The sequence below is a fragment of the Callospermophilus lateralis genome, chromosome 14, assembly GCF_048772815.1.
Source record: "Callospermophilus lateralis isolate mCalLat2 chromosome 14, mCalLat2.hap1, whole genome shotgun sequence".
Classification (NCBI taxonomy): Eukaryota; Metazoa; Chordata; class Mammalia; order Rodentia; family Sciuridae; genus Callospermophilus; species Callospermophilus lateralis.
Genome location: NC_135318.1, coordinates 49,053,112 through 49,188,114, shown reverse-complemented (window position 1 = coordinate 49,188,114; position 135,003 = coordinate 49,053,112). Strand labels below are relative to the sequence as shown.

Sequence of the window (135,003 nt, the reverse complement as noted above, 5' to 3'; positions counted from 1 at the left end):
TGAATATCCATTCTACAAAAGATGAAGGTACAATGAAACTTAAAATTTAGGCTAAGCATTATAGTCATTGTGCCTTGTGATTATTACTTATAAATGGTAGAGGAATTATATCAACAACTATAATTATTTTTACATTTTGAAACAACTTTTCTTTGGAAAATTCTTCATCCTTCTTGTCTTCAGAAGCAAAGGCGACAACTGGACTGATAAGGTTCAATTCTTACACACAAACAGACACACTGCCACTTGTATAAGTGGCCAATAACCCCCTCAAACATACACTCCTACAGAGTGGAGAATTCCCAGGGTTCCTACCCATTTCTCTTCCATCACAATCTCTACTTAACCCAGGAGACCTTTAAGAACATATCCAGTGCCTTATATCTAAATCAAGGGGGTCCAAGTTTTCAGACAATAATATCACCAAGTAAAAGGCTCTAGATGGCTTTCCACATGGATGTAATTCAACATACATTTAGTGGGTCCACCTCTGCCATGTATTAGATATAAAAGTTCCTTCTATGATTATGCCATGTGGTCCCAGTCTTTAAGGAGTTTATGCTTTGGCGAGGGATATTAGTAGAAGAGTATATTTTAAACATCATATTAATATTATTTTGTATAAGAATCAAAGCAGAGGGAAGCCATGGAACAGCAGAGGAGGAACACATTATGGCTGTTATCTACTATGTATCCACCAGGAGCCATGGAACTATGTTAAGTCTTTTGCATGTTATTTCAATAAATCCTCATCCCTATAAAGCAGGTTCTTTCCAATTTTATAAGATTAGGAAATAGGCTCAAAGTTTAGTGATTTGTATAAGGTCACAGAGCTAGTAACACACACACCAAGGATTCAACCTTAGGTAAAACTGACTCTCAAGTCCATGTTCTTTTCAGTTTATATAAGAGGGGAGGCACTGAGATGGGAATGATGGTGTTTAGGGTAAGGAGATACAGATGCTAATTCATTACGAAGCTAATTATGTTTAATTAAACAACTTTGAAAGCTTTTGCTTGTGAGGTGAATGGGGGAAAAGGCTGTGGGCTTGGAAACTAAAAAAGTTACCCATTCAAATTTAAACATTTTAGGAGACTTTTTAATGTTAATGTGTTTCTGAGGCACTTATTTTATTCAAACATTTACTAAGGAGAGGGGCTCAGTGGTGCATGCTTGAAATCCCAGTAACTTGGGAGAGGCTGAGACAGGGGAATTGCAAGTCTGAGATCTCAAACTTGCAATTTGAGACCTCAAAATTAAAAATAATGGGGCTGGGGATATAGCTCAGTTGGTAGAGTGCTTGCTTTGCATGCACAGGCCCTGGGTTCGATCCCCAGCACCACACACACACACACACAAAAAAAAAAAAAAAAAATTAAAAATAAAAAAGAGCTGTGGATGTAATTCAGGGATAAAATGCCCCTGGGTTACACCCAGTTTTAAAACAACAAAAACAACCAATAAATAAAACAATAAAATAAAATAAAAATATTACTAAGCCCCCACTATGTGCTAGGCACTGTATATGAACTTGGATCATGAATTTACAGATGAAAATAATGACAAAGGTCTATGGCTACTCATATATATGATTTATCTGACATTGGATTCTAGGTTGAAAACACAATCTCTGAATATTAGCTGTTTCTATGGGAAAATATAGCTTATTTCAGGATAAGAAGTACAAAGCAAAGCTTCCACTGACAGACCAATACAGTGGAAAAAGCAGTGTACACAAGAGTCTGAAGCTCTGGATTGAGTTCTAGCGTCAATGGTATGTTACTGAATCTTATTGAACTGCAATTGTAAAATTAGGTGATGAAAACACCTCCGACAGCGAAGAGATTCAAAGGAATTGTTTTGTGAAAGTACTTTGAAGTTAAAGCACATCACAAATGAGATGCAGCGTACAATAGCAGCACCTACTTCCTAAGACTGTGTTCACAGGTGTTGGATTATAGTAAGCTTACAATGTAACTATGACTAGTACTACATAACTGTTAAATAAGACACTGGTATAAGAGATGAGGTGGCAGGCATCATAGCTATCCTATATGTATTTACATGGACATTAAAAAGAAACACATAAAGAAAAATATTAATCTTCCTACCAACCAGAGATGTACCTTATTGAAGGGCCAGTGTAATGTAGTGATTATGAGTGTAGATTCTGGAGTCAGATTGTCCAAGTTTGCATCCTGGATCTACAGCTTAAGGTATTATCTGGTTCAGATAATTTCTGTGCCTTAATTTCCACATCTCTAAAACAAAGAAAACAATAGTAGCTAGTTCACATATACTTTTGATGAAAAGTACTACCTGACACACAGTGAGGACTATGTTTGTAGGAGTAGCATTACCATTTCTGAGATTTTTAGATTAAACAGATTCATAAAGATTAATATGATGGATAAAAGGAAAGACAGTAATATCTTAATGTAATAAAACTGAGTTGTAGATGTTAATCCAGCTTTACCACTCCCAGTAGTGCAACCTGGAGCTTCAATGTCTCACTTATATGAAAAACAATAGCTACCTTTAGGATTATTGTGAGAATTAAATAACATTATGAAGCACCAGCACATCTTCTGGTATACAAATTGTGCGAAGTAATTTACTGCTATCATTATAATCCCTCCTTCCTACTTTGGCCATTATTATCATAAAAATTTCCCACGAATTAGTTTAATAACTGAGTGTGACAATAAAATTCAAATTACCCTACTACTAAATCCACTCCCATTCATAAAATATCAAAATTTTAAAACATTTAAAGTAAAACATTATTTGCCAAAAATCAAAATTCTATTATTGAATAGTTCACACTTGTTAAAGGACGGTCCCCCATCCCCTCCCTTATTCTCATATCTTGCTTTATGTATACGTATTAGATTTAATCTACTACATACAGGACCATGACAAGCATCTATTTTTTTTTTTTTTTTTTTTTTCAAATAGAAAAGGTTCTTGTAGACAAGAGAATTTTCCCCGCAAGGCAGAGACAGGATGGTATGAGAGTGCCCAGTGGGGCAGGTCCGAGGCCTTTGGTGTAACAGGGGCAGTAACACTGAGTCACCCTGGACCAGAGAGAAGCCTGGAGCCTGGTTTCCTGACCCCTGACCACTAAGGAGAATCTAGGGAGTTGGCCTTGATCCAGAGGGAGAAAGTAAAATCACATCCCACACCCAGGCTGAGTGGGTCAAAGCCCTTCAAACCTCGGCCCGCAGGCTCCCAGCGCGGCGCGTCCTCGGGGCACCCCCAGGACCCTCGAGGTTCGGCCCCACCCGGTGTGGGCGCAGTCTCGGGGGCGGGGTGGGTGAGGAGCAGACAAAGGCGCCGGGCAGCGGGGCGAGGCGGGGACAGATGCGGGACAGAAGCTGGGACTCCCTCAGCTGGTGCGCGGGCGGGACCCGCTGCAGGGAAGAGAGCAGGCGGGTGGCGAGAGTCTGGTCGGCTGGCTGCGCGGGGCGCGGAGGGCTGCGCGTGAGGGCGTTCGGGTGCGTTTGGGCGAGCGGGACTCCGGCCCAGCTCACCCCACGGGGTGGGAACAGCGACGGTACCCGCTGGCGGCGAGCGGTACCGCCCTTCGCCCTACTTCCTGCTCCCGGCGGGCGCCCGAGCCCTCGGGCGTCTAGCTCACCTCCACAGGCCGCGGCTCACCTGCAGTGGCTGGCGCCGCCCGCTCTCCCGCCAAGAGGCCCCCCACGACCCAGCCCGCAACCCGGGCCGCGTCGCCCTCACGCACCAGCCCTGGCTGCTCGCAGGCGGCAGCCTGGCACTAGCGCCGAGGGGCGGGGGAGCGCTGGGCCCGAAGCTGCCCGACCAATCGTGGGTCAGCGCCGCAGTGGCGGAGCCAATGAGCGACGAGCTCCTGCGAGGCTGGAGGCCGCGGGACGCGCGGCGGCAGCGGGCAGCCTTCTTGCCTTCCCCTTCCCCCCCTCCCTGCATTTAGCTCCCAGGCTTGTCGCAGTGCAGCGTCCCCACCCTCCCAGCGTCTTGTCTCTTAGCAACCAGGTCCTCGTAGCCTCGTCTTAGGTGATCAAAATTGAGTCTAGAAGAAAAGGGGATATGTGGAAGATAAAGGAACTGGAATTAAAGAATGAGTGAAATGGTTCACGGTACCGGTCATTGTGGTATATCTGCTTAGGTAACCCGACACTAGGGTGTCTTGCGTGTAGCATTGTCTGTATTAGAAGGTATCACTTAAGGAATTTAAATAGCTCTGAATTATAAATTCGGTTTTCATACATTAATAGATTTGGCAAGGCTGTGTGACTGGGAATCTAGTAAAACGTACAAGGCTCAATCTTGTAGGGAAAATGCAATTGGAATGTGTTTATTCTGTGAAGCCAAATTGTTAGATCAGAAAAGACGGAAAAAGTAAAGCCTTGGGTTGGGGATGTGGCTCAAGTGGTAGTGCGCTCGCCTGGCATGCTTGGGGCACTGAGTTTGATCCTCAATACCATGGAAAAATAAAATAGAGGTATTGTGTCCACCTAAAACTAAAAAATAAATATTAAAAAAGTAAAGCCTTATCCAAATGAATATTGTAATAAAACCTGAGGATTAAATAGAGATTAAGTGGTTCACTGTACAGAATGTCACTTTTCTTAAAATTGTATCACTGGTGACTTGAAATCTATTATTGGTGCTGGGGATTGAACCCAGGGCCTTGTGCATGTGAGGCAAGCACTCTACAAACTGAGCTATATCTCCAGCCCTTTTACTATTATTTTTTTGTTCCACAAATACATTAAAGTTAGATGAAGTTAGGTTAGATAAATGCTTACAGAGAAACTACCTGCTATCTGCTTCCTTTTTTCTTCCACACGGGTTGATACTCAGTTGTGAGGGTGGTAAACTGTCTTAAACCATGAGAACAAGAACAATCCATAATGGATTATAGATATATGTATTGGAGAAAATGTCACCTGTGTTAACTTGAAAGGCTGATTAACAATCTTATAGCTCTAAAGGAAGTGGTTCAGAGTAAGAATGTATGTTGGCTATCACTTTTTGCAAAAGCAAGATTCAACCAAGACATGTCAATTAAGGACCAGTTTGCAAACAGATTGAAGAAAATAGAACTATTCTGCTGGAACCCTTGTTGTCCGTGCACATACTACTTAGAGTCTCCAGTGGTCAGTTTGGATACTTAGTATCTCAAGCATTTTCTCATCACTCATCTTTTCTAGGACAACACATATTTACAGACCAACAGAGCTAGAAAGGATCCTTGAGAGATCAACTTCAATCTTTTCAATTTAAAACTTAAATGTGGATAAAGGTAAGTGGTTTACCCAAGGTCAAATGTCTAACTCATCAGATAGTTACATTGGCCAAGGGAGAATTATGGTAGAGGTGGGTGGTCCAGGATTGGTAGGGCTGGTTTGTCATCTTTGACATATAGTTTTTAACTCAGCATCTAAATGGTTAAGGAACTCTTACTTCTACTTCCACTGTACAGAAGGAATGCAGGGACAGAGCAAGAGAAATACACACCCCAGTACTTTTAAAAAATATATTTTGACTGACAAAAATTATGTATATTAATGGTATACAACATACTGTTTTCAAATATATATCCATTGTAGAATGGCAAAAATCAAGTTTATTTGTGCATTATTATTTATATAATATATATTATATTATATACTTATATAATTTATATATTTATATAAATTTATATATATTTATATAATTTATATAATTATTGTGGTGAACACTTAAAATCTACTCTTAGTAATTTAAAAATGTACAATATATTGTTATTAACTATAGTTACCATGTTATTCAATACCTAATTGAAATTTTGTATCCTTTGACTAACATCTCTACAGTGCCAACACCACTCCAAGCCCCTGGTAACTATCATTTTACTCTTTACATATGGTTTTAGATTTCACTTATAAGTGAGATCATGCAGTATGTGTCTTTCTGTGCTTGTCTATTTCACTTGGCATAAGGTCCTCCAGGTTCATCCACTTTGTCACAAATTATAGGACTTTCTTCTTTTTTAAAGACTGTACAATTTTCCATTTTGAATCCATACCACATTTTCTTTATGCATTTATCCATTGATGAACATGGGGTTGGAGACATCTCTTTGACATTGTTTTCATTTCCTCGGGATTATATACACTAGAGGGATTGCTGCATTGTATGATAGCTCTATTTTTAATATTTTGAGGAACCTCCATAAACTCCCATAACAGCTATACTAATTTCAGTCCCACCAATAGTATGCAAGGAAAAAATTCTCTACATCCTTGCCAACAGTTGTCACTTTTGCTTTATTTATTTTTTATGCTATCCATTCTTATAGGTGTGAGACAGTATCTCAATGCAACTTTTTTTTTTTTTTTGGTAGCAGGGATTGAACCCAGAGGTGCTTCACTATTGAGCTATGCCCCCACCTCTTTTATTTTTTATTTTGAGACCGGGTCTTTCTAAGTTACTGAGAGTAACCTCGAGTTTGCAATGCTCTTGCCTTAGACTCCTGAGTAGCTGGGATTATGCCTTGTGCCTTTGATTTTCATTTCCCTAATAATTAAATGTTGGGCATTTTTCATATACTTATTGCATGATACAATACAGAAGTCACATCCATCATCACTTCCTCCTACATCCCATTGGAACTTAACTTCAAAAGAGGTGGCTAGAAAATATAAACTCTTTCTAGCCAACTAAAATGTGGGAGTTCTACTTATAAATTACGGAGTGTGAATATTGGTGGTCAATTAGTTTCTACACCAATAACTCCACCTCAGGGATAAGCTACACAAACCTCTATATTTGACTCCATTAAAACAAATTATTTTAAAAACATTTTTAACCATGGTAGAGTGTAAAACTAAAAAGGAACTCCATTTGTACGGAAAAAAGCCCAGAATGTTTATGAATAAAAGGCAATAAAAATAATGCAAATGGCTTTGGGACTCCAACAAGAACAAGCATTGCCAGAGAACAAGACTTTATTTTTTTCTCCATACAAGGCAAAAGTTTGTACAAAACCAAAATTAATGTGAGAAGGTAAACAAAAGGTATTTACATATTCCTTTCATCTGCTTCAAAGTCTCTAAAAAATTAAAAAATGCGTGTTGGGGGCCATGTTCATTTCTCATTTATTTCTGATGGTTATATCTGAGTAGAGAGCTTTTTTAACTACCAGAAAATGGAGGCCCCTATTTATAATACCCACTTGAGATTCCAAGTGTTGAGAATACAAGTCCTACGTGGCATCATCACACATGTGTGCCCAACATTGCAGAATCCTGATTGCTTATTGCTTAACAGTATTTCCCCCTTTGTTTTTTTTAATATTTATTTTTTAGTTGTAGTTGGACACAACTCCTTTATTTCACTTATTTATTTTTATGTGGTGCTGAGGATCGAACCCAGGGTCTCATGCGTGCAGGGCAAGCACTCTACCACTGAGCCACAACCCCAACCCCTCCCCCGTTGTCTTTTAATACCTGTACTGGAAAACAGAGAGAATATCCCATTCTTCTAATAGAGTAGTACTCAAGAATATTCCTGTTCCTAAAATGTATTTTTTTCACTTGATCTCATTAGCAGGATTCCTTAGTGTCTGATTCAAAATCACATATTGATAACTTGGAAATTAACAAATGGCTATTAACAGCAAGAGTTAATACACACCAAGTCCTTACTATATGTCAGGTGCTCTGCTAAGTGCATGAAACAGAATCCTTTAGTCCTCTCAACAACTCCATGAAGTAGTTACGATTTTTATAGATGAGGAAATTTTGTAGATAAGGAAAGTGAGATTCGGAGGTTAAGTTCTCTTAGAAAGCTAACTAGCAATTTGACAAAGCTGGAACTTAAACATAAGGCTTGACCCTTTTAAAAATTTTGATCAGAAGTGATATATTCTGCCCTTAAAAATGCAGATTCCTCTAACTGGTGTCCACAATAATTTTTATTAGTTTGGTAGGCATCTTATTTAATCTTCTCACCTTCCAATCCTAGAAATGTATGAAAGAACTTGATCCATTTTCAACGTATAGAATATTAATAAGCTTCAAATGGAAAATGTGTTAACCATTCATATTAAGATATTCATTTTTTTGTATTTTATTTACAGACAGGGTTTCATTAAGGTGCTTAGTGCCTTGCTTTTTTGCTAAGACTGGCTTTAAACTCATGATCTTCCTGTCTCAGCCTCCTGAGCTGCTGGGATTACAGACGTGTGTCACCATACCCGGTGCCATTTTGGTTTTTTTTTAAGTTTGCATTTTAACATACAAATGGAAAAACATATTTAATAATTTAATACAGTGGTTGAAGAGTGGATTTTTTCCAATTAATTATGAGTTTGGTTGCTGAAAATCATTGTACATGGTTTACAAAGAGTTTCAAAGAATGTTATTATTGATTACAAAATACACTCAAAACTATACATTATAAATTATCTTTACTCTCATAAGCCAGAAAGCACTTAGTTATTTTCTAAATCTTAAAGCATAAGTTTTCAAATACTCATTTCAATTTAGGGCCCTGTGAAGATCTGTGGCAAAATGAGAAAAATAAGTGAAATTGTTATGGTTGCTGGTTTATTAAGTTTGCTAACACTTTTTTTCCCCCAAAATGATACCTTTTCTACTTTTTAGTATTGATATCCTTCATTCCTTTTTTCTCCTCATATCCCCTTGAGAATATATTTACTAATTCAAACTAAGGATTAGTTTTTAGAAAATAAATACCTTTAATAGTTAAAAAACCCAGAACATCCCAAAGAAACAAACCCATCACATATCATTAATTTTTCAAAAGGTTAAATTATAATAATTGGTTATTAGAGTATTGAAATTGGAGTTCTGGGAGAGGACTATATGTGAGACTTTCCTGATTATCAAGACAGACCTTGGCTAAGATTCACACATTCAAGCACTGTTGATCTCCAAGGAAGTGGGGGAGAAGGCAAAAACCAATCAAAACTGATGAGCTGAAAAACTGGGCAGAAGGGAGGAATGTGGGTTCCTTGTGGGTAGATAGCCTTATAAGTAGCCTAGCTATCAGGATATAAAGCTTTAAGCCAGTAAATAAAGTGGGAGAAGGTGATCCTGGTTTCTTACTCTTATGTAAGATCTTCAAGGGAGGTCTAACATGGTTCCATAATGGTGATACTCCCACAGTACTTACCAGCATGGGCAGAAGCAAATCTTCTGTGGAGTTAAGACTTCCCCAGTATTTGCCTGTAGAATTCATGTATATTAGCAAGCAAAGAACTACTAAATATCACTATATATGTGAAGAGGCCAGACACTGATTGGGACAAACATTTTACTCCCAAGGATTGCAGATAATGGAATTCTTAGAGACATAACATATTGTGCTTAAATAAAGGCCACAATAAATTAACAGGAATGAACAGCAGATTAAAAGATGAATTCTGGCTGGATGTAGTGGCACACGCTTGTTTGTAATCCTAGTGGCTTGGGAAGCTGAGGCAAGAGGATTATGAGTTCAAAGCCAGCCTCAGCAAAAGCAAGGTGCTAAGCAACTCAGTGAGACCCTGTCTCTAAATAAAATACGAAATAGGGCTGGGGATGTGGCTCAGTGGTTGAGTGCCCCTGAGTTCAATCCCCGGTACCCTCCCCCCTACCAAAAAAAAGACAAATTCTAGATAAAACATAATCGTTGAGATATAATTTTTAAAATTTAAAATATAAGTATTAAAATGTAATTATGGAAACTTAAAGAAACCTCAGTGAATGAATTAAATGATAAATTAGACACAGCTGAGTGAATAGCTGAGTAATACATAATATACATTAAATAAGTATTCAGATTAGAGCACAGAGACAAAGAGATGGAAATTAAGAAAAGGGAAGACAAAGTGAGGTCTAATATAGGTCTAATTTTAAGTTCCCAAAAGAACACACAGAATGAATATAATAGTTGTGAATTTCCTGACTTGATTAGAAAGATGAATCTAAAAATCCACAGATCCTAGAAGCAAATGCATTAGAAACAGAATAGATAAGATGAAATTGATAGGAGGCAAAGTATCAATTCTAATTATTCCATCTAAAAGGCATGCTTTCAAATTCACAATAGGTTACTGAACCAGCCTAGGTGTCCTGTCAACAGATGAATGGATAAAGAAAATGTGGTAGATAGATACAATGGAGTTTTACTCAGCTAAAAATAAGAATGAAGTTATGTCACTTGCAGGAAAATGGATGGAACTGGAAAAAACACGTTAAGTGAAACAAGCCAGTCTCAGAAAGTTCAGTCATTATGTTTTATCTGTAGAAGCTAGAGACAAAAAAGGAAAAACAAAACAAAACAACCCCTCCTCAAAAAAAGGGGAGGAGGATGGATTTCATAAAAATAGAAGGCAAATCAGCAAAGTAGAAGAATAGGGTTAGTGGGAGGGAGAAGAGGAGGAAAAGGTGAGGTACTGGGGGAATGAAATTGACCAAGTTATGTATGTTATGTGCAGGTATGAATATATAAAAATAAACCCTGTTATAATGTATAATTATAATGTGCCAATAAAAAATTTAAAAATAAAGGGAATATTCCCTATATGACTTGCCTTTTCCCCCTGGGGCTTATTTTCCAACTGAAGCCTACCTATTGGCTTTAAACTAAAACTTCTTCAGTGTGCTGGATTCTGAAAAAAAATACACATATGTTTAAATGACTTAAAATTTAAATGATCAAGGACATACTGTATGATTTTTTTAACAAATTAATCTCAACTTCTTAAATCTACTAAGAGTGCAAATGACAAAACATGACACTGGTGCATTAGTTATGAATGTCTAGGGAACTGGTGCATACTATAGCTTGTAGTTGTGAAGTAAAGGTATTACTTTATATCATACCAATGTCATTTATCATTGTTGGTTGTAATTTCATAATGACATCCATATATTCTTTTCAGAATGAAATCTTTTGGTACTAATGACAGTATTAGGAGGCAAAACAATATATGCTACAAAGAGGGAAAAAGGATGAAAAGATAATGCAGAGAGAGGAAAAAAAGGTATAGTTTAAAACAGGGTGACATGAAGAAATCACTGACATGATTCTTAACCAATGACTAGAAAAGTGCAGAAGAAAGCTATAAGGCTGTCTGGCAGAAGAGTGCTCCAGATCTAGGAAAACATCTGTGAAGGTCCTCAGTTGGAAATACGCCTAAAATATTCAAGTAATACTAAGGAAGTTTGATACCTGGGAAGAGAGCGGTAGTTTGAGTAGAATGGGATAAGATGGTCTGACATAAAACTGAAAGAACTGAAGTTTTACTGAATCAAATGGGAAGCCACTTGAAGACTGAGAACTGTCTCCTGGATTGCAGTGTGGTGGTCATTGATAACCTCAAGAAGAGTGACTTTTTGTGATGGCAAAATATTTTGCTGAGTCAAATGGAAACCAGAGGATTATTGTGATCTAATTTAGATCAAAAAGAAAAAACAGACCCTGATTATTCTGTTCGTGTTCTTTTTTGTTTTCTTTTTGTTACGGGGATTGAACCCAGGGATGCTTAACCACTGAGCCACATCTCCATCTTTTTTGAGACAGGTCTTGCTAAGTTGTTTAGGCTGGCTTTGAACTTGTAATCCTCCTGCCTCAGCCTCCGGAGTCACTGGGATTATAGGTGTGTGCCATTGTGTCCAACTCTCTGCTCTTGTCTTGACAACAGATTGTAGGTTTGGTGAAGTAAGGGCAGAAGCAGAGAGATAAGTCAGAAGCCTATTACAATAGTCTAGGTGAGCAATAATGTGGCTTGCACTGGGGAAGAGGTAGTAGAGATGATGAGGAGTGGTCAAAGGCATTTCTTGATATATACAGAGTATACATGACAAAGAGAAATGATTCCAAAGTCTCTGGCATGAACAAGTAAAAAGAAAGATACAGTTGCCATTTACTGATATAGGATGAGAGGAAGGAACAGGTTTTGAAGGGAAAGTCAGGAATTAGTTTTAGGCATATCAAGTGTGAATGCCAAGCAGAGATAGTGAACTGGCAGGTGACTACATGATGATTCTGGAGTTCAGATAAAGGATTGGAACTGAATATAAAAATTTTGCAATTAAGAACATATGGTATTCTAAGTCATTAGATTGGATGAGATAATCAATTAAATGAGTATAGAGAAGTTCAAGGGCTAAACCCTGGAGCCCTCCAACATTTAAGAGTGGAGAGATGAAGAGGAACCAGAAATGAAGACTAAAAATAAGAGGTCAACAAAATTGCAGGGAAACAGGGCTGGGGTTGTGGTTCAGTGGTAGAGTGCATGCTTAGCACATGTGAGACGCTGGGTTGGATAGTCAGCACCACATAAAAATAAATAAATAAATAAAAGATATTGTGACCGACTACAACTAAAAAAATAAAAAATAAAAAATGCAGGGAAACTAGGAGAATGTGATTCTCTGAAAAAATAATTTCAAGGAAGAAGGAATAAAATAAGTCAAATAGAATGAAGACAGAACTTCCATTGGATTGCAGTGCAGTGGTCACTGGTTACCTCAAGAGTTATCCGTTCTTTCCATTGGTGAGGGCAAAAACCTGCTGAAGTAAGTTCAAGACAGAAGAGAGGGAGTGCATTCTGCAGCACAGTGACAACTCTCTCAAGGGTATATGGCTATCGAAAACCAGTTTCACCTTTATCTCCTTTCTCTTCAAAAATCTCCCCTAAAATTACAATAAAAAATGAGAGTTATTAAATAACAAGGATAAAGAATGAAAATGAAGACAATATGAGACTTTTGTGGGGCTGGGATTTTGGTTCAGAGATAGAGCACTTGCCTACCATGCGTGAGGCAACGGGTTCGATCCTCAGTACCACATAAAGGTAGAATAAGGATATTGTGTCCACCTATAACTAAAAAATAAATATTAAAAAAATGAGACTTTTAGAAGTCAGAAAGCAAATGGTGGGAGATAATTAATTTAGAAGAACAGATGAAATCACATCTAAGAGTGATTTTAACAACTAAGACCACATCAGGTACCATTCTTTACAGCCATGTACAATATGTAGAAACTTGGCAAATGAAAAAATAAAAACAGGACAATTTCAATGCAAGGAAAACCAGAATGCTTTATAATAAATGAACAAGAGAGGGACGAAACAGTATTTACATGATTACAATGAAACACTTTTACTAACTTGAAAGTTGAAATAGTGTGTTAGGACGATGAGATAAGAGGATGTGGGGTGGTAGTATAATATAGTCAAGGTCTTCCTGTAGGGGAGTGTCTTGACTGATAATATATAAAATTGATAAATCAAGAAATAGCAGAATAAGGATATTATTTAGAATAAGGTAAATACTAAAGAATGGGTAAAAAGAAACAAAAAAAATTTTAAGAAGCTGGGGATCTAGATCAGTGGTAGAGTGCTTGCCAAGCACACACTGGGCTCTTGCTTTAATACTCAGTACTGAAAAAAAAAAAGTATGATGTTATGGTTTAGATATGTTTTAGGTATTCTCCAAAAGCTCATGTTGAGACATATATAAGAAAGTTTAAAGGCAAAATGATTGGGTCATGAAAGCCTTAGTCTAAACAGTGCATTAGTCCTCTAGTAGTGATTAACTGGGTGGTAACTGTAGGCTGGTAGGATGTGGCTGGAAGAGGTATGTCATGGGGGATGAGCCTTTGGGGTACATATTTTGTTCTTGGTGAGTGGAAATTTCTCTCTGCTTCCTGGTGCCACATCCCCAGCTGCTTTCCTCTGCCACACTCTTCTGCCATGAATGTTCTGCCTCACTTTAGGCCCTGAGGAATGGAGTCAGTTATCTGTGGACTAAGAACTCTAAACGGTGAGTGCCAAATAAACATTTCCTCTGTGGCATTGTTCTTATCAGTTCCTTTGTTCACCAAAAAAAAAAAAAAAAAAAAAAAAAAATTAGTACTAGGAGTGGGGCTGTTGCTGTGACTAATCTAACCTTGTGGTTTAGAAGCTTTGTGGAATTTGTGGAAGGAATTTTGGAAAGTTTAGTGATGCAACCTGGAAAAGCACTAGAATGTTATAAGTAAAACTTAATGGTGGAGTTCAGAAGATAAGAATGCTAATAGGGGGCTGGGGATGTGGCTCAAGCGGTAGCGCGCTCGCCTGGCATGCATGTGGTCCAGGTTCGATCCTCAGCACCACATACAAAGATGTTGTGTCCGCCAAAAACTAAAAAATAAAATATTAAAATTCTCTTTCTCTTTCTCTCCCTCTCTCTTAAAAAAAAAAAAAGAATGCTAATAGGACTATGGACAGTAAAGACTGGGCTTATGAGGTTTCAGAGTTATCGATAAGGAGGGCTCTATTGGAAATTTCACTAGAGGTCATTCATATTATGTTCTGGCTAATTAGTTGTCTATACTTTCCTATGTCCTGAGACTTTCTGTGAAGCCAAATTCTGTAGATGCCTTAATCTGGCAGAGGAAATTTCAAGGCAGCACAACATTCAGATGGTGGTATGGATATTGTGATTATTAGAGGCAGAAAGCAGAGCAGAAAGATTTGAGCTGGGCATGGTGGTGTATATCTGTAATCCCAGAAGCTCCGGAGGCTGAGGCAGGAGGATTGCAAGTTCAAAGTTAGTCTCAGCAACTTAGGGAGACCCTGTCTCTAAATAAAATATTTTAAAAAAACGCTGGGGATGTGGCTTAGTGGATAAGAGTCCCTGGTACCAAAACAAACAAAACCTTGCAGTTTGGCCAGAAAACTGTAACACTGGGGCTAAGGAAGTTGTGGTTGTTAAGACATTATAGCCACTAAAGAAACATTAGATACTTTACCAAGAAACAATAGGAAAAATGGTCTTAAGATATCTCAGGAGGGGCTGGGGATGTGGCTCAAGCGGTAACGCGCTCACCTGGCATGCGTGTGGCCCGCGTTTGATCCTCAGCACCACATACAAAAATGTTGTGTCCACTGATAACTAAAAAATAAAATATTAAAATTCTCTCTCTTTTTAAAAAAAAAAGATATCTCAGGAATTGGCAGGCTCAAGCTTGTAACACTGCAAACTCCTTTGAGAAGAGATCAGGGAAGCACCTGGCTTGCAAAGGAGGACCTAGGAATTGGTTCACTATGTTTAGCTACCTAGGTACTTAGAAACTGTTGCAGTCATGGTTCCTTGGGGCTTGCTACTACTGGAGAGGGTGGCAGACCTTGGAGTCAACCACATTCTGCAGGACTGCAGGATGCTGGAGTTACGGAGTCATAGAGGTTCCCACCAAGATTTCAAAGGAAGGCCTTAGAGGCCAGGCCAAGTGCAGCAGGGTACTAGTCCCTGCAGGCTGCCCTAAGAGGGTGATGCATGAATATATGAGAAGGAAGCCAAAGTTGCAATGGAGACTCCTGAGATTAAGAGAGGCCAATACTATGGAATATCTGCCAAGGAAGGCTGTAGGAATTCAGCAGAAATAAGCCAACAGAGAGGCCATGTGGGCTGCAACAAGCAAGATCATAAGAGCAGAGCTAGCTATACAAGTCCTTTGGAGAGAATATCATGATGCCATGTGCCCTAGATGTTGAATGTGGAAATAAAGGACTTGTTCTACACAGCTCGATTTTGGTCTTATTTTGGTCCCATCCCTTCTTTCTGTGCTCCTGTTTCTCCCTTGTGGAATGATAATATTTTGTCTGTACCTTTAAATACTGAAAATATGTAACTTGCTTCTGATTTTTACAGTGGCTAACACTAAGAATTTGCCTTGAGTCTCAGAGGAGACATTGGACTTGTACTGCTGAGACTATAGGGACACTTGAAAATGTATATTATGGGGGCCAAATGTATTTTGCATTATGAGATGGGCATGAGCTTTGGGAGCCGGGGGCAGAAATGTTATGGTTTAGATGAGGTGTCTCCCAAAAGCTCATGTGTGAGACAACGCAAGAAAGTTTAGAGGTCAATTGATTAGGTTGAGAGTTTTGACCTAATCATTACATTATTCCCCTAATAGGGATTAACTGTGTAGTAACTGTTGGCAGTTAAGTGTGGCTGGAGAAGATGCATCATGGGGATGAGCCTTTGGGGTATATGTTTTGTTCTTGGTAAGTGGAGCGCTCTCTGCTTCCTGGCGCCATGTCCCCAGCTGCTTTCCTCTGCCTCACATTTCTGCCATGATGTTCTGCCTTACCTTAGGCACTGAGAATGGAGTCAGACATCTATGTACTGAGATCTTTGAAACCACGAGCCCCAAATGAACTTTTCCTTTGCAATATTGTGCTTGTCAGGTCTTTTTGGTCATAGCAGGGAAAAAGCTGACTAAAACATATGATTAGGAGGCTGGGGTTGTGGCTCAGTGGTATAGCACTTGACTAGCATGTGTGAGGCACTGGGTTTGATCCTCAGCACCACATATAAATTAATAAACGTCCATCAACAACTAATAAAATATTAAAAAATATGATTAATACAAAAACTTATAGAAAGATGGCAGAAGTATATGAAGTAATAATTGATAAAACAATTGATGGGAAACTACCAATAAGTAGAACTTTTTAACAAAAAGTTGTTAGACACAAAAAATAAGCAATTATAAAACGCAAATTGAAAAGCTAACAGACTCTTCAATATAACATAATTTTCTATTCCATGTTTCCTTATGGCAGTTATTTCCCTAGAATATCATTTGTGCTGCTGCTTTCTACTTCCTTCCTTCCCTTTCTGTTTCTTAGAAGAGTGAGTGGGTATATTTGGAAGAAGAAACTATAACATTAGATTTTTCAGTCCCTCTGTACTCTCATTGGATCTGCTGACCTACACTAAAGGATATTTTTGGTCTGTTTTCCTAGTCATTATGTATGTTTGATGGGCCACCTCTACCCGAGGTTGTATACATGAATTCAGGGAAATATTAGCAAACCTCATAACAGCCCCTATAAACTAGATTTAACACTAACAAAGTTCACTGCCAGCAAGCCCCACCTGTCTTCTCAAAGCGTTCAACTAACTTTTCAATCTCTTAAGTGTAAGCAAGCAACAATCACCATAAAAACAAGGACAGCCTCTATCATGAAAAACAGAGATTGATCACACACACACACACACACACACACACACAGAGAGAGAGAGAGAGAGAGAGAGAGAGAGAGAGAGAGAGAAAGAGAGACAGTTAAGAAAATGGAAACTTCAAAACAAAATAATTAGTCATTAATATCCTCAGATTGATTCTGTTAGACTAGCAAAAGATGCTATTAAAAAAGTCTTTAAGAGGGGGAAAGATTCATATCAAGAAATTTTCAGAACTGAAGGATACAAATTTCTAAACTGAATGGGCTTATTACATACTTTTCACAATGTATTGAAATATATCCATACCAAGGGACATTATAAAATTTACAAATGCTTAAAGTCAAACAAGATCCTACAAGCTTCCAGATAGAAGGAGAAATAGAAACAAACAAAATAGGTCCCATACAAAAAAATCAAGAATTAGAATGGCTTCAGACAGATTTCTCAGCTATAAGCCAGAAGACAACAAAGAAATCCATTGAAAATTTTAAAGAAAAACAAGTCAACTTGGAATTCTGTACTCAAATTTCTATTCAAATTGAAAGAATTATAGACATTTCAGGCATATAGGTCTTAAACTTTTTCTGGGGAAGTGACTCAGTGGTAGAACACTTGCCTGGCATGCACGAGGCCCTGGGTTCAATCCCCAACACTGCAAAAATGTCTCAAATTTTACCTTCCATGAAAGCCTTTCTCAGGAACTTTTAGGAAATGTACTCTGTCTCCAACTAAATCAAAGAGGTAAATGTGGGTATGAAAACATGAAAGATCAGAGGACCTCAAGAAAATGAAGTGAGAACCCAGCATAACAATTGTGCATCAAAGAGCAACCAGTTCTTAAGTGTACAAATGATACAAAACATACTGAAAGCTATCTTCAACATGCTACCTTCTGTTGTCACATATTTTAATCTGATGATGCTTGGGTGAGCCTGGCCTAAATTTTTATCAATATTTGGTTTTCTGAACCTTGTGCTAATGAAGTCCTTCTTTCCTTCAAACATTGCTCCTTAGAGCGTTTGAGAACCCACAAGTGTTCTGCTTTGATTTACTCCTGAGAGCTGCAGAGAGCTTAAAAGTGGAAAACCCTAAGTGGCCTGCACTCCCTGACTTTGTTATAGGCAGATATCCAGTTTCAGCAGCTAGTGTATCTTTCAAAATACACTAATCATGGATAACCCTATGTTTCCCAAGGTTTGCTGAGGGCCTTTCCCAGTGACTTCCACAGAAAAGGCATTAATAAATTTCTTGAGAAAATGAAGCCAGACTATGACCCAGTTCCTCTATTCAGGTTAACTTCTCTAAGGATACTTCATCAAATAGTGGCAATACTGTCTTTCCTTAATACAGCCAGGTTTCTCCATGCTACTCATTTATGTGTACTTTTTAATAAATCAAATTATTTCACTTAAGAAATTGTATAAAGAATGCAAGAATGACTCAATGTCAGAACATAAATTTCTTTCATCATTAATTACTATTACTAAAGGTGAAAAAACAGATGATCTAGACAAATGATTTAAAATAGCAATCAAAAGGAATTTCTAATAAAATCCAACTAGCATAAAACTCATAGCAAGTATCACATTTAATAGAGCAACTTTAGACTATAAAGCAGAAATATGAAAAAAATGCCTGCTACCACAGCTGTGAAATACAGACTGACAATTGAGGCATATCAATAAAAGGGAATGAAAAGAATGAGAACCAAAGAGGATGAGAAAAACTATCATTATTTGCATACAGAAAGACAACTCAAGAAAATCAATATTAGAAACTCAGTATTCATCAAAACTGTAAACATGGGATCAGAATATTATGTATAATCTATTTCTCTGCACTAGAATAATAGGATATTATTTTGATGGTGATATAAAATGGGATACTATGAATAAATGGAAAGATTTACATTCATGAATGGGATGATTTTATCTTGTAAATATGCCAATTCTGTCTATATTATATGAATTCAACCCAACTCTAATAAAAACTTCAGCAGTTTATTTTAGGTAACTTAATAAAATGATACTAAAATTTATATGGAATACAAGTATCTATTTTTAACAGAATAAGACAAAAGTTATTCACCCATTTGATAGGAAGAAATCTTACAAAGTTAATATTAAGACAATGTTGGCCTGGGAAAGGAACTGACATATACCAGTAGAATAGTTTTGTTTTTAGGAAAACTGACTGCAATTCTGTTCAGCATACTCAGAAGACACTCACATGCTGAAAGACTCAAAACAATATAATTTTTACCAAGGATACTTAAAGCTGGAAGGATATAGCACACTAAACAAAAGCATGTAGAGAAGAGTATCTTACTACATGGGAATAAGCCTCCCATGCAGCAGGAAACACTGCCTTGTAAAAATCCTTGCAAATATGTTCCAAGTCTCTGCTATAAGGAATAAGCTCAGTTAGCAGAGTTATAACTTACTTTTTAGTTGTAGATGGACACAATATCTTTATTTTTATGTGGTGCTGAGGATCGAACCCAATACCTCACATGTGCGAGGCAAGTGCTCGACCACTGAGCTACAACCCCAGCCCCTCCTTTTCTTTTTAGAGCTAAAATGCTGCTGGTAAACTGCTAATATTCCATATTTATTTTAACCCAGTAGATTTCCAAGGAAACAGTGGTATGAAAATATAAACTCAAGACAATTTTTTCAGAGAGAAGGGGTTTTGTTAATTCCTTTCCCCCTAATGAATAGATGTAGAAAAAACTGAATTTGCATCTCATAGGGAAAAATAATTCCAATTAAAGACCTAAAGGTACAAGGTAAACTATAAACAGACAGAAAAACAAGATCTAGAAAACACAAAAAATTGGTGGTGGTGGGGATTTCTGTTTCATGAAAGATACTAAAGATGAGAATTAACAAAAGAATAAGTTATTTCCATCATCTCAATCTGACAGGGAATAATATTGAGGAGATATATATATATAATTTTTTATATTGTAGTCAGCAAGAAAGAGAAAAACCTAATAGAAAGTGGACAAATTCTAAGTATAGGCAATGCACAGAATGGAAACTCAGAATGATTAAAAAGCATAATTTACCCTGAGTAATCAGAAAATGCATATTAAGAAAAAGTACTATTCATACACATCAGATTAGCGAAAAATCAAAGTATCGAATGCTGCTGAAGATGTAGAGAAAATAAAGCCTATGTCTTGCTGGTAGAAGGAAAACTGGTACAACCATTCCCAAGGATAATCCAGAAGTACTTAGTGAAATTAAATATTCATATACTCAAATATATACCATATACATACCAAAGAAACTACAGGGCAGGCTCATAGGAACACATGTATAAGTCTGCAGATGTGTGAACAGATAGGAACAACTTAAGTACTTGAGGTATAACATGTAAACACAATACGATAATGTATACTAGTTAGAAGCATGTTAAATATAAGTAACATGAATAGGTTTTGAAAATCTACTATTTTATGAGTTATAGAATCAAATTTATACCATAGTTTCATTTACATAAAATTTAAAAACATAAGGATTATTATGTAGCTTTTCAAGAAAATACATCCAAAATATTGAAGATGTTTTGGAAGGAAAATGCTAAATATAGTACAGAATGAGAGCATAGAATTGTAGGCGGAGGATAAAAACTGTTAAGGTAAAATAAAACAACATATCTAGTACAGAAAGGCTAATGAAGAGTATGATAAAAAATGACTCAATTCTGAGCACCTGAGGTCCTTCAAAAACACTTATTTTACCCAAGCAGAAACTCAATTTTAAGACTTAAGTTAGATCAAACATTATTATAGGGCATAACATAGTTCATACCCCAAAGGATTCATGAGTTCCTTGATCTTAAAACAGTTAATCTTCTCTGATAAGAAAAAGTTAAAAATTACATAATATGAAAGAACATTTCAAGGCAATACTGAGAAAACAAAATTTCTTGTGTTGAACAAGTATACCACTGTGTTTTTCTAAGCTAGGCTATTTTGGTATTAAAAAAATAATTTAAAATTACATTTTGGGCAAAGTTATTATCTACTTTTAGTTTTTAATTAGATGTAATTTTAGTTAAATATGTATGCATCTGAAATACTCTGACACTTTCATAGGATTAAAGAAGTTTAAAAATACATTAAAACTTACAAAACATGTAATTACTATAACATTTCACTTCTGATTGTGCTATGTATGTGTGTGTGAATATATATATATATATATATATATATTTATATTTATTTATTTTTTAAATAATGCTCTCATGTAGCTGGGAGTGGTGACACATTCCTGGAATCCCAGTGACTTGGGAGACTGAGGTAGGAGGATCCAAAGTTCAAGGCTAGCCTCATCAATTTAAGCACTATGTTTCAAAATAAAAAAAGGGTGGCTCAATGGTTAAGTACTCCTGGGTTCATTCAATCCCTCACATCCCCTACCCCAACCAAAAACTAAGAAAACAAAACTCTCATGAAGCAGGTGTAGCACCTATCCTCAATATTATCAATGAGGAAACTGCAAAATAAATAATTAAACTTTGGAATTAGTGCTGCCCAAACTAGAATCTAGGTTTCCCAAAATCTAAATTCAAGGTCTTATTTAAGTTTCCTGTAGGCAATTTTTAAAAATATTTATTTATTTTTTTAGGTGTAGATGCCTTTATTTTTATGTGGTGCTGAGGATGGAACCCGGGTCCTGCCTGCACTAGGCGAGCGCTTTATGGCTGAGCCACAATCCTAGCCCCTAGGTAATTTTTATATAAATATAAATCTAGCATTTTTCTTTACATCACAAAGAAATAGAATAGTTACACTGGTAGGCAGTAAGTAGGTAATATACACAATGATATGAAGAAAAATGGAGACTTTCCAAACTTCAAGAGTTAAGAGCCTATCTTTTTTTTTTTTTTTTTTGAGTACCGGAGATTGAACTCAGAGGTACTTCACCACTGAGCCACATCCCCAGCCCTATTTTGTATTTTATTTAAAGACAGGGTCTCACTGAGTTGCTCAGTGCCTTGCCATTGCTGAGGCTGGCTTTGAACTCACAATCCTCCTGCTTCAGCCTCCTGAGCTGCTGGGATTATAGGCTTGGGCCACCGTGCCCAGCTAGAGCTTATCTTTTAAATAAAAGTCAATCAAGCTTAATATATTTTTATTTCTCTAGTAAAAGTTCACAGTCTATAAAAATAAAGATTTAACTGCAATTTGCTCTTTTTTCCATTAAAGAAAGCACCAAATAAGGATAGCTCTCTTCAAATTAATGTTTAATTGCTACTCTGACAGACTAAATCAAATATCTAAATGACATGAAATTTATAGTCCTTGTTACTTTTTTCTTTCTCAAATAAATAAAATGTCATCAGATAAATTAGAAAATTGTTTCCTTACTATGACTTATGATTTATTTAACTTAAAATTTGGTTTCTATAAAGTAGCACTCTTTCTAGAGTTTTAATAGAAAGAGAACTGTAAACAAAGTTAGAAGTTAGATATCACCTGCTGTATAGCATACTTAACCAAAGAAAGGTGAAATTGTTTTCCTTCATTTTGTACTATACTCGTTTCCTTATACATCTTTAATAGCTGTCACAAATATTATCTTAATAACTCAACTTTTCTAACCTAAGTAATGCTGACAAAACATTTATTTATTTCTAGCATTCAATTTAGATGTCTCAAGACCAAATGTTAATAATTTGTTTTATTAAAAATGTGCTTCAAGAACAAAATTTCCATAAATTAGTCTCTAACAATTCAAAGAAGAACTTTTAATTGTAAAACAAATGAAAAACAATAATATGAGAAACTTTTACCTTTTTAATTTGAGGGCTAATATGTATATATTAGAAAAATAGGTATAAGATAATAAATTTTACTACATGTACTTATTTTTTTCTGCACAGGGTAAAAAGATTTCCATTTTAAATAATATGTTTGTTTCCATACTGTCATTTCAAAAAAGGGCTTCCTAAGAAGCTGTTAGCAAAGTTGTATTCTGGGTATATAGATATAGTTTAATCTGAACTATTCGAGTTACTTGTTTGAAAAACAAAAATCTATAAGAAAGATAAAAATACTAAATCACAATTTTTATAAAAATTGTTTTTGACAATATTTATAAATGTATTCTTGCATACCTATATTCCTGATAGTATTAATCTGTAGAATGATCACAGCAAGTGTATGAATTTTCCAATTTTATGGGGAAATATTCAGTGTACTAAAACTTGTTTAAGATCATTATTAAGCATAAAACAAACAAATAGTACTATTACATTCTAAATGGCAAATGAATATTTTATTTATAGTTTCAAGAGTAAAAACTAAATCTAAAAGAAATGCATAGTCAATATGACAGATTTTCAGTGTTAATGAACATCCAGAATATGAAATTTCTGCACTAGGTAGAAGCAGAGATTATATGAAAAGATTAAAAATCATTACTATTAGAACTGATCGTATCATTAAGTACAAACTCAAAAGACTTGAGTCTTTGTTGGAGAAAAATGTAAATCTTTCATATCTTCTGATTTGTCCAGAATGAAAACTAGTTGTATTGCAAAGGGTAAAGAATTATACTCTGTCATTCTAGAACCATTTCCTTCATTAAGCTTCTAATGACCTTTTCAAGTTGAATTTTTATAAATACAAGAAAAGATAACGTCAACTGTGGGTAAAAACATACTACTACATAAAGTAAACCTAACACTGGATAAAACACAGATCAGAAAATTTTTATTATTCAGTTTACTTAAGAGTATAAACCATTAGCCTTTTTGCCTGTTTTCATATTTGTTATCACCCAATTTCTAAAGATTTCAATTAATCTAGAACTTTTAGAAGCACTAATGATTCCTTATGTTGTAAACCATGCATTCTATAATTCATCAGTCTTATTTTTCAAATAAATTTAGGATTTAAATATGATGAAAATGACAGCTTTCCATAATCTTAAAAGCCCACCTCATGGTCCAATAAATTGTAAAGTATAACCAGGTCACTCGACCAACTAGTGTAAAATACATAGAACTCTAATAATTCCCATTTAGAACTTTAATAATTTCTAGCAGCAAAACACCTGGAATAGATAATAACAAATATTTTCCTTCAATTGTAGATTAATTTTTTTTAAGAAATAATTTTAAAAAGAATTCCAAAGTATTGTTCAACTGCACTCAAATATGAAAGATATCAAAGATCTTGTTTATCTCCACTTTTCCCTGTGGAATCAGGTGCACTCGGAACCTTATTAGTTTCAACAAAAACAGATTCAAAGGCAGCTTCCTGTTCATCCAAAGAATCGGCAGCCGTGGCTCCTTTAATTAGTGTTGGGTTGGCAAAAGATTGTTGCTGCTTAGAAATTTTACTTGATTCCACCGTTTTTCTACCTCTTCTTTTACCAAGAATTTTGACATAATTCGCAGGTATAAGTCCTGTTGTTTGACCATCAAGACTAGCCAGAAGCCAACCACGCACTTTGGGTTGTTGTTCTGATGGAAAAAAGACAATTTTGTAATTATACTTTGGATATCCAACAATATTAATGGTAAATATTAAGTAAAATATATATTACAATTTTATAAATAACATCTGAACAAATAGTACATGCATGTATATTCAAAGTCAAATGTTGAATAGGCTTAACAGTTCAGGATTTTTTTTTTCTTCCCCAAGACAGGGTCTCACTATGTTACCTAGGCTGGCCTCAAACTTCAGGCTCAAGCAATCCTTTTGCCTTAGGTTTCCGACTGGGCCTACAGGCACACATCACTATGCCTCACTTGAAGTCCATTCCTATATTTTGTATTTTTTTTATTTTCTACTATTTCTTTTTGACTTGAAGAATAAAACAGTAAAAGTTAACCTCAGCAGGTCCACTTATAGTGTAAGCAGATTCAGTTCTCTCAAAAATCTAAAAACATCAGTGTCTTTTTTATTAAATTTGAATCTAAGGAATATCTAATTCTTTTACTCATTTGGGTAAGTTAGGGGCAAGATTAGAAAGTAAATGTATACTTTCTCTCTTTTAAAGAGATAGGATCGCACTATGTTGGACAAGCTGGTCCTAAACTTCTAGTCTCAAGTGACCAAGTGACCCTCCAGCTTCAGTCTCCTGAGTAGCTAGTAATTCAGGGACATGCCAACAACACTGGTTTTTAAAGACACATACAATTTTATGCAGTCAGTTTTCCTTATGTAACTTTTGGCCCAAATATAAACTCATTCCATGTGATTGTGATAACTAATCCTGAAGATAGTGAAAATTAATTTTAAAGATGGGAAAAATTTGAACATCAAAGGCATTTTTTTTCCTATGTAAAGAGTGACTAAAACTAGTAAGCGGCAAAGAAAGTTTCCCTTAACATATACTCCCATGGAAAAGTTAGCCAGAGTGGTTAAAAGCATAGGCTCTGAAGTCTGACAAACTCAGACTCATAGTCCAGCTCTACCAAATTTTAGCTTTCTGTACTAGACAATTAACTCATTCTATGTTTCCTCACTTGTAAAATAGGGTTAGGATAACAAAAGGTGACTTTCTGTAATAATCGTGAAGTCCCCACAAACACATTGTTTTTTTGAAAAAAATTTTTTAGTTGTAGTTGTACCCAATACCTTTATTTATTAATTTTTTATGTGGTACTGAGGATCAAACACAGTGCCTCATATGTGCCAGGCGAGCACTCTACTGCTGAGCCACAACCCCAGCCCCAAACACACACATTTTTAAGAAATAAATTCACGAAAATCCTGGTTGTTCTTCCTGAAGAAAAGTGAAGGAAAAGATCATTTTGTCTGAAGTCATTAAAAACTATTAGTGACCTGGTCCAAAAATAAGTCTGAGATATGTATGAATTTCTTGCTGAGGTTCTCAAATACTTTATAATGATAATTCTTAGGATACTCATGATAGAGTTTCTTTTTCCTTTTTTTGTGGTACTGGGGATTGATCCCAATGTCTTATACATTCTATGCTCATGATGGAGTTTCTGAATTAAACACTATTCAAATAATGAAAGCTAAAGGACAGACAGAGACCCTTAAAAGATATTAAATAATTCCTTTGGCTTACTGGATTTGCTACATTTTGTCCTTAATTCATACTGTTGTGTGGGGATTAAAAGAATTTGTAATTCAAGTATTTTGAGTTTACAAAAAACCATGTCAATGAAATATTATTGGAACAGAGTGGTGGGGCATTTCTCCTGACTTCTTCAGATTTGGAAGGTGAAAAAATAATACAAAAGAGAAGTTCCAGTAGCTACCTCAAAATTAACTAACATGAACAAGATCCTTTGTTGCTGTTTCTAATACTATATTTATAAATACTAAAAATGATTCCAATTCATTCATGATTTGTTACCTTTGAGAGCTAAGTTTAGCATATCACCAGCACGGAAAGAAATTTCTTCCTCAGATACAGCAGCAAAATCATATTCTGCTCTAGCAACTACATGGTCATCCTCACCATTTGCCCAGTTGATGTTGTCTGTAAGCCAAATTAAGAATTTAAGTTAGTAAAACATGCAAAAGGAAAATATAGATCTTTTACTGTCTATGGCTTATAATTGCATAAATATAAATTGCATAAATTCATTTACCAAGAAAAAAGTCTTTCATTCCCAAATAAATTTTATAGTGAATGCTATGTTAAGTAAACAGTGTATTCACTAGGCTATTTCTTATGAACTTTATCCTTTTTGTTGAGCTAAAAATTCTAGCCCCCTTGCTGTAAGTATTGTAGATTTTGCAGGCCAAAAGGAAAATATAGAATGTTTTGATGAAATCCAAAATTGTAATAACGAGTTTTCTTTCTTTTTGGAAGGGGGTAATATAATTCTACTCCTAAGACAGATGGAATATTTTGGGGTGAGGGTAGTATTTTGCTTCATTTGGACTAGACTGCAATTTTCATTTGTTAATGCTAAATTAAATGAGATTTTAGGCATTTCATCCTTGTCAGTGTCTTTTCACACAATAGGTACTGCCAAATCCTGATACCAATTCATTCATGAGCATGTGGTTTTAATTAACCATATGCATTACTTGGGAGATTAATAGTCTAGAATATAATTCTGTCAAATTCTTCCCTTGATTTTGCCTTTTACCAAGTCATTACATTGCAGATTAATCACTTTTGAATGAAGACTAAGTGCAAGCTCCTCAATTACACAGTTAAATGGATTCCTAAATATGGAATTTTTCTTTGCATTGGAAGTCTAAAAGTTACTTCTGGCATTGTAGTTTGAGTTTGGAAAATCTATCTGCTGCAAATTTGTGTGGGAATTGAGATATCACTTCTTATTTTAATTTCTGACAGTCTGGGAGATGTATAAAGCAGTGACATTATTTGTAATTCAAATAATGTGAGCACTGTCAAAATAACTTTACTCCAGTGTAAGTTTTTACACACAGGTACTATTTTATTTTATGGCTTATGTTTAATTCATTAAGAATATTATATAAGTTAATAGCAAAAGTTTATTGTTAAAGCCATTTTTGTTTAATAATGGTGACTGAGGATGGTTTGTTTAGGAAAATTTCAACCTTGGCCTCAATTAAAAAATAAGTAAATAAAACAACCCCTGTTAAGCTCCTGAACTGCTGTATAGTAGGTAAAGTCAGAATCTTCAGTTTCTACATATGAAAAATTTACATAACTAATAATAGTTATATCATAAAAGTAAATAACTTTTAACTTGATACTATTTATTCAATAATACCTGATAAGTTCAAATATTTTCTGCAATATCCCTGCTGTAAATTTTGTCCAACTAATCTGCCTTCTGCTCTACCTATATTTTCACACCATCAGGTGCGGTACATCTTAGTAGATTCCACCTCAGTTGAATTAGTGTTTCAATTCAACTATTTTTGCCTGTAGTTACACTACATAATTTTCACTGAGGCTAAGTCACTTCAAATTCATCCATATTCCTCAGAACAAACAAACAAGAAAAACAAAATAACAAAAAACTCAGCACTATCAGCACCTATCCGGTCATTACAAGTTAAGGAAAAACATTCAAATAACTTGCACTTTCTTGTTTTCTAAGTGCTGGGGATTAGACCCAGGGCCTTGTATATGCTAAGCGCATACTCTAATACTGAGCTATAGTCTCAGTCCTTCATTTGCTTTAAGTTGGCTATGCTGTTCCAAATGCTATTAACTCTTCAAGAAGTTGTTCCTACTGAAAGCTAGTAAGCCTTTAACGTTAACATTTTCTGGACATATTTCTTGGCAGTTGCAATCACCATCAGTAAACAGCTTTCCCTGATTGGCTAACAAATGAACTTTACAGAAAGTTATTTTAATTGCAGCCTCATTTTCCTTTTCCTTTTTTTGTGGGGGAGGGTAAGGAAATTTGCTACGATAACAGATTTCTATAAGTTCCTACTGTTTCTGAGTGTTGATTTTGTGAATAGTGCTCAGTCTGGTAATGATGTACATTATATTTATTTTAAAAAGCTAGAGTGTCACTGCATAGTAAATAGTGCTTTACCATCTAATTCAATAACAAAATAATCCATACTATACATATGACATTCAAAATCTACTTTTCTTATGTGTCAAGTAAGCACTTGTGAAAAAATTTTGTGTTGTAACAATGTATATGGCACTCTACATGCTATCAAGTTGTAACTAATTAGGAAGATCTGTAATGTACAGAAAAGAATATGAAGCAATAAGAGTATCACAGATGGTCTCTGTGAAAACTACTCAACTCTGCTCATATAACACAAAAAGCAGCCATAACAATATATACAATGAGTATGGCTTTTACGATAAAAACTTTACTCAAAATGTGCTAAGATTTGAATTTCAAATCATTGTCAAATCAGAAATTTTTCTGATTTAAAAATATTTCTTTAAATTTCTTCCAATCTTTGAAAAAATATAAAAAAATTCTTAACTTATGTGCTATACAAAAACAGGAGCAGGCAAGATTTGGTCTATAGGGCATAATTTGCAGACTCCTATTCTAAGTAGGCAAAGTCATAGGACCCAAGTTTCCTCCATTTCATTTACAAAAATCTCTTTGTATCATGACCCATTTCCCCTTCTTTTGCCCCTGCTTTTTACCTGTTTCCTTAGATCATATTCTCTTCTACCTCCTATAAAAGGCTTTTTCATCCTCTGTCTCTTCCTGATCTCTAATCACTCCTTCTCTACGACTTCTTTTACCCTAAAAACATACTTCAGATCTAACTTCTTAAAAGACAAAACAAAAAGCTGAAAATAACTACATTGACAAACTATTCTTCTTCTCTTCTATTCACTGTTCATCTTTCCTTTTAAAATTTGAGTTTATTTATTTTGGGTACTGGGGATTGAACTCAGGGGCACTCAACCACTGAGCCACATCTCTAGTCCTATTTTGTATTTTAGAGACAGGGTCTTACTGAGTTGCTTAGTGCCTCACTTTTGCTGAGGCTGGCTTTGAATTTACGATCCTCCTGTTTCAGCCTCCTGAGCCATTGGGATTACAGGTTTGGGCCATTGTGCCTGCTGAGTTTATTTATCCCTTCCGCCCTTCCAAAGTTTCCATCTTGGACCTAGCATGTTTGAGGCACTGAGTTCGATTCTCAGCATTGCATATAAATAAAATAAAGGTCCACTGACAACTAAAGAACAAACCCTATCTATCTATACATATATATAAAATAAAAAAAAGTTTCCATTTTTTCCACTCTACCAAAACTACCTGCTGGAGCCTGATGTCCTCCAACAACCAAATCTAATGATCTTTTTTCAGTTCCCATTCTTATTATAGCACTTGATATCATTCATGATCTTTCTTCCTGATCTTAAAACTTCCTCCTTTAACTTTTGATTTTATAATGCAGCAGTAACATGGTTCTAATTTTGTTCTTGGTGATTTCCATCTTACCCTCAGTTATGGTTTAGGTATGAGGTATCTCCCAAAAGCTCATATGTGAGACAATGCAAAAGGATTAAAAGGTGAAATGTTTGGGTTATAAGAGCCTTAACTTAATCAATTCATTAATTCACTGATAAGGATTAACTGGGTGGTAACTGCAGGTGGGCAAGGGTATGGCTAGAGGAAGTAGGTCATTGGGGGCATGGCTTTAGAGTTTATGTTTTGTCCTGGTGAGGAAAGCTGTTTCCTGGTAACATATCCTGAGCTGTTTTCTCCACCACACTCTTCTGCCATGATGTGTTGTCTCTTCTTTGGCCCAGAGCTATGGAGCTGACCATCTATGGACATGGGCACCAAATAAACTTTTCCTCCTCTAAAATTGTTCTTGTCAGGTATCTTGGTCACAATAGCAAAAAAGCTCACTAAAAACATCCTCTCTTCTTTCCTATTTCTTTACCATTGTAATATAACCCACTTACTATTTCTTCTATCATTTCTTTTTTTTCAAATATTTATTTTTCAGTTGTATACAAAGATACTGTATCTTTATTTTTTAATTTATTTTTATGTGGTACTGAGGATGGAACCCAGGACCTCACATGTACTAGGTGAGCACTCTATCACTGAGCCACAACTCCAGCCCCTTCTTCTATCACTTCTATATACATGTACATGACTCATATATCTTATTTTTTACTTCTTTCCTAATATCCTATCCTGCCTTTTAAACTGCTCTCTGAAACTTTCTCAAGTTCCACTTAAATGTTCCATTGACACATCAAACTCATTAAGTCCAACTTATTCTTCCCCCCTTGCCTCTTGCGACTCTCATTTTGTTGCCACTATGCTGACCTTACTGTTCACGTGATGGGCCAGGCACACTGTCACTTAAATACCTTTGCAATTTTGCTGCTCACTATGCCTCAAACACTTTTCTCTCTAATAGCTGTAGGACTTATTCCCTCACCTCCTTCAGGGAGCCCTTTTCTGACTATATGTAGCAATGTAACCCCTCTTCTTCCTCCTAATACTCCCCAACATTCTTGCCTGCTTTATAATTATTATTTTTTCCTATAGCACTTATTACCTTCCAGTTTACTATAAATTTTGTTTACTGTCTCCTATCATTAGCTTGCCACAAGGGCAGGATTTTTCAAAAATTCATCTTTTATTTTTTAGTGGCACTGGGATTGAATCCAGAGCCTTGAAAATGCCAGGCAAGTGCTCTTCCACTAAACCACATCCCCAGCCCTTCTTTTATTTTTTATTTTGAGACAGGGCCTTGCTATAAGTTGCTCAGTTTAGACTTGAACCAACAAAATAAAACAAAAAACAAAGAAACAAAAAACTACCAATAAACCCCAAATGAAGTAAGATCTTCCACTATTAAGCTTCAACATAATTTCTCAACCTTATTTCTTAACATCCTTCTATTCAAGGATGAATAGGACAGCTGATATATGACAGCTGCATAACAAATCTCTTATTTTCAGCCTTTTCAAGCTGTTCCATCTGTTTGATAGTATTTTAACCCCACCTATTTTGTGTGTGTGTGTGGAAATGGAGATTGAATCCAGGTCCTCATGCAAGCTAGGCATGCACTCTCTCACTGAGCTATATCTGCTGACCCCCTTTCCCCATTTCCTTACTAACGGATGAAATGTTATCTATCTTTTAAAAACCTAAGGCAAATGCCATTTCTTCCTGGATAGTAGGGCCAAAAATATTAGCTTCACTTTTCTAGCGCTTTGTAACAGTTCATAGAATATGGACTTAATAGTCAAGCAGCTTGGGTTTTGTTTCTGGTTCTGCCTTATTAAAGATGTGACCTTGGACAGGTGATTTCTCTGAACCTCAGTTTTGCCACTTGTAAAATGAGAATAAGTCTTACTTTTCGATTTTTGAAATAATGAGATTATAATACTGAAAATACCTAACACAGTATGCTGCATATAAAAAGAGGCTCGAGAAACTTTGTTTCTCCTTAACTCTCCTAACCCTACTACACTTTGTCTCATTATAATTACCTGTATATGTATCTTTTTTTTAAAAAAATTTTTAGTTGTATTTGAACACAATATCTCTATTTTATTTATTTATGTGGTACCGAGGATCAAACCCAGGGCCTCTCGCATGCGAGGCGAGCTCTACCACTGAGTCACAACCCCAGTCACTGTATGTGTATCTTAATCACTTCCCTTCCAAAAAGTTTTAGAAAAATAGGGATTATGCCCTATGCATCTTTTGTATCCTCCACAGTACAAAGTTCAGTTCCTTGTAAATATTATTTAGGAAATGTACGTTAAACTGAACTAATACTAAATCGGCAAATTCGTCATTGAGACATTCCTTTTCTAATTTTGATGTTCTTAATGGAAAATAACTAGATCAAAAAGTAATACAAATGAATAAAAAGAATGTTAACAAATCTAAATTATATGGTTGTCTGAACCTGTTCCCTTATTCTTACCTGTTACTTCATCACTGTGGGTAGATAAAAGTTTCCAGATGAGATAAGGACCTCCGAGGATAACAGCAAAAAACAAAAATATTGGCCAAGATTTTGCTGAGTTAGCTGCTTGGTCCTCCGCACCAAGACAAGCCACAGTTCCTTCACTTTCTGCCCACAGGTCCTCATTCTCAGAGCCTCTTCTTAAACCAATCATCCACTGTAACCGTCTATAAAGATATCTTATAGTCCTAACTAATGCAAAAGCTGAAAAAACCTTTGTAAAGTGTATTTTTAATCGGGAGAAGTGATTTGCTACATCCAATACAGCCCTAAAACTGTTATAGACAGCTGAAAAAGTAGCATCCATCATCATACTGACAGAGGCAAAGGCATGTACAATACTTTCAATGGACTGAAATGCACCTCTGCTGCTTTCTTCAGCTTGCTGAACAAATCTACTGGGTGGAAGATCATCTACACGGAGGCGGTTATAGCCCAACCCATTATATCCATAACTATAAGGACTATAACTTCCATAAAATGAATTTCCATAGGTGCCATATCCAGACGAAAATGAACTGTATGCAGGTCTGAAAGTGTTTACACTGCTGCTTCCTGTCTGCTGTGATGGCCTTGGAAGAATAGGTGGGGGCACTCTGGTAAGTGTTGGTTGTCCAGGTCTTGTCAATAAAGCAGGACCCAAGTCAGCAGATCTAAAACCAAAAATTATTGAAAACAGTTAGTTACTTAAGCACTCAATAAGATTGATTCAAAGTAACTATTAAACATCTTCTATATATTTGTTTAATGAGCAATATTATGACAGATTCTACGTGAGGATGTTTTAGGGAGTAGTTACCCTTTATCTGTGATTTTGCTGTCTATAGTTTCAGTTATCAGCAGTCAACGGTGATCAGTACAGTACAATATTTTGAGAAACAAAGAAAGAGACCACATTCACAATATAGTTAAAATTCCTCTTTTAATTATTAGTTATTGTTAAGCCCTTACTGTCCTTAATTTATAAATTTAACTTTATCATAGTTATGTATAGGATTTGGTACTATTTGTGGCTATAGGTTGTCCATTGATTGTCTTGGAATGCAAAGTAGGGGGACGAATATAAGGATTAGTCTCTAATAGCCAGATGCTAAGAATCTCATTGCCAAAACAAATTTAAAAGAGGCTGACCAAACTTTATTTTCCTGTTCAGTTATTCTGACATTATTATCTTCAATCTGTGCCTTCTTAAGACTCTTACCCATTTCTTAAGATTAGTAACACGCAAATATTTGTCCATCCTTGCACCAAAATGATACTATCTTAACTATTATAGTTTAATAATAGGTTTTAAAAAATATTTATTTTTTAGTTGTAGTTGGACACAATGTCTTTATTATTTTTATGTGGTGCTGAGGATCGAACTCAGGTCCTCGAACGAGTGCTCTCCCGCTGAGCCATAATCCCAGCCCTTAATAATAGGTTTTAATATCCAATAAAAGAATGTCTCCCACATTGTTCATCTCCAGAATTGTTTTGGCCATTTGAGCCTTTGCACTTCCATATAAATTTTACAATCAGAGCTTCAAGTTCTACATCCCTCCCACCAAAGCCTATTGAGATGCTGTTTGAGATTATATGGAATCAACAGGTTAATCTGAGATGAATTCAACATCTGTATAATATTAAATGTTTCAACCACAAATATAATGAAAACTATATTACTGAAGTCTTTTAAAGATGTTTCTCAATGTTTTAAAATAACTTTAAGTCTCAATAATATTTTATTGTTTACTATGTAAAAGTTTTTAAAGATTTATTTCTATATATTTGCTTTTTTGATGCTGTTATAAATGGTATCTTTCTAAAATCATTTAGTTGCTGTTATACAGAAAAATGAATTTTCAAATATATGGTCCTTGTATCTAACACCTTTGTTTTGGATCCTTTTATATTTTCTAGAATATCGGAAGTCACATCACATATGAATAATGATAGATTTATAATTTCCTTTTTTATTATACATAGATAGATAGATAGATAGATAGGATCTATCTATCTATCTATCTATTTATCTATCTATCTATTTTTGTACTGGGGGTTGCCTGGCTTAGTGCATGACGGGCAAGTCTCTACAGAGCTACATGTACATCTCTAGGCTCCTTTATTTTATTTTGAGACAGGGGCTTGGCTAGGTTACTCAGGTTGGCCTCAACCTTGCAATTTTCGTGTTTTAGCCTCCCAAGTAGCTTGGAGTTTAGGCATGCACCACTGTACCTGGCTTTCAATTTTACAGGTTTGACTTACATCCTTGCTTCATTCTGACTTCAAAGGGAGAGTTTTCAATGTTACCATAAATTATGATGTCTGCTGTAGTTTTTTAAAAAAGAAATTTAGTAGTTTTCTATTGCTATTTGTTTTTTTTTTACTATGAATGAACACTATTATTTTTGCCATTATACATGTTCTCTTTTTTGCATTACAATTCTTAATACACATATATACCACAAATTTTCATATCTCTGTTTGTTTATAAGGTATGTTGGTCCCAAATTCAAATCTTCATACATGTATTTTTGTATAAGGATGACCATAGTCATCTTGAGAGATTCTGGGAAATCATTTAATGATTTAATGAGAGATGATTTCCCAGTATCTCTCAAGATGACTAAGTGATGTTTAGCTTTTATTCTCCTAACATGGTAAATTACATTACTTTACATTACTATACAAATGTAAAAGGCACCCTATGTTCCTGAAGTAAAACCAAATGGGCCACACTGTATTGCTGGACTTTGTTTGGACCTGGACAGACAGAGAAGCTCCTTCCATAGTTTGGCTATTGTGAATTGTGTTGCTATACACTTGGATACGCATGTATTGTTATAGTTTACTAATTCTTTAGAATAGTAGCTAGCAGGATTTTCTCCCATTTTGTAAGTTCTCTCTTCACATTCTTGTTTCCTTTGCTGTGCAGAAACTTTTAAATTTTATGCCAATCCACTTCTTAACTCTTAAAATTATTTCTTCAGCTTTAGCGGTCTGAGAAAGTCATTGCCTGCCCTTATGTTAGGGTATTGACACTATGTTTTCTCCAGCAGCTGCATGGTTTATGGCCTAATTCTGAGGTCCGTGGTCCACTTTGAGTTAACTATCGTGCAGGGTGAGAGATAAGGATCTAGTCTTGTTCTTCTACATAGGGATAACCAGTTTTCCTAGTGTTATTTGTTTAAAAGGCCCTTGGCACCTTTGTGAAAGATCAAATGCCTGTAGATATGTGCATTTGTCTATGTCTTTTATTCTGAACCAGTGTCTGTTTTTATGCCAGTGCCATGCAGTTTTTTGTTAGTATAGCTCTGTAGTGTAATTTGAAATCAGATATTGTGATGCTTCCAGCATTGTTTTATTGGCTGAGAACTGCTTTGGCTAGGATTCTTTTATTCTTTCAAATAAATGTTAGGACTTTTTTCAAGTTCTGTGAAGAATACCATTGGCATTTTGATGGGGACTGCATTTAATCTGTATATTGTTTTTAGTAATGTGTCCATTTTAGCAATATTAATTCTGCCTGTTCATGAACAGAGGAAATCTTTCCATCTTCTTGTGTTGTCTTCAATTTCTTTCTTCAATGTTCTATAGTTTTCATTATAGAGATGTTTCACTTACTTGGTTAAATTTATTTCTGGGTATTTTATTATTTATTTTTTGAGGCTACTGTAAATGGGATTATTTTCCTGATTTCTTTCTCAGCAGATTCCTTATGATTTAGGGAAGCTAATGAGTTTTGTATGTTAATTTTGTAATCTGCCACTTTGCTGATTTATTAACTCTAGCAGTCTTCTGATGGAACTTTTTAGTTCCTTTAAGTAGAGATTCATCTGCAAATAGTGATAATTTGACTTCCTCCTTTCCTATTTTTATTTGTTTCTTAAAATTTGCTTCTTTTGTCTAATTTGCTCTGGCTAATATTTCTTATACTATATTGAATAGGAGTGGTGAGAGTGGACATCCTTATCTTGTTCCAAATTTTAAAGGAAATTCTTTCAGTTTTTTCCCCATTTAGTATGATATTCAATGTAGGTATGCTGTATTTAGCTTTATGATGTTGAAATAAGTTACTTTCATCCCTAGTTTCTGATTTTTTAAATCATGAATGGGAATTGAATTTTGTCAAAGGCTTTCTCTGTACCATTAAGATGATGGTGATTCTATTTATATGGTGAATTACATTTATTGATTTTTATATGTTAAACCATTCTTGCATCCTTGGGATAAAACCAACATGATCATGATGTAAAATCTTATTATTTGTTGAATACGATTTGCTAATTAATATTTATTAGGAATTCTTGCATCTAAGTTCATGAGGGATATTGTCAGGAGTTTTCTTTTATATGTCCTTATGTAGTTTGGTATAAGGGTAATACTGGAAGTATTCCTTCCCTTTCTAATTCATGGAATAATTCAAGAAAAAATGGAATTAATTCTTAGTTAAAATCTGTAGAATTATACTGAGAATTCATCTGGTCCTGGGCTCTTGTATATTGGAAGCTTTTTATTACTATTTCTCTCTCACTGCTAGTTATTGGTCTGTTTAGGCTTTCAATGTCCTCTTGATGCAATTTTGGCAAAGTTATACACGTCTAGAAATGTATCCGTTTCTTGTAGGCTTTCCAATTAACTGGAGTGTAAGTTTTCAAACTAGTTCCTAATGATCCTCTGGATTTCTGTATGTCTGTGGTGATTTCTCCTTTTTCATTTCTAATTTTATTAATTTTGGTCTTTTTTCTTTTGGCCAAGGGCTTATTAATCTTATTTATCTTTCCAAAGAACCAACTCTTTGTTTCACTGCTCCTTTGCATACTTTTTTTAATCCTCTATTTCATTGATTCTGGCTCTGACCTTAGATATTTCCTTCCTTTAACTGGTTTGCAATTGGTTTGTGCTTATTTTTCAATGACCTTGAGATTCGTCATTAGGTTGTTTATTTGACATATTTCTAATTTTCTCATATATGCACTCATAGCTATAAATTTTCCTCTCAGAAGTGCCTTCATGAGTGCCAGGGATTTTGGTATGTTTTACCACTATTCTTCTTTGATGTGAAGAACTTATAATTTCTTCCCTGATTTCTTCTATCACCCATTCATCATTCACCCAAAAGGGTACTGTTCAATCTCTATGTTTTCAAGATTTCTGCATGTTTTTTCCTGGTATTTATTTCTAATTTCATTGCATTATGATCAGATAAGATGCAAGGGATTATAACATTTTTAAAATATTTTCTAAAACTTGCTTTGTGGGCTAAAATATGATCTATTTTGGAGAAAGTTCCACGAGCAGCTGAGAAGAAAGTGTATTCAGCTGTTGTTAGATAAAATATTCTATAGATGTCTATTAAGTCAATTTGATTCATAGTAATTTTTAGGTCTTAATACTTAACTCTGTACTGAATAATATGTCTGCATGACCTATTTATTGGTGAAAGGTGTGTTGAAATTACACAGAATTATTGCCCTGGGGTCTAGCTGGGTCTTTAATTCAAGTAGTGTCTTTTTTATGTGATTAGGTCCACCAACGTTTGGGACATAAAGACTACTGTTATATCTTCTTGTTGAATTGTTCTCTTTCTCAGTATAGAGTAACCTTTTTTGTCTGTTCTGATTAATTTTGGCTTGAAGTCCAATATCCTATAATTTTCTTTTGTTGTAATGTTTTTGTACAATTTGGGTATTAGGGTTATACTGGCTTCTTAAAAAAAGAAAAAAGAGCTGGGTGCTGGTGTGTGGCTCAGTGGTAGAATGTTTGCCTAGCACATGAGAGGCACTGGGTTCAAACCTCAGCACCAAATTAAAAAAATGAAATAAAGATATTGTGTCCACCTACAACTAAAAAATAAATATTTAAAAAAATAAAAAGTTGGGGAGTTAAATATTTCCTTTTTTAATATTGCAGAAAAGTTTGTAAACTTCATCAGTGAAGTCTTTTAGATTTACAATTTTCTTTGTGGGAAAGATTTAAATCATGAATTCAATTCTTTTAGTACCACGCCATTCAAACTGTAGTCTGTAGACCAGTTTTAAGTTTGTAAACCAGTTGTGTGAATCTATAATGAGAAAAATATGGAAAATAAGATTGTTTAAATAATTTAACAGTGCTATTTTTTGGTGTGTTTCATAAAAGTAATGATTGGCAATCCATATACTGTGAGAAAAACTGCTTTAATAGTTATAAAAATACCTTTGTCTCTTTGTGCTTCATTCTAGATATTCTCTTTCCAGCTATACTCTAGTCCATTGTTACTTCCAGGGTCAATCTTCAATAAGGTAAAGAGTTTACAACAAAATGTAAATCAGCAAATCCTTTTTTCACAGATAGTTTTGCTATTAAGAAAATGCTAGTTGAACTAAATAGAGGGCTTAATATTAAAGCTACACTCTGAAACAAGTTTCATATCTTATTGTGAACTGCTAGTATGTCCTTTGGGAAACAGCAGCAAGTCCACAGACTCTCAGTAGCACAGAACACATGTGAAGCAGCAGTGTTCGATGTTACTAATTTTCTCTATAGTAGTATCTAATCTGTTGTCAAACCCAGTAAGTTTAATTTTGAATTTTAATTTTGTTTATATTTTTTTTGTTCTAGAATATCCTTTTCTGTTTAATAACTTCTAATTCTCTCCTAAGATCCTTTCTTTTCATTGTCTTTAATATATTAAACATATTTACTTTAAAAGTCTGTATAGTAATCCCATTATTTAGAATCATTATGAATCTGATTTTTCTTTCCATTTATGTAATCTAATGTCTTTGTGTGTGAGGCTCTATTTTGCTTGTCTGTCAGATGTATGTGAGGAATTATAGCGATAATTTTAGGTTCTGGATGATGTTCTCTTCCTCCAAATGTGTTTTATTCTAAATATTGTTTATTATCTGATTAGGATATAATAGACACTGACAAAAATTATGGTGGGTTTTCTCATTAGTAATACTTAATGCACATATCACATAGACTATTGATATAGATTTTTTTCTCACAGTCTTGTACTGTTTCATAATTTTCAATAAATCTTATTTAAAAATAATAGGAAATTAAATTTAAACATTCAATAAGGAAAAAAAAAAGCTTTTTCTCTTGCTTTTTCCTGGCTTTAATGTTCTTTTTATAGCATAATAAGTGCATTTAGTATTCATGGTACATTCTTGTTTCTCTTATAACCAGCACAATAACACTAAGCTGGTCTATGACTTAGAAGAACAAATGATATGTTTTCAATGCCGAGTGTTCAAAGTCTTCTCCACTCAACTTCTTATTTAAAAGTTTTAAAGAATACATATACACATTTTCTATGTAGTTTCTATGATTCTCATTCTTGTCTTAAACAAATTCTGGAATCATTTGCAATTCGAGACTTGATACATTTCCCAATACCTCAACAAACATTTCCTAATAAAGAAAGACATTTTATACAAAATCATACTATTACCATCCTGTCATTGAAAATTAACCATAGTTTTATATCACACAGATTAACAATAATTTTATATCATCTATTATCCAATTACAGTAAAAATTTATCCATTTCTTCCAAATGTCTTTATTTATAATAAAGAGCTTTGAGATTAAATTCACTTATCATAAAATTCTAAAGCATAAAGTCCAATGGTTTTTAGTTGCACACCTCTGTGAATATACTGTCATATTTACTTCTGGAACATTTTCATTACATTAAAAAGAAAGTCTGTGTTCATTAGCAGTCATTCCCCATTTCCTACCCCATCTCCTATCTTTGGTAATGACTAATCTACTGTCTGTCTATATTAACTTGTCTATTCTGGTTATTTCATACATAGTTGATTCTTGTTATTTAAGGTACTGACATCCTATAAAGTTTTTCAGAATTATTCAATACCAAATCACTACTTCTAAGAGAAACAAAAGTTTGGGGTTACAGAAAATTTCATGTCACATTTTTATCAACCAATCAAAACATATACTTGTTTTAAGTGTACTTCTGTTTAAAGGCATCTAAATGTATATTGTCAACTCATTAAGAACTCATAACCAATACCTGTAAACTCATGCCTGAATGAAGCTTTCTTAACACATGTAATTTCTTCATTAGCATATCACAGTATTCTTGTGCTTTGAACACTAGACAGCACTATGCTTCTGGGGCACTTTAAACAGTGAACTCACCATAAAAAATAAGAAAAACCCATACTAAGCAGACTGTGAAATGGATACCTGTTTACACCATGAGGGTTGAAATAAGAACTGGAAAGATGCTTTGTTTCACTTCATTTGAATGATAACTCAGGTCTTTTTCTGCTCTAAGCATGTTGACAAATGATTGTCAGAATGTTGAGAGTATTAATGTGGGCTTTACAAATAAATTTCACTGATTAGGACAAGTTGCAAATATGGGATCTACAAATAATGAGTATCTATGGTAAATGGACTCACGTATCATGTAGTATTTTGTGAATGGCTTTTTTCACTTACCATGTTCCCAAGCTTCAATCACATTAAAGCCTATATCAGTTTCAAGTTGAGTATCCCTTACCAGAGGAGTTTGGAATATTTGCTACATGTAATGAGATTTCTTGGGGATGAGATTAAGGTCTGAACATGAAATTCACTTATGTTTCATATGCACTTTATACACCTTTCAAATGCACCTGCATTTTGACTGTGACCAATCATAGGAGGAAGTGTGGAATTTTCAACTTGTGGCATCATGTCGGCACTCAAAAAGTTGGATTTTGCATTATTTTCAACTATAGATTTGGGATATTCGATCTGTACCTCATTATTTTTTATTTCCAAATTATAATTATCCATGAGTTGATGGACGTTTGTACTGTCATGAATAATGACACTCTGTTCATTTATATATGAGATTTGTATGGACACATGTTCTCATACCACTTGGGAACATATACTTGGGAGTAAATTTCTGGGTCTTACAGTAAACACTGTGTTTAATCTTTGGAAGATCTGCCAGATTATGTTCCCAAGAAACTGCACTGTTTTACAGTGTATGATGGTTCCAACTTTTCTATCCTTGCCAAAACTTTTTATTATTTTTATTATTACTGCCATTCTAGTGGGTGAGAAATGGTATCTCACTGTGGTTTTGATTGCATTTTTCTGATAGCTAATGGTGCTGAGCACTTTTCAAGGTTTATTGACTATTTTATTTTTTATTTATCAAGAAGGAGTCTCACCATGTTGCCAAGGCTAGCCTCAAACTCAAGATCCTCCCATCTTAACCTCCCAAGCGGTTGGGATTACAGGCATACACCACTGTGCTCAGCTGTTTACTGGCCATTTAAAAATCTTACTTGGAAAAATAATATCAAATAGTATCTACTCAGATACTTTGCCCAATTTTTTCCCCCAATTTTAAATTAACCTTTTTATTTTTTATATTTGGTACTGAGGATTGAACCCAGGGGTGCTTACCCACTTGAGTACACCTCTAGCCCTTTTTATTTTGAGACAGGGTCTCACTAAGTTGTTTAGGGTCTGCTAAATTGCTGAGGCTGGCTTTGGCCTTGAGATCCTCTTGCCTCAGCCTCCCAAGCCGCAGGTAACTGCCAGTGCACCTGGCCTAAATTAGCCTTTTTATTTTTGCCGTATTATTTTATTATTGAACTGCAAGAACTGAAATGTCTCTTACTATTTTTATGAACAAAAATTCAGTTAAAGTTTATATACTGTATTTGGCTTTGTCTTCTCATTCTCTTGTAAACTCGAATTTTTTTTTAGAATGTCCCTAACTTTTTTGAAGTCTACCCAGTTTTTTTCCTAGAATGTCCTACCATTCTAGATTTGTGTTTCCTCAAAAATGTTAACATGTACCTCTATCCTCTATAATTTCTATTAGACTAAGGTTGTACCCAAGGGTTTGATTACAACCAAGTTCAAAATTTTTGGCAAGAATAATTCATGGGTGACGTTTACTTCATATTATACCATATCAGGAGGCACATAATGCCAGATTGCCTCTTTATTTGTGAGACCAAGTTTGATTGTCTGCTTAAGGTGATAACTATCACCTTTTCCCATGAAAATACATTTTTCCTTTTCTAATTAGTATATAATCTATGGGATGATACTTTGGTTCCACACAAATATCCTATTCCCCAACCATTGTTCATCTGATGGTTTAGCATCCACTCATGATTTTTGCCTAAGTAAATAATATATGTGTAACTCCAAAATGGTAATTTTCTAGTCCAGGCTAATGTATTAACAGCCTTGAATGATATTGTAAACAAACTAATAGAACTCTTAACTTTTTTTCTTTTACTGAATCCAACATTTAAAAAATGGAGCAAAACTTAAAAAAGATCAGTGGACGCCAAATAGTATATTCAGACTTTAATTAACAGTTTTGCTCCAAACTAGAAGCCATAATAAAGAAAATAGAAAAACAGACATATCTAGATTTAATACAAGATAAATGTATCTATGAAACAGAAACACAACAGAAATGCATATAGGAAAAAAGGATAAAGCAACAGGCCTACTCAGTTCTGGGTCTGAAATCAGTGATAGAATTCCAGTTACTAGGAAATAATAAAAAAGAAAAACACTCCTCTCAAATGGAACTAGTTTACTGTCTGAGGCTTGGGAGATAAGACATGTCACCTTCATTTCTAAAAAGAGATCATAAAATTTGCTGCCAACCATTTAAAATTTTTACAAAGTTATGGACCTAAGAAGGAATGACTCTGATACATCCTCAATTGAGAATATGAAACATGTTAACTACTATTAACTCTTAATCTAATCCACTGTTTTCAAACCTGAGATTTTTATGGGGGTGGGTGCTAATGGAACAGGTAGATGGAACAAGAAATTTAGACAAGAGAGGGAAATGTGAAGAAAGAGAAAAACAGAACTCTAAAATTCTACTCAAAATGAGCTTATCAAAAATGCTACAGACATGAAGAGATAAAAAAAATATCAAGAAATCAGGCCAACATAAATCAACAAGAATAAAAATTCATTCAAGGAAAAACTAACAGTTCAGCAAAGATTCAAGATATGTTTAAAAATATCACAGAGATAAACACTGCAAGCAATATCATCTGTGAAAAAACTCATATGAATTAAAAGCATCTTAATAATGAAAAAAAATCTATTAGAAATCTTAAAACATGAAGCCCACGGCAACAGCAGCTATCTTGCAACTACGAAACAAGAAAAAAGTTTAGTTGCTATAAAAACAAAGTTGTAAGGAGTAGAGTAGAATTATAGAATTTGGGAATTTCACTTGAAGTAATGGTAGTCTAGGTAATTAGACTAACCCTACAACTGAAAAAAAAGTAGAAAAGCTAGGAAAAAGATAGAAAAATGTGTGTGTAAAGTGTTAGTGAACAGGCACTGAGGAGTTTTACAGACAAGATCCACAAGAAAAGACCCGGAAAGAACAACATTTTGAGATGTTTTCCAGGGACCAAGGCTAATTCAGGAAGATGGCTGATAGGATGAGAAACTGGGCAGTGTTAGATAGAATCCCTGGGTTAAGAGGATAAACTAGAGTTTAGAACTCTTAAAGAGGAGGGCTACAGTACTCTCACACTTCAGACTGGGACCTTAAAGGGCTATATGCTAGGAGTAAGGGTGAAAAGGCTAACAGAAAATAAACTAGCCTTGGTAAGAAAACCAGTTTCAAATCAGCTCAATCCTAATTGGATTAAATTAATCCTAGATTGCTAGTGACTAGCCATTTTGGTCAAAAATAAAAATCTCTGAAGGAAGATACTATTACTAGTCCTCAGATGACTTAAAACCATCTATATGTGACATCCATCTCCCATTAAAAAATAATTGGGCCTACATTATGATAAAATTATGTTTTTTTACAAGAGCAATATCAGATAATACAAAGAGCTCTATAGGGGATCTAGAAAATGGAGTTATTAGAGACTTTAACCAATTGTTTAATAAAAACAATTGACAATATTGGGATTTTTCAGCATAGAAACCATAAAGCCAGATCAAATGGATCTAAAACCAAACACTATATTTACATACACACACACAACACTCCTCAAAACCAAACCTAACTCAAACAAAAAACCCCTCTGAAACATGAACTCAGTGACTAGCTTAATAGCCTACAAGGTATATAAAGAAATACAGGGTATATATATGTAATTTGATTTAAAGGAGTAAAGAGAGAATAGACAGAAGCAATATTTGAAGGGACAATGGGTGAAACTTCTCTCAAATTAATGAAAAATATCAAAGTCAGATTTAAGCATCCCTATGAATACCACTCAGAATAATACAAAGAAAAACCATACTGAAACCCAATAAAGTATAATTGAAAACCCAAAACAGAAAATCTTGAAAGCTGCTGGGGGTGGGGTGGGGGAGCTGGGTTCTTTTTAAAGAAGCAAGAAAAAGCAGACAGAAAAGAAGGAAGCCAGGAAAAGTTCAGTTCCCTTGGTGACAATGTTGAGACAGCAGATCTCTAGGCTTCTTGCTAACCAAACAGTAAGTGTCTTTAATTGTTCGGAGCACAGTAAGATATTGTTACTTTTAGCAGAAACTATTTCTGATATAAGTGTCTAATGGGAGAATAAATGGGGGAAAAACTGTGCCCAAAAAATATTTAAAGATATAACTTATGAGAATTTTCCTGAATTAAAGAAAAACATGAATAAGATTAAACATTGTAGAGGAGGAAAAAATATGTCTATTTATTATTACCCAATACAGCATAATAATGTCAGAGTTATCATATAAAATCTTAAAAGCTACAAAGGGGAACATAATCTATTAAAAAAATGACAAATTAGGAATACATTTCTCAGGCTGTAAAATTCTGAAATGAAACCAGAGTAGTATAAAGAAAGAATATTTCAATTTCACCTAGAAACATATATACAAAAGTGTTAAAATAACAGAATTCAGGATTGCATATAAAACAACAACTAATCAGAATTCATTCAAAAATGCAAGATAATTCAGTTTAAGAAAGTTAGTACAGTAAGCAATATTTTTATATTTTAAAAATGCATATAATCTTAACAGATACAGAAAAGCATTCATAAAATTTACTACTCTTCATAATAAAAATCTGAGTGGGGCTGGAGTAATGGCTCAGCGGTAGAGCGCTCGCCTTGCATGTGCAAGGCCCTGGGTTCGATCCTCAGCACCACATAAAAATAAATAAGTTATTGTGTACAGACTACAAAAAAAAATATTAAAAAAAATCTGAGTAAGGTAGTGAGAATTTAGACAGGGATCTATCAAAAACAAAATGTAACCATTCCAATGAAAGTCAGTACCAATACAACAATGCTGGCTAACTCTTGGTTTAGCTGTAAATAACAGAATCATTTATATGGAATGAGACAATTTCAACCAAACCATTAAAACGAATTAAAGAGTTTTGACATTATTCATATTTATAATGAAAAAATATCAAGCTGGGCTTGGTGGCGCATGCCTGTAATCCCTGTGACTTGAGTGGTTGAGGCAGGAGTATTGCAAGTTCAAGGCCAGCCTCAGCAACTTAGCAAGACCCTGTCTATATATTTATAAAATAAAATAAATAAAAAGAAAAAGGGCTGGGGATGTAGCTTAGTGTAAAGTGCCCCTGGGTTCAATCCCCAATACCAAAAAAAGAAAAAAAATTTAGTATTCTGACACACCAGTTAATAACCAAATGGAAAGTATAAAAGAAAAGATCACATTACAACAGCAACATATATACACACATATAAAATCTAGGAATAAAATATAAGAGAAAGGGCATCATGGAGATCTTTATGATAATTAATTAAGGCAAAAAAAAAAAAGAACAAAATTCTCACCAACTGTACCTTACACACACAATAAAGGAGAGTCTTATTTGATGTATAAATTCAAGAAAACTTCCAGTAAGTCTTTTCATGAAGATTAAGTGTAATTAAGGCAATTTTGAAGAACAGCAATGTGTGGAGCCTCTTGACATAAATACATATCAAAACTAGTTAGTTGCAGCGGGGCACACAGGTAGTCCCAGCTACTTGGGAGTCTGAGGAAGGAGAATGACTTAAGACCAGGAGCCTGGTGTGTATGTGCGTGTATGAAGCTCTAATTAGGACAGTGTAGTGCTAGCAAAAGAACAAATAGATCACTAGAACAAGTAAGATAGTTTCCCCCAAAGAACTACACATTTAAGAAAACCTGGTATGAGACAGATGGCATTATAAACTAAGATGGAATATATCCAGTAAATAATGCTGGGGTGATTAGTTATGCATATAGGAAAAAAATCGTACTTTACACTGATTTCTGTACATCAAAGCCAGTTCTAGGTGGATTAAAGATCAGAATGTGAAAATCAGAACGTTTCAAAGAAAATATAGAGAAAAGTTTCCTAATCTAGGTAGAAGTGGTTTATCTATGACAAAAACACAAACAATATGACAATTTGGGCTATATTAAAATTAAAAATCTGTACAAAAGTAAGCACAAATATAAAGACAAGCCACAGACTGAAAGATTAGCAAAACACAATGATGTACTCTCACAAACTGATAAACAAAGACAACAGAAAAAATAAAATGAAAAAATATTTTCATTTAAAAAATATTTTAAAAAATATTACTGCTTAGTATGTTTTTTTTTTTTTAAAGAGAGAGTGAGAGAGAGAGGGAGAGAGAGAGAGAAGTTTAATATTTATTTTTTAGTTATCGGCGGACACAACATCTTTGTTTGTATGTGGTGTTGAGGATCGAACCCGGGCCACACGCATGCCAGGCGAGCGCGCTACCGCTTGAGCCACATCCCCAGCCCTGCTTAGTATGTTTTTAAGCTTTAGATGATAATATGTACACATATATATGAAATAAAATGAACCTAAGTACTAAAGTTTAAAAACATTTTCCGATACACTAAACACAAAATAGAGACAATAGTTACTATTGAAAAGAAGAATGGCATAGTTTATCTTTTATTTTTAAAAAATCTGGTAGGGCTGGGGTTGTGGTTGCGTGAAGCACCACATAAAATAAACAAATAAAATAAAGGTATTGTGTCCATCTACAACTAAAAAAATATTTTAAAAAATCTGGCAAATATTAACACTTCTCAAGGCTGGGTGGTGAATACACAAGCATTACCTTACACCTGACCAGTCTGTGTTTTTTAAAACATTTCATATTAAAGAAAAAGGGGAAATCGTTAATTTTATATCAACAGAACTTTAACATGCAAAAATGAAACCTGTATCTTCCAACAAGCAGTCCAAATGAGAAAAAAGAATCACTCATTAAAAAGATGGCAAAAGTGTTGACCTTACTTAACAGAAATAATTAAAGCTATTACTTGTTATGCATCTATCATTAAGTAGTTATTGTATTCAAGCACTTTAGCGTGTAAATAAAAGATTACAAGATTTCAGAACACAGAATAAATACATTTCAATACATTAGGGATTTGTATGAGTTAGGACAACCTACAAGAGTATACAGGAATCACGCCACTCGAATTAAGATGTCCATTTATCCAGCAGGAAAGAAAAAAACGATCGTGAAACTTCTAATTCTGTATGTTTCAACCTTTTAAAAGTTGCAGACCGATTTGGTGTTGACTAAAAACAAAACAAAAACCTATAGGCCCTAGAAAAATACCTTTCTGTACGGAAAGGCCACTCCCAGACCATCCACAGATTTAGAATTCCTGCTTTAGAGTCTGTCTCCAAATCTCAGTTCGAAACATTAGCTGAGTTATGCTGGAAAAGAACGCCAAGTTGGATTCCAGTTGCGTAAAAGTGACCTTTTGGGCTTTCACCAACTTCTCCTGAGGTTGTAAATAGCTTTTCACTAATGACTCTTGCTCTCTATCGATGCCGGGACTGCGCAAACGCCGCTCTCAACTGCTACAGTACCAAAATCTGACGCTTTAAAGGGGGTCAAGCAGTATTGCCCCCGTCCTGCAAAAACAAAAAGGCAGGAAGCCGCCCCCTTTTCTTAAAAGCTACGGCACCCAGCGAGAAGCCGAAGAGCTCTAGGGAAAACGTTGCTGTGGGATAGGAAACAGCTGTCAGACCTCGAAACCCTCTCCGGAGGCGCCCAGGTCCTAACTCTACCCCTCCACCCTCCCAAAGTAGGAGGCCGGGAGAAGGCGGGGGGAGGTATCTCCCCCTAATAACGGCCTCAACTGCCGCCAGCTCAATCCTCGCTCCGGCCCACCAAGCTCGATCCCGAAAGAGTCCCACACTCACTGGAAAGTGGGGCCGGGTCCCGGTCCCGGCCCAGCTCCTGGAATTCGGCGGGTCTCCCAGGGTTTCGGGGGAGGGGGAGGCTGAGACGCCATCTCTCCGCCTCCGCTCGGCTCCCGCTCCGCACCGGGACTGTGCAGGCCCCGGTACACCAGCACCTCGAGCGTCAGGCATTATAGGCAGAAAGCCGAACTCTCTGCCCCGCCCACTCCTGCAAGTCAGGGCAGGCTCGTGGTACTTCGCCAGGTGCGACTAGAGGGCAGGCGGATACCACTAATTCATGGGAAGAAACACCATCTTTTTGTTTGCCCTAGAAAGAGTTTCTGTTCTAAAATTGAGGAGTAAGTGTTCATCGATATTTCTGGTGGCGGCTACACTGTTCTAGATGCAAAGTCCCACGAAAGCTTTTCTGGGACTGGACCTCTCCCGCTGTATGTGAAGTCCCACGCACTTTTGCAGTAGTGAGGGAGGTAGGTGTGAGGCTGTGAGCCAGCAGTGTTGCAGATTTCCCTATAAACAAACGGGGGAGAAGTTCACTCATTCCTCTCCAGAGAGGCCTGGTACTTTCGTTCTAAAGCTCTGGTTTCCTCGGGGAACAGAATTGCTAAAGCGCAATAGGTGCGTTGTCTTTAGTCTTCCCGGTTCCCTTTGAGGGCCGGAAGGGGTTAAATATTAGGCTCCAGGATCTTGGGAGAAGGTAAGGCGGGGAGGTCTGAGGTGAGGGGCTGCGGACCCGGTGCTAGAGAGGTGTCCCTGGAAGGACTCGTTTCCCTACCGCTGGAGTGGCTTTATTGGGAAGGGTGAATGCGAAGTTTCTTGGACCTGAGCGAAGAGGGTAAGGGCTTACTTGGCCAAAACAGACTCCAGGACCGTGGGGGTGAAATTTCCAGTATCCCAAGTTAGAGTCCATAGAGTCCATAGCTGAGTTTGTCTGCTGCTCACTGAAGTCTCCAGCACCTCCTTCCCTAGAATTCCCTAGAAATACACCACCGAGGAGTGACATTCGTGTGTATGGAAACTAATTTTAAAAGATCTCGCGGTGTAAGACAGGTCTGATCATTTTTAGTAGGTTTTCTCATACCCTGTTCCTTCCCTCCTGTTCAGTAAAAGGTTTTTGTAATCGTCCAAGAGATGAGAAGAAAGTCGTTCCTCTTTATTAAATTAGAGACTGGTCTGGTTATGGTTGGCTGGTGGAGAAAGGATTCTGACACGTGGGAGGCGGTTCTGTTGCAACTTGTTCCAGAGGGGGTTTCCCCCAACCTTTCCCTTTCCCTGTAAAACAAATAGGTAAACAAAAAAGCGAGAATCCTAACAACTGCTACTAACACTGGAAAACTTTCAGCGTGAGACGCTTTCTTCCGGGCTTGTTTTCAAAGATAATCTAATATAGCACAACTGGTTTCTTTTGAAATCCTATCATTTCATTATATTAAGAAGAAATAACCAAATTTAAGGCATATTTCCTTCTTTTAATAGGCTCGAGAAGTCGCTAGATATTGCTAGATGAGAATGGTGTTAAGAGGTTTGTAAATTATAGCTTAATTATTAACATATACTCGAATTTTTTTCTTGAGCGTTTTTAGACTTCAAATTATTCAGGACAGGAGGTTTTGTAATTCTAAACAGGTTTGGGAACTTCTAGAGCCAGCTGATCGTAATGTATCATTTGCTGACAGCATGATACCTTTATTCTAAGTGAACTTATTGGAGAAATAACATTCAGTCTTTAAGCCAAGCGGAGAGAGAAAAAATCTGAATGTAGCTATGTTAGTGCCCAAGAAAAGCTTCAGTAGGACGTGTCTTTATAAAGCACCTATTGAAGAAAGTGTATTTGTTTCTCTTTTTGAATTAATGATTTTAATGGAAAGGAGGAGGAAAAAAAAAATAATGGGTTAGACAGAAACAGTTTCTCTGTGAGGGTACCCCGAGGGATGCACTTAAAATGTTTATATTCAGGCCCTCACAGAATCCCAGTCCCTTCTTAGCATCAAACAGACTCAGTGGGCTGGGGTAAGGGATTCTGATCCTTGTAAAGAATATTGATTTAACTACACAGTTTCTTTTTTTAAATTTGATTTTTATTTTTAGGTGGATACAATATCTTTATTTTATTTGTTTTTATGTGGTGCTGAGTATTGAACCCAGTGCCTCCAACCCAGTGCCTCATACATGCGAGGACAGTACTCTACCATTTGAGCCACAACCCCAACCCCCACAGCTTCATTTTTTTAAGAGGCTGTTCTCCCCACATTTGAAGTACTTTCTTGAAAGTACCCTGGAGCTCAGATTTACTTAGGTAACCCTGAATAAGTATTTACCAGTCCTGATGTCTGAAAGTTTTCAATCATGTGTCCAGACAAGCTTGTCTTCTTCCTGATAACTCACATATTCATGAGTTAGAACCTATGCAGAAGCAATCTGTTTTTTGTAATGTGGCTGCTGAACTGCTTTTTATAGTGAAGAGATCTTCAGAATTATATAACTGTTTCCCTTGTTATTTTATGTTAAGAATCAACTTCTCTTGATTAGTAGCCACAAACATTTAGAAACTTGTAAGTAAGTAGTGAGTTTTAAAGGGTTGTGAAGCACACTAATTATAAGTCTTGTATCTCCATAGTATGCTGTTGGTAAGTACTTCATTCTCCTACATATTTTTATCAAGTTTATTTGACCTACAAAATTATACAAATAGAAAGGTACTGTGGTCTTATCTAAATGACCGTAGTTATACCATTTCACATTGCCATAAATTCATTATATCATAAAATATCACTAGTTCATGGGCTGGGAATATAGCGCAGTGGTAGAGCACTTGCATGGTATGTGCAAAGCCCTGCGTTCAATCCCCAATACTGTATGTGGATTGAATCCAGGGGTGCTTTGCTACTGAGCTGCAATCTAGGTTCTTTTTATTATTATTATTATTTTGAGACAGTCTTGCTAAATTGCTGAGGCTGGCTTCAAACTTGGGATCTTCCTATCTCAGCCTCCCAAATCCCTGAGATTACTGGTGTGTGTGATCATGCCCTGCTAACTAGTTCATCATTTTAAAAGTGATATAGTCTGATTCACTAATCATATTTATTTGTACCAAACATACAGTGATTAGGTAATTTTGAATTTTTGGTACCCTGCCTTCCTTGCAACAAGAGGTTTATATTGGATTTTTTCCCCATTCTTTATGTAGTTTATGAGTTTATTCAGGTTGCAAAAATTGGCAACAGTTTAGGCAAATAATTACTCTCAGATATTTTTTGAGATTTATTTTTGTTGGAGGTTTTACTCATGGATGAAAGGAGGAATTTGTTTTCATTTTGCTGACCACTAGTTGACATTTAGCTGTTATAGCATCAAAATAAAGTTGATGTTTTTGGACATCCTGATCAATTTGTCTTAATACTTGATTGCTAAACTATCATTAAAGCTAGCCAAATATATATATAATGTAGACTGATCTGAATTTTTTCCTAGCAAACTCATTTTTAATTTAAAAGTTTAATGAATTAGCTACTTTGTTCTCAAATAGTACTGAGTGGTACATGCCTGTAATCCCAGCGACTCAGGAGGCTGAGGCAAGAGGATCTAAAGTCAGAGGCTAGCCTTGGTAACTTGGTGATACCTTGTCTCAAAATAAAAAGAGTGGTGGTGGGGGGGGGCATGTAGCTCAGTGGTAGAGTGCTTGCCTAGCATGCACCAGGACCTGAGTTCAATCCCTAGAACCATTAAAAAAAAAAAAAAGAAGGAAACAGTTATTCTTATTTTTTTTTATTGATTTGCTTATAATGACATAATTATAATTATATAATTATCATAATCCAGAATGCTAACCCAAATTTCTTGACAATTAGAAACATATTTGATCCTTTTTTTTTTTTTTTGCATGGGGTCTTGCTATATTTCCCAGGCTGGCCTTGAACTCACGAACTCAATGGATCCTCCTTTTTCAGCCTTTACAGTAGCTGGGACTAGGCAAGAGCCATCACATTGGGCTTCTTGCCATCTTACAAATTTCCTTCAAGTTAGTATTTTAGAATTTACATATAATGAAAAGGGAGAGCATAAAACACATAAAAAATAGTTTTAATTTCTAAGGGTGATAGCACACTTGTCTGTGACAGTAAAATACTGAAACTGCTCATTATTTTTTCTTTTATTTCTTTCCAGTTATAATTCAGCATGTTTCCACTGACTGAGGAAAATAAGCATGTGGCTCAGTTGTTGTTCAGTACTGGCACCTGTCCAAGATGTATCTTCAGATTCTGTGGCGTGGATTTTCATGCACCATACAAACATTCATATGAGGTATTTCCATTTTTTTTAAGATAAGAAAGATTTTCTGTATTTTAAAAGGAATGCCGATACCTTTGAGGGAAAGTATCCATAATTCTTCATTAAATAAAAATTTGCTAATAAAATAATGACTGATAATTATAATTTTGGACTTGTCATTACCTTAAAAATTAGTCTAGGATTTTTTCTTAAGCAATTATAGGAATTTTTGTTCCCTAGGAATTGCTTCTTGAGTGATTATTTAACATTTAATGTAGAGGGATCTTTGTGGAGGAATACTCTGGTACACTGAGTGTTTATGTACACCTTTCCTAAAAGTCATCTCAATATAATATCACAAAATATTGCTTCTCACCAGGTATTAGTAAGATGTGACATGAAAGGATTGTAGTTCAGACTTCTCTTAAGTGGAAGCATTTTTTTTTTTTTTGCCTTTTATCTATATTTCCAGTCATATTTCTAAATAGCTGAAATCTTATATTGCCTAACAAAGGGGATGCATTCTGAGAGATGTGACCTTAGGTGATTTTGTGCTTGTACAAATATTTAGAGTATACTCTTACAAACTAAGATGGCTATGATATCACTAGGTAACACAGTCTTCAGGGACAATCATTTGTATATGCTATCCTTTGTTGATGGAAACATTGTATGGTGTATGACTGTATTTGAACACTGTAGAAGTAAATGCTTGTTGTCATCATTATTCTATTAATTACAACAAAAGTAATGTGTAGAGATCTTTGACATTTATGGTAATAAGCAGAACTTTGTCATTTAATGGGATACTTTCACATAAAATATGTTTGTGAAATATGTTTGATGAATATATTTTGACATTCTTTTCAGAGATAGTAACAGTATGTGTGTAAATATACACACACACTCATATACATACATCCTCAGTTTCTTAAAATTTAAAAACCTGTCCAGCAATTAACAATCACCTTCATTTTTCTTCTATAATTTGTTGTTCCTATTATTTTAGAAAATATAATGCTCATTATTCACTTAGCATTACTATATATCAAGTTCTTACATAATCCCGGTAATAACTTATTAGGTAAGTACATACTATGATTGTCTCTATTTTCAGATGAAGAAACTGAGGCACAGAGAGGTTAAACAACCTGTCCAAAGTTACACAGCTATTAAGTGAGCAAGCTAGGATTTGAACAGTCTGTCAGAGTCCAAAGCCTAGGATTTGGAGTTAGAAGAAATGGATTTAAATCCCAGTTCCACTGCTTTCCAGCTTCACTTTACTCTTCTGTAAATGGGAATGATGATAACATCTACCTCACAGGATATTAAGGGACAATATCTAATAAAGTATGTGAAAAAACTTTGAAAACTGAAAGTGGCACATATTCTGTGATGATCAATATATATGCATATATTCATTTATATACAAGGTGACTGGTTTTGGGTAACCTTCTGTATACATTTTTTTCAGACACATTATACATGTCATAAGATTCACAATGTATATTATTTGAAGATACCAAGTGTTGCCAACTTTTGCTCATATCATTTTATGTAAATAAATATACAAAACATTTGAAAACTATTTTTAAATTTTGATTTGTTACATTCATAGGTATATAAGCCTGTGTACATATTCATGTACTGTGTTATGCTGACATTACAGATAGTAATAAACATTTTTGTGGGTCATAATATACTTATGTGTGCTGTATATATGAGTATTTCCATGTTGAAATAGAATAACTAATGTTGCAATGAAATTAATTAATTTGAAAGATTTTTCCCTTTAGAGTTAGTAGTGTAATCTGAATGAATTTCAGAAAGATATTTCTTCAACAACTAAATAATAAAACCTAATGAAGAAATAGTAAACATTCTCTGACTATTTACATGAGTAGACTATCTGAAGTATGAGAATATTTTAAAAGGAATGCTAGTTTTTACATTCTAATACACGAAATTAAGCAAACCAGAATATAGAGAGGGTTTCTTTCAATTAATGTTTACATATGGTTTGAAATTATGGTGCCTAATTTCAGCACTGCCAGCATCTCTGTCCTTTGTTAGCAAATTGTCTCAAAATTGTTCTTCTTTTTTTTAATTAATAGACTTCTATGTCTAAATGATCAAATTTCATATTAAATAAATATTGTACTTTTCATGTTTGTGAGATTATGGAAGATGGAAACTCACTTTGTATTTTCTTCTTTTTATTTGAAGATGAAATGTTGGGATTCAAACCTAGGGACTTCTACATGCTGAGGAGGTACTCTCCCACTCAGCTACATCACCAGCTCTGTTTGTATTTTTATATAATATTAATAATTAGAATTCAAGTTTGTTTTTACTGAAATTAGGTAGTGAATACTCTTATAAGAAAGAACTACTGACCAAATTAGTAAATCTGTTAATGGAGCCTTTTTGCCTAAGATTTAGGGTTTTAGGTTAACTGATATATGGGACTCTTGATATTTACCCATATAAATATATAAATTATATATAAGTTTCTCTTAAATTCCCTAGAAAGCCAATGCTGGTTAATAAAATGATTGCTCTAGAATTGATGTAAATCAACAGTGTACAATCTATGTACACTGCTATAATTTGATCTATATAACTTGATCTGCTATAATTTTTACATACGTTTTCTTGCTTCATCTTATCCAGAACTCCTTAAGGACATCATAAAAGAGTCATTCCTTTATTTTATTTTATTAACTTTTCAGGAGTTGCTTAATGATATGCAGAAATTTCTGAAAGCTGAAAAAGATGAATTAATTTTGGAAGTTCCAAACCCACCTCTCAAGAAAATTCGGCTTCAAGAACTGGAAGATGGGATTGATAATCTGAGTCAAAATGGGGAGAGCAAGATCTCTGTTATTGAAGATGGGAGCATTGCTTCCCCAAACTCAAATTTAAATGTAAATGTATGCAATGTTTGCTTAGGAATTCTTCAAGAATTCTGTGAGAAAGAGTTCATTAAAAAGGTAAATAATTTGTTTCTTATTATAGGGATAATTATGTAGATTTTCAGTTTTAAGGCTTAGAATTTTTTTTTTTTTTTGTAGTTGGACACATATCTTTATTTTATTTATTGTTATGTGGTGCTGAGGATTGAACCCAGTGCCTCGCACGTGCTAGGCGAGTGCTCTACCGCTGAGCCACAACCCCAGCCCCTAAGCTTAGAATTCTTGTATGGAAAGGAATGGTGCTATTCATTTCAACTTGTTTCACATGAATGAACCACTAAAATATTTAAAAAAAAATTTTTTATGAAGAGCTACTATACTTGCTGGTGTAGGCCTGTAATCCCTTGTCTTTTGGGAGGCTGAGGCAGGAGAATTGCAAGTTCAAAACCAGCCTCAGCAACTTAGCCAAGCCCTAAGCTACTTAGTGAGACCCTGTCTCAAAATAATAAAAAGAGCTGAGGATGTGGCTCAGTGGGTAAGCATCCTGGGTTCAATCCCTGGTATTAAAATAGAAAAAGAAAAGCCTGCTATTCTGACATTCCTTTGTATCAACATACTTGAAAATTAATGGAGTTTATATCCTTATTTTTCAGTCATTAGTGATATTCAATTGAAGAAAAATATAGCATTTTGTTTTCCTTTGCTTTTAACATCATTCAGGAGTTGGAGAAAAGTCCTTTCTTAGTCATAGCTAACATTACCTAGAAAAAACAAGTGTTTCAGCCTTGAAAATGATTAATTACTGGATGTGGGGTTGCCTTTTGTTTCTTGCTGTCAAGAGCACTATAGTTGGCTTTATTTTATTTGAAAATATTTTAAAATTATGAGATGACCTAACAGAAAACTATTTTGACATTCATCGGATTGTTCTGCAGGTGTCACTCCTGGCTGTTTTGGTACTTTATGACACTTATCTTCAGGGTGATAGCAAATATTTAATTTCAGAAGGTTTATAAGAGTTCCCCACTCGTGTGTGTGTGTGTGTGTGTGAGAGAGAGAGAGAGAGAGAGAAAGAAAGATGTATGTTTTCTTTTATGGTGCTAAGCATTTAACCAGGCCCTGGTGCATGCTAGACAAGGTCCTCTACCACTCAGCCTAAATCCCCAGCCCCAAAGTGTGAATTTTGAAGTTTTGCAGTGTCTTTTCCTGGACTAGAAATTCATGTTATGAAGTTTAAAATTTTTAGCCATTCTTGGGAATTTACATAAATGTAATACTTTTTTAGGTGTGTCAAAAGGTTGAGGCCTCTGGGTTTGAATTCACAAACTTGGTATTTTCAGTCTCCTTCCCACCACAGCTCTCTGTAAGAGAGGTAAGTTCTTTTTCATACATAAAACTACATGTAAAATGCATGCTAGGAATTTCTTAAAATAGGAATGTGAAAATATTCCTTACCCTATTATGTTTAACAAATTTTGTGTACTTCTTGAATGATTGAAAGATTTTATACTTGTTGAGTAGATAAATAAAAAAGAATTTATTGATTTAATTTAGTTTATTAATGCCAAGACTGCCTTTTTTTTTTTTTTTTAAAGCTGAGGATGGAACCCAGGGCCTTATGCATGCTAAGCACATGCTCTATCACAGAGCTACACCCACAGCCCCTGTGCTTTATATTTTTAAAGATCCTTATTCAATAATAAATATTTATTTAGCATTAAGTTTGTGTGAGGCAAAATAGAGAAAGACATTTGACCCTGGACTCCAGAGATTCTTTAAGGTAGATATATGAATGTTATAATATTCTTAGGGTAAGGATCATTTCAATTATGATGAATTTTCTTATTCTCTGGAGTCTAAAAATATAAAAAGGTAGCACCTCATATAATCATTGATAAAAAGGAGAAAAATAGCTTCATATATAAACTTTTTTCTTTGTTAGCAAAAAACCTGTATTTGTTAATACTGTTAAATATTGTGTAAAGATTTTTGTAATGAGTTTCTAAACATACCCATTTATATTTTTGAAGTGTCTTTCCCTAAGAATCCCAAAGTGTCACCAAAATATTACATCTTATACTATATTACTTTCTTTGAGCATGTTTGTTAGTCACAAAAAGGCCAAAGATTAAATTAAGACTTATTTAGGATGGATAGAATGATAAGAGTTGGGAAGTGAGAAAGAAGAGAATAATTTTAAGTAGTATATCTTGATGACAAGATAACTTAGCAAATGGAAGAACAAAGGGGTTGATGACGATTTCCTGAGTTTTATAAACAGAATTATTTTCTTGCCAGTCGTTAAAGTATTTCTCAGTGATAGACAACTCAGGTCCAATTTTGGTAGAAAGAAACAGACTTCCAAAAGCAAAGTGACTCACAAAAGTTGCAGTGTTTGCATAACAAAAATAGGAATATGAAGTATATTTTCCATATGTGGTTATGTATTTTAGTACAAAATATAAACTTCTTAAGGTTTATATTTCTACATTAAAATCATGGTTATCCATTTATCATTTGAACAATATTAATTTAATATTTATGAAATACTTGTGAGGTATTTATATTTCATATTAAAAATAGAAGATGATGCTGGGCTGGGGTTGTGGCTCAGCAGTAGAGTGCTTGCTTAGGGCATGAGACGCCCTGGGTTCAATCCTCAGCACCATATTAAAATAAAGGTATTGTGTCCAACTACAATTAAAAAAATAAATATTAAAAAAAATAGAAGATGCTGTCCTTAAAAAACAGAATTATTCTGCTTACTTTTTGTAACTGATTTTAGCCAATAAACTATTTAGCAGAAACCTGACTGTTCCATTTATTGGAGAATTAATATGTTTCTATAACTTTGTATGAAGTGTTTTCATTTCTGTTACTAGGTAACATTTTATCTATTCGTTTAAGAATAACCATTATTTCGAAGTATAAGACTTTAAATGCAATGTACTCTTTTGTGTCTCATATTTCTTCAGAAAATTATGTTTCATGTTTCATTTTGAATTTTCTTTTATTATTATATGTTGTTACTGGATTTTTTGGGTTGTATCAGGGATTAAACGCAGGGGCACTCAACCCCTGAGCTATATCCCTGGCCCTATTTTGTATTTTATTTAGAGACAGGGTCTCACTGGCTTTGAACTCTTGATCCTCCTGCCTTAGCCTCCTGAGCCGCTGGAATTACGGGCATGCACCACCTGGCCTGACTGTTATTTTCTTTTCTTGCCATCTTTTATACTTCTTTGGAGTTCAGATATGCTGTGCAAGCCAGACTTAAAATAAATTACTCTTTAAAATATATATATATTTTTTGAGTACTGGGAATTGAACTCAGGTGCACTCAGCCACTGAGCCCCATCCTAGCCGTATTTTGTATTTTTATTTAGAGACAGGATCTCACTGAGCTGCTAAGCACCTTGCTTTTACTGAGACTGGCTTTGAACTTTCGATCTCCCTTTCCCAGTCTCCCGAGATCCTGGGATTACAGGCTTGTGCCACTGCTCCGGCTTTTTAAACTATTTTTTACATATCCCAATTTAATTATTCATGTCCTCAGAATAGTCTTGCATTGTGAATATAAATTCTGTGACTTCTTTAGTGCTTTATTCTATATTATAGCTTTGAGCTTAGATCTTTTAAATATTTTAACTTAGAACTTGCTTGTCTATATAGAATAAACATGTCAATATACATGAAATTGATTGGTGCGGTTATCTCATCATTCAGTGTGGAATATACAATTGAGTCAATTTAAAGATTTGATTTTTTTCCATTTCTAAGAACTAAATTATGATCACTGATATATTGATTTGAAAGCAAATATTTTATCAATATGGTGGTATTTATTTTATTTCTGTTTACAGAAGGACCAAGGAAAGGAGTGACCTCAAGTAAAATATTTAAAAAAAATTTTTTCTTTTTAAAGAGAGAGTGAGAGAGAGAGAGAGAGAGAGAGAGAATTTTTTAATATTTATTTTTTTAGTTTTTGGTGGACATAACATCTTTGTTTGTATGTGGTGCTGAGGATTGAACCTGGGCCGCACACATGCCAGGCGAGAGCGCCACCGCTTGAGCCACATCCCCAGCCCCAAGTAAAATATTTTTAAATTATAAAACTCTTAACAATCCTATTTCTGATTATAAGCCATAGTTTTTATTTATCTTCATTTAAACATTAATTTAAAAGTTTAAGGAAAAAGACAGCAGTTAGTGTAATTATCATTATTTTTTCACTGAGTTTGGAAGAATATGGAAGGAGATTTAGAGTACATCTCCTCAAAGTGTTTTCTCAGGAATAAGCAATGTGGTAAGGACAGCTTTAAACTGAAAACTGCTTAAGAGGAGAAAAATAAGCAAATTATTTGATGAAACACTATAAGACAGCAAGTAAGCCATGGTAAGCACAATAAACAGAGGCAGTATTTAGAGGTCACAGAATACAACAGTGTGGAAAGTATCTGGACCTCATGCTTAGTGTCTCCAAAGTTTATAATGGCACACAAAATTTAAATGATAAAGTTGAAATTATAATGGAGAAAAGCAGATATCTCATGACTGTCATGGTAACTTTCTGGGTTTGAGCTAACCTTTTGAATGTGACAGTGAAAGGATAAGTCTTTATAAGGCCCATATTTGTGAGAAGGAAAGCTGTAATATATGATATGGCAAGAAGTTACATAACTACGTTAAGATGTATGATGAGAGTGAAATGTTGCTGAACATTATCAAATGGAGATTAAAAGGAGAGAGAAACAAGGATGAGTAGAGGAGTGGATTTCCTTAAAATCCCTCTTTCCACCGTGTGCACACCTGTAATCCTAGTGGTTCAGGATGCTGAGGGAGGAGGATTGAGAGTTCAAAGCCAGCCTCAGCAAAAGCAAAGCATTTAACAACTTGGTGAGACCTGTCTCTAAAGAAAATACAAAATAGGGCTAGAGATGTGGCTCAGTTGTTGAGTGCCATTGAGATCAATTCCCAGCACCCCTTCCCCCAATAAATTCTCTCTTTCCTTGTTGGGATAGAATCGAGAGGGAAATAATTTTTATCTATAAGGAATTATACAGAAACTATTCTGTAGAGATATATGTTAAGTTTTTTGAACTCCAAAATCCTATGTAGAAAAAAATGTATAATTTTTTTTGTTACCTTGTGTACTCATGGTTGATTTCCCTAAACTTCTACACCATAGCACAACACAAAAATTACTATAGAATGAATGTCACAGACTTATGCTAATATTAGGCTAAATTCACATTTGTGGGAAAAGAGCATTCCATTAAGTCCTTAAATGCTTTAGAGACTTAATTCTTACTAGTTAAATCCAGTAGAGGGCAATATTGTACTATCAGTTTGGTTTATTGGCCTTTCAAGGGTAGCCTGTGGGAAATATTTTGCTCAGACTAATGACTTTAAATGGATGTACTGTCTCTTAGATGTTGCTTATATGAAACACCCTGCTTCTCAGTATGCAATATGATATAGTTGGAGTTTTAGTTGTAAAATCCAAACTTTTCTTTCATTTATTATAATTTTATATATCCATGTTTTGCACTAAGTACTACAAATTATACAAAGCCCTAGAAAAGTAGCTAAGAATATAAATAGTATCATTTCTGTTGTCACCTTTTTTAAAAAAATATTTATTTTTTAGAAGTAGTTGGACACAATACCTTTATTTTATTTATTTTTATTCGATGCTGAGGATCGAACCCAGGGCCTTGCACATGTAGACGAGTGCTCTACTGCTGAGCCACAACCCCAACCCTTGTAGTAACATTTTTTACTTAAGAAATTATCTTTAAAATTTCTGACGAATGAGTACTCAAAAAACTTGGATTAAATCTGTAGGTTCTTAACCAGTTTGGGATCATTGATCTCATTTAGAATCTGAAGAAAGTGATGAATTTGCTTGTCCTAAGAATATACATATTCAAAATTTTGCATGTACTTAGAGATCTCTTGAATTTACAGCCATTAATTTTAGATTTTTTTTCTTAATTGAATACTCCAGTAAAATTTGTCCTGTTATAAATTGATGGACTTATTTTTTCTAAAGGACTTTTTTCCTATTTTTATTCCATTGATCAGAATTTGACTAGAAATGGAGCAACACATTTGAGTTTATGTTTTATGAGGACTGAGCTACCTGTCTTCATTCATTAACCCAACGCTTTGATTGGGTATGTGTGTTTTTTCTCCATATCCTTGGATTCTCAATTTTTATTTTGCTTGACAGGCACCCTTCTTAAGTCTTGTGGCTCTCACTTGCCATTTAAGACCAATCCACATTTTATTCATTGTGTAAGCCTTTTCTGAGCTAGTTAACTAAGGAGTTTTCAGAATTTATACCCCTATGTTTGGTTGGATTATTTGTCTAGAACTTACTTTAATTTTTATATGGCCCATTTATCCATGCAAAGCATTTTTCCAAGATTGTTGAATGAAGCACCAAAAAACATGCATAATTATAGAAATTACTATCTCTGCTCCTTTAAGGATCTTTCAATAGATTCTACATAAGTAAGTCCAGTGTGGATAGTAATCTTGGTATGTTTTAAGCACACAAGCTGCAACTTTTAAAACGCTTCACAGGACATGAGTGTGTTCATGTAGCAATCCAAGCCTTTCTTCTTTATGAAAAGTAGTAACTCGAGGAGCTCGCCCCGTGACTGTATCAGTGCATGAAAGTCTGCATTATTAGAACCAGGAAATCACAGATCTTTAGGAGACCCTGGTGATCATGTAGAAGATGACTCCCTACCTTTTTTATGGCACTTATTTAAAAAATGATGGTATCCACATGGTTATGACTTCTTGGAGCCCTAGTTAGGCCACCACTTTGAGTGTAAAGCCATTCATACCTATCAAGCATGCCTGAGGGAGAGTCTGGAAATTCCTAACTTTTATGTTTAAGTTGACCCCTTTTTAATTTCTGAAAGTTTAATGGGTCCCTGGTACCTGTGGATTGGAAAGATACACGTGGGTAAATGTTTTTAATCCTCATGTAGAGGAACCACTTCGTCTAATCATTTCATTCATCTCCAGTTGAAGACCAGGAAACCAAAGTTCATAGATGCTATGGGATTTGCCCAGTGTGTCACATTTATTGGAATTTAGGTATGCCTTCCTGCTCCTTTTTTTTTTAAACTGTACCATCTCTCCATCTGTATTTTGTTTATGTAACTACCTTGGCTTCATGGGCATTATCTTTCCTACTCCATGGATTCTTTTTAAAAATTATTTATTTAAAAATATATTGCTGCATTATAATTATATATAATAGTGGAATTTATTGTGATATATTCGTACCAGTGTATGGCATAATTTGATCCTTTTAATTTCCCAGAACCTCCCTTTTTCCTTTCTTTCTTCCTCCTCTCCCTGGTCCCCTTTCTCTGTGTGCATCCCTTCTGTTTTCATGAGATTTTTTTTTTCTCCCTCTAGCTTCCACATGTGAGAGAAAACATATGACCCTTAATTTTCCGATTCTTTCTTCCTCTCATGTTGTATCCATTTTCCTGCTAATGACATATTTTTTTTTTATAATTGAATAAAACTCCATTGTGTATATATACCACATTCTCTTTATCTATTTATCTGTTGATGGGCACCTTGGTTGGTTCCATAATTTGTGAATTGCACTGCTGTAAACATGGGTATGTATGTATTGCTATTGTATGCTGACTTTAATTCTTTTGGATAAATATTAAGGAGTGGTATAAGGTCATATGGTGGTTCCCTTTGGAGTCTTTTGAGGAATCTCCATGCTGATTTCCATAGTGGTTATACTAATTTAAAATCATACCATCAGTGTATGAGTTCCTTTTTCCTTGCCAGTGTTTGTTACTATTTATTTTCTTGATGATTGCCATTCTAACTGAAATAAGAAGAAATCTTAGCATAGTTTTTTTGTTTTGCATTTCCATCATTGCTAAAGGTATTGAACTTTTTTTTTCATGTGTCTGTTGACCAATAGAAATATTTGTTTAGATGCTCATTTGTTGATTGGGTTATTTGTTTTATTTTGTGTTAAGTTTTTTGAGTTTTTAAAATATATTTTGGATATTAATCCTGATGGAAGAATAGCTGGCAAAGATTTTCACCCATTCTGAATCTATGTTCTCTGTTCAGGCTCTTAATTGTTTCCATTGCCGAGTAGAAGCTTTTTAATTTTATGTTATCCCATTTATTAATTCTTGGCATTATTTCCTGAGCTTTAGGAATTCTACAGAGGAAGTTTAACAATAATTTTGCATATCTTTGTACATGGTAGGTCCTTCCATTTTCTAATGTCTTTTTCAATTTGTTCTATAATTTTCATTGTAGGGGTCTTTTACCTTCTTGGGTATATTTATTCCTCAGTATTTTATTTTTGAAACTATGTGAATGGAGTTGTTTTCTTGCCTTTTTGTGGATTAATTATTTATGAATAGAAAAATGCATTTATTTTTATATCCTGTTATTTTCTGAATTTGCTTATTAGCTCTAGCAGTCTTCTGGTGGAGTTTTTTGGATCTTTTAAGTATTGGATCATAGTATCTGCAAACAGTGATAATTTTACTTTTTTCCTATTTGTATCCCTTTTATTTCCTTCTGTTGCCTAATTGTTCTAGATAAAAATTTAAGTACTGAATAGGGGTAGTGAAAGTGGATATCTTTGTCTTATTCCTGATTATAGAGGAAATGCTTTAGATTTTCCCCCATTCAATATGATGTTTGCCATGGGTTTGTCATATATAGGCTTTATGATTGATGATTAGGTAGGCTCCTTCTATCCCTAGTTTCTTCATTGTGTATAACATGAATGGATGCTGAATTTTGTTGAAGTCTTTTTCTGCATCTTTTGAGATTATCATATAATTTTTGTCCTTGATTCTATTTATATGGTGAATTACATTTATTGATTTGTGTATGTTGAATCACCCTTGCATGTCTGGAATGAAACCAACTTGATCATGATATATAGTCTTAATGTATTATTGAATATGATTTGCTAATATTTTATAAAAGATCTTTACATTTATGTTCATCAAGGATATTGGTCTGTAGTTTTCTTTCCTTGATGTGTCCTTATCTGATTTTGGTATCAGGATGATGTTAACATCATAGAATGAATTAGAAGTATTCTACCTGTTTCTCTTTCATGAAATAATTTGAGGAGCATTGGGATTAATTCTTCTTTAAAGATCTAGTGGAATTCAGCTCAGAATTCATCTGGTCCTGGGCTTTTCTTTGTTTTAAGTCTCATTGTTATTGGTCTGTTTAGACCTCTTGGTTGAATTTTTAAAAAATATATTTTTAGTTGTTGATAAGCCTTTATTTTATTTATTCATATGTGGTGCTGAGAATTGAACCCAGTGCCTCACACATGCCAGGCAAGTGTGTTACCGCTGAGCCACAGCCCCAGTCCACCTCTTGGTTGAATTTTGGTAGGTCATTTGTGTCCATAAATTTACTCATTTCTTCAAGATTTTCTAATTTATTGGAATATAAGTTTTCAAAGGAATTCCTAGTGAACCTCTGGATTTCAGTGATATCTGTGGTGATATCTCCTTTTTCATCTCTAATTTTATTAATTTAGGTCTTCCCTCTCTTTTGGTTAGTTTGGTTAAGCGATTCTCAGTGTAACTCTTTGTTATATTGATCCTCTATCTATCTATCTATTTAATTCTTTATTTATTTCATTTTGGTTCTTAATTATTTCCTTCCTTTTACTTATTTTGGAATTGGTTTACTCGTGTTTTTCTAGGGTCTTGAGCTGCATGATTAGGTTGCTTATTTGGTCTCTTTCTGATTTTTTTTTTGTGTGTGGGGGGTGGAATTCTGAGGATTGAACGCAGGGGCATTCAACTGCTGATCCACATCCCTGGTTCTATTTTATATTTTATTTAGAGATAGGGTATCACTGAGTTGCTTAGTGCCTCACCATTGCTGAACTCAAAATCCTCCTGCCTCAGCCTCTGGAGCCACTGGGATCTTTCTGATTTTTAATGTAGCAATTCATAGCTATAAACTTTCTTCTTCAGAGTGTCTCAGAGATTCTGATATGTTGTATCTCTATTCTTATTTGCTCCTAAAAATTTTTATATTTCTACCTTGATTTCTTCTGTGGCTCATTCATCATTCAAAAGTGCATTGTTCAGTGTCCATGTATTTACATAGGTTTTCTCATTGTTGATTTCTAGTTTCAGTCCATTATGAGATAAGATGCAAGGAATTATATAAAAAAAATTTTATATTTGCTAAGATTTGCTTTGTGGCCTAACATACAGTCTATTTTGGAGAAAGTTTCATGAGCAGTTGAGAAGAAAGTGTGTATTCCATAGATGATTTATAGCATTTTTTAGGTCTGAAGAATCTTTGCTGATGTTATGTCTCAATGACCTATCTATTGATGACAAAGGTGTGTTGAGAAATGTTTGGTTTATGTAATAAGCACATCAACAAAATTTCATGTTGGATTATTCCCTTTACCAGTATGTAGTGACTACCTTTGTCTCTTCTGATTAGTTTTGGCTTGAAGTCTACTTTGTTGTATATGAGGGCATCTACTCTTGTTTGCTTTTGTACTTCATTTGCATGGAATATCATTTTCCATCCTTTAACTTCTAGCCTGTGGATGTCTTTACCTGAGACGTGAGTTTCTTGTAAACAACATATGGTTAAGTCTTGCTTTTTAATCCAGTCTGCCAGTCTATGTCTTTTAATTGGAAAGTTGAAGACATTTCCACTCAGTGTTATTATAGAGAGGTATTTATTATTTCTTGCCATTTTGATTTATTTCTAGGGCATTACCTTTTCTTAACTACTCACCTACACATTTATGAACAAAACTGAGGGCCCAGAGGTCCCAGAATGATGAATACAGGCAACTCTGCTGTCAAAGGAAACATGGGATTAGACATGGGTGTAAATTCAGAACTTTATTATTTGATACACATATGGTAAGTATCAAGTGAGAAAGGATGAGTGTCATGTAGTGAGTCAAAGTCTAAGTAAAATGCAAGACCTGGTTAAGATGGGCAATCAGAAGTCCAGCTATTATGGAACCAGAACAAGTAATAACTTGCTAGTAACTAATAACTCATTGTCAGGGTACAGGTACAGGGAGCCCAACAAAAACAAGAAACCAATTCTTGAGGTCATTGTAGCATGCAACAAGGATTTTTGTTTCTGGAAGTGGGTTGCTGAGGTCAAGCAGGGCTCAAAGCAAGACTAATTCTAAAACTACCACAGTAATGTATATTGGATTCTAGGAATGTATTTGTTAGGGCATTCAGACATATATTTAAATACATAAAGATGCATACATTTACTTTCTAATTTTGCCATTTTTTTTTTGGCCTGAGCCCAGCTAAGTACGGTGGAGCAGAGAGCAAGGAAGCAAAGAGGTTGCTGTCATTTGTCCATCAGTGTTGGCAGAGTACATTAGGAACGTGAGGTAGTCTTAAAAACTTGATTTTTTTTTGTTTTAATTTATATGCTCTTATTCTTGTGATAAAACATTTGGCATCCTTAAAATTTATAGTAAGAAATGGTAATGTGGCTGGGCACAGTGCTGCATGCCTGCAATCCCAGAGGCTTGGGAGGCTTGAAGCAGGAGGATCATGAGTTCAAAGCCAGCCTCAGCAATTTAATGAAGCCCTAAGCAACTCAGTGAGACCCTGTCTCTAAATAAAATACAAAAAGGGGCTAGGGAAAAGAAGTGGTAATGTAACAACAGAATTAAAGAGAATAGAGGGACTGGGGCTCAGTGGTAGACCTAGCACATGTGAGGTGCTGGGAATCAATCCTCAGCACCACGTATGAATAAATAGAATAGAAGCTGAAGCAAATCCTTTTTATTCTTTACAATACTACAGATTGTACAGGTTGAACCCAGGGGCACTTTACCACTGAGCTACATCCTCAGTTATTTTTATTTTTTGAGACGGGGTTTTGCTAAATTGTTGAGATTGGGATTGAGATTGGGATCCTCCTGTCTCAGTTACTGAGTCACCAGGATTATAAGCATGTGCCACCATGCCTGGCTACAAATCTTTTTCTTAAAAACTTCTTGCACTGGGTATATTAGTGCATGCTTGTAATCCCAGGGATTTAGGAGGCTGAGGTAGGAGGCTCACAACTTCAAGGCCAGACCTAGCAATCTAGTGAGTCCGTAAGCAATTTAGAAAGACCCTGTTTAAAGTTTAAAACTAAGAAGTGATAGGAATGCACCCCTGGGTTCAAACCCCAGTACCAAAAAAACAAAACAACAACAGCATCCACCCCCCCCCAACAACAACCACAAAGAAATATTTCTCCACTAAATGCAACATATTAGCACATTCCTGTTTACCAACTGTGGAGAGCCTTTTATAACATTTTTTCCTCATTAATTTTTAGTATTATGACTTAGTAGACTAAATTTCAAAAAAGTGAGCTTTTAATTTAGGTTCTTGTGTTTCAGGTTTTTTTTTCTTTTTTTTTCTTTTTTTTTTTTGTCACCTAGAGAAGTCATAACAACCATTATTTTCTCTGATATTACCACTGTGTTTTAGACTTAGTAATTCTAACCTACCAAATTATGATTGTTTTCAATCGTATATAATAATGATAGCAAATGTACATGTGTGTATGTATATAAAAAGTGCTAGGTTTTATATGGAACAGGCACATAACCATTGTGTTTTAGGAGCAGCAAAATAAAACCCTTTTTCATCTCAGCACATTGGTGTAATCCCAGCAGTTTGGGATGCTGAGGCAGGAGGATTTAGAGTTCAAAGCCATCCTCAGCTACTTAGTAAGGCCCTAAGCAACTCAGTGAGAACCCTGTGACTAAATAAAATACAAAATAGGACTAGGGAGGTGGCTCAGTGGTTTAGTACCTCTGAGTTCAAGTCCCATTCTCTTCACCCACCAAAAAAACAAAACAAAACAAAACAACTACATCCTTTTTCAGGAAAACAAGCCACCACCATATGTTGGGTATTTGCATGACATAGAATGCTGCAGTGCTCTCTAATTTAATCCTCACAACCCCTGGAAGTAGGTGGTGTTTTTATTCCCATTTTAGAGATGAAATTCAAGTTCAAGGTCACATTGCTGATAGCTAGCAGAGGCAGAATTTGAATTCTCAGAAGTGGGTTATTGTGTTTCTGTGTTTATATCAAAGACTTAGCCCAGGTTCTGACCTTCACTTTTTTTCTTTGTCTCCAAATGCTGCAATATCCTCAAACTTGGGAAAATGATCCTTGATTTAAAAAAAGAACCAGAATTCTTGTATATTTTAACAAGAACAATAATTTAACAAGAGTGATGATAAACTATCAGTTTATTTTGTGATCCTTTTTAAAAATATTTTGTTTTAGTTGTAGTTAGACATAGTACCTTTATTTTATTTTTATGTGGTGCTGTGGATTGAACCCAGCGCCCAACATGTGCTAGGCAAATGTTCTACCACTGAGCCACAACCCCAGCCCCATGTGATTCTTTATTATAACTTTGCAAATAAAATTAAAATGATATTTTTAGCTCTTGCCTGCTACATTTGTGTTCAGGTTTTGTTAATAGACCACTGTCATTGCAGAAGAGCTTGGGTCAAATACCATATTAGAGAATATACCTTAAAATACAGAAATTGCCAGTCATTTCTGTGTGAAACTTAGGAAGATTGGGGTTTGTGGTATGTGTGTGTGTTTGTGTGTGTGTGTGTGTGTGTGTGTGTGTGTGTGTGTGTGAATGTGTGAATTTTGATATAGAGTCCCTTAATTGGAGATGGGAGTACAATAAGGCTTTCAACTCTGTCCTTTTGTCATGGATATGTTTAAGAGGAGGAGGCTGGTGGCAAGTGCTAGCCTAAATTTATACACATTTAACCTCATTATTGACTTCTCAGAAAACTCTTTATTAAAAAATAATCCTAGTACTTCTTCCTTTTAAAAAAAGACAGGATCAGCAAAATAGTTTTAGATCAGGTTTGTCTGTTAAGAAGTGTTGAATAATCTCAGTGCTCAGCTGCTATTCCTTTTTAAAATTAGCTTGTTCTGTTTCTAGTATTGAAAGTTATTTTTACAAATCTTTCCTTTTAAATAAAACCGAATCTGTTTTCCTTCACTAATATTAACATAGTATCAAACTGATGAGATCTGTTTTCTAGATAAGAGCCCATTCCAGGTGGAAATGTTTAGCTGGGACATTTTTCCTAAGAAAATCTAAGCCTCTTTCTCCTTGTTCTTATACTTATTATGCAAAGTCATCCATTTTTTTTTTAAATGAGACAAATACTTTTCAACTAATTTGGGCACTCTCATTTATAAAACTGTTGTGCAAGACCTTAGTTGTATATTGGGTGGTCATTTCACAGTGCTGCTTCCTTTTTCTGCTTATAGCTTTTGTTCAACAATTAATGGGAGATAACTGGTAGTATGGCAGTCTCTGCAACTACAGCAAGAGCACTCAGAGCAGGTACTGGCAGAAGGAAGAGGACAGTTTTTATTTTTTAAAAAATTATATATATTTCTGTATGTGGCAAATGAAAGAGCCATATTGTTTTCATTAAATCATAATTTACAAGCTACACATAAATACCTGTTGAAATATTGGGTCTGGTTGAAACTCTTGATTCTTTTTTTCTGGTGTAAATCTCAGTTTAATCTCTGAAGTGATTGTTAATGTGTTACTGAGAGTAACCCAGAAAATGTGAGGGGAACTAGTTTGAGTCGATTTTTGTTTAAATGTGGTCATGAAGCATACAAAAGGAAATGGAACAATGAAATAGATGCAGAACTGTCAGCAAGGATAGCCCTTTTATTCTTACATAGAGAATCGTAAAGTTAAATGGCTTATATTTAATTTTATACATATTTAAATTCAATATGACATTATTATTATTTATGCTGACAGTATTCTATACATTCAGTCAGTATTCATTTATATTTACCCATATATGTATCCAACATATCATCCTTCATTTTAGCTGTCATCTGGGATTATTTTCTTCTATGTGATAAATATATTTTCTCCCTTCCTCCTTCCCTCCCATCCTTCCTTCCTTCCTTCCTTTCTTTCTTTCCCTGCTGACAGGATATTCTCTCAGTTATCATTAGTGAAAAATCTCTTAATTTCATTTTTATTCTTTTTGTGTGTGTATGTGTGTGTGTGGTAGTGGGGATTGAACCCAGGGTTGGTCTACCAGTGAGCTACATCCCACTGCACTACATTCCACTGCTTAATTATTTTTATTTTTTATAAGTATGTTTATTTGTGGATAGACAACATAATACCTCTATTTTATTTATTTATTTTTATAAACACTTGCCTAGCATATGATCAAACTCAGTGCCTCACATATGCTAGGCAAGTGTTCTACCACTGAGCTACAACCCCAGCCCTTATTGTTTCTATTTTAAGACAGGGTCTTGCTAAGTTGCCCAGGTTGACCTCAAATTTTTAATCCTCCTGCTTCATCCACCTCAGTTGCTGAGATATAAGTGTGAATCACTCAGCTTCATCTTTATTCTTAAAGAATATTTTCATTAGATAATAATGATCTAATTTGATACTTTTTTTCAGCACTTAATTTTATTTTATTTTTTGGTTGTTGAGAAATTGGAGTTTGTCTCCTTTGAAGATAAGCTGCCCTTTTTCTCTTGCTATATTTGAGATCTCTTTGTTTTTATTTTCGAGCAACTTTATCCTGAGATAACTAAGTATGTTTTCTTTATATTTATACTGCTTGAATTCATAAGATTTCTCAACTCTGCTTCAATTTCCCCAGTTTTAGAAAATTTTCACTTATTGCATCTTCAAATATGTTTCTCATCTATTCTGTCTTTTCTCACCTCCTGAGATTTTAATTACACATCTTAGGCCTTCCACTGAATCTACTATGATTCTTCCTTTTCTTTCCTTCCTCTCCCCTCATGTGTCATCCTTTTGATACTATGCATCGTGCTGTGTATTATCTTTAACCTATCTTCCAGTTCATTGATTATCTTTTCAGCTGTATATAATATGCTATTAATTCTAAGTACTGAGTTGTGATTTTTTTTGTGTGTGTGTGCATTATAATTATATATAATGGTGGGAATCTGTTTTTACATATTATACATGTACACAATACAAGAATATACTTTGGCCAGTATCATTCCCTGTGTTTTAAATCACAATTGTTTTGTTTTGTTTTTGGTACTAGGGATTGAACCCAGGGGACTTTACCACTGAGCTACATTCCCCAACCCTTTTTTTTTTTTGAGACAGGGTCTTGCTGAGTTGCTTAGGGCCTCACAAAGTTGCTGAGGCTGGCCTCGAACTTGTGATCCTTCTGCCTCAGCCTCCTGAGTTACTGGGGTTACAGGTGTGCGCTACCACACTTGACTGCAGTTGTTTAGTTTTTTCATTTGTTTGATTTATGCAGTTTCCATTAATAGTTCTCTGCCAAAGTGTTCAATATTCTGTTATTTTTCCTGTATATATTTAGCATTGCTTAAATTTTAAAGTTTGTTGCCGCAGTCTGGCTGGGCACAAATAACTGAGCTGCCACACGAAGCACTTGTAGGTTCAAACAGCAACTCTTTATTCCCGAACTCTCACCAGCACTCCACACATGCTCCCCGGGAGCACTCTCAACCTCCACCAGGCTCCACCAGCACTCTCTCCAAACTCCAAAGTATCCAGCAGGAGCCACCCTATTCCCGGACAGCAAAGGTCTATATACAACTGAATACACAGCTTAACTTAACCTTCATCATCTCAATGGCTCCCCTCTCAACCACTCCCTCTTGCAAAATGCCAGGTGCCACCCCGACTTGGCTATGGCTCTCAACAGTTTGTACCAAATAACTTCATTCTCTAGATTACCTGTGAATTTGTTTCTATTGCTTATTTAAAAATTACCTCTTATCTCCTTATTTATCTTATTTTTAAAAATGGTGGGACACTGAGCATGAAAATAATCTTTCGAAGCCTAGACTAAAGTTCTCCTCCAGAGAGGTTTTTTATTTTCTTCTAGGTTCTGTCTAGGGGCATTAGCAATTCTGAATCTCATTAATCTAATCTAATTACAGAGATTGCAGTGATTTGAAACTGATCTTCAGCATTTTTAATGGCTGTTATATTTCCTATTTACCCTTACTTCTAGATTATAATCCTTCAGGTTTAAGTGAAAGTGTAGGGTTTATTAGGATTGCCCCCTTTCGTTGGTAGACTCTCTTAATTTTTGATCATCTTGAAGTGCTCAGTTACCTTCTCTTGATTGACAAGTGCTCCTTGGGGAAAGGTTGCTCAGAATGCCTGGTTCATCTCTGGTATCCTTCTTAGGGATTTTGGCCTTGTTATTCTTCGCTGCCTTAATTTTCTGGTGCCTTTTTTTCCCAGTACTAGGGATTGAATTTAGGGCACTCAACCACATCCCCAGCTCTATTTTGTATTTTATGTAGAGACAGGATCTCACTGAGTTACTTAGTGCCTCGCTTTCGCTGAGGCTGCCTTTGAACTCGTGATCTTCTGCCTCAACCTCCATGCTGCTGGGATTATAGTTGTGTCACCACACTTGGCTCAAGCAGACTTAATTGTCTAAATTTTCTCATTGTCCTAAACTGGAAGATTGGCCTACTAGTAACAAAATTTCTTTGTTTTCCAACATTTTTGTCGAGCTTTTCATATATAACAATTAATTTCCAAGATCTTTTTCTGTTTTCCCATTTTAGATATGTGTGTTTTAGAAAAATAGGATTGTATTCTGGTTTGATATACATATTTTGTTTATCTGTCTGAGAAATTTGAATATGTTGCTGTGATTGAAAATTTTTCTTGTTTCTAGTGTTTTTTTTTTAATATTTTTTAGTTGTTGATGAACCTTTATTTTATTTATTTGTATATGGTGCTGAGAATTCAACCCAGTGCCTCATGCATGCTAGGCAAGTGTGCTACCTCCAAGCCACAACCCCAGCCCCTTGTCTCTAGTTTCTTAAAAAGTTTTTTTTTTTTTTTTTTTAGTTTATTTGTTATGCTTCTTCTGTGTTGGAGGCTTTCCTCAGTTGCCTGCTCATCCCTGGTTGACTGGTCAGATTTAAGAATATAAAATAAGATACAATTGGGTAAATAAGGATAATTGACTGTGAATTTTACTGAACAGTGAGTAATCTTTCTTCCATATCATTATTTTTAGGTCTTTCCTCTTGAGCAGGTGACATTCCTCATAGAAGATGCAATCATCTTGCATCCAGAGATCTGCCCAGAGTATATTAACTGGGTATAGAGAGGGATTGTGGATATATGTCATCATCTTTGTGTCTCTGTTTACTCAGTTAACTATTACATGACTCTTAATCAAAAGACCCTCACTTTGCCATCTCCAGAAAATAAAGCTATGGTCTTTCATTAGGGTAAAGAGAGGCTTTCAGAATGGGCTGTATCTCAGTGTTAGAGCTCTTGCCTAACTTGCCTAGAGCCCTGGATTCAATCCCTAGTACTGAGATGGGGGGAGAGGGACTTTCCCTTAACTATATGGAGTAGGATAGGTGATCTGAAGATCTGCCTTTTTTGAAAACAGATTTTCAGCAGTCAGAGAAATGCAAATCAAAACCACCCTAAGATACCATCTCACTCCAGTAAGATTGGCAACCATTAGGAAGTCAAACAACAACAAGTGCTGGCGAGGATGTGGGGAAAAGGGTTCACTTGTACATTGCTGGTGGGACTGCAAATTGGTGCGGCCAATTTGGAAAGCAGTATGGAGATTTCTTGGAAAGCTCGGAATGGAACCACCATTTGACCCAGCTATTCCCCTACTTGGTCTATTCCCTAAAGACCTAAAAAGAGCACACTATAGGGACACTGCTACATCCATGTTCATAGAAGCACAATTCACAATAGCAAGACTGTGGAACCAACCTAAATGCCCTTCAGTAGACGAATGGATAAAAAAAATGTGGCATTTATACACAATGGAGTATTACTCTGCATTAAAAAATGACAAAATCATAGAATTTGGAGGGAAATGGATGGCATTAGAGCAGATTATGCTAAGTGAAGCTAGCCAATCCCTTAAAAACAAATGCCAAATGTCTTCTTTGATATAAGGAGAGTAACTAAGAACAGAGTAGGGACGAAGAGCATGAGAAGAAGATTAACATTAAACAGGGATGAGAGGTGGGAGGGAAAGGGAGAGAGAAGGGAAATTGCATGTAAATGGAAGGAGACCCTCAGGGGTATACAAAATTACATACAAGAGGAAGTGAGGGGAAAGGGGGAAAAATATAAGGGGGAGAAATGAATTACAGTAGAGGGGGTAGAGAGAGAAGAGGGGAGGGGAGGGGGGCAGGGGGGATAGTAGAGGATAGGAAAGGCAGCAGAATACATCAATGGATGTGCAACTGATGTGATTCTGCAATCTGTATACGGGGTAAAAATGGGAGTTCATATCCCACTTGAATCAAAGTGTGAAATATGATATATCAAGAACTATGTAATGTTTTGAACAACCAACAATAAAAATTAATTAAAAAAAATAAAGGTATTTAAACAACCAGAGAAATGAAAAAAAAAAAAAAAAAAAAGAAAACAGATTTTCAGTCACTCTTACTTATTATCCCCCCAACCTGCTTTCCAGAATTCCTTGGCATTATTTATTGCTTAAACTCTTGCTGATTGTGAAGTATGTTTCCCTGCTGTCAATTTAGAATTTTGATTTTTTAGAGTTCTTCTAAGTCCTTTACCATTTTTCATCTGCTATTCAGTTTTCAAATTGTTGTTCTTTCCTACACTTTCCCTGTTCCCATCATCCCCTTGGATTTTAGGCACTTCTAAAAAATCTCCTCACTCAGGCTTTAGAGGATTAGCAAAAGTGCATGCTTGAGTTTGATTATCTCTCTTCACCAAGAGGTCCAAATATATTTGTTTACTTCTAGTACATAATATTTTGCACTTGTCTTGTTTTAATATTTATTTATAATTACATTATTTTTATTTACTTAATTAAAACAAATTACAAAGTCTTGTTTCTTTTATTTGTGAGGTTAGAAATACTTTCTTGCAGTATATCAGCCCTACTAGAAATCTATCAACCTTTTTTTTTTAATTGTTGATAGACCTTTACTTTATTTATTTATTTATTTTTATGTGGTGCTGAGAATTGAACCCAGTGCCTCACACATGCTAGGCAGGTGCTCTACCACTGAGCCACAACCCCAGCCTTCAACCTAGGTTTTAAACTCATAAACACTCAATTTTGTGCTGTTTTCTTTTTTCAGTTTATTTTCAATTGACACATAATTGTACATATTTATCAGGAAGAATGTGATGTTTTGATTATATGTATACATGTGTAATGAGCAAATCAGTGTAGTTAGCATATATATTACCTCAAACATTTATCATTTTTTTCTAGTAAAAATATTTTAAATCCTCCTAGCTATTTTGAAATATATATTACTGTTACCTGTATTCATCCTTTTGCGTAATAGAACATTAAAATTTATTCTTCCTAACTATAACTTAGTACCCACTGACCAACCTCTTTCCATCTCCTCTTCCCTCTATCTTCCTCAACTCTGGCAAGCACTATTCTATTCTCTATTTACAGGAGATGACTCTAGTTTTTATATTAGAAATTAATTATTTTAGCAATATGAAGAGAAAATGTGAAAAATTTATTTAGTTTGTATTCTTTTTGGGAGTTGATGGAATTTACACCAGTCATGACCCTTAGAATATTTACAACTTTAAAGGTTATGTAATGGAGGAGTGCTGGATGGAAGAGAAAGATACAAAAATATTTTACTACTAATTATTTAATTTAATCACTTTTGATATCCTATGAGTCTAGGCCTTTTGAAATTTTTGTTTAGTTATTTTACCTTATTTTTTTTGAGCCCAAAAAAGGGTCACTTTACCACTTTTATACCATATTGTACAGAATTTGTAGTGATGTATGAAAAGCTCATCATATTTCCATTCTCCAGAAATGTACTTAAAATTTCCACACACCAGAATTCTGTCTTTAGACCTTGCCTTTAGACAGGTCTTCACCAAATTATTCTTAGGAATCTGTGGGGTTTTTTCTTTCTTTCTTTTTCTTCTTCCTTCTCTCTCTCACTTTCTCTCATTTTCTTTCTCTTCCCTCCCTCCCTTCCCTTCCTTTTTTTCCCCTTCAAAATATTACATCAAGGTTTCCAATTAAGATATGGGTAGATGTTAACTAGACCAAATTTAAGGTTCATGGTCCCTACGTTTCTACCTTTCTTAATGTCTTATTGTATTTTGTTTTTGAGGGTGTGGTTAGACTTGCTTTTGTCATTTGCCTTTGTCTTGTGCACCTGCTAACAAGCATTCATAGCTAGAAACTAGCCCACTGCAGATGCTGTTCCATTCTCAGACTCATGTCAAAATTTAATAAATATCATCTTCCCTAAAGTTTTAGACTAAAACTAGAACTGAAGGTTTGGTTAGGGACAAACCTTAAGGAAATCCCCTTGTTAAAATTTAATGTGCTTCAAGAAGAAGCTTGATTTAATTTTGAATTGTTAGTCAGGAGACCTGTATTATAAAAACAATTAACATATTTTTTTATCTGAAGATGTCTTTATTTCACCTTGATTCTTTTTTTTAAAATTTATATATGACAGCAAAATGCATTACAATTCTTATTACATATACAGAGCACACTTAGTATTATCTTCTCTAACTCCATCCATTAACCTGAAAATGCCATGATTTTATTCTCTTTTATTGCTGAGTAATATTCCATTGTGTGTGTACACACACACACACACACACACACACACACACACATATGCCACTTTTTTTAATCCATTCACCTATTGAAGGGCACCTAGGTGGGTTCCACAGTTCAGCTATTGTGCATTTTTCTGCTGTTAACATTGATGTGGCTATGTCCCTGTAACAATTAACATTTTTGTAGACAGTTTCATTTATAACCTTCAATCATACAAGAATCCTCATCCTCCCTGTTTTCTAGAAGAGGAAGCAAGTACCAAAAGGGCAATTAATTTGCCCCAAATCACTTGCTGCTAAAGTAGGAAACAGAACTTGAGCTTAGTTATTTTCTGTTTGGGAATCACATGCTTTTCCAAGATAGTTTATGACTTCCTGGTTCTGATATTATTTAGGCAAGTTCCTGGAAAGAAAGGCACACTAAACCTTAACAGACTAGAAAATTTATCATTTATATTGGAAAGATTTTGTTTGAAGTTTTTAGTACATTGCCTTATTACATTTGGAAAGACTAAAATATCAGTAGTTTGACATAACCTATTCTCACATTATAATAAAATTCACTAATTTGGAGGACTTTCTTTAAAAATAAGATCAAGATATAGTGGGAGTGGTATGCATTTTAGTGTAGAAAACATTCATTCTATCATCACACTACCTCTAAAGTTGTCTATTACAGCCGGGTGTGTGGTGCACACCTGTAATGCCAGCACTGAGGCTGAGACAGGATCACAAGTTCAAAGCCAGCCTCAGCAACTTGGTGAGGCCCTAATCAACTTAGTGAGACCCTGTCTCAAAAAAAAAATAAAAAGGGCTGGGGAAGTGGCCTAGTGGTAAAGTGCCCCTGGGTTCAATCCATACTACCCTCCCCCCAAAAAAGAAAAACCCCAAACACAAACAACAACAACAACAACAACAACAGAAAAAACCCCAAACAACAAAGTAAGCTACTGCAGTTATGGGAAATGAAGTTTATATTCAAATAATTGGTAACCGTTATCTTTGAGTTGAAATAAAATGTATGATATTTTTAATTTCCATCTGCTTTTTTGCCTTCAAATACATGAAATAATTTTAAACTAGGTCAACATATTCTTCTTTCAAATTGTAGCTTGAAAGACTCCTTAGGGATATCTTTTAATGAATAGTTAAAACCAAATTTGTAATTAGCATATTAATTATGTAGTCTTTTTAAATGTACTTGAGAGTCCTTTAAAACTGTTTTCATATATCTTTAAAACATTGCCCCTAAAAGTCTGGTTTGTGTGATTATTCTATCTATGAAGGAAACATTTGCTCAAGAAAGATAAATTTCTTTGAAAGGGTTTTTGGGGTAGGAGATTAAAAAAAGGAGGTTCAATTTGATCAATGCACACTAATGCATATATGGAAATATCACATTGAACTCCATTAATATGTATTAACAATAAAAAGTAAAGGTAATGTCCCTCAATTCTTACTTGAAACATTACATATTCTGAATTAATGGATTTTCCTTTGGTTTCCTTGATGCAAATAAAAGCACAAATAACATTTTTATTGCAAAAGTCTGGTTTCTCCTACAACAGGTGTTCTAATCCTCTGGCATATTTCTAAAGGATTGTAGACACAATCTAGAGTTAATATCCTAGTTGTGGCTCCATCCAAACAAGGCACTGAAGAATAAAGAGGAAGAGAAAAAAAAAAACAAGAAATATTTTTAGCACAAGCTCCCCATAGAAATATTAGATCTCAAAAAGCCTACAATTTTTTTTCTAAAATAAAAATTTATTCTCAGTTCAAAGATGGAAACTATACTATTTCCCTTTCTCTTTCTCTCTCTCATTCTCTCTCATTGCTATGAGTCAAGTAATAGTGAAGCAAGTTTCCTAGAAATACAGTATATTTGGCTGGACACAGTGGCTCACACCTAAATTCCCAGCATCTCAGGAGGCTGAGGCAGGAGGATTTCGAACTTCCAGGCCAGCCTCAGCTACTTAATAAGGCCCTCAGCAACTTAGTGAGACCCTGTCTCAAAATATAAAAAAGAATTGGGGGTGTATCTCAGTGGTAAAGTGCCCTGTGGTTCAATCCCCAGTACCAAAAAAAGAAATATAATGTGTTTTAAAATAAAATAAATCACAACCTATTAGATAGTAATTAAATTGATTATTCTAATTATAACATTAATATGTGAAATTTTTGTGTTTTTATATATTAGTTAAAAATAAACTTAGTTTTGCTTGATATGGTGGCATACACCTATAATCCCAGGGGTTTGGGAGGCTGAAGTATGAGGATAACAAGTTCAAAGCCAGCCTCAGCAACTTAGACTCTAAACAACTTAGCAAGACCCTGTCTCAGAAATAAAATATGAAAAGGGCTGGGGATGTGGCTCAGTTGTTGAGTGCCCTTGGATTCAATCCCTAGCACCAAAATAGATAAATAAATAGATAACTAAATAAAGTTTAATTTTAAAAATTCTAATATCATACAAGCAAATATACTATATAACACTTAAACATTTTATAATCTAGTGTTATTTTTAATTTCTTGTTTAGTAAATTGATAATTTGACATGTAATTCATTTTAGGAAACTTACTGCTATACAAAAGATAACTTAGATGATTGGTAATGAGTTTATAAAATAATTATTAAATTTCTGGAAAAGATTAACAAGATTACATTAATTTTTTCTTTTTTAGATTATAAAAGTAGTACATACTGATTGAACCAAAACCAAATAATTTAAAAGTGTAACATAAAGTTAAAACTAGTTTCTTTCTCTACCTTTTTCTTACGTCTCATTTACTAGAGTAACATTTTACTATATCTTGTTCTAGGCCTTTTGGTGGTATACAATTAAACAGATACATAACGTGTACTGCACATGGTTTGGGTTTTGATGGGTCATACATGTTCTAAAAACTTTTTTTTCTTGAAACAACATGTGATGGACACTCTTCAATGTTTGAACTTAACAGAACTCACATGATAGTTAAATCATATTTTCTTAATTCATGTAACCAATTGATGAGTAGTTATATCACCTTCAGTTTTTATTACAAGTGAAATTTGCAATGAACATTTTTATATGTAGAGCTAATATATCTATATTTTTGTTCAATAAATTCTTATAATTGGAAATGCTGAATTGAATGGAATATGCATTTCAATTTGTGATAGATGTTCACAAATTGCCCTCTCAAAAGGTGGTACAAGTTTAAAACAGTGTATTGCAACCCCATACTTTTGCCAAAGAGGGAATTATCATACTCTTAAATATTCTAATCTATCTGCAAAAGTTATCTTATTTTAATTTGCATTTTTTGATTTTTGAGTGAAGTTTTATATCTTTGTTTAATAATGATTAGATTTTTTATCAATTTTTATCTTTTCATCTGACTTTTAAAAATTAATTAGCAAGAGCTCTTTGGACATAATGGTTATTAATCTTTTGTGTTATTTCTTCTAGCCTGTCACTCGTCGTTTACCTTTGTTTATGGTCATTCAACAAATATAATTTCTAATTTTTATGGAGCTTTTCATTTAGAAATAAATTTCTCCATGTTTCTTCCATTCTTTGTTTAGGTCTCAATTTTTGTATATTTATTTCTGTGTGTAGGTATGTTTTCAATTTTTTAATTTCCTGTAGGAAAGCAATATGAATGTGTGTGTGTTTACTATTTATCTTATAACTGACTAGTCTCTGTTATTAAGGTTAGCCAATTTTCTGGATATACAGTTACCTTATTTGTAAGTAGTGATAATTTTGTCTTTTCTATTATTTTATATTTTATATGCATCACACACATATACTCTGAGTATATTAAGTTCTTTTTAATAGATACTTTTTTACTGTTTAAGGAAATTTGCTTGGATTCCTAGTTTTGTGTGTATTCCTAGTTTTGTGTGTATGTGTGTATGTTAAATCAGAAATGGACATTTGTAATCATTTTCTCTTTTGAACTATTTTGTAGTCAAGTAAATTAATAATTTTCCATGTGTTGAACTTTTGTTGTTTCCCTGAAATAAATCCTTTTCAGTCTCATTTTAATTAAATTTAAAATTTGACTTGTTAATATTTTACTTAGGATATTCATTACATATGAATGTTTAGTTTGAGTATTGAATTATGCAATTAGATCATGTAAACCTTATGGAATGGATTGTGAAATTTACCATCTTTATGTACTCAGAAAAATTTAACAACAAAGATGTTTCTTAAAGTTCTGTTGTATTTTCAAATTTTATTGTTTTTATTTTGTGAATATGTTAAATATTGATAGTAACTAGTGTAAATAAAAAGTATTTGGGGTCCTGAAAAAAATTTTTAATTAATATTTTTTAAAATTTGTTCTTTTTTAGATATACATGATAATAGAATGTATTTTGACATATTATACATTCATGGAATATAACTCCCCATTCTTATATCAAAAGTTTTAAAGAACATAACAGTTCCTTTACTAAACTATTGAAGAACTACTGATCTAGATATAACAATTTAATTTATTTGAAGGTTCATGGATTCATCTTCTAAAAAGTTCTTCAAACTTTTTAATATAGAATATTCTACTGACCATGATTTATATGCATTTGCATATATACCTACTTATGTGACTGCATTTTGTTTTTACATATTTATTGTAAAATACATATTATGTTTGTGTTTATGAGCATAACTGCAACTTGTATGGAAACATTGGCCTATAAACTTGGTTCTTGGGATCGTTCTTGTGGCTGATTTTTATCAGTAGGCCTAGTACTTTGCATGTGTGAGTTAGTGGACTTCTGATGATAAACCTGAATGAAAGTCATAGAGTTCTGTATCCCTAGGCATGAAGAATCGGGGTTTCTCCAAGGAAGTTGTTGTTATAGGCCAGCCTCATTCTATGATGGTTGCACTGGATTTCTTGAAATCTATATTGTGCCTCAGGCAGCAATTCAGAGGCACTCCTAGGCTGAGACTTCATTGTACAAAGGTCTGGACACTATGAATGTTCAGTGAGGGTACTGGTTTTCTAAAATCAGACTTAAGGGGGAAATATAGATGTTAATTGAGAAATTTTTGCTTCACTGTTGGATTAGCTCTAGAGTTACCTGAAATTCAGTTGGTAGGTTATTACTCATTATCTTATGACACTAAAAGTCAAGATTGAAGCATGTCTGTTTTGTTTCATCTATCCTGGAGCCTTAGCTTCTCTGATAACTGGAATAACAGACATGCCACTGTGCCCACTTTGCCACAATGTACTACTTCTTGCTTGAATCACTGCTTTACTTTATCAAGTGTCTTCATTCCTTAGTTCCCATCCTCCTCCTCAAATTCTCAACCAGAGTGAACATTCCTGAAGACAAATAGGTTTGTGCCACTCCATTGATTAAAATCCTAAGCACCATAATGCCTTAAGTATAAAATCTAAACTTCTTAATATGGGTTTGATGTTTCTATAATCTGCATTCCTGCTTCTTTCTTTGCATTATCCAGCCACACATCCTTAGCTTTTTTTTTTTTAATTAATTTTTTTTGAGAGAGAGAGAGAGAGAGAATTTTAATATTTATTTTTAGTTTTTGACAGACACAACATCTTTATTTGTATGTGGTGCTGAGGATTGAACCCAGGCCACACACATGGCAGGCAAGCGCGCTACTGCTTGAGCCACATCCCCAGCCCCATCCTTAGCTTTTTGTAGTTAGTTCCCAGAACCTTCCTAGCATTCTCTGACCTTTGCATTTTAGGAATTTTTTATTTGGAATATACTTTCCCCAGTTAATTCTGAGCAATTAATCCTTCAAAGCTCAGAATGTGTCATTTCTTTTCCCTACAAGACTAAACTAAGATTCCTTTCCATGTTCCCTCCACTGTATCCCTGTCATAGCTCCCACTACTTTGTATTTTAATTATTTTCATGGATGTTATTAATTACTAATATTATTAGTGCTTATTATAAATTTTCCCTCTTAGTTCATGGGTTTGCTCATGGTCTGAGACTGGCCTTTCATCTCTTTATTCTCAGTAAAGATTTCACCACATAGGAGGTACCCCCCAAATATTTAAATATTGAATCCCTTCATCTTATGGTTGAGAAACCAAGGCTTACAGAGATAAGCCACCTTGCAAGAGATTATATATAAAAGGGCAGAACTTACCTTTTGATCAAGTGTTGGTTTCCCTTTATCAGGAATTACTGACTCAGATGTGTTTATAAGGTTCAAATAGGTAATAAAAATGTGAAAAGTGAACTCTTCTTATCCTCTTTATTTTTTCTGGAACACATGACTCTCCTACAATATTTTACCATGTATAAAAAATGTTTTGGTATAAGTAATTCTTTATTTTCCTCTTAAACTACCACATAAGAAAAACAATAGTATGAAAATGGCTCTATTGTGTCTTGATGAATTATAGAAGATTCAAGGATCAAATATACTTTCTCTGTGCTACCACAGGACTTTATATATACATAAATGTGGTTTTGCTTTGTGGTATGGTGCTGGGTTTTGAACTTAGGGTTTCCTACATATTAGGCAGATATTCTACAGTAGTAGAGCTACATCCCCAGCCCAGATATCGCACTTCGTATGGCATGGTTTCTGTCTTTGGGTTCATGCCCTTGTGTGATACTCAAAACATTCTGCCTGTTCCAGTTACATCTCTAATCATTGAACCTCTTCCCTCAATTTTGCACACATGTTCATATATTAAACTTCAACTTTACTGAATTATATTTCCCCAACATGCCTTTTTTAATGCTTCCCCATCTGTCCTTCCTTCCCGCTAACTGTGCTTAAATCAACCTCAATCCCTGGTCTCACTGTCATCCATTCTGTTTGGTGCTAGATAAACCTCAGCACAGAACTCTAAACTCAAGTGCCATTCCTGGGCATGAATGTTGCATGTACACTCATATGTGTGTGTTTTACCAGAGCACACACAAGCACTTTAGCAGATGGTCATTCAACTGCTCCATTTAGGACTTACCTAGAATTCTTGCATAAAGTTGGATTCCAGGATTAAATTGTGTAGTTCCTGAATTTTCAGGCAGTGACATACTGCCTCTGGTATCAATTTGATTAAACTTGATAACTTTAATGCCATTTGGTTCTATTGGGGAGAAAGAATTTAATTGCTTACTCTAGAGAATGGATTTTTTCCCCACTGACTAAGGAATAGAACATTTATTAAGATTATCTTTGTGACCTGAAAGGGAGAAATGTACTTCTTTTTCCTTAACAGAAGCACGTCCAGGGCATTTTTAGCATGTGGTAAAAATTGAATAATTGGGCAATACTGACTTCTTTGGGATTCAGCCTTCAAGCCCCTGCTGTGTGATTAGTTCTGTCCAACCTGCTGCGTGCTTGAGCAGGGAGCCTGCAGAGGATTAGGAAGGAAAAACCCTTTAGCAAGTCTCAGGTACTAAAGACGTTTGCTTTAATTTCACATTACACATGGTTATATGGTTTCCCTTGGCAACCTCCAGTTCTGCCCTACTTTATAATCAGAGGATGGCAGGATACATTGCACACTTGTCATCACCTGGAAAGGGAGTGTAGAGAACAAAATTTGTCTCAAAAGAAGAAACAAAAAGGTTACTAAAAAGAACAGAGGAGTCTGATATACCTTCAGAAAGAAACAGATGGTTCTCTGTAGATTTCATTGATGAGAGAGATTCTAGAACTATCTATAGCAGTTTGGGGATATAAAGGAATGAGACCTAATTCTATAAATCTTTTAAGGGGTAAAAGAGTTATATTTACAAATTAGAGATGAGTTTTCATTTTAACAACAATAATAGTTACCATTTAATAAGTACATGATAGGAATCTTTGGTAACTTCCATACATGATTTAATTGAATTCTCACAATATTCCTGCCAAGGAATTATTAATATCTCTGAATAGATGAAGAAATAATTGTTTATTGATCTCTTAAACTATGAGGCTGGAGGAAGTGTGAGACAACATGATTTCAGTTTTGGAGACCTTTTATTTTTTTCTATCATCTTAAAAATCTTAAAATCCTATAAGTCCTTGCTTCCTTTCTTTCTTCCTTCCTTCCTTCTCGCTTTTCTCTCCCCCCTCTTTTTGCCAGGGCTTGAACCTAGGGATGCTTAACCATTGCGCCATATCCCCAACTCTTTTTAAAAATCTTGTATTTAGGGACAGGGTCTTACTAAGTTACTTAGGGTCTTGCTAAATTCCTGAGGCTAGCTTTGAACTTTTGATCCTCCTGCCTTAATCTCATGAGCCACTGAGATTACAGGTGTGCACTACCATGCCTGGTTCACAATCCTATCAATCTTAATAGCATTTACTATAAAGCAGTATATTAACTGATGTCTACTAATGATAACATTCAGCCCCTTCAGAAAAGTTTAAATTTTAATAATCTTAGTCCAACTCTATAATTTTACATATTAGGAAATTGAATTCCAGAAATTAAGTGGAGCGTAAAACTAGGTTTTCTAATTCCTAGTAATCTATGAGTTGTATATGCCCATACACTTTGAAATAGGGGTTCAATAAATGGAAGGAAATAAGGGGTCTTGTAGTACTTTAAATGGTATTAGGCAGAGTAAAAACAATAAATCAGGCACTGGGAAGAGTTCTTACTTAGCTGGTGATTAGTTCATTCTCCTTGACTCAAGTCTGAACGTATTAATATACCTCATATTTTCAATGATCACAGGTCTTTAGAAGTGTCTGGTGTTCTTCCAGTCATTTGAGGGAAGACCTGTTTATTGAAAAGGAGAGGGGCTGTACATATGTATCTGTGTGTGTGTATGTGTGTGTGTGTGTGTGTGTGTGTGTGTGTTTTGCCATGTCGTGAAGTAAATGTGAATGCTAATGACTGACCATTTTTGTGACCTGTGAAAGCAGAGGGTATTAATATTATTGACTTGTTCACAAGATGCCATACACTGTGGGCAGGCCATGTCATTACCTTTTACTGAAGTGAAAGCTGTGGGAATCTAACGGAAAACTGGGAAATCTCAGTGGCACATATTTACTATGCAAAGCATTTTACATGAATTTTATTTACTCCTTATAACTTCAGTGGTTATAAATGTTATCTTCATTTTTAACAGTTTTTTTTTATTAATCCTTCCTAGAACATTCGCCTAACACTTTATTATGAGAATTTTTAAATGTATAGAAAAGTTTAAAGAATTGTTAACAAACATCCCAAGGCCAATTGGATTCTACAGTTGTTACTTTTTTTATATATATTTGCTTTATTATATATCTGGCCATCCATTTATCTACCCATAAATCCATCTTAGTTTTTGTTGTATTTCTTAGTGAGTTGCAGATGTTACTACATTTAACTCCTGAACATATAAGTGTGAATATCATGAAGTAGGTAGAGTTAAAAATGTTTTCCTTAACTGAACAAACAAAAACAAAAAACTGGAACTTCAGTTCTGTGTTTTGGGAACTATGTATTCAGTCCCTTTGAGCTTTCTCCCATGAAATAATAAGGTATTTTAAGAAAAAATGTAATCTACCCATGTTAAAAATCACTCAATACTTCATTAATGAAAAATAGAAACATGTAAAAGGAGGGGGATACCCCTGAATTCATAGGCCACAGCAGCTCAGCACTGCAAAGAAATCTTACCCCATTTCTGATTTTAAACAAGACTGAGGTCACTGCAAAATTTTTAAACTCAACTCCTCTCCTAACAAGGGAAGTTAGATTAGCAAATTAGTTAAGCACTTCAGTAATGATATTGGAACTTAATTTCACTGAACTTTTCCCCTTTTCTTTCTGGGTGTGACTAAATTGCCTACAGCATGCTGCATGGTTGCTGGTAAAACAGGAAATGGGGTAAGTAATTTAGGTAGGGAGTTTTTAACCACCATTTAAATACAAGCTATCTAATTCTTAAATACTTTTACTGCTACTGCCTCTCTCTCTCTCTCTCTCTCTCTCTCTCTCTCTCTCTTTAAGAGTGAGAAATTGGCACAAAGAAGCAATTTTTTATTTTATCAACCTTATTTAGTTAGTTTACTTGCATAGCCTATTAGTAATCTATTAAAGTAGGTTTATTTATTGTATGTGTATATTAATGTGAATGTATATACATAAATACATATTTTATATGTATTAGGCACTTATGTAATTTGGGAAATTAAAATAATAACTTTTATGTTGGTCTTAGAAAATAAATTATAAAACTAGGACATAAAAGATAAATTGTAAAATTCTAGCTAAGCCAGAATGAATTTATACACTGCTACCTCATACAAAACATAAATGTACAGCCTTTTTTAAAAAAAGTTTTTGTAGTTGTAGATAGACACAGTATCTTTATTTATTTTTATACGGTGCTGAGGAACGAACCCAGTGCCTCACACGTGCAAGGTAGGCACTCCACCACTGAGCTATAGCCCCAGCCCTGTACAGTCTTTTTTTGAAATTCTTAGAGACCAAATGTATTGGAGTTTTAGAATTTTTGAATATTAGGGAGGAAATTCAGTGCTAAATATAATATATAATACACTCCTTTCTTGGGGTCGTACTATATAATCAAACATTAATATTTCTTCAGTAAACAAGAATATTCACACTAAGCTTGGTAAGCAAAGTAAATAGTCTTGTGTTCCAGTTGGAATGTGATTGCCAACTGAGTGGGTTTGTTTGTGTTTTTTAATGATACTGGGGATTGAACCCAGAGCCTCATACATTCTAGGCTAGGACTCTACCACTGAGCTACATACTTAGTCCCTTTTAAGTTTTAAAATTTGAAACAATTTTCTCCACTGGACTAAGATGCTCTAAATATATCTCAAAGTATTGTGAAGGATTTAAAAGACAATTTTCTTAAATATGTAATGAATAATGTTTTAACTCATTTTTAGGATTGACTTAAATTACTGCAACCCTTTGCACTTTAAATAATTGGAATCTAAATAATTTTTAAAATAGTTTCCATTCTTGTGTTTTTGTTACATATTTTATCCTTTAAATTGTATTCTTAAAAATGTATCCACACACATTAATTATACACTTTCAGCTGTGATGTTAGTTTATGTATATATCATTAAACTGTTGATACAGTATCAAGATAGTCTTTTAAATGCTTGAATGTTTTGATATTCAAAGAATTAGAAACAGTTTGTGAAGCTTCATATTTGAATAAATCCTTGAATGTAGAGGAGTAATTTGATTATTTGTCTAGGGCTTATCTGGGTATTTAAACCATAATCCCAAAGCATATTAAAACATTTCTGTAACCAGTTAGAATCTCTGCTAGATACAGAATGAGTAGATAGATTATTTTTTAATTTGTATTTTTAGAGAACAGTGGTGTCTTTAAATTCTTCCCCCACCCTGATAAATTCAGTTTAACAATTAGCTAAATTACTTTTGTTTTCTATCTGCAGTTAGTAATGTCTTTTATTCTTACAGAATTAAAATACAATGGATATTGCAATGGATATAAATCTAATTTTTATCACTGAAAATTAGACATTAAAAGGGATGATTCACAAGTTCCTCTGAACATCTCTTTTGTTAAAACAGCCCTGTAAATAGCCAGGCTGTTTTAAAGTTTTACTTATTTGAATTATAAGGACTTGTTAGTTTGTTTGTATTGTCCCTGTTCTCAACAGAGTAGAGCAGTTTTAGTAATACCACACCATGTTTTTCTTTCCTCTTACCTCAGTTTCTTTCTATCACAATTTTAGACTAAATCTAGATCTTATAATAGGGACTTTCTAAAATCTGTGTATTGGTTCATGAGTCAATTTTGGGGGAATGTGAAGTTTTTTTTCAGACAAGAATCTGGAAGTACATTGATGAGCATTTCAGAACATTAATACTTCAGGATTTAATATTTTCAGTAGCAAAGAAAAATAGGAGAGATTTTACATTGATTTCCCAAAATTAAGTCCCATTTTTAGCAAGACAGAAGATGCAAGCTTTTTTGTTTTTGTTTTTGTTTTAGTACTGAGGATTGAACACAGGGTACTTTATCACTAAGTCATATCCCCAGTCCCTTTTTTAAATTTTGAGACAGAGTCTCGCTAAGTCACTTAGGGCCTCACTGAATTGCTGAGGTGGCCTAGAACTTGGAATCCTTCTGCCTCAACTTCCCAAGTCTCTGGGATCACAAGTGTTAACCTCCATGCCTAGCTAGATGCAAGTATTTTTAAACAGGGATATGAGCAGTAAATAATCATCTCTTTTCTACCTTTCCAGAATGTATAAATCCTAGAATCTGGCAATTCCAGCCCAGAAAAACAGATTAGTGTACTTTTGTCAATAAAGCTTTAAAAATTGATTCCTTTATTTCACTAGAATATAGTTGCATGAGGTAAGGAATTTTTGTTCACTTTATTCTCTGCTTTCTATATAATGTGTAATATAGTAAGTATAATTATATAAATACTTGCCTTTAACAGAAAAAGTGAAGTTTTTGATGTCAGTGAATTATTTTTTATTTCTCAGAAAACAGAGTCTGTCACTGGGAAGAAATGATATAGTTCAGCTAAAAGAAGCCTACAAATGGATAACATACCCCCTGTTTTCAGAGGAACTGGGTGTTCCCATTGATGGAAAGGTATCGGGGTCATCAGCATTGTTAATTTCATTCTGTGGTTTTATTAGTTTTACTTTATTCTGTGGCAGGGTTTGGATTAGCCAGAGGAATTTTCTGCTTAAATAATTCAGTAAAGGATTTCCAAGCTTTTAAAAATGTTGATTTCTAACAGTCATACATTGAAGATAAAGCCTCTTTTGTTTTTATTCCCTAAAAAGTTCTTTGTGATCCAAGACACTTATGAGTATAACAAGTAATATGTACCTTAATTAACCTTAAAAGGTTAGAAATGAATCTTTTCCTCTGATGTATTCATAGTTTCATGGGAAGGGGGCAGATTTACTGATATTAAGCAATATATAAATAACTGACAAGTACTGAGTCAACTCTAGACTATTTAATTTTGGTTAATCTGTGGCTAATATTGTCTCCAAATATACAGGCAGTACTGATTCAACTATAGTGAGTTTGGGCTCAATCTATCCCGCTTTGTTGGCATTCAGTTCCTTCTGTTTGTTTTGAGATAGAGGCTGTTTTTGAATTGAGAGCCCTTTGTCACCTTTCTGATAATTTCAGAGAAGACTGCCTCAATCTCTGGAATACTGAATTTCAGAGAAGAGCCCAATAGGTTTCTGGATGTGAAAACAGAACATATTCCTAGCTCATCTTAAATTAGATTTTAATAGTATGGCTTTATTGCATCATCATTTTGCTTGAAGGAAATTCCTGGAATATCAGATACACCCCTATTCAGATAAAATCACAAAACCATCTTACAAGGCTAGTTTTTTTTTTTAATCCTAAATTATATACTGTTTATACTTATATTAGTTAGAACACATATGACTGTCCTTTAAACTGAATACTGAGAGAACAGAAAATAAAACCATAAATAGTATGAAGAGGAAATGAGATAAAGAGAAGTCATGAATGCAAAATATTTTTACCTCGAATTTCAGTTTGGGAGCACAAATACTTTTACATGTTGAATCAGTGAAAACAGAAAATAGAAAACAAAAAATGTAATAATGTTTTAATAGAGTCAGACTGAGTGAAGTTTTCTTTAATAGAAAACGTGGTTCATTTTAATTTTATTTTGCAAATTTGGATAAGGAGCAAAAAAAGCTCTTTCATTATTGTAATTCTAGAGTAACTAATAGGCTTATTAGCAATCCAGTGAACTTAGTACATATAGAAATCAGTAAATACAGAACTAAATAAAAAACAAGAAATTGTAACTCAGTAAAAAAGACAAATTGTAACAAAGTATAACATTTATATCTTTTTTAATGTGAAATTTTATATATTCTCTGTGGAGATAAAAGTATATAGAATATGAAATTGTGCTGTTTTATGTACAAGATGTGCATGTAAAAGAATATAGCATTTTTAAAATTTTAGAATAATTTTCTATAACTTAAATGTCTGACACTTAAAATTCAAAAATGTTTATGAAAAAAAGATTAAATAAAGCAATTTTCCAAAAGCATGTTTAATATTTTAAAATGTACATATATATGTTTATATTCACAAATATGTCTAGAAACATTAAATTGTTAATAGTTCTATTTCTGTGGAGTGGAAGTGAAAAACCATCCTGTATTTGATTATTTTATAAACTGTAGGTGTTACTTTTGTAACAATACAAAAAAATTAAGATCTATCTATCTCAAATCCATTAGAAATTTGAGCACTTAAAATATGCTTCATACAAGGGCTGGGGATATAGCTCTGTTGGTAGAGTGCTTGTCTTGCATGCACAAGGCCTTGGGTTCAATCCCCAGCACCACACACACACACACTATATATATATATATACACACACACACACTCTCTCTCTCTCTCTCTCTATATATATATATATATCCACATACATATATATGTATACTTCATACAGAATTTTTAAAGATGCAAATAAAATGTGTTTTGCCTTATTAATAATTCTAATCATAGTATTGACAGAATAAGTTGTTTGTTTTAGTTATTCTCTCTTTCTGGTTCCCTGAATTCTGATTGAATTCCGATTCATCTTTGTACCTAATTTGTATATTTGTCTAAAAAATTACACAAATTTGTTTTGATTTTACTTTAAAACTTTCTTGGTAGTATCTCTAGTGACTGAGGTTTACAAGTTAAAAAAAAAAAAAAAGAACAACAACAAAAATACAATCTAAAAGTTTCCTTTACAGCTGCCCTGTGAACAAGCTGATTTGAGAGTAGTAGTAATATTTCTAGTTTTCCTTGTCATTTTTTTTGAGCCAATCTTTGAGAGTTAATTTCTATATCCAGTCATAAGTTGTAAGATGTTAGTTTCCTTTTGCTCATTTTAAAACTGTCTTTATAATTTTTAGAGCTTGTTTGAAGTGAGTGTGGTCTTTGCTCACCCAGAAACAGTTGGGGATTGCCACTTCCTGTAAGTTGCCATGTAAACGACAGTGTCAAATTTTGTAAAATTGTTAATGCTTTTGGTTTTCATTGAAATAGTAATGTTTCTCTTTCTAATTAACATTTCAGAACTTGTCATATTTTAGTACATTAAAAGTGTGCCTTCTAACTTAAGGTTTCTGGATAAACCAGGGTAGCTCATGTAAGAGATTAATTTTGTCTACTTCTGATATCTTGAGTTTAGCAATCATGTTGTGTAAAATATATTTAATTGACTTATATCTACCCCCAAATAAACTAATTAACTTTTTATATTCACTTGAATTTTATTTCAGAGGTAAAATTTTCCCAGACTGTTTCAAGCCAGCCAAAAATAAGCAGGTAAGGATTCTTTTGAGCTGAATATGAAGGTAACAATAAAATGAAAATGCACTGGAAATGGGCAACTCTCTTATGCCAAAATTAATCTTTAAATATTTTCATTTGCTACATTTAGTTTTTTCAATTTTTAGCAGCTTTGCCTTCATCTGTGAAGTCATTGCACATACATATCCATATTTGTGCCTGCGTCTGGGTTGTTCCACTGGTTCCTTAAATTTAGAACCAGTATTTCAATGATATTATTATTAACCATTTGGGGAAATACAGCTTTCAGTTTTTAATCCACCAAGTTACACCATCAGGGAAAATCCATGGCAAGTATCAGCAGTGTCCCAAACTTTTGTCTAATACATACTTTCCAGAAATTAGTTTAAAAAAAAAATCTAATCCAAGCTAAGTTATTTTATTTATTAGGATAGTCATAAATTAATACAGTTTGAGTGTACCTTATTCAACAGTGCTTAGTTCATAAATGTTTCAGATTTGGAAATTGTTTGAATTTCAGAATATTTGTGTATACTTTACTGGTTAGGCATCCCTAACCTGGAATTTAGATTTTCAGATTAGAGATACTCAACCTTTGTAGATATTTCAGGCCACATTCGCAAAAAGGATATTTTATTCAGACTCTCCTTTGTTGTCTAATGTTAGCTGATTTTCATGTCAGTGAACAAATTAGTTATCATATTCTTTTAGTTCATATTATGCCAGGATAGGATAGCATGGCATGCTGTTGGGGCAATCTTTCATACTCCCATTACTTAGCTGGTATTTTATAATTAAGCATTCCTACAATTTTACTAACATCCATTTTGTTCTGTGGTTGTTAAAAAGAATATGTTTATTTTCAAAGATATCTGGGTCTTTCTTCTTGATTTGACTACTAATTGGCTTATTTAGAACTTGGGGGAAGAAGTTAATAACTTTTGTCAAATACTGTGTATGGAAATAATTAGAAATGCAGACTAAGTCTAAAGCATTGTCTCCTTACTTTTCTTTTTTTGGGGGGAAACAATCTAAACTTTTTTTTTTTTTTTTTTTTTTAGTTGTAGATGGACAGAATTCCTTTGTTTATTTTTATGTAGTGCTAAGGATCGAACCCTATGCCTCACACATGGTAGGCAAGTGCTCTACCACTGAGTCACAACCCCAGTCCCTCATTACTTTTCTTATATCATGGCACAGCTGGAGCTTTACCATGTTGATTCAATACCTTGAGACTAACAAATGGAATTGAGGTTTGGGGGGGAAAAAATCAAGCACATTTCCTACAATGTTGTCATTTTTATATTTGAAGAATGTCATATTTTGAGAGGAATAAGACAGTGCCATCAAAAACACATGTTTTGCTGGTCTGCCTTGCAGTGCAGAAATAGATCAAATTGAAGAGAAGAGTAGAGGTATACCAATTTCATAACTGACATTATGACTGCTTAAGTTTTTCTTATTTTCTTGAAAATAGTAAGTATTTTCCCCTTTATGTATGTAAAATGACATAATTTCTCCAACTATGTTCTGTATTTCAGCTCTGATTTTTTTTTTTGTCTAGGTAATAAAATGTCTTTTTAAATTTTCCTTTTACCCTGTATAGTCGGTATTCACTAGAATGGCAGTTATGAAAGCTTTGAATAAGATAAAAGAAGAGGATTTCCGCAAGTAAGTAGAAGTATCATGGAATTTTAGAATAAAGGGAATGTTAGAGATAATTCAGATTATCTCTAAGACAAGACTGGATGTATTTCAGAGACCAGGACTGCATTTTAGTCATCCTTATATTCCCAGTTCCTGATATAGTAACTGGCATGTAGTGGTGTTCAGTAAATGTTTGTTAAGCTAATATTTAAATTATGAGTCAAGTCTAACTTCTTTATATTTTAGAAGAGGATATTGAGATCCGAAGAGGAATTGACTTGCTTATGTTTTCAACTGGGTAACAGAGGGTGGACCTCAGGCCCAGTGCCATTTCTATCACTTAACTAATCCTATATGTCCTAGCTTGGCCCATCTCCAGAGGAGGGAGAAGACTAGGGAATTTTCTTACTTGTAATGGGAATAGCACTGGCTAGGAAGTCAGGAAACTTGATTTTAATCAAGTCCACTCTGTTTCCCCAGTTGAAATCTTAGGCAAGTCAACCAGCTCTTTGGAAATCAGTGCCCTCTTCTAAAATATAAATTGTTAAAATATGCTAAAATACAATAAACCTTACATTATAATTCTCAGTGTATTTATAAATAAAATATTATTATGGTTATTCTTCCAGAAGATACTTGAATAAATTTTAAACAGTGATATTATAAGGAAGGTTTTATATCTCTGACAGAGTCTCAGAATGGAAAATATTTTTATTAAATTTTAGAGAGTAAATTTTACTTTATACACAGGAAATTTCCAAACCATGCATTTGGGGTTAAATCTATATCTAGTTATTTACAGGTAGTTTCCAGTTTTGAACTTACAAATTTCTAGACGATGGATAGAGAATAAAGCTATATGTTGTTTTTTCCTCTCTGTCCTCAGTAGGTTTAAAGTTTCTTAGCTAAGAGGACAGTGTCAACCACATTCCCTCCCCCCCAACGTAATCTAATTCCCAAGGTCGTATTTGGAATGAGAAGAAAGCAAAAGGAAAAATGGTCAAGTGCCCTCCCTGACAGTTGGGACTTATTTCCCACAGGTGGGATGTACTTCATAAGTGGGACCACTTACTGCATATTAGCTTTACCCAAATAACTGAGTATCATGTAGGTAAGTCAGCAGCAAGTGAAAAAAATGATTGAAGAGCCTGGAGAGGCTTCCACTTCATAGATATGGATTCCCCCATCCCCAAATCTCAAGGCTGTGAAATTCATTTGGGAAAATGAGACCTCCTGAGCATAAAAGGTAGTATCAGAGCTCTCATAAACTTAGTGCCACTCTCATAAATTAAAAGTGTTACTCCAGAGGCCTAAAATAACTTTATTGTTTCAAAACTAAAAGTTAGGGAGAGGTGTATAGTCCTTGAGAATCTCAGGTTCTGTTTGTGTCTCAGACAATGCTGATTCATCTTAGTTTTGTAATTCAATATCGTGTCTGGAAAATAGTAGCTGTAAAATTTATTTTGTTTTACAGGCAGTTTCCTTGTCCTCCAAACTCACCAAAGGCTGTTTGCACTGTTCTTGAAATTGAATGTGCTCATGGTGCTGTTTTTGTGGCTGGTAAAATATTTTGTCTAGAATATATGTATACTGTCAACCTACTGTTGTCCTTTCTGAACAACTCAGTTGACTCCTTTTCTGTTTTATTTTTATTGTTGTTATGATGTTCTGGTTAGTTTACTCTTTTGATATGTAACACTAATACCCAATCTTTTTTTTAGATTCTGTAGGCTGTCCTAAAGATCCTTAGGGAATATAATTTAAAAATATCCTTAGGAGAGCTGTTATTTCAAATGTTATGCCAAATGGAAGTGACAACTTTCCAGGTTTTAGTAGTTTACATCATAGGTGGGTAGAAATATAGACAGATGTGGAGACCCAAAGTGATCAAAGACTATAGCATTGAAGATATTTTATAACATGGAAAGCAAACTTGAAAAAATGATATTATTATGTCCAAATGACCAAACACTTGGCCTTCACCTGAAAAAATAATTGTTATATTGACTTTCCCGAGTGGTTAGATAGCAGACAGTTTTAATTGCTTCAATGATTCACACCTATATTCCCACATACTCAGGAGGCTAAGGCAGGAGGATCACAAATTCAAGGCCTACCTGGGCAACTTAGTGAGATCCTGTCTCAAAATAAAAAATAGAAAGGACTGCAGATGTAGCTCAGTGTTAGAGTACCCCTGGGTTACATCTCCAGTACTGTGAAAAAAGGAAGAAAGAAAGAGAGAAAAAGAAAAAGTCAGTCAGTTATAGCTCTTTCATAGTAATAGGTGAAATGAAATTGTTCTTAGCCTGCCCTAGGGCAGTAAAATCTACCGACTTAGAATAGCTTTATTCATAAAACAGTGAGTCATAGTCTGTTGGGGTGTTTTGTTTTTTGTTTTAACTTAGAAAAACTTCAAAATTTCCTATATTTGAGTTCTTTGGAATATGTTGTCACCAGTGACTATTACTTTGAAAGTATTATTAGTCACATATAAAAGCAATAATTTTTCTTTTCTTAATGATCCTTGGTATGTTCCATAATATTATATAACTTGTTCAATCAGCCAGTCATATTATAAAATATATTGAGCATTTCTTTCAAACTTACTTAATACACCATTCATATCATGTCTTTAGCCATATATTCTATTATTAATTTAAATATTTTTAATTATCTTCATTTCTGTGTGTTGGCCCCCCAATACATGGAAAACAAGTGAATTAGTTAAAGGCTAGGCCTTGTTCTGCATCATAGTACCTAGAATATTGGCACTCAGTAAGTAGTTGTTGCTTCTCTTTATCCTATTGTGTTCATCATACTGTTCCATTGAGGCTACCTGATATTTCTTTGGCAGGGAGATACAATAAATATTCCAGGAATCTACCACAAACTCCTTGGATAATTGATGGAGAAAGGAAGCTGGAATCTTCAGTGGAAGAATTAATTTCAGATCATCTGCTGACAGTATTCAAAGCAGAGAGTAAGTGTTATGATATTATTATTTTAAACACATTGTTATTTATGAATAGATTTCTTGGGAGCGGCGGGAAAGATTTCTAAATTTTACTTATCATTACCGGGTCTGGTCCTCTTGGCTCTAGGCTTCCCATGAACAGGGATTGTTATGTCCAGGGCTCTTCCTTCTCAAAATCACTGCTCCCTTCTGGGAAACTCAAAACAGATGAAACTACTTTTCAATGAATGCAGTTAAGCCCTGGCCTCAGCATACTTTAGCCTTAGCTTCTTTGGGGGAATATAAGGAAATTAAAACACAGCTTCCACATCCAGTGCTTGTTCAAGAGTTGTCATTGGCAAATATCTGGCTTCTATATTAACCTATAAAGTATGTTGGGATGAAGTTGAGGCCTTGAGAAAATAGATCAACAGTAGCCATTTTACAAGGACTTCATGGCAGTGTATTGTTTTAATTTCTTAAATATTAATGTACCCAGAGTGTGTGGAATGAGTCAGATCCTGTTAGACTTATGTTATCCTTGTCCCAACAAGTCTGTCAGGTCAAAGGCAGCATGAAGTCCTGTGATTTCACCCTGGGGTTAGATAAGAGAACAAGGAGTAAGATTTCAATCACAGGAAATCATGTTACATGTCAGGAAAAACTGCAGGCAATGAGTTATGTCACTTTTTAGAATGTAACTTTTTAGAAAGGGGCTCCCAGCCTGAGTAGAAGACCTTTTTATCAGGAACCAGCTAGATATCTGTTTTTCTCTTTGAAAAATCTTAAGAAGAGTGTGCTTTGAGAAGGAAGGCAGATGATCTAGATAAGGTACAGTTGTCCCTTCTAGCTCTAATTTGTTAAGAAGAAAATGAAGCATTTCAAACTATATCCTTCTTATAATTTGTTGCCTGTCAGGTCGGTTGGGCACCTTCCTTTTTTTTTAAGGCTCTTTAAGAATTTTTTTACTGAATGGAGAAGAAAGTATCCCAGCAATCTAATATTTTCCAAAATCTTAGGAGTAAAAAACTTTGGGCTATTGCCATAAGCTTTTACCTATTAATTTAATATTTACAACTGGTTATCTCATAAGATTTACAAAGTAATGAAAAAGTGAAAATAAAGCTTAGCATTAAATGTCTTCAACACTTTTGAGAGCTACCTTATTCCCTTTCTGTAAAAAGATTTAAGAAATCTTCAGTTCTAATTACTTAGGTCCCAAGGAAACCTCTGTCATCCTTAGGGCTGTTGGAGAGCTCTCAAACAGCTGTGCTTCCCCCCCCTCAGTTTTTATGAAGGTGATTTGTTGTCATTTTCTATTTGAAGGAGGAACTATTACCCCCAGACTGAAAATAAAGTGAATTGTGTGTTCAGAGTGTTGAAGAACTTTATTAAGAGCCATATGAGAAAAAGCAGACCTCTGGACCTCTGTGCTGATGGCTCCTTGTTAGGGGATAAAACCTTGTTGTTTGAAACCCCTGATTAATAGCATCAGTTTTCTAAATCAATCAATTTCTAAGCTATATTACCAGTTATTTCTGATTAATGGTTCATATCTGAAAAGATGATTCTAATTGTTGTAACCCTAAGTTTTACAGTTCTGTGAATTAAACTGGTATTACATGGGGCACCCTAGCTATTCTTACTCCTAGGTGGGATATACAAACTTGATCCTTCACTTCCAACTGGCATGTGCCGTTATCTGCTTGCTAATTCCCTAGGTAATGAGTAATAAATTTTGACATGCTCTTAAATTCAGAGTCTAAGAAGTTTTCCCCAGTACTATACTTATTACTTTACTTATTGAATAAATATTTGTCATGTCAGCTCCCTGCTGAAAACTGGTCAGTGATGAGCTTTAAGCTAAAGCTTAGTTTCAAACTATTTAACTTAATGTTCCAAGGCCTTCATTAGCTGGCTTCTGCCTGTCTTTCAGTCTTGTCTGTCTGACCCTGGTTATGAAGGCCATTACAGATTAGTTGAACTATTTATAGCTCCTGATCATTTTTGCTATTGATTTTTTTTTAACATTCTTTCCTTTGAGCAGAAGACAAAACCCACAGAATTAGGGGGATAAAGCAAGGTATAATGTGAGTTTAGAAAGCTCAACTAAGTTTTAGTATGTATTTTTTAATACTTAAGGCAGTGGCTCCCTTTCCTTTTTTGTTAGCTATTATTTCTAATGTACACTAATAAAATTTCAGGGTTTGTCTGTACAAGTTTCTCCCAGTCTAGAGTCCAACAGTATTTTCTTAGTTCTCAATTTGAAACATTTTCAAAAAACTATAATATATATACTTCTCCTTTGTTCTGGATTTAATGCTTCTCTGGCCTTCTCAAGAGCCTAGCTTTCTACACATCCTTTCTTCTTGATCAGTTGGAGTTTGTGGGAAGTTTTATGGGATGACATATGAATCTATAATTTCCGTTCTGAGTTAGCAGTAACTGTTGGACTTATCTCTGAGTCCTGTTCATTCTTTCCACCCCTGCTAGTCTTGAGTTCTGATTCAGTCGCTGTGTACCCCTTGATTCCCTGACATGTATACAGAATCCTACTCCCTGTCTACTTTCTTCACCTGGAAAAGAACCGGACCTCATGCCTCTTAAGGATGCCCACTTGGCCTGACCTCAGGTGTTAGCAAACCACAGGTCACCTAGACTTCTGAGCCTTGCAAGCAGTTTGAATTGTAGACCTGCCTTTGATATCTAGACCTTATCCAAATAGCTGCAGGTTGAACGCACAGCTTTGGGTCCTGTGGGTCAGGAGAAATCCACTTTACCAGGTGCTACATGGCACATACAACAGCCCAGAGCCTGTTTCCAAAAAGTTGTTGGCCTTGGCTGGCTAAAGGAAATTTTTAAAGGGAAGGGAAGAAAAAAATCTTACTTTCTGTGTAGCTAAACATCCCAGAAAGGAGGACTAATCTTCATTGTTATTTTCATGGGACTTTTTAAACTTCTGGCTTCTGTTTTCTTTTTTTTCTTCTTTTTTAAAGATAGGGTATCCCTATGTTGCCTAGAAGATTACCATTAGCTTTCCTTTTTCTAAAATTTGCATGAAAACTTTGCATATAAAATCTTTCCTGAGAGAAAATGCTTATCAAAATGATATAGTCCTGCATATCTTGTCCCTCTCCTGTTCTCAGGAGGCCCAGGTTGCTTGCCATTCAAGTGCTGGAAGATCCTTAGGGAGAACACCAGGTACCCTGAAAGCTAGTGAATGGACCCTCAAGAGAAAGAAGCCCGCAAAGTAGTCCTTTGCTTAAAAGGAAAAGTGAGAACTATGCAACGATAGATAGGTAGATATGCAAATAATACCAAAAAGCAAGGAAACAAACCATCCCAAACAGCCCATAATGCTTTAGCAACTGACTCCATTGATTCTGCAGTGGAGGAAATGTTAGTGAAGGAAGTCAGAAAAATTCATAGTTAAAATGTTATATGAGCTAAAATAAAGTATATAAGGTGTGAAGTCAGAGGGAAAATACAGGTAGTGAATGATCATTTCAATAAAGAGGTTAAGATTCTGAAACAGAACCAAATGGAAATCCTGGAAATGAAAGAATAAATAAACCAAATTAAAAATTCTACGTAAATTATCACAAATTGATTAGAACACTTTGAAGATAGATTTCCAGGCCTTGAAGACAAAGTATATGATTTGAAAATAAAGTCAACCATAAAGAAAAGATATTACTAGACCATGAAAATATTCAGGAAATCTGGGATAACATTAAAAGACCAAATTTAAGATTCGTTGAGGGCTGGGGTTGTGGCTCAGTGGTAGAGCACTCGCCTTGCATGTGTAAAGCCCTAGATTTGATCCTCAACACCACATAAAAATAAATTGATTAATTAAATGAAGGTATCATGTTGGTCTACAACTACAACAATATTATTAAAAAATTCATTGGGGTAGGTAAAGCTCTGAAATATAAGTTAAAGAAATGTACAATCTTTTCAATGAAATAATATCAGAAAAATTTCCAAACCTTAAGAATGAGATGGAAATTCAAATACAAGAGGCATATAGGACTCCAAATATACAAAATTACAATAGATCCATTTTAACCATTTCAAGGCACATTATAATGTAAATGCCTAACACAGAAAATAAGGTTAGAATTTTAAAGCTGTAAGAGAAAAATGACTGGTCACATTTACAGATAACCCAACTCAGAGGACTTCAAGTGATTTCTCAACCAAGACACTAAAAGTGAGGAGGGCTTGGGATAATATATACCAAGATCTGAAAGAAAATGGATACCAACCAAGAATACTAAACCTAGAAAAACTAAGCTTCAGAATTGAAAATGAAATAAAAACCTTCCATGATAAACAGAAGCTAAAAGAATTTAGAACTAGAACGCCTACACTATAAAACATACTTGATAAAATATTTCATGAAGAAGAAATGAAAAATAAAAATGAAAATCAGAATAGGGAGGAATTACACTAGAAGAGTAGTCAATTAAAGTGAATAAAATGCAATTTAAATGTAAAAAATAAAATGACAGGAAAAAAATAATCTCAATAATAACATTGAATATAAATGGTCTGAACTTTTCAGTTAAAAGACATAGGCTGGCAGGTTAAAAAACAAGACCCAATAATATGCTTTCTAAGAGACTCACCTCATAGGCAAAGACATTCACAGACTGAAGGTGAAAGGACGGGAAAAAACATACCATGGGACTTTTAAACAAGCAATGTTAACTAGTCTTATATCAGATAAAGTAGACTTCAAGCCAAGATTAATCCGAAGAGACAAAGATTACTTCATAATGCATAAGGGATAAATAATACATAAACAAGATATAATGATTGTAAATATTTATGCCCCAAACAATGGAGTATCTATGTACATCACAAAAACCCTTCTTCATATGAAGAATCAAACAGACCATAATACAATAACACTGTGTGACTTTAACACACCTTTCTCACAACTGGATAGATCATCCAATTAAAAACTAAGTAAATACTCTACAGAACTAAAAAATACAATTAAGAATATGAACCTAACAGAAAGATATAGAATATTTAATACATCAACAACTGAATTCACTTTCTTCTCAGCAGTACATGGAACATTTTCTACAATAGATCATATTTTAAGTTACAAAGCAAACCTTAGCAAATACAAAAATATAGAGATAATACCTTATATTCTATCAGATCATAATGGAATGAAATTAGAAATCAACAATAGGTTACAAAACAGAAACTACTGTAACACTTGGAGGTTAGATAATACACTTTTGAATGATGAATGGATAGCAGAAAAAAAATCACACACACAAAAATTCTTAGAGTTAAATAAGGTGATTCAACATATCAAAATCTCTAGGACAGTATGAAGGCAGTTCTAAAGGAAAATTCATAGCATTGAACTCATACATTACAAGAATAGAAAGATATAAAATAAATAATCTAATATTACATCTGAAAGCCTTAGAAAAAGAAGAATAAATCAACACCCAAGTAAGTAGAAGAGGGGAAATAATTAAAATCAGAGCTAAAATTAATGAAATTGAGATTTTAAAAATATAAGAGATCAATGAAACAGTTGTTTTTTTTTTTTTGAAAGTTGAAAGTTGATAAACCCTTAGCCAAACTAACCAAAACAGAGGGAAAAACTCAAATTATCAAAATCCAAGATGAAAAAGGAAATATTACCACAGATGCTACTGAAATCCAGAGGATCACCAGAAACTATTTTGAAAATTTATACTCTAACAAGCTAGAAAATCTTGAGGATACTAACAAATTCCTAGAGACATATGACCTACCCAAATTGAACCATGAGGACATAGAAAACTTAAACAGATCAATTTCATGTAATGAAATTGAAGCAGTTATCAAAAGCCTTCCAACAGGACTGGGGATGTGGCTCAAGCGGTAGCGCGCTGGCCTGGCACGTGTGCGGCCCAGGTTCGATCCTTAGCACCACATACAAACAAAGATGTTATGTCCGCCGAAAACTAAAAAATAAATATTAAAAATTCTCTCTCTCTCTCTCTTAAAAAAAAAAAAAAAAAAAACAAGCCTTCCAACAAAGAAAAGCCCAGGACCAAATGGATTCTCAGCCCAAGTTCTACTAGCCATTAAGAAGAATTAATACCAGGGCTGGGGATGTGGCTCAAGTAATAGTGTGCTCACCTGGCATGCGTGGGGCGCTGGGTTCGATCCTCAACACCACATAAAAAATAAAAAATAAAGATATTGTGTGTCCACCTAAAACTAAAAAATAAATATTTAAAAAAAAGAATACCAATCCTCCTCAAATTATTCCATGAAATAGAAAAGGAGGGAACACTGCCAAACTTATTTTACGAAGCCAGTATCACTCTGTTACCAAAAGAGACAAGAACATGTCAAGGAAAGAAAACTTCAGACCAATATCCTTGATAAATATAGATGTAAAAATTCTTAATGAAATATTGGAAAACCACCTACAAAAATACACTAAAGAGATAGTGTACTATGATCAAGTGGGTTTCAAGTACAGATGTAATTCACCACATAAATAGGCTTAAGGACAAGAATCATATTATTATCTCAATAGATGTAAAAAGAAAAAAGCATTTGACCAAGTATATCACCCATTTATGTTTAAAACACTGTAAAAACTAGGGGTAGAAGGAACTTACTTCAACATTGTGAAGGCTGTATATGACAAACCTAAAGCAACGTTACTCTACGAAAAAAACTGAAAGCATTTCCTCTAAAAACAGGAACAAGACAAGAATGCCCACTTTCAACATAGTCCTTGAAACTATATACAGAGCAATCAGGCAAGAAAAGGGGATTAAAGGGATTCAAATAGTTTTCTCCTTCTTTTCAGAAGAGCTCAAGTTATCTGTGTTTACTGTTTACATGATCCTATGTTTAGAAGACCCATAAAACTCTACCAGAAGACTTCTAGAGCTAATAAATTAATTCAGCAATGTAGCAAGAATAACATTCAATAATAAATCATGTTGCTACACTCCAATGATGAATCTTCTCAAAAGAAATTAGGAAAACAATCCCATTCACGGTAGTCTTTAAAAAACAAACAAACAAATAAATCTTGGAATCAATCTATCAGAAGAGGTGAAGGACTTCTACAGTGAAAACTATAGAACACTAAAGAAAGAAATTGAAGAAGACCTTAGAAGATGGAAAGACCTCCCATGTACTTGGATAGACAGAATGAATATTGTCAAAATGATCTTGCTACCAAAAGCACTATACAGATTCAATGCAATTCTTATGTTCACAGATGTAGAAAAAAAGCAGTTATGAAATTTATTTGGAAAAATGAGACTCATAATAGCCAAAGCAATCCTTAGTAAGAAAAGTCAAGCAGGCGGTATCACAATATTGGACCTCAAATGATACTACAGAGCTATAGTAACAAAAACAGCATAGTACTGGCACCAAAAAAGGCATGAAGATCAATGAAATAGAAGGCATAGAGACAAACCCACATACATTACAGTTATCTGATACTTGACAAAAGTGCCAAGATCATATGTTGGAGAAAAGATAGCCTTTTAAACAAATGGTGCTGGGAATATTGATTATCCATATGTAGAAGAATGAAACTAGACCCTTATCACTCACCCTGCACAGAAGTCAGCTCAAAGTGGATCAGAGACTTAAGAGTTAGACCAGAAAACTTGCAACTGCTAGAAGAAAATGTAGGCCCAACAATCCAGCATGTCAGCTCAGGAACTGACATCTTTAACAAAACTCCTAAAATACAAGAAGTAAAATTAAAAATCAATAAGTGAGATGGCATCAAATTAAAAAGCTTCTTCACAGCAAAGAAAACAAGCATGAAGAGAGGGCCTACAGAATTGTAAAAAATGTTTGCCACCTGTTCCTCAGAACATTAATATCCAGGATATACCCCCCCCCAAAAAAAAAAACCCAAACCCCTCAAAACGTAACACCAAAAAACAGCCTGATCAATAAATGGAAAAGGAACTAAAGAGAAACTTCTCAAAAGAAGAAATACAGTGGTCAACAGATGTATGAATAAATGTTCAACATTTCTAGCAATTAGAGAAATGCAAATTAAAACTATACTAGGAGCTATGGTTGTGGCCCAGTGGTAGAGTGCTTGTCCAGCACATGTGAGGCACTGGGTTCGATCCTCTGCACCACATAAAAATAAATAAATAATATAAAGGCATAAAAAATACAATAGCATTATTTTTTAAAGATTTTTTTAAAAGATGAACACAATATCTTTACTTATTTATTTATCTGCCTATTTATTTATCTATCTTGCCTCATGTGTGTGAGGCAGGCGCTCTACTGCTGAGCTATAACCCCAGCCCCAATAACATTATTTTAAAAATATTTTTTAAAAACTATACTGAGATTTCATCTCACTCTAGTTAGAATGGCAATTATCAAGAATACAAGTAATAATAAATGTTGGTGAGGATGTGAGGGAAAAGTACACTCATACATTGTTGGTGAGACTGCAAATTAATGCAATCACTCTGGAAAGCAGTATGGAGATTCCTCAGAAAACTAGGAATGGAACCAATGTATGACCTGACCCAGCTATCCCACTCCTCAGTATATATTAAGAACTTAAAATCAGCATACTATAGTGATGTAGCCTCATCAGTGTTTGTAGCAGCACAATTCACAATAGCCAAGCTAGGGAGCCAATTTGGTGCCCATCAACAGATGAATAGATAAATTGTGGTATATATACACAATTGAGTATTACTCAGCCATAAAGAAGAATGACTTTATGACATTTGCTGGTAAATGGATGGAACTGGAAACTATCATGCTAAGTGAAATAAGCCAGTCCCCAGAAATCAAAGGTATAATGTTTTCTCTGATATGTGGAAGGTAATCTAAATTAAGGTGGGGAGGATAAAAGAAAAAGAGAAGAAAGGTCGCTGGAGTAAACAAAGTGAATGAAGGGGAAGGGAGGAAGGATAGGATAGGGAAAGACAGTAGAATGAATCTGACCTGAATTTCCTATGTACATATATGAATATACCACAGTGAACTTACCATCATGTGTATCTACATACAATAAATTAAAAAATATATATAAAGAGCAGAAAGATCAGTAGAGTAGAGGGAATGGAGCAGGAGAAGGAAAGGAGAACTACTAAGTACTGAATTAGAACAAATTATATTTCGTGCTTTTATAATTATGTCAAAATGAATCTTATGTATAGCTAAAAAGACCCAAAATAAATAAATAAATAAATAAAGGGATACCGTTCTTCTTCCCCTCCTACTTTCCCTATCTACTCGTCTTAGAAGTCTTGTTCTTCCTCATCTTGTGCTCCCCAAAGTGACTGGAATATTGAGGAATAAATTCAAATTCTCATAACATGTATTAGAATTGTGCTCTTAGTGTAATAATGTTCCTGTGCATATCCTGTCCCATGCTTACTTTTCCATATTATAGTACATATCCCTCCACCAATAGTAACTAGGACTGTGTTTATCTCTCTGCATCAAGCACAGGGCCTTGCACATTGTAGGCACTCTATAGGTATTTGTTTACTAAATGAATAACGTTCTCCTAACCTTCAACCTCTATGTTCAGAGACCTTAAACTTTACCACTTTTTTGACTAAACATCCCAACCTTTCCTATTCCTTGGTCAAAGATGACTGGTCCTTTCTGTCCCCCTAAGTACACGTCTGAGTTCCTCTGGCCATGTCTTTGGTGATGCAGTTATTGTTGGGTGGTTAAGAAATGGGTGTCAGATTACCTGTTTCATACTTAACCCTGCCAATGGATCTGCAATTCTTAGAATGATAGGACCTTAAGCATCATGTCTCTGACCCACCTTCGTCATAAGTAAAATGATGATAATGACAGTGTTAACATGTACAAAGCATTTAGAATAATGCCTTCTCAATGGTAGTATTTGCTACCATGCTGGTAGCAAATTGGTAGCAACTTATTAAATAATTTATCAGTTCTCTATCTTAAAAAAAAAAAAAAAGCACCATTTTCCCATCCAGTATTTATGGCTTTTAGTCTACAATGATCTACTTAATCGAAGAATGTATGCTAGTTTTATCATGGTTTCAGCCTAGGTTTCATTATAAAATGAATTTTTTTAAAGAGTTAAACCTCCCCTTGCCACCTCTTAGAGTTTAATTCTTAAATAAATGTATTTATTTTAAGGAAAGTAAAAAAAGATGATAGAAGTTTTACCATTAGCTGGTCACCAGGAAGGTGGTGGGGCCTTCCTTCAAATAGTGCTCTGTGTTTGGCTTTCCCATGGGTTTTTGACCTAGCTCTGCAATTTAATTGTGTGACTTGGGGAAATTACCTGAATTTTTAAAGCTTGGTGTTCTTTTTCTTTATTTACTGCTTACTTCATAAAGTTATAAAGATTAAATATAATAATGTGTGCATGATTTTTACTCCGGTGCCTGGCATTTAATAATGATATTAAATGTGCTCAATAAGTGTTGCTTATTATTATCATTACTATTTTCAACAGAGATTGGGGTTAGAGATGGGATGATAACTATCTGGTACCACTGTTCAGGAGCTTAAATTGGGTTTCTACTAGAGGTTGGAAATGAATGTCTCAGGGTTATTGTGTCTCTAATATTTTTTTCTTGATATGCTTTCCAAAGGTTTTAATTTCTCATCCTCTGGAAGAGAAGATGTAGATGTGAGAACATTAGGAAATGGTAAGATTGCATCAGCATCACCTGATTAAAAGTAACTTCCCTATGGTCAGCCTTCCCAAACAGCAGGCTTTCCATAGTCACTTAGTCAGAACCAAAGTGGGCAGAGCCCAGAGCTTCTCCAAGGGGGGAAGCCTTGTGGATTATGGAGCAGCCTTTGTAAATTATATTATATATGTCTTTACAGGAATCATTTCTTCAGAGCCCATCCTTATTTCATACCTGTAGGTTGTAAGGGACTTTTATGTGCATTAAAAAGAAGGTACCTGATTTTTTCTCCCCTAAATTTGATTATTAGTTATTCCATGTAAAAATGCTTCAGAATCACCAGTAGTTTTCAAAATGATCATCTTCATTTAAAAAATGATTCTGCTATCTTAGACTTTCCTTTTTTTTTTCATTTTATCTTGTTGAATTACAAGAAAAATGATGAGTATTAATCCCAAATTTTGATCTGTAGTCCTTTTCTCTCATGGAATCATAGCTTTTGTATTTCCCTAGTGGATTAGGCTGGGAGAGTGAATTTCAACTTGGTATACTTGAGCATTCCTGCATGTGAAAACGTTATGCTAGAGTAACCAATTTGATTAGTGGTTGTTTGAATTTTATTTTGTGATTAACACAGCCTTGTTTGTGGACCTTCGGGAAAGCAGTCATTTTCGCATAATGCTTCTGCTGGAGTTTAGCAGCCCTCACCCCCTCAAAAGCCCCTTGCTTCTTTTCACACATTCTTTCCCTCCCCCAGATATAGTCATGTCACTAAACTTTCAGTCCTCTAGTGCTCAACCTGTTTTTCACACCTCCTAACCCTCTTACATTAGCCCAAATGTTAACTCCATCAACACGTTTCTGTTTCATGACGGGGTGTGTGCTGCCAGGAAGGCCCTTTGCAATTGAGCTGGTGAATCCTCATAGAGTACATTTCACTTCACAAGAAATTAAGGAACTTCAGCAGGTAAACCACTTCATGACATGGAAATCGTCATGTTTCTGTAACTCTGTAACTGAACTAGAGTTGCTCATTGTTTTTCTTTTTCTGCTACTATAGAAAATTAATAAGTCATCTAACAAAATCCAAGTACGTGACTTGCAGCTTGTCTCAAGGTAAGGGTAGGCTTACTGGAGATGATTTCAAAAGGGAAGTTTTTGTTGTGAATTATATGTTTGAAAAAGGAATTATATCCAGAATATATAATGTACTCTAATTTAAAATGGAGAAATGGTTAAGTAGACTTTTCTCCAAGAAGAATATACGAATAGTCAATGAAAAATTTTAAAATGCTCAACATCATTAGTCATTAGGGAAATGCAAATCAAAACCACAATGAAATCCTACTTTACACTCACTAGATTGACTATTTAAAAAAACAAAACAAAACAAAAAAAAAACAAGTGTTGACAAGAATATAGAAAAACTATAGCTTACATTGCTGGTGGAATTGTAAGTGTGCCCACTTTGGAAAATAGTTTGACAGTTTCTCAAAAGATTAAACAGTTACCATATGACCCAGCAATTCTACTACTAGATATCATATATGCAAGAAGAATGAAAACATACATCCACACAATGTACATGAATGTTCACAGTAGCATTTTTTTAAAAGCAAATAAATAGAAATTACCCAAATATCTATGGATAAACTGTGTGACACAGTATATTCCTCTTAGCCTTATCCATGGAGGGTATGTCCAAGACCCCCAGGGAATGTCTGAAATTGGATAGTTTCAGAACTCTACATATACTTTTTTCCTATACAGATACACCTTTAATAAAATTTAATTTCTACATTAGGCACAATAGAGATTAACAATAACAACTAATAATAAAATGGACAATTATAACTTTATAGTGTAATATGTTATTTAAAATGTGAATTATTTATTTCTGGGATTTTTCCATTTATTATTTTCAGCCAAAAATTTACCTGAAACTGCGAAAAAGGGAAATCATAGATAAGGGGGGACTACTGTATGTCATATAATGGAATATTATTAAGTAGTAAAAAGGATTGAAAGACTGACATGTGCTGAAACATAGCTGCCTTGATAGCACTATGAAGTGAAAGAAGGTAGTCACCAAACACTGCATATTGTAGGATTTCATTTTATATGAAAGGTTCAGAATAGGGAACTCTATATGAGACAGAAAAATCAATTAATAGTTTTCTAGGGCTGAGGTGGAGAAAGAATAGGAAGTGCCTGCTAATGGGTATGTGATTTCTTTTTGGGGATGATGATTGCATTGTAGAATTAGCAGGTGGTGGTAGCCACACAACTCTGTAAAGATATTAAAAATCATTGAATTTGTACAGTTAATCTAAGGGAGTTGTACAGAAATTGTATCTTAATAAAGCTATTTTTAAAAAGAGGAATTTGGGGCAAGGCTTGTGTGTACAATATATATTCAGGCAAACTTTCTTTTATTGTTTTTGTTCAGAGAGGCAATAGGTCATATGAAAGAAGGTGAAGAAGAAAAGACTAAGACCTATAGTGCCTTAATATGGACAAATAAAGTAATACAGAAGAAAGACATCGAATTCCTGAATGATATAAAGGTAGTTTAAGTGTTCTGTTCTTTTGTTTTTCTACTGTCTATATATGTCTGTTGTCTTCTAGTTTATAACCAGAAAGTCATAGAGCATGGGCTTTGGGGTCTGTGAGACCTGGATTCAAATCCTGGCTTTGAATCCACTTACTATCTGAATGACTTGGCACTTCATCTAACCTGTTGGATAGACATTGTTGCTAGCAATTAAGAGCCCTGCTCAGAAGACAGATCTCTTGGGTGAAACCCTGATCTGCATTTCTTAGTGTGATTTTGGACAAGTTACCTAAGCTAATGCTTCAATTTCTTCATCTGTAAAATTAGTTAAATAATTAAATGAATTTAATCATATAAAACTCAGAATTGTACCTAGCATGTAGAAAATGCTCAATAATGCTATTGTTTGTATTTGATTACATGAAATAAAAATATCTAACAAAACTAATAATTAAGATTAAGTACATGAGGACTGGGGATATAGCTATATGTGAAGCACATACATTTTGACACAAAACTTCAAGGGCATGTCACTAATAGAGGGTCTCCCTGTTCTTTTTTATATTTCTTTCCACCTTCTCCCACCTCTTCCTATGAAGATAATTGGCTTTCAAATGCAAGGAATGAGCACAGATGGACTCAAAGAAGTATATAGTACCAGGTGCAGTTGTACACTCCTGTAATCCCAGCAACTCGGGCAGCTGAAGTAGGAGGATTGTAAATTCCAGGCCAGCCTGGGAAATACTGAGACCCTGTCTCAAAATAAAAAATAAAATTGACTAGTGATGTAGCCCAGTGGTAAAGCACCTGTGGGTTCAATCCCCAGTACCCGCACCCCCCCACCAAAATCAGGACATTGTTTAAATGGGCAATAGTTTGTAACAATATACATGACCTGCTAGAGGAGACTGGTTTAATACTATGGCTTTTTTGTATAATGGACTATTACTCTATTACTCTCCAGATATAAAAATTTATGTGGTAGATATTTATTAGCATAGGACAGTGTTCCTGATAAGTGTTAAGGGGAAAAAAGGTTTAAGATAATATGGTACATTGTGATTTGGGCACACACAAATGTGTGTGTTTGTCTATATATGACTACACAGGAAATAAATTATATGGTAAAAGATATACCATAAACAGGATTTAAACTTAATCATGAAAAAAAAATAGAAGGAAATAGAAGGAAAGAGCAGCTAAAGAAAAGAACAACTCCAAACGCCAAGAATCATTTGGAAAGATGTTCTGTCTCCAGGATGAAGTCACAGTAGGACATCACTTTATTCTCATTAAACTAATAGCATGAAACAGTAGGTTGAGGAGAAGAATAGTTGTATATATTGTTAGTGAAAATGTAAAGTATTCAACCTTTTTGGAAAGCAACATGGAAATGACTGTAAAAACTAAAAATACACTGGTTTTCTACCCAGCACATCTTCTACTGACAATCTTTTATAGAAATGAAACTCCAGCACATGAAGATATGTGCATGAGGAGGTTTACTGATTTTTTTCAGCGTGGTAAAATCAGCAATAATAAAACTGAAAGTGGTGGGATAAATTGGAATATTATGTAGCCATTAAAGAACAAAACCAACATGTTTCCATTTAATTTAATTTAGTGTGTGTATACATGCCTAAAAATGTTGGGAAAAAAGATAAAAGTACATCTGAATCTATGACTTGTAGAAGCACCCATGACATTATGAAAAAAAAAGTGAAATGCAGAGTAGTGTTTGTAGTATGTGTGGTTTTATTGAAAACATGTATCATTCACTTACTGAGAGAAGCTTATCCATAAAACGAGAGGATAGGCTTCTGGAATCACCTATAATGGCCACTCAGATTCTCAGGTTCTATAATTCTGTATCTAAGTCCCTTTGGCTTTTGGTCTTGCTACCTAGGGTCATTAGGTTAGTAGTTAATATAGACAGATATTTTATTTTTAAGATTGCCAAACAGATTTCTAAACTTTTTTTGGGGGGGGTGGTACTAGGGAATTGAACCCAGTGGTGATGTGTTTTTTAAACCACTGAGCCATATTCCCAGCCATTTTTCTTTTTGAGGCAGGGTCTCACTAAGTTGCTTAGATTGGCTTTAAATTTGTAATACAGCCAGCCGTGGTGGCGCACGCCTATAATCCCAGCGGCTCAGGAGGCTAAGGCAGGAGGATTGCGAGTTCAGAGCCAGCCTCAGCAAAAGTAAGATGCTAAGCAACTCGATGAGACCTTGTCTCTAAATAAAATAGGGCTGGAGATGTGGCTCAATGGTCAAGTGCCCTTGTTCAATCCCCAGGACTCAAAAACAAAACAAACAAACAAACAAACAAAAAACCTTGTTAATACTCCTGCCTCAGCCTTCCAAGTCACTGGGATTATAGGTGTGCAGCATCATGCTCAGTTCTAAACTTTTGTATTCCTTCACATGTATACAAGTCATTCAGAATGCTGTGGGAAAAATAAATTCATTTGAAAAGATAGATTCAGGGCTGGCATGCACAAGACCCTGGGGATTAATAGTGTGGGGCAATGTAGCTAAATCAGAAATAATGCTGATAGTGATTTTATAGGTCCAGATTAAGTGGTGAAAGATTTTATTTTAATCGTCTATCACCCAAGTAGACTGAGAAAAGTCACATCAGATTTACTTTTCCCTTCTTTTTATTTTGATTTATTTATTTAAATTTTTTTTTTAAGTGCTGGGAATCAAACCCAGGGCTTGCTAGGCAAGTGCTCTAGCTACATCCAATGCACTGAGCTATATCCCCTGCCTGTGTCCCTTCCTCCCTTTTATTTATTTATTTTAATATTTTCTTATAGTTGGACACAATACCTTCATTATTTACTTATTTATTTATTTTATGTGGTGCTGAGGATTGAACCTAGCGCCTGGCAAGTGTTCAGCAAGTGCTCTACTGCTGAGCCACAACCCCAGCCCTGTGTCCCCTTTCTAAAGGTCAACTTATAAGAAAAACAGTGCGTGTTTCTGAAAATTCAGTAGCATGGGATAATGGTGTGCAGCATTAGAATAAGTGAAGTGTTTTCCTTTTGTGAACTGAAAACAGACCCAAAGAGACACTTGAGCGTGTGTTAACATGAATGTTATGTTGGAAGAGTGGTGGGTCTACCAGCTCTGTTGGTTATTTTGATTGTCTGGCTCATGGCCAAAGTACTGGGAGTGACTGGAAAGTTAAAGGAAGTAGAGGAGAAGAGCACTCATTAGATAGTTGCTGATTTAAAGGCTAGATGTTTCTGTACTCTGAAGCAGAGGCTCTATCTTTATAGACTTGTTAACATTTCAGCCTTATCCTTTACTTGTTTCATCTTTTGACTAGAGAAAAGTCAAACTTTATGGAAATATTTCATCAGAACAAGAATCTTATAAAAGCAAAGAATTATAGAATCTTAAAATGCACAGTGTTAGGAGGGACCATTGACTCACTGCTCTGATAGAAGCACTCACACCCTTTAAATGTGGTCTTTGTCAGAACTTGCTTGCTTTTTCTTGGTAGAAAACTTGATAGAGAGGAGGCCAGGCAGGAACCTTTCTTTTTTTAGCAGGGCTTCAGGCCCACACTAAACATGTAAATTTGGAGCAGTTGTTCCAACAAGATAACTCAGAGAATGTTTTTCTGAACCTACATTTTCATTTATTCCAAAATCTACTTTTTTGAGTCGGGTGGTACTGAGGATTAAACTCAGGGGACTCAACCACTGAGGCACATCCCCATCCCTATTTTGTATTTTATTTAGAGACAGGTCTTACTGAGTTTCTTCGTGCTTCACCATTGCTGAGGCTGGCTTTGAACTCATGATCCTCCTATCTCAGCCTCCCAAGCCACTGGGATTATAGGCATGTGCCACCATGCCTGGCTCAAATATCTGCTTTTAAAACTTGGAATTAGTTGGGGGAAGGGGGCTAGAGGGAGTCTGCATTCTTTGTCACTCTGTGACCTGGGGTTCAAGTGGTAGGAATACTATTTCTCTGCAAGTGATTAGAGGACCCCCAACAGCTGCTCCTGCAAGGAATCACAGCTGCTGTGCTGTGCAGGTCTCTAGGCCTCAGTGTCAGTGCAGTACTCCCAGTCACTTGTCCATGCAGGACCTGTGGCTGCTGTGCCCAAGCAGGACCACTGGCATCAGCATCCCTGCGAATCCCAGCTACTGCTCCCACACAGGACACCCGGCTGCTACCCAGATGCAGGACCTCTAGCCACTACTCCCATGTGGATCCCCGTCTATCAATGTGGGTCTCCCCTAGTCGCCTCTATCTTGGGACACTGCAGCCACTACCATAGTACCCTATATGCAGTACCCTCCACCTGGGGACACCGCACAGGGTCTGGAGACAGGCGCCAACCACAACACTGCATGCCACAAAACTGCATTTCTGAACAGCTGCCCAATGCTACCATCCAGTACTACCCAACTCAACACCCCATCACTGAAAGCAGCCGCCTCCATCTTGGGACACCTTTGTTGCCATTTTAGTTGGGGCTACTCCTAGCTTGGAACACCTGCTGGGGCTTAAAAGCAATATCAAGGTACCTATAGTTGCCAGTTTCCCTCTCCCTAGCAGCCGCAAGCAGGCACAGTGCTTGCGGATATGCAGATGGTTCTGAACTGCCTGATATAAAACAGCTCTCTGCAGCCAGTGTGCAGTCCCCAGAGAACAGCCCACAAGACCTCTGGAGAGAGAGGTTCCTGATTGGGAAGTACAAAGGGAGCGGGTGAGTGAGATACAGTTTAGAGACTAAATTAGAGACCAGGAATTGTGAGGTCTACAGGTGATATAAGGAGGTAAGACTGGATGCCCACATCACATGAGTGGGCCCCAAAGGAGATCCTTGGGGTGCAGTCTCCCATCGGGTTAGGTAAGTGCAATACCCCACCTCCAGGAACTCCGCTCCCAAGACCATCCCACCCTAATAAACTTCACCATCCTGAGGGTGGAGATACCAGCAAACAACAGACAACCCCAACTATTGGATGAGAAGGGAAGCAGGAAAGATACTGATCTCCAATAAAATCAATCCTTGTATCTTCCTTTGAGATTTTTTTTCCTCTTTTCTTTTTTTTTAATAATATTGTTTTAGTTTGTGTTTGAGAGAGAGAGAGAATATCTTTTTTTTTTTTTTTTTTTGTAGATGGACACAACACAATGCCTTTATTTTTATGTGGTGCTGAGAATTGAACGCAGGTCGCGCCCATGCTAGGCGAGCGCTCTACTGCTGAGCCACAATCCCAGCCTCTCTTTCCTTGCTCTCTCTTCTCCTGTCCTCACATCCCCAACACTTGTGAAACCAAGTACTTTTCATGAATTAGGCTACTGAGGACTGGGATGTCTGAATAGTATATTACATTTGTGTTGTATATTCTTTTATCTCCTATTTTTATATTTTTATTTTTCTTAATATTTGATTTTTGTACTCTCTCTATTGTCTTCCCACTTACTTGTCTCCCCAAAATCACTTTCTCTTCTGCTATTAACCATCTTTAGATACCTCTTTCACACTTTCTAAGATCTAATAACTATATGCTCACCTCCTATCCCTTTAACATGTCATCCTACACCTCACTCCCAGTTCTCTGTTTGCCCACCATCAGAAACTGTAGATCCTTTTGCAAACCTACTGTTTATATTGTAGATAATAATTGAACTCACCATTTCTGTATATTATGACAAAACCACAAACGTCTTAATAGCAGCTATTTGGTTTAAGGTTGTGTATTGTTTGTTTGGGGATCTGTTGATATTGTTCTCCCCCTTAAAGGAGAAGTATTGTAAACCTGCAGGGTCACTCACTATAAGCCTGTAGTGTAAAAATTAAAGCCTCAGATCTGCAGTGCTAGAAGGAAAGACACATGAGCAACATGAAAAAGCAAGGGAAGAAAGAATCAGAATACTACATTATTAGAATCCGTGGCAGCATAACAGAAGAAATTACAGAGAAGTAGTTCGGGATGTACATAATTAAAATGTTCTATGAATTAAAGAATGATATAAGAAAGCAAATACAAGCAACAAAAGATCATTTTGATAAAGAGCTACATAAGCAAATAAGGAAGCAAAAGATTATTACTTCCAATAAGGAGGTAGAGGTTCTGGAAAAAAAAAACCCAATAAATCTTTGAAATAAAAGAAACAGTAAACCAATTAAAAACTCAATAGAAACAACCACCACCAGATTAGAAGACAGAACCTCAGACAATGAAGACAAAATATATAATTTTGAAAAGAATGTTGACCACAGAGTGAAGATAAGAAACCATGAGCAGAACATTCAAAAATTATGGAATAACATAAAAAGATCAAATTTAAGAATAATTGGGATAGAGGAAGGCAAAGAGTTACAAACCAAAGGAATGAACAATCTGTTTAATGAAACAATATCAGAAAAATTTTCCATACATGAAGAATGAATTGGAAAATCAAATACAGGAGGCTTACAGGATACCAAATGTACAAAATCACAACAGATCCACACCAAGGCACATTACAATGAAAATGCCTAGCATACAGAATAAGGAGAGAATAAAAGCCACAAGAGAAAGGAATCAGATTACATACAGGGAGAAACCAATTAGAATATGTGCAGATTTTTCAACTCAGACCCTGAAAGCCAGAAGATCTACAATAATATATACCAGGCTCTGAAAGAAAATGGATACCAACCAAGAATCTTATATCCAGCAAAATTAAGCTTTAGATTGGATGAGGAAGTAAAAACCTTCCATGATAAACAAAAGTTAAAAGAATTTACAACTAAAAATCCTGCACTAGAGAACATCCTTGGCAAAATATTCCATGATGAGAAAATAAAAAACAATAATGAAAATCAGCAAAGGAAAGTATTACACTGAAGGAAAAACCAGTCAAAGGAGAAACCAAGTCAAGTTAAATACCAAATACAAATTATTTCTCAATAATAACCTTGAATGGTAATGGCTTAAACTCACCAATCAAAAGACATAGACTGGCAGATTGGATTAAACAAACAAACAAACAAAAAGACCCAACAGTATGCTGCCTTCAAGAGACTCATCTTATTGGAAAAGACATCCACAGACTGAAGGTGAAAAGTTGGGAAAAAACAGAGAAGTAGTTCAGGATGTACATAATTAAAATGTTCTATGAATTAAAGAATGATATAAGAAAGCAAATACAAGTCCACTCACATGGACTGTGAAAACAAGTATGGGGTTTCCATCCTCATATCACAATAAACTTCAAGCCAAAGTTAGTCAAAAGGGATAAGGACATTTCATACTGCTTAAGGAACCATACATCAACAAGACTTAACAATTATAAATATATATGTTCCAAATAATGGAGCATCTGTGTTCATCAAACAAACTCTTCTCAAGTTTAAGAGTCAAATATATCATAACACAATAATTCTGGGTGACTTTAATACACCTCTTTCACCACTGGATAGATCTTCCAAACAAAAGCTGAATAAAGTAATTATAGAACTCAATAACTATCAATAACTTAGACTTAACAGACATATATAGAATATTTCATCCAATGAGTGAATACACTTCTCAGCAGCACATGCATCGTTCTCTAAAATATACCATATACTATGCCACAAAGCAACTCTTAGCAAATATAGAAAAGTAGAGATACTACCCTGCATTCTGTCAGATCATAATGGAGTGAAATTAGAAATCAACAATAAAATAAGAAATAAAATCCACTCCAAAACCTGGACACTAAATAATATGCTACTGAATGGACAATGGGTTGCAGAAGACATTAAGAAGGAGATTAAAGAATTTTTAGAGGTGAATGAGAACACAGATACAACGTTATCGAAATCTCCTGGGACACTATGTAAGCAGTTCTAAGAGGAAAGTTCATTGCCTAGAGTTCATTCCTTAGAAGAAAAAAAAGTCAACAAATAAATGACTTAACATTACATCTCAAAGCCCTAGAAAAAGAAGAACAAATCAATACCAAAAGCAGCAGAAGACAGGAAATAATTAAAATCAGAGCTGAAATCAATGAAATTGAAACAAAAATAATTTAAAAAATTGACAAAACAAAAAGTTGATTCTTTGAAAAAATAAGCAAAATTGATAAACCATTAGCCATGCTAACGAAGAGAAGGAGAGAGAAAACTTAATTACTAACATCCATGATGAAAAAGGAAATATCACGATGGATACTACAGAAATACAGAAGATAATTAGAAATTATTTTGAAAATTTGTACTCCAATAAAAGAAAACATCAAAAGCATTGAAAAATTTCTAACAAGTTAAACAGATCAATTTCAAGCAATGAAATAGGAAGATTCCATCAGAAGCCTAAGCTCAGGACCAAGATAGATGGATATACAGCTGAGTTCTATAGACCTTCAAAGAACTAATACCAATATTCCTCAAATTGTTTCATGAAATATAAAAAAGGAACACTTTCAAACTCATTCTCTGAGGCCAATAACACCCTGATTCCAAAACCAGACAAAGACATATCAAAGCAAGAAAACTTCAGACCAATATCTCTAATGATCATAGATGCAAAAACTCTCAATAAAATTTTGGCAAATTGTATACAGAAACACAAAAAAGATAGTGCACCATGAACAAGTGGGGTTCATCCCAGGGATGCAAGGTTGGATCAACATATGGAAATCAATAAATGTAATTCATCACATCAATAGACTTAAAGATAAGAATCATATGATCATCTCTATAGATGTAGAAAGGCATTCAACAAAATACAGCACCCCTTCATGTTTGAAACATTAGAAAAACTAGCGATAACAGGAACATACCTCAACATTGTAAAAGCTATTGGTGCTAAGCCCCAATATCAATCTAAATGGAGAAAAATTGAAAGTATTCCCTCTAAAAACTGGAACAAGACAAGGATGCCATCTTTCACCACTTCTATTAACCTAGTTCTTGAAACTCTAGCCAGAGCAATTAGATGAAAGAAATTAAAGGGTTACAGATAGGAAAAGAAGAACTCAAACTATCACTATGTGCCGATGACATGATTCTATTCATAGAAGATCAAAAAAAAAAAAATCCACCAGAAAACTTCTAGAACTAATAAATGAATTTAGCAAAGTAGCAGGATATAAAATCAACACCCATAAATCAAAGGCATTGCTGTACATCAGTGACAAATCTTCTGAAAGAGAAACTAGGAAAACTACCCCCATTTATAATAGCCTCAAAAAAATAAAAAAAGGAAGAAATACTTGGGAATCAACTTAATGAGACAGGTGAAAGACCTCTACAATGAAAACTATAGAATGCTAAAGAAAGAAATTAAAGAAGACCTAACTTAGAAGATGGAAAGATCACCCTTGTTCTTGGATTGGCAGAATTAATATTGTCAAAATGATCATACTACCAAAAACACTATACAAATTTAATGCAATTCCAATCAAAATCCTAATGACATTCCTCATAGAAATAGAAAAAGCATCATGAAATTCATCTGGAAAAATAAGAGACCCAGAATAGCCAAAGCAATCCTTAGTAAGAAGAGTGAAGCAGGTAGCATCGCTATACCATACCTTAAACTATACTACAGAGCAAAAGTAACAAAATCAGCTTGGTATTGGCACCAAAATAGACTTGTAGACTGATGGTACAGGATAGAGGACACTAGAGACAAACCCACATAAATACAGTTATCTCATATTAGACAAAGGCACCAAAAACATATATTGGGAAAAAAAAAAGATAGCCTCTTCAACAAATGTATCTGGGAAAACTGGAAATCCATATGCATCAAAATGAAATTAAGCCCCGATCTCTCACCATGCACAAAACTCAAAGTGGATCAAGGACCTCGGAATTAAATCAGAGACTCTGTTCCTAATAGAAGAAAAAGTGGGCCCAAATCTCCATCATGTCGGATTAGGCCCCTTAATAAGACTTCTATAGCTTCCTTAATAAGACTTCCTTAATAATACTCCTATAGCTCAAGAAGTAAAATCAAGAATCAATAAATGGGATGGATTCAAACTAAAAAGCTTCTTCTCAGCAAAAGAAACAATCAGTGAGGTAAATAGAGAGCTTACAGAATGGGAGCAAATTTTTACCACACTGACATCAGAGCACTAATCTCTAGGATATATAAAGAACTCAAAAATCTTTTTTTTAAATATTTATTTCTTTTAGTTGTACACAATGCCTTTATTTTTATTTATTTATTTTTATGTGGTGCTGAGAACTGAACCCAGGGCCTTGCATGCACCAGGCAAGCGTTCTACCCCTGAGCCACAACCCCAGCCCCAGAACTCAAAAATCTTAACACCAAAAAACCCCCAAATAACCCAATTGATAAATTGGCCAAGGAACTAAACAGACAGTTCTTAGAAGATGATATACAATACACTTATTGAATAACAAAGGCAAGGATTTGGGGGAAAAGGGCACACTCATACATTGTTGGTGGGACTGCAAATTGGTGCAACCAATCTGGAAAGTGGTGTGGAGATTACTTGGAAAACTTGGAATGGAACCACCATTTGAACCAGCTATCCCATTCCTCAGTTTATACCCAAAGGACTTAAAAACAGCATACTATGGTGATGCAGCCACATCAATATTTATAGCAGCACAGTTCACAATAGCTAATTGTAGAACCAACCTAGATGTGCTTCAATAGATGAATGGATAAAGAAACTGTGGTATATGTACACAATGAAATATTACTCAGCTTTTTCTATTTCTATGAAATTAAAAGAGAATAAAATCATGGCATTTGCAGGTAAATGGATGGAATTGGGGAATATCATGCTAAGTGAAGTAAGCCAATCTCAAAAACCCAAAGGCAGAATGTTTTCTCTGATATGTGGATAGATGCTGATCCAGAATGGTGGGGAGGAAGCATGGGAAGAATGGAGGAACTTTAAATAGAGCAAAGGCGAGAAAGGGGAAGGGAGGTGGCGGGGAGTAGGAAAGATAGTGAAATGAGATAGGCACCATTACACTAAGTATATGTATGAAGACACAAATGGTGTGACTCTACTTTGTGTACAACATATATTGGAAAAAAAGATAAAAACAGAGACATTAAAAATTGTGCTTTTGAAATGCATTCTGGTGTCATGTATAATAAATTAGAATAAATAAATAAATTTTTAAAACTTGGAATTAGTTGACCTTTTATGGTATTAACGTCTGCATCTTAATTTGTATGTTTACATAAAGGAAAGTCTCTAATTTGAACTAATTATGAGAAAAGTAAGCCTATGTCTCTAAAAAGTCTGAATTGTTAATAAACATAAATATGGAACTGGGGATGTGGCTCAAGCAGTAGCGCGCTTGCCTGGCATGCGTGCGGCCCGGGTTCGATCCTCAGCACCACATACAAACAAAGATGTTGTGTCCACCGAGAACTAAAAAATAAATATTAAAAATTCTCTCTCTCTCTCTCTCTCTCTCTCTCTCTCTCTCTCTCTCTCTCTCTCTTTAAAAAAATAGACATAAATATTGTTTTCTCAAGCTGGGCTAATAAATATTAAGGGACTTGTTCTGTTGTACATATTTATTTGTAATTACTATATTGAAATGTCACACTAAATGATAACTCTTACAAATTATAGCCTTTTGTGTAACAAACCAACAAAACAGAAAACCCTGAAAATTTGTATATGGTTCTCCCTAAAGAATGCACATTGCCTGTACACACAGGTGCATTGATTTGCAGCCTTCTGCAACCAACCATTTTGTACCCCAACCTGAAATCCTCACTTGCTTGATTGGGTTAGAAAACAATTGTAAAAATAAAATTAAGAGAAGGGGAGGGAAGGGGAGGAGAAAGAAAGAGTAAGTAACAACAAAAAAAAAAAAAAAAAAAAAAGAAGAAGAAGAAGAAGAAAGAAAAAGAAAACTATTGTAACAACATTGCCCTATAGAAGAGCCCTACTGAAGTAAAAGGCAGGATAAAACTCCAGGGTCCTATCAGTTTGTTAAATTTCAGAGCAGAAGAGACCTGGAGAATCATTTACTTCCAAACCCCACTGTTTTTGTTTTGTTGTGATGCTGGGGATCGAACCCAGGGCCTCATGCATGCTAGGCTAGTGCTCTACCAGTCCCCAAGTCTTTTTTATGGTGAGGGTTGCTGGGCCCAGAAAATGAGTAATTATGAACTAGGATATGAGACATGCTGCATATGTCCCAAAAGGGACATAATTTTTTCCAGTTTTGATTACCTCTTACTCTTGACAATGATAGATGGAATCCTCCAAAGAAACAACTGTGGTGAGCTGTGGGTAACAAAGGAATTGCTAGGACAGGCTTCACTGTGATTGTGTTGTCTTCCTTTAGGACCTAAAGATTGAACAGAAAACCCCTCTACGGGTCCTTCACCGAAGACCCTTGGCTTTGAGAACTCGTGTCATCCACTCTATGGAGACACACTATGTGGATGAACATCATTTCCGCCTTTATCTGAAGACTCAAGCTGGAACGTATCCTTTCACCTGTGTATTGCAATAATCTAGCCAAAACCCCATGAGAGTTTATGCTGCCCTAGAAAATAGGTTTAGCTTGGTCTGGGAGGCATTAGGGAAAGTATTACATTGGGAAGAAATTCATTATTTTTTTGTTTGAGGGGTTTATCCCCCATTAAATTTGTTTCTCAAGAGGATATTTTAAACTATGAGGTAGCAGTCCAATGTTAGTTTTACATTTCAGTTAATTACAGTGTATTACATAGTGGTTAGCACATGGTAAATACTTGGAAAATACTTTTGATTGATTCATTTGCTGTCTGTATATATTCTTCAAGTAATGTATTCATGACCATTTTGGGGTCTTTTTAGCATTTCAAGCATTTGTCCCAGATGATTAAACATAGTGATAGTGCTACTTTACTTTTTTTTTTTTTAAGAGACATTAGAATCTCACTATGTTTCCCAGGCATGTCTTGAACTCCTGGACTCAAGCAATCCTTCTGCCTTAGACTCCCTTCAAAGTGCTCGGACAACAGGCATGTGCCATCATGCCAGGTGACACTTCACATATTGATCTTTATTTGGGTGCTGGCCCAGAACAACAGAAATATTCTTTTTCTGCATATCTTATGAAAAAACAAAAACAAAGCATTTCAGATTACATGTCATTTATTTGAGCCACATTAAACTTTGTCGACAGGAATGCTGTGCTGGCACTTAGCACCATTTTCAGACTTCTACAAGTTTGACTGTTATAAATAGTAAAGGTTGAAATTCAGTTTAAATTTCCATAGTCCAGGGCTGGTGATTTTTTTTATAACTTAATCTGACTTATGTGTTTTTGTATCAGAACTGAGGTGCTGATTCACATGTATCAGGGAGCTCCTGTGGTCCTAGCCTTGTGATCCAATAGCATGAAGTGATAAAATGCCTTTTAACTGGTATAAAAGTAATAACATGTATATAACAAATATATCGAATAGCACTTTGACTACATTGCTGCTTTAACTACTCTGCTTCTCTTTTCCTACCAACCTCCTCACCTCTGCTCCAGGAGTGATCTGGATTTACTTGGTCAAATCAGGGATAGGTTATCTACTCCAAATATCTTATAAAGTTTACAATTTGGATGTAGGGATGATTTATGTAGATGCAGTGGGTAGATTTTTGTATCTTTGTTGTTTGGAGGGCATTTCCCTTTTGTGGATAGAATTTCAAAGAAATCACAGGTGTTTACATTTTATTTATGTTTTGATTCTGGGTATTGAACCCAGAGCTTCTCACACAGTTAGCACACACTCATTTCATCACTGAGTTTTGCCTCTGACCACAGATTAAAAAAAAAAAAAAATTCTTACTACCAAATTCTGGCTTTAGTTTTTGGGTGCCAAGGAGAAATGCAATGTCTTGGAGAAACTAATTTCTTTTCAATCCTATTAAAACATTTTTAGAACCAGCCACATACGTGTATTTAAGGCATTGCCAAGAAAGACTAGCAAAGCTTTAGATACCATATGGCTATCCACGTACTAAATTTATTTTGTGTATACTCTGTGTACATATATTGCTCAGTATACTGAGCTAGTTTGTTTGCTTTAAATGTCGTTCTTCTGGCTGTGAATATAATCTCTCTCGATCTTTTAACTGGTTATTTTGGGGCTTTTTGGTCATCACCTTATTTCTATCAGAAATAGCATTTTTTGAAGAAAGTGAAAGAAAGAGAATGGCAATTGTTGAGTTTAGCAAAAATGGCCATCACTAGATAATTACAAGTCTTGTGTTTGAGTCAAAACACTCAAGTGAAGGAAGAGTGAATAAGCTTTGAGAAAATGAGGACATAATGTCAGCATGTTATAGTATTGATTTATTTATCTTCTAAGAATAAATGTGTTTTTCCTGTTCAAATTCTATTAAATGGTTTGCCCTAAATACTGCTTTCTATAACTCAGCATGATGCTGGGTTTTTACTGAACACTGATATAAACTTGTATCTTTCAAAGATAAATATTTTCAAGGCTACTGTAGAGTCCTGTGTGAGGAATGTTAATGTAATCTTACCAAAGTCAAATTCCAGAATTTTGTCATTGCCTTTCAAATTTAAAGACTTATGAAGGAAAAATACAAAGTCATTTCTAAAACAAAAACAAAACAAAACTTAATCTTTTGCTAATAACCATATTAGCAGACAACTAGGCCTTCCATAATTCTCATGAAGGATCTTTATCAAGATTAGGTATTTTCACTGTCTCTTCTATCATATTGCCATAACTGGATCATGTTACAAGAAAATCCATCATTGAGGTCGTTATTGTATGTGTGATTCTGTGGAACCTACTGTCTGAGCAGATGCCAGTTGCCATTATAGAAAAATGGGACCAGGAAGGTGGGAGTCAAATTTTGGCAAAGAAAAAAAAAATTTAAAGAAAGAGAGGGAGAAAGAGAGATAATTTTTTTTAATATTTGTTTTTTAGTTTTCGGTGGACACAACATCTTTATTTTATTTTTATGTAGTGCTGAGGATCGAATCCAGCGACCTGGCGCATGCCAGGCGAGCACACTACTGCTTGAGCCACATCCCCAGCCCCGAAAAATATTTTTTAAAAAGTATTGAATTATAATTAATTTTAGAAATCCATTCTCAAACCTTGGCAATTTGAGATGAGCTATAAAGAAAAAAGAAAGCCATGACTTCTGCTAAGTTTGTTGTAAACACAGGTCTCAGGTACTTATGTTGGCTGCTAGGCCAGTAGGAATCAACTGTCCTAAGACACACATCTAAAGTTAGAGCCAGGACTGACCTCTCCTTTGTAACATTTCTACTTTATTTCCTTTTCGCCTGTGAAATCTTACCAGTTGATATTGCATGGCTATCCTCATTTTTTCCTTAAACAGACTCCAGCTACATTAAAGAGTTTGTACATGGAGACTTTGGGAGAACCAGGCCAAACATTGGCTCTCTGATGAATGTGACTGCTGACATTCTTGAGCTGGATGTGGAGGTAAACCGTTTTATTGCACATTTGCACATTTGCAAATCGAATTCAGCCAAAGTTATGCCTTTTGGCATTAAACCAAATAGCACTTCTCACCTTCATAATTATTTGAAAGTGGCAAAACCTCACAGTAGAAAAGGGACTATCTTCTGAATTTTTATTAATATGAGGCCTTATATATGATCCTTATGATATATAGTTAATTTAATAACTGTGCTTTACATTTGGCATGAGATTAAACTCTTAAAAGAGAGAATAAAATTATAAGTGACCTTCAAATGTCCTTAGGGATTCAGGGTTTATTTCCTATACCAGTTTCATTTATAAAGACTTTAAGGCAGAGTGTTTGGAAACTATTTAGGACAGGGATAGAAAATGGGATGAGCCAATGGTTACTAACAAAAACAATTCTGTAAGGGATTCCTATGATGTGGTTCAAAAGTGGTTCTATAAGGGACATCTATGAGGTGATTTTCTACTCTTACAGTAATTGAAACAAGGTTAAATTCTAAAATAATTACAAGAATGGATTTTTCAGGAAATTCTTCACAAACGTTTTCTTTTTCATTTGAGCATCAATAGAACTTGAGCCACAAGTTGTGCTCCTTGATGAAAATTTAATTAGGATTAGTGTCCCTCTTTACCTCCCACCATACCCCATCTACCCCACCCCCCAAATCCTAGGAAGTGGTTAGAATTTGCATTTGAGAATAAAATCAAAGTTATTTTTTTAAAAAGTGGGTATATTGCCTGGCATGGTAATCAAATGATCATTATTACCTTACAGCAATCCTCTCAAGTGCTCTCAGATTAAATTCTATAGATCTCCTACACACCAGCCAGAGACACCCTTCAAGATTGCAGGGAGCCTCTTTAAAGGGGCTGTCATTTTAAGAAAGACAACATTTGTTAAAGAAAATTCCAACTGTTCTTAGAACAGCTGAAGAGTGTCAAGAGCCATAGCTCCAGGTTTCTTAGCCCTGAGTGCCTATTGGAATCACCCATGAAGCTTTTTCAACACTACAGCATTCCTACCCTTCTCTGCCCTCAACACACACAATTGTGATCAGTGATCTTTAATTTTCAGTTTGAAAAACTATGGCTATATTCTGAAGCACTATCAAAATGTCTTTTGGAGATTTGGAAAAACACAATAGTTATTTGGGCTTTTCTAATAATATTTTAGAATCTGGAATATGAAGTGACTCAAAAATTAATGAAAAAATTTTCAGTAAATCATTTCAGACTTTAAGCTTTGTCAATAAAGAAACATGGTTATAATGGATTTTTAAAAAGCCTTTTTAAAAAATAGGTCCTCTAGGGTAATTAAGATGTATTTTGTACTTCTGGAATGTGATTGTTTATGTGGAGACAAAATATTTCGCTTACCATAATGCCAGAGTTGGTGTTCTAGAAGAGCAAAGTGAAGGCAAGCTGATAGAGATGAATTGGATTTTGAAAGAAATAAGTTCTGGTGAAGTAAAACAAAAAGATCCTTAATTTTTTCTTAGTTCCAGGTGATCTTTCCTATTTATTTCCTTCATATCTAGTTGCTAAATTACAAACAAGGCTATAGGTTTATAGACAAGTACTTGAGTGCAGTACAATGACCTAAGTAGTGATTGCCAGCAAATATGATGGTAGTCCCATATATTGTATCACTTAGTGACATCATAGCTGTATTAGTCTGAGTAAATATACTCTATGATATTTGCATGATGACAAAATCACCTAATGATGCATTTCTTATTTAGAATGTGGCCCCACAGTTCAGCTACACGTGATTCTATTAAATGTAAGATGGCAGAATGAATATGATCAGAAGAATAAAAGTTGCTGAGACTTTTTGAGGGAAAACTAGTGTAACCACCTGGATTTGAATTTGTTTGCTACTTTACTCATAAACTTTTAAAAATTTATTTTTTAGTTGTAGTTGGGCACAATATGTTTATTTTATTTATTTACTTTTATGTGGTGCTGAGGATCAAACCCAGGGCCTTGCATGTGCTAGGCGAGTGCTCTATCGCTGAGCCACAACCCCAGCCCACTCATAAACATTTTTAAATTTAAATTTTTTGTCTTATGCATCAAAAGGTACAATTATAAACTAGCCAAGTAACCAAATACTGCTATTCAGTTAATTCAGAAACAAACGTTGGATCCAAGAATCCCCAGAGTAGACTTTGGTATTCAATTGCTCTTTCCTTCAAATGTTATTTCTTCTATATTATATTAAAACTATTACTGGCAAATGCTTATCAGAAAAGTAGTATCTGTAGTAATAATTTGTTTTCTCCCTTTTAGTCTGTAGACGTTGACTGGCCACCTGCTCTGGATGACTAACTTTCAGATTTGGAGATAAAGAGTAGGGTTTTCTTGGCATGATGTGGACATCCATGCAACATACCCTGTAAAATGGCTGTTTACCCACCATAACGGTGTCTTGGAAACCATTTGGATCATGTTGATCTATTTTTAAATTTGTTATAACATCTCAGGATCTGTGTGTATATTTTGTGTTCAGTTGTTCTAAGAATGTCTTATGACTTTTCTCATTCCCTCTCTCACTCTCCCCAGTGAAACTATGAACAGTGAAACCATTCTTCCTAATTCTTTCATTCAGAGAGGTGCACAAGCAGGAAAAACTGTTAATTCAAGAAGCTGTAATTTCTTTCAGCAAGATTTCTTCTGCAGGAGACATGTCACCTTTAAAATCATGTTCTAAATTTTTAAATTATCTGAACAAAAGTTCTACTGGATTTATGCAGCATAGTATCCTATAATATTCTAAGATATCAATGCAAATATGACATCATTAATATTTTTCCTGGGAGGCCTTAAGCAAGCTATTATCAATGGAAGTACTTTTGGGTATAATTTGTGACAAATCATAATGACCCCAAATTACTGTTTTGACAATCTAAAATTGTTAGTACATGTCCCCTGTGGAAGGAAAGTGAAACTTTAGGAATTGAGGCACACCATGGTAAGAGACTTTCACAGACCTTTTAAATAAAGAGAAACAAGTGCCTTTAATAACTTCAATCCCAGGGTTAACAATTTGAAAAATTGAGATTGCTAAAGGTAAACTGATACTATTTCACAGTTCTTCAATATATTATCCAATTTCAAACATTTTAATAAGGTAGATAGGATATTGCCTCTAATTTTTTAATTATGGAAACCAAAGAATAAAAGTTAAATAAATAACTTATCTAAAATTTTTACTTTGATATCCAACACTAGAACTGAAGTATCTTAGTCCCTAGGGTCTTTCATAATTAAACCCTGTTAATCTATCACCTATTTTATGAAGGAGACATCTGAGAGTACCAATTAAATTCATGTAACCATAAGAACTGACTTTTGGAATTTAGATACCAAATCAAGAAACTTACCAAAAAATGGCCCGAGTATATATCATATAGTCCCATATAATCATCATTTGTTAATAAGTTAATCATCAGAAATGATACAGAGGAAAAATATTAAAACACCTAAAGAAAATGAATGGCTCATTAATAGTTTCAGAAAGGAAGCTCATTAAAATTTCAGATTTAAGTGTAATTTCCATCACCTGATTCAACAATTTGAGCTTTAAGGACACATTGGACAGTATGACTGTTTCTTATCTCTATACTAAACATAGTTCATAGATACCAAGATTCACTTTAGATATCAGGAAAATGGTTTTGACATGAAAAAGTAAGACTACCACTTTGAAACCATGTATTTACTCATATGTGAATAATAGCAAAAAATTGTTTCACTATTCTCAATGCCAAAAAAATGAGAAAAGGATCACAGAAATAAACTTTGATTAAAAAAAAGCATTTGTGTGGATGTTTCTCAGTTTCTGGGGAAATTTGGCTTCAAAAAGATTTAAATTTAGGGAAAAGTCTTTTGCTAGTTACTTTTGGTTCAGTTTTGAATCCAGTGGATTGGCAATTTGGAAGAATCAAGAAGAGCCTTCTTAATGAATTTAAATTAGAAGGTTTCCATTTCTTAAATTTGCAAAATTTCAAGCAGAATAAACATTAGCTGTAAATACTTACTCCATGTGTTCATATAATTTTGAGGCAAGTTGTTAAAAATTAATGTAGGTCTGTTAAGGCAGAACTGGGTACATGAAGTAATGATAATATTATAGTTTCCATCTTGGCCTATATAAAATATTTTAAAATTAGTTATGATTTCATTCTTTAAATTTTATTTAAATTAGAAATCTTTTAAATAACATTTAAAGGGGGCTTTGTTCTTGATATCTCTTTCCCATTTATAGTATGTGACTTATTTTAGGAAAACCAACTCTTAATACCTGGAAGAGTCAAGAAAAAATGGAATTCATAAAATGAAAAATTTTCAAGTAAGATAACTGGTTACATTTGCAAGTTAAGTGAAGTAAATTCAGAAACTAAATTTCCACCTCATAAAAGAAAAAATTTTACTTTAGCAGATCTTTTCTTTTGTTGCTTTATTCTTTGATTTTTAAGTACACACATGAGATTTAATGTCTGAATTTTTTAAAATGGTGCTACCCATTTTATTATGAAACTTACAGGAAAATAGCAAGAACAGAACAAAGGGCCTTCTTTCCTGAATCATTAAACCAGTTACACCTCTCAAACTCAAATATATTGATAAATAATTCCTAGAAAGACATACTTAAGGGCTGGGGATGTGGCTCAAGCAGTAGCTCGCTCGCCTGGCATGCGTGCGGCCCGGGTTCGATCCTCAGCACCACATACAAAGATGTTGTGTCCGCCGAAGACTAAAAAATAAATATTAAAAAATTCTCTCTCTCTCTTAAAAAAAAAAAAAAAGACATACTTAACCACAGTACAAATACCCAAATCAGGAAGTTAACACTGCTGATTGCTATTGTCTAATCCAAAGACCCCATTCAAGTGCCACTATTTGTCACACCAGTATTTAAATTTTTTTTAAATTAATTTATTTTAATTAAGTATATATGACAGCAGATTGCATTTTGATTCATTGTACACAGTTGCAGCACAACTTTTCATTTCTCTGGTTGTAAATGATGTAGCATCACACCATATGTGCAGTAATAAATATACCTAGGGTAGTGATGTGCAGTAATAAGTATACCTAGGGTAGTGATGTCCATCTCATTCCACCATCTTTTCTGTTCCCATGCCCCCTCTTCCCATGCCCTCCCCGGACCCCTCCTGTTATGGATCACCATTCACTTATCAGAACATTTGGCCTTTGGTTTTTTGGGATTGGCTTATACTTACTTAGCATGATATTCTCAAACTCCATCCATTTACCTGCAAATGCCATGATTTTATTCTCTTTTAATGCTGAGTAATATTCCATTACGTATATATACCACAGTTTCTTTATCCATCTATTGAAGGGCATCTAGGTTGGTTCCACAGTGTAGCTATTGTGAATTGAGCTGCTATAAATGTTGACTGCATTACTATCACACTGGTATTTTTCAAGTGATCATACTGTCTCTTAATGTCTCTACCAATCTGAAAGTTCCTTGACATTCATTATTTCAACAGTTTTGAAGACTTCAGGATAGTTATTTTGTGGACTGTTTTATTTTGAATTTACCTCTTAAGATTCACATTATGTTTTTTGATAAGAAATCACAGAAGAGATATGTTGTTCTTATATTTTTTTTTAAAGAAAGAGTGAGAGAGGAGAGAGAGAGAGAGAGAATTTTTTAATATTTATTTTTTTTAGTTATCGGCGGACACAACATCTTTCTTTGTACGTGGTGCTGAGAATCGAACCCGGGCCACACGCATGCCAGGCGAGCGCGCTACCACTTAAGCCACATCCCCAGCCCATGTTGTTCTTATATTATCTAAGGTGTCAAACAGTTTTTATATATCCAGTTACTGATGGCTGGGCTTTGATCAATTGATTATGGTATTGCTCACCAAACTTTCACTTTTATAGTTATTTTTCCCTTTGTAATTAAGTATCTTATAAAGAGATCATCAAATTTTCACTCATTAGTTTTAGCACCCATTGAAGATTTTCAATTGAATCAATAATTACCACACTGATTGCCAAATATTGATTTTCAAATTCCATCATTACTTGTACTATACATTTATTGGTTGGCATTCCCTTTCATTTATTTCTCTCACTGTGGGAACTTGTGGCTACTTTTTTTCTTTTTCTTTCTTCTTTTTTTTTTAATGCTGGTGATTGAACTCAGAGCCTCACACATGCTAAGCAGGCACTCAAACAGATATACACTACTGTGTTCATTGCAGCATTTACAACAGCCAGTAAAAGGAATCCAGTATACCTCAATGAATAAAGAAAATGTGATACATCTACACAATGGAAGAGCATTCAGCCACAGAAAAGGTAGAAATCCTATCATTCATAACAACATGGATGAACCTGGAGGACACCTAGATTAGATGGAATATGTCAGGCACAGAAAAGGAAATAACACATGATCTCACATGTGGGATCTGAAAAAGGTAAAACTCAGAGGGATGGAAGTGGTACTTGGGCTTAGGAACAGCGGGGTTTGGAGAGATTTTGGTAAAAGGATAAAAATTTCATGTCAATGTTTTTAAAAAAGTTTTTAAAAAGCTGTCCCAGAGACTTTGATTGAGACCCAGTTCCTCCCCTACCTCCTCCTCTTATTTTCCCTCCTTCCTGGCCCCCACTCGTGAGAACAGAGAAGGCAGCCATCTGCAAGCCAGGAAGATAGCTCTCTTAGTTTTCTACCAAATTCTAATTTCAAAGAATAGTTACAAATGCAAGATAGCTAGAGCATTTCATAAAAATGCCAAAAGTTTCCAAGCAACCAGATTACCTTTCCCTGTACGGAAAATGCTATAAATACTAAGAAAATATGATATTTTTAAAGTCAAATGACAAAATTTTAGCAAGGGTTTTAGAATTTTTTCCATTTTATTATGAAGAAAAAAAATCAGTGTATACAAAGTTATTACAAAGGTAAACATTCTGTACAATCAAAAGCATTTTAACAATTGAAAACAATTGCATCAATAGCATATTCAAAGGAACTCGATTAAATATGAGTGTAAGAGAGAAAAGAAATATGTGCTTTTGTGATTGGGTAAATGGTAATGCCATTAAGAAAAGCAGAGAATGCAAGAGGAGACACCAGTTTATAAGGGCTTTCAGGCAGTTGAAGCTGTGGGCACTAAGACTACACAGAGGAAAACCCAGCACCATCTGAAGACTAGGGTTTGGGCTCTAAGGAAAAAACAGACCTCAGAGAAATCCCATCCACCACAGAAATGCCAGAGGAGTGTCCATAGCAGGAATGGTCAATAGGTAAGTTGTAAAAAGGATATGCAGAGTAATAACTGATAAAAAGAGATTAGATTTGACAAGGGGGTTAGTCTCTGGTCACATTTCCCAGAATATCACAGAAAATAGTAGGAGCTAAAGACAGATTGATACACAAGGAAAGACTGAAGTGAGGAAATGGAAAGGCAAACACTTTTGAAATCAAGAGGGAAGGAATATCGGGGTGGTAAGAAAGGTTTTTGCTATTTTGTTTTTTGGGGTCTTTATTTTTAGGTTGGAGAAGACATCTGCCATGTTTATACAAAGAAAAGAACTAAATGGTGATGTGAGGATACAAGAAATGGGATGGGAAGTAGAGAGGAAGAGGGATCCAGTGTAACAAATGGAGATTAGATACTTTCTACTATTATGTGCTTATGATTTTTGAATTTATATCATATGACAAATATTTTCTTTTAAAATCAAAACTTGAGAAATATTAATTGCATTTATGGGTTTCTAATCTTTTTATTTTGCTTTCTGGACTATTCTGACTCTAATCTTATCTTGCTCTTCTGGCAATTTTCCAGTAATAGTCAACTGAGAATTTTATTTATATGTCATTCGCACATACCCCATTTTGATGGAATTAATTTATGTAAATTTAAGGTTTGGTTGTACTTTGTACAAGTGAAATGATACACACTTTCCAGACGGGAATATGTTAAATATTTAGGGTAGGTCCTAGCTATAAGATAAACTAGATCTTTAATACATTAATTACTTAGCATCATGATAATCCCATCACAATTGAGATTAATGGCCAAATTCTGTCACCATTTTGCCATTGGGATTATTTGCTTTTAAGCAATTTGGAATACCATTTTGCCATTGGGATTATTTGCTTTTAAGCAACACTGGACTTCAGTGATTCTAATAAAAACCCAATGTAACATCAAACAAGATGTAAAAACTATAAAAATCTAGTAATTAAAAAAGCTATTTCAAAAAACAAAAGTTCTAGTAATACACTAAATGTTCAATAAATATTACTGAGTGTTTAATGTGAGGCAGACTGTTCTACAAACTGGAGATTCAACAGTAAACAAAATACAAAAATTTCTCTCCTCCTGGAGCTTATGTACTAGTAAAGAAAACAAATAGTAAACAAATGCTCAGTAGTTAGACAGTGACAGTGAGAGAACATTTAAGGCAGAGTAATACCAAGTACAAAGTATATCAGGCAAGAATGTACCTGGTACTCTGAGGAGGAGAATTAAGGTCAGAGTGCTTGGAGCTGCATGAAGAGGGGGAAATGGTAATACATGGGATAGGAAAGGGTGCATAGGTCTGCTAATTTTAAGCACTAGGAGCTGTTCTCTGAGATGGGAAACCACTGGATGGTTTTGAGCAGACAAATATGATTTGACTTGTTTTAAAAATAATTACTTCTGCTATTTATGGCTACAGGGGAACAAGGATGTAAGGAAGGTTTGGGAGGCTACAGCTTTAATCCAGGCAAGCAATGAGGACAGCTAGAAATAGGGTGCTAACAGTAGAAGATAAGGATGATTCCAAGGTTTTGGCCTGAGCAACCAGAGCATGGCATTGCCATTTACTGAGTTGGGGAAGACTGAAGGAGAAGCAAGTCTGGGAGGGAAAATCAAGAACTTAGGTTTAGATATGTTGAGTTTGAGTTTTAATTAATTTATAGATAAAGCTGTTAAAAGGCAGTTATTGAGATC

The 135,003-nt window shown here is 34.8% G+C and overlaps 2 protein-coding genes across 2 annotated transcripts; one reads left to right on the top strand and one right to left on the bottom strand.

The window, feature by feature from the left end:
* Positions 1 to 22,679: 22,679 nt before the first annotated feature.
* Pex13 (peroxisomal biogenesis factor 13) lies at positions 22,680 to 48,732 on the bottom strand. Its single transcript, XM_076832599.1, has 4 exons — positions 48,567 to 48,732; positions 32,348 to 33,042; positions 26,358 to 26,483; positions 22,680 to 24,486 (listed from the first exon to the last, which is right to left on the bottom strand). Exons 1-4 carry the CDS (start codon positions 48,656 to 48,658, stop codon positions 24,188 to 24,190), a joined length of 1,212 nt encoding a protein of 403 aa, XP_076688714.1. The 5' UTR covers positions 48,659 to 48,732; the 3' UTR covers positions 22,680 to 24,187.
* A 483-nt stretch (positions 48,733 to 49,215) lies between these two features.
* Pus10 (pseudouridine synthase 10) lies at positions 49,216 to 129,790 on the top strand. Its single transcript, XM_076832601.1, has 18 exons — positions 49,216 to 49,398; positions 52,728 to 52,865; positions 55,565 to 55,825; positions 57,033 to 57,119; positions 87,243 to 87,277; positions 89,903 to 90,014; positions 92,345 to 92,406; positions 92,714 to 92,759; positions 94,351 to 94,415; positions 95,866 to 95,951; positions 97,246 to 97,371; positions 107,976 to 108,032; positions 108,908 to 108,984; positions 109,078 to 109,133; positions 110,467 to 110,584; positions 122,875 to 123,017; positions 125,902 to 126,001; positions 128,300 to 129,790. Exons 2-18 carry the CDS (start codon positions 52,740 to 52,742, stop codon positions 128,336 to 128,338), a joined length of 1,596 nt encoding a protein of 531 aa, XP_076688716.1. The 5' UTR covers positions 49,216 to 49,398; positions 52,728 to 52,739; the 3' UTR covers positions 128,339 to 129,790.
* Positions 129,791 to 135,003: the final 5,213 nt, after the last annotated feature.

Coding starts and splice junctions, on each gene's coding strand:
- Pex13 (XM_076832599.1), bottom strand. CDS start 48,658: ATGGCGTCTCAGCCTCCCCCTCCCCCGAAACCCTGGGAGACCCGCCGA. Junction 33,043..48,566: donor GGACCCGGCCCCACTTTCCA/GTGAGTGTGGGA, acceptor TTTTGGTTTTAG/ATCTGCTGACTTGGGTCCTG. Junction 26,484..32,347: donor CCACAGTGATGAAGTAACAG/GTAAGAATAAGG, acceptor TTTGGCTTACAG/ACAACATCAACTGGGCAAAT.
- Pus10 (XM_076832601.1), top strand. CDS start 52,740: ATGTTTCCACTGACTGAGGAAAATAAGCATGTGGCTCAGTTGTTGTTC. Junction 52,866..55,564: donor CATACAAACATTCATATGAG/GTATTTCCATTT, acceptor TTAACTTTTCAG/GAGTTGCTTAATGATATGCA. Junction 90,015..92,344: donor GTGTTCCCATTGATGGAAAG/GTATCGGGGTCA, acceptor TATAATTTTTAG/AGCTTGTTTGAAGTGAGTGT.